The 144,179-nt window shown below is 42.2% G+C and overlaps 2 protein-coding genes, 1 non-coding gene and 1 pseudogene across 5 annotated transcripts; 1 reads left to right on the top strand and 3 right to left on the bottom strand.

The window, feature by feature from the left end:
• Positions 1-10,738: 10,738 nt before the first annotated feature.
• FAM114A2 (family with sequence similarity 114 member A2) lies at positions 10,739-47,793 on the bottom strand. Of its 3 annotated transcripts, none has more exons than XM_065918966.1 (14): positions 47,754-47,793; positions 43,201-43,442; positions 42,759-42,858; positions 42,260-42,352; positions 38,898-38,989; positions 37,634-37,768; positions 36,947-37,105; positions 36,160-36,283; positions 31,849-31,928; positions 23,287-23,409; positions 22,654-22,793; positions 18,726-18,798; positions 13,423-13,476; positions 10,739-11,375 (listed from the first exon to the last, which is right to left on the bottom strand). In XM_065918966.1, the coding sequence occupies exons 2-14, from the start codon at positions 43,426-43,428 to the stop codon at positions 11,274-11,276; spliced, it is 1,503 nt and encodes a 500-aa protein (XP_065775038.1). In that variant the 5' UTR covers positions 43,429-43,442; positions 47,754-47,793; the 3' UTR covers positions 10,739-11,273. The 3 variants fall into 3 exon arrangements, with proteins under 3 accessions (XP_065775038.1, XP_065775039.1, XP_065775040.1); XM_065918967.1 differs by having other exon boundaries at positions 47,721-47,781; XM_065918968.1 differs by lacking the exon at positions 47,754-47,793 and adding an exon at positions 47,239-47,575.
• Positions 46,148-46,252, bottom strand: LOC136156779 (U6 spliceosomal RNA). The gene has a single exon (XR_010661257.1). It is a non-coding gene; the product is annotated as a U6 spliceosomal RNA (small nuclear RNA).
• A 42-nt stretch (positions 47,794-47,835) lies between the features above and the next one.
• MFAP3 (microfibril associated protein 3) lies at positions 47,836-66,158 on the top strand. Its single transcript, XM_065918969.1, has 3 exons — positions 47,836-47,878; positions 58,618-59,085; positions 61,940-66,158. Exons 2-3 carry the CDS (start codon positions 58,791-58,793, stop codon positions 62,731-62,733), a joined length of 1,089 nt encoding a protein of 362 aa, XP_065775041.1. The 5' UTR covers positions 47,836-47,878; positions 58,618-58,790; the 3' UTR covers positions 62,734-66,158.
• LOC136156307 (ladinin-1 pseudogene) lies at positions 48,024-49,671 on the bottom strand (annotated as a pseudogene).
• Positions 66,159-144,179: the final 78,021 nt, after the last annotated feature.

Below are 144,179 nucleotides of genomic sequence, written 5' to 3' on the forward strand. Positions count from 1 at the left end.
CAACAACTTGCCAGGTCACACAGCCTGGGGCTGGTAAGTGAACTGAGGCTCTGTGGCTCCAGGGCTCACTCTTGCTCTTAAAATCCAAACATTCCTATAAGGAGTGTGTTTGTTTTCTTCCATTTCACAGGCAAGGAAGTTACTCTTAAGAGTTTATGGTGCCTAAGGTAACATAGCTGGAAGTATTAATAGCTTAGACAGAATTTGAACCCAAGTCAATTGGAGTTCAGAGCCTGTGGTCTAAGCACTACAGACAGTCAGCCCTGGTGGGGAGCCCCTCCAGAGCAGTAGCCCCTGATGCCCTCCAACCACAGTCAAGGCCATCACGATTCACACCAGGGTCAGCATCTCACCTAGATAGAGAAGGCAGAGACCCCCTGGAGGCAGTGAGAAGCTTAGGAAAGCCCTCACACATTGAAACACTCTTCATCAGCTGAGATAGTCTGACCTGATCTCTGGCTGTATGAGATTCCTCTGCTTCCTGGGGAAGCTGAGCAGAACCCAGAAAAACCCACAGGGCGTATATTTCAGCAGAGCCACCTACAACCGAGTGAACAGACACTCCTCCCGACCTCTCCAGACCTCAGATACCCCACCTTAAAATGGACGTAGGGCTTCTCTGGTGGCGCAGTGGATAAGAATCTGCCTGCCAATGCAGGAGACATGGGTCCAGTGCCTGGTCGGGGAAGATCCCACATGCCGTGGAGCAACTGGGCCCACGTGCCACAACTACTGAGCCTGTGCTCTGGAGCCCAGGGGCCGCAGCGGTTGAGCCCACGTTCTGCAACTACTGAAGCCTGTGCCCTACAGCCCATGCTCTGCAACAAGGGAAGCCACCGCAATGAGAAGTCCACCCACGGCAACTAGAGAGCAACCCCCACTCGCTACAACTAGAGTAAAGCCCAGGGATCAACGAAGAACCAGCACAGCCAAGAGACAGTCTCAGAATGCGAATCATTTACTCAAGAATATCTTTTAACATTCTAGTCCTCCTGGTGCCAATTCTTCTTCAAGTGCTCTCATATACAGTATCTTAAGAGATGCACAAAGGTGTTATGAGGTGAACAGAGGCAGATCCTAGTATTCCTATATTATAGGTGAGGAAGCTGAGACTCACAAAGAAAAACTAAAGGACTAAGGCAAGAAGTCCCGTTTCTCCATTCTCTGCCCCCAGGAGATTCTAGAGCCTAATGAAGACAGAAACTACTCTGACTTGCAAAATACCAGGAAGCTCTGGGGACCTTATAATATCCTCAGATATCTTAGAGTCATAATCATGGGAGCTAACATTTATGGAGGGATTCCTGTGGCCAGGCACTGTGCCAAGCACCTGTGTCACACCTCACCCAACTCTGTGGGGCGGATGCCAACCCGATGTTACAGAGCATAAACAGCAGAGAAGTCCAACAACTTGCCAGGTCACAAAGCCTGGGGCTGGTAAGTGAACTGAGGCTCTGTGGCTCCAGGGCTCACTCTCACTCTTAAACATCTTGCCATTCTGCCTCCTCAGGGAAAGTGATCAGGGTAAGGATTGCATGCAGAAGTGGATTTTAAGCAGCTGCTGACAGCTGATGGGCCCGCCCACTCTAGGGAGAAGTGTTCTCTCACCCTAATTTCATTTGAGTGACCCCCTTTTTAAGACATGCTAACCCTGAAGTATAGAACCAAAAACCACCCAAAGATAGTCTCTTTAAGCCCAGAGGAACTTTGAGATGCAAAGTTGATGCAAAAATGACCCCTCAGCAGTCATTTTGTTTGTTTGTGGTGGTGTGTGTTATCTGTCCTCTCCTGTTGGATCTTGGTATTTATCTTGGCCAACAGGGGTCCTATCCTGGTTTCCTTCCTATGGTGTATTAACAGCACCAGCTGCTTTTCCAGGAGGGCTTAATGTGAAATTGAATGAACCAGAATACCAATATTTTATCATCCTATTGCTTGTCTTTCAAGTAATCAAAAGAGACAGGCTATGATACACATTCAACCATCAGGACTCTTTAGAGATCCTAAGTCTACTGGAGAGAGAGGGCTTATTATTCACATTTAATTAAGGCATAACAGGAAGTCTTAAGTCAGTTACATCCCTTTGAAGGGTAAAAAACCATTTCATTACCCTCTCTGTCCCTCAGCCTGCCCAGACTTATCTTCTTCCCTGTAGGGCAAGATTGGCAGTTCTTACATTATTTCCTTACTGCCCCTGATAGGTTCAGGTGAGACCTAGCTAATTGGCTCAGCATCCATTACAGCCATGGAGAATCCAGACCCAACAACCCAATCTCCTCTTTTCACGGCTGAGAACCAAGCTCCTGTCAGTGCAGTGGCTATAAAGGCAGGCAGAGCTGGTGGTGAGTCTGCTTGCCACCCCCCCAAGCCCCACTGCACATCATATAATCTCAGGCTAATGTCTTCACCTCTGCCGGCCATCATTAACAGTTCTGGCTTTGTTAGACTGTTGTGAAAATAAATAACATAATGTACTTAAAACCTTCAGCACACCAGCCTGACACATAGTAATCACTCAGTTAATATTATCTATTATCATTATCAAAATTAATACACTGAAAGTGTCTCCATATAAATCTTGAGAGTTAGAGACTAAACCAGCATTACAATCCCACTATCCTGGGTAGCTTCTGTTCAAACCTTTGTTTATAAATGACTTTTATTTAATCATAATGCTTCTTTCACCTGTTTGATGCAGAATCTGGCTTTGATAATGCTGGAAACAGAATTCCACAAATATCTTTTCAACTAAATGGGTGGATTTCAATAAACAGTTCAGTTGCTCAGTTGTGTCTGACTCTGTGACCCCATGGACTGCAGCAGGCCAGTTACCTGTCCATCACCAACTCCCAGAGCTTGCTCAAACTCATGTTCATCGAGTCAGTGATGCCATCCAACCATCTCATCCTCTGTCGTCCCCTTCTCCTCCTGCCTTCAATCTTTCCCTGCATCAGGGTCTTTTCCAATGAGTCAGTTCTTCACATCAGGTGACCAAAGTATTGGAGTTTCAGTATCAGTCCTTCCAATGAATATTCAGGACTGATTTCCCTTAGGACTGACAGGTTTGATCTCCTTGCAGTCTAAGGGACTTGCAAGAGTCTTCTCCAGCACCATAGTTCGCAAGCATCAATTCTTTGGCGCTCAGCTTTCTTCATGGTCCAACCCTCACATCCATACATGACTACTGGAAAAACCATAGCATTGACTAGACAGACCTTTGTTGGTAAAGTAACGTCTCTGCTTTTTCATATGCTGTCTAGGTTTGTTATAGCTTTTCTTCCAAGGAGCACATGTCTTTTAATTTCATGGCTGCAGTCAACATCTGCAGTGACAATGAATTAAAATCATCCAAAAAAACTTCTCAAACACTTTCCACTTTGGAAACTGCTCCCCAAGGACCTGCTTATGAAGAGGAACCAGATGGTGCTACACTTACCACCGTTCCTGCTTCTAAGCCCCTGTGACAGGGACAGTCACCTGAGAGGCCCCTAGGCCTTTGTTAAACCCAAGAACTGAGCAGTGTTTCCTGACTCTTTGGCTCTGTTGGCCCAAAGCCCTCCTCTTTTAAAAAAAAAAAAAAAAAATTGAAAGAGGTAATAACTATAGATTCATATTTGATTATAAGAAACAGATTCTGTGTATGTTTTACCCAATTCCTCCCAATGGCAACATCTTACAACACTAAAATTTCACAACCAGGAACACATTGATACAATCTATCTGTGTCATTCAGATTCCTCAGGTTTCCCATACTCAGTATGTGTGTATGTGTGTGTATGTGTGCATTCAGTCTATACAACTTACTACATGACTAGATCCCTGTGGCCACCATCACAGCCAAGTTAGTCCATCACCACAAGGATGATGTTTTTCTTTTAAAAACACACCTGGCTACCTCTTCCCCCATCCCCATTCCTAACCCCCTACAGCCATTCATCTGTTCTTCATTTCTGTAACTTTGTCATTTCTGTTACAGAAATGGAATTATATACCTTAGCAGTTTTGAGGGGATTGGATTTTTTTCACTCAGTATAATTCCCTTGAGATTCATCCAAGATCTTACATGTAGTTTGCTTGTTCCTTTTGATTGCTGAGTAGCAACCCATGGTGTGGACACTCCACCGTTTGTTTATTCACTCACTAAAGGATATCTCCAAACCGAGCTTCCAGTTTGGAGCTATTACAGATAAAGCTGTTATGAACATTCATGTACTCCTCTATCCACTTTCATCACTAATTGATACAGATGCTCTTACTTCACTGAGATCTTTGTTCCTGTGGCTGCAGACATGACTTGTCACCACACCATCCTTTCTGTGCCAGCTCCTAGTGGCTTTGGATAATCTGCCCAGATGCTCCCCTACAGACACTTATCACTAGATGTGCACCTTCAAGCCTTTCTCCTAAAAGAAATAAAATGGAATAAACATGAGTTTGGGAGCCAGACAATATGGGTTCACATGGCAGGGGCTCTGCCATTTACCATGGTGAAGTCTCACGAGAGTCACTTAATGCTCAATCTGTTTCATAATCATAATAAAGTAGCTGATAGCTGGAAAGGTTTCTTTATCAACAGCTTTTGGTGGCAGTGTAATGTAATGGCTAAAAACAGGAATCCTGGTACCAAGCTGCCTGGGTTTGAATCCTGACTCTATCCCCTGTTGGGTATGAGATCTCAGGCAAATTATTTAACCTCCTTGTGCCTCGGTTTTTCCATCTGTAAACAGTTCCTATCTCATGAGAATTAAATTAATACACACAAAACAAATGTTCACAACAATGTTTGGCACATAGCATTTACTAAACATTAGTTCCCACTGCTCTGTGGCAGACACTATTCTAAGCACTTGATGCAGATTATTTTATTTAATCCTATCAATGACTTTATTTATTAGTGCTATCATGAGATCAATTTTACAGATGACAAAGCTGCAATTTTAAGGGATTAAGTCACTTACTCATGATCACACGGTTGGAAGATTAGGTAACTGAGAATCCATTTTGAGCCTGTCTTTACGTCTCACTTCTATGCCACCCTGAAGGCCCATAACCTGGGAATGGCAGTGCCCTGCCTCTAGCAGTTATGAGGATTTACAAACAAGTGTCTTTCATGGTGCCTGGGAGTCAACCTGCTCCATACGTGATAGTGTCCCCTTGTAACTACTGGTGGCTGATGAACAATACATCATTCTATACTTCTATATACAGCAGCAAGGCCTCTTAAGACACAAACCACCAAAACAGAAATTTGAGGGTTTTGAGGATGCATCTTCAAACATTTACAATGTGACCTGCCCAACAATCACCACCAGATTTGGGATGAGTCCATCCAACTCAGCCTCAATCCATTACAACAGAGCAGCTGCCTCACTTCTTTCTCAGGTTTTACAGCTACCATGCAGAGATCACTCAGACAGTGGCACCCACGGGGTTCCTACAGGACAGAAGCCACACGTTCTGCAGTCTGCTCCCTGCAGCCCTTATCCCAGTAAACATGTACAGAACCCCAGGGAGGCGCTGGTGTAATGGAGTGACAAGGCCAGCCTCCAAAGACGCAGGTTCAAGTCTCCACTGAGACTTCTATCAAGCCATGTGACTTTGGGGGTCACTTCCTTCTATGAGGCCTCAATGTCCCCCGCTGTGAAATGAGCATTTTCCACCTTGTTGTTGTTCAGTAGCTCAGTCATGTCCAACTGTTTGTAACACCATGGAATGCAGCACGCCAGGCTTCCCTGTCCTTCACCATGCCTGGAGTTTGCTCAAACTCATGTCCATTGAGTCAGTGATGCCATCCAACCATTGCTTTCTCTGTCACTCCCTTCTCCTCCTGCCCTGTCTTTCCCAGTATCAAAGTCTTTTCCAATGAGCCAGCTCTTCGCATCAGGTGGCTGAAGTACTGGAGATTCAGCTTCAGCATCAGTACTTCCAATGAATATTCGCGACTGATTTCCTTTAGGATCGACTGGTTTCATCTCCTTGTTGTTCAAGGGACTCTCGTCTTCTCCAGCACCACAGTTCAAAAGCATCTGTTCTTTGGCACTCGGTCTTCTTTGTGGTCCCACTCTCACATCCATACGTGACTACCGAAAAAACATAGTTTTGACCATGTGGACCTTTGTCAGCAAAGCAATGTCTCTCCTTTTGGGCTGGTGCACTGGGAAGACCCAGAGGGATGGGATGGAGAGGGAGGCGGGAGGGGGGATCGGGATGGGGAACACATGTAAATCCATGGCTGATTCATGTCAAAGTGTATGGCAAAAACCACTACAATATTGTAAAGTAATTAGCCTCCAACTAATAAAAATAAAATAAAATAAACCTAAAAAACAATATATGCAGTCCAGGTTTCTATTGATTTTCTTCCAAGGAGCAAGCATCTTGTAATTTCATGGCTGCAAGTCACCATCCACAGTGGTTTTGGAGCCCAAGAAAATAAAGTTTGTCACTGTTTCCATTGTTTCCCCATCTATTTGCCATGCAGTGGTGTGACCAGATGACATGATCTTAATTTCCTGAATGTTGAGTTTTAAGCCAGCCACACTCTTCTTTCACTTTCATCAAGAGGCTCTTTAGTTTCTCTGCTTTCTGCCATTAGGGTGGTATCACCTGCATATCTGAGGTTATCAGTATTTCTCCCAGCAATCTTGATTCCAGCTTGTGCTTCATCCAGCCCATCATTTCGCATGATGGACTCTGCATATAAATTAAATAAACAGGGGCAATATACAGCCTTGATGTACTCCTTCCCCAATTTTGAAGTAGTCTGTTGTTCCATGTCTGCTTCTAATTGTTGCTTCTTGACCTGCATACAGATTTCTCAGGAGGCAGGTAAGGTGGTTTTGTTTTTCCAGGTAAGGTGGAAAATTCTGGTAAGAATTTCCCAGTTTGTTGCAATCCACAGTGAAAGGTTTTAGCATAATCAATGAAGCAGATGTTTTTCTGGAATTCCCTTGCTTTGTCTATGATCCAACCAACATTGGCAATTTGATCTCTCATTCCTCTGCCTTTTCTAAATCCAGCTTGTACATCTGGAAGTTCTCAGTTCCATACTACTGAAGCCTAGCTTGAAGGATTTTGAGCATAACCTTGCTACCACATGAAATGAGTGCAATTGTTTGGTAGTTTGAACATTCTTTGGGATTGGAATGAAAACTGATCTTTTCCAGTCCTGTGGCCACTGCTGTTTTCCAAATTTGCTGGCATATTGACTGCAGCACTTTCACAGCATCATCTTTTAGGATTTGAAACAGCTCAGCTGGAATTCTACCACCTCCACTAGCTTTGTCCGTAGTGATGCTTCCTAAGACCCACTTGACTTCACACTCCAGGATGTCTGGCTCTAGGTGAGTGATCACACTATCGTGGTTATCTGGATTATTAAGACCTTTTTTGTACAATTCTTCTGTGTATTCTTGCCACCTCTTCTTAATATCTTCTGCTTCTGTTAAGTCCATACCATTTCTACTGGTTAGGATTTGGTGCTTTTACCGCTATGGCCCAGGTTCAATTCCTGGTTAGGGAAGCCTTTCTTCTTGAGTTCCAAAGAATAGCAAGGAGAGATGAGAAAGTCTTCTTAAGTGAACAATGCAAAGAAAGAGAGGAAAACAACAGAATGGGAAAGACTAAAGATCTCTCCAAGAAAATTAGATACCAAGGGAACATTTAATGCAAAGATGGGCACAATTAAGGACAGAAATGGTATGAACCTAACGGAAGTTTCCACCTTATATTTGGTTTGATATTCTGGCTCCATATTCTCTAGTAGCAGGAAAGCACTAAGTATCCTTTTCTTTTTCCTTCACTTGCTCCTTTTTCTTCATTCTTCCTTACAGTCAGACAATATTTCCTACCATGTGCCAGACCCAATACCAAGAGCCAGGAACGCAATGGTGAGCAAAACACACACAGAACAGGTACCTAAGTGTTTGTTGATTTACTGAATGCTCTAAATGCCTTTATTGTTGTTGTTTAGTCACTCAGTAATGGTCAACCTTTTTGCAACTTCATGGACTGTTGCCCACCAGGTTCCTCTATCCATGGGATTTCCCAGGCAGGAATACTAGAGTGGGCTGCTATTTCCTTCACCAAGGGATCTTCCTGACCCAGGGATCGAACCCGCATCTCCTGCATTGGCAGGTGATTCTTTACCACTGATTCTTACCACCTGGGAAGCCACTCTAAATGCCTAAAAATACTCAATTCTTACTTTGAAATTTTGCTTCAACATACATGCAAACCATGCAGTTTTCATTATGCTCAGTAATGCACCTAGAAGCAACAAAGGAAGAGCAGGCTGTACTAAAGAGAAGTTCTTCAGTTATGACATAAACAGCCACAATTATGATGTAAACAACTCAGGCTTAAACAAGTTTGGCTTAAATTGGCTGAACTGTCTGGTAGAAACTCTGTGACAGATTACTCCAACTTTAAAAATGTGCTCTAAAAAATTAAGGATACCAGTACATGTACAGCAGATTTGGGAAAGTGACTTCCCTTTAGAACTACCTTAAGAGCATAGCGCTGGCCAGTGTGTACACATATAAATGTGGGACTGACATTAGTTTATGAACATTTCTATTTCCTTTAGATTAAATTAATGAAGTCTCTTTCAATCACAGCCTTTAAAAAATTCAATAGTAGGAAGAGGAACATTTACTCTAGTAATAACATTTAATCTATCAAGGTGCTAAGTGAATTGGGAAGAGGTAGGTGGCACATACTAAGACAGAGCAGCAAATCTTTGATAGCAGAAAATTTAAAGGAAGTAGCACCAAAAGGGAGAAGGCAATGGCACCCCACTCCAGTACTCTTGCCTGGAAAATCCCATGGACGGAGGAGCCTGGTAGGCTGCAGTTCATGGGGTCACGAAGAGTTGGACACGACTGAGCGACTTCACTTTCACTTTTCACTTTCATGCATTGGAGAAGGAAATGGCAACCCACTCCAGTGTCCTCGTCTGGAGAATCCCAGGGACGGGGGAGCCTGGTGGGCTGCCGTCTATGGGGTCGCACAGTCGGACACGACTGAAGCAACTTAGCAGCAGCAGCACCAAAAAGAGTAGGTATCATCAAGAATACATCATGTACTCACTCCAAATGGGATAATCAAGCATGCGTTATCCAAAGCTATCACCATAATTCAACAGGTTCCTATATGCCCCCTCAACCTACCCACTTCACCTATCAATGAATGCTTATATTCTTATTTCCTCAACTTTACTACATCAAGGAACTTTCATTCATTATACTTTCTAGGTGAAGGGTAGGCAACTGTTATGAAGAATCAACTGGCCCTTTCATCACTTCATTGGTGGTCTCCATAATCCACTGGAACACATGTGGGTGGGCAGGTGAAGCTGATGAGACGGATGAGAGAAAAAGAAAAGGCAGTAAGTCACATTGGCCTTTTGTAAGGTCCAATCTCAAATAGGTGAAATTGGGGGCTGCAATCTGGACAGATGCATAAACAGCCACTGTTCTATCCCCCACTCTATACCCCTTTCTTAAAGAAAAACCTTAGATATGTTTCCAGACCGAAGAGTAAAAGCTGAAAACTGCCCTTATATGAGAGTCCAAACAGGTAGTAGTCATCGTGACCAGTTTCCAAACCTTGCTCAAAAGAATAATACCATGTTCAGTTCAGACAGAGCAACTGAGCTTGAGGCACACATTAGGGCTGGGAACACCAGCTTTATTTACCATAACACAACTGCTTTTCTGATATTATAGAATTGCTCACTTTGGGAACACTGAAATGTGTCTGTAAAAAAGAATACTCAAAAACTTTTCTCATCATATTAGAACATAGCATAAGCAGAGTTAACATTTTAGTGATGTTGGTGAGTCTTTTGATTCCAAATCTGCCTTGCTTAACAAACTGCCCCCTACCTCAAATAAGGTGACACACAGAAATAGTCTTGACACCAACCTATGTTATAGCTTCACTTTGCTATTTCTTTGGTCTGGGAAAATACTGGGGCTTACATTTGGAAAACTAAATAAAAGGATAAACTGACAGAATTATAACATTTTATTTAAAGGTTTAAAAGATATGGGGCAGAACTCATAAAAGTTACCTGAATCATTAAAAACCACCAAGTTGGATAACGTTTTTTTTAAAAGAGTGGATACCAAAATAGCTGTTAGGACCTATAAATCTTTTAAATTGCTGAAGAAAGCAAAAGCAGGCTTAGAATCTAAAGGATAAAAGTTATATTTATAAACATGCTAAAGAATACATTAAAAGAAACAAAAAAGAATGAAGAAAAATATACTGTGTAATCCTATTATACATGAACATCATTTTCACGGGATTCTACAATCCACTTCAACAATATTCAAGTAACAAAATCTCCATCGCTGAAAGAGCTTCAACCCTCCTTTGGAGCTGGCTATTACAGAATTCATCCTGCATATAGGGTATGCATGAAAAACATCCTATAAACTCAGAATATCTACAAACATGAAACTGTTTCTCCAAATTGCATTTCTTTGTCTTGAATCTGGTAGAGTGGGAGTCAACAACAACTTGAAGCTTACCATCGTGGGATATGAGAGCAACTTGAAGTCAAAGGACACTTTGCTATAGTTAATTAATGTGGCTATAGGTAGGTATATTCTATAAGCTTCTCCTCAATGGCACATATCTACTGAGAATTAAAGGGTAGAAGTAATTTTCTAACCAATTCCAAAAATCCATGTAATAAAGGGCAATCACTACAGAGTTTATACATACTCAGTTTTCTTAAAAGCCACAGATTTTATTATAGAAAGGAGAAAGAAAATGGCATTAACAGATCAAGCACATGAATTCCAAAACACTGAATTCCTTTTCCTCTTTTTTTTTTTAAATTTCTTTTCCTCTTACTTAACAACCAATTATATCCATGGACTATAAAATGACATCCATGACAAAAATTCTAGTGTTTTACATATTGTCAAAGAAAGATCAATATCTTTGCCTGAGTATCCCATTAACTTTCACCTAGAGCTATTATTTTTGAACTGTCTATAAAAGTTTCTTTTCAAATAATTTATTAATTATAACAACTGGGAAGAGCAGTGTGAGGACCTGAATACTTCAGTCAAGCAGTGAAGACAACAAACTTCCTTCATATCTGCTCTCTTGCCAGGATTTTTATATACTAAAATAACCTTTCTCCCTCACTTCTGCAGGGCTACCCAGAAGTGAGTGGCATTTCTCAACCATCACAAGTCTCAGGTATAATCTTCTCTGTTCCTCAATGTTCGGACAAAGGCCTCTGGACATGAAGCTCATGCCTCTGGTAATTCAGTCTTGTTCTCAATAAATGAGATCTCCAATACAGGTAAAAGTAGCTGAAAGGCATCCTGAATGTAGGAAGCACTGTTTGATGCCTACAGGGATAAGAAATGAAAAATAAGAAAATGAAAATACTGCAATCTCTTCAAAGAGAAAATATAAGACAACAAAAATCAAACTAATTTTTATAATCTAACTGAATCTGTAGCCTGGCAAATAAGAATACAGACTTAATCATTTCACTGAAGTTAAAAGGAAAAGAATGACCCAGATCTTAAGATGATATGATAGCACAAAAAAAGAATGTCACCATTTTTGTCCAACTGGTCCATCAAAAATAATAGCCATTCTTTGGCATCTGGCTCAAATTCAGCATTCAAAGCTTATTGATTCCTTGAATGAGTGGGTAGATCCTGTCACAAGCATTTTAGTCAATTACTCAAAGAGGATTCAGAAGGCTATGAATTCTAAATCAACGGAATTTATAGTCCGTTGTGACTGCTCCTCTTCCATGGACTCAGCACAGTTGTGAACATGAGACAGGTGTTCACAAGTATAAACAAAGAATACCACTTTTAAAGATAATAAAGTATAGATATATTTCTGTCTAGTACAAGAGACATACTAATGAAAAGCTAGGATTCATTACGCCCAGAGTTTACCAGACTTCATTAATATCTGACAAGTTCTGACTTTCCAGAAGAAGAACAGAGTTAATTACAATAAAAAAAAAAAGTATAATTTCAAGGACAAGAGTGTTCAAATCTATAAGCAAGAACAACCAACTCAAAAATAGCAGAAGGGTACCCATATCAAGTGAGTTTACCTTTTTTTGATTTATCAATAGCATAAGTTTAAATGGTTATTAAAACGTCAGTGTGACATTTGATGCCAAATTTTCCAGTCAAAAGAGACCTCACAGCACATCTAGTTAAATCTCTTATTCTGTATATAAACATAACAAGATTGCCAAGAAGGTAAATGCCTAGTCCATGATCATAATGCAAATCAGGGGAGATCCAGAACAGGACTGGCTCAGGTTTGCAAGCTTCTTTCATCTATACTACTCTGTCATCTATTAAATCACAAATGTATTTAATTGCTTATGTGATCAGAATGATTTCTTTGACTATTAAAGGAAAATGATTCAGTTAAGGAATGAAAGGCATTCCCTCATTGGTAATATTAAAAGAATCTAAAACTAAAGAAGTAACAGTCTGGTGGCAAAAATATTTAATCCATATTTAAAACCTAACTGATAATCAAATATATTTTTCCCCTTAGCCTTAGATAATATGTTTTAAATAGGTAATCAAACATCTGGATTTTTGCACAATTAATTTACAAGATAGAGTTCTTAAAACATGGAATCCAGAAAGCATCCCACATGGAGAGACTGTAATCCATCCATGGATTTAAACCACCCACCTCCTTAAATCTAATGAACTGAAGAGGGTTATGTAAACACAGGTACCCTTTTGACAAAATAAAGAAAATTCCTAGGCAAGGAAAAAGACAAAATGTTTTATTTTTGTTTTGTAACTAATCTCCTCTGTATAAATCTTAGCCCTTCAAGTAGCAGTACTAGCCTATTTGTAATTTTCAGCCCTTCATGTTTACCAGCTGGTCTCCAAAAGATGCTTCATTACTGAGAACTGTCCATTAATTACCAAGGGGTAGTACTAAGTAATGACAGCCTACTGCTTCTTCTCTGCACTTTACCTGGCATCTTCATCTTTATGCTTTGTAATTAAAAGACAGGAAATATGCATTAAGTATACATCATTTTGGTCATATCTGCATCAACACAGCTAAAGTAGTTTTAAAAAGCCAAAAAATAAAAACTTAGAAGTGAAGTGAAAGTCGCTCAGTCGTGTCCAACTCTTTGCAACCCCATGGACTATACAGTCCATGGAATTCTCCAGGCCAGAATACTGGAATGGGTAGCCTTTCCCTTCTCCAGGGGATCTTCCCAATCCAGGGATTGAACCCAGGTCTCCCACATTGCAGGTGGATTCTTTACCAGCTGAGCCACAAGGGAAGCCCACCCTCCAAAAAAAAAACCCAATAAACAATTATTAATACACAATGCCCTAGAAGTTAGAGACTTTAAAAATAATAATAATAATTAGTACTACTAACCTCTAGAAATACTGCAGTGATTAATGGATTAAGGACGTCAGCCTTTTCCTTAACCTAGAACCAAGGATAATGTGTTAAGGGAGAATAGCATATTTAAAAAAAAAAAAAGGTAAAGTATGACCCCACTTTGAAATACATCCATACACACCCATACATAAATACAGGCATAGAAAAAGTCTGAATCATATCAGGAAGAACTTTAAATTTCCTTCTTTCTATCCTTCTGTGATATCCAAATTGAGTGTGTACTCCTTTGTAGTTTTTACTGACTTTAAAAAGTATCATTTCAGAAGGGGATAGAAATGGATCTATTTGACCATGAAAACTAGAAAAAATTTTAAAACAAAATATGCAGATATAAAACATGTGCTCAAAAGACTCAACTGGTTTTTTAAAATACACATTTAGGAAACATGAAAACAAATAATGCAAATTTAATACTTGCATGTATTAGCTAGCACCTCAGAACCAACTTGCTAGGATATCTTTATGAAATACACGGAAAAATTTAGCCTCAGAAGATTAACTTTAGGAAATCAAGGAATTCCTTTTTTTTGTTTGTTTGTTTACAACAAAGCAGTTTATTTGTGATCAGTGTTTGAGACTCTATACATCCTTCACAAATTTAATTTTACATAATCTGATATTCCTCTTAAAACTTTGAACTGCTAGACTTATTTCCCTAGAACAGAAGGGATGGGGGGATCCTCTTTTGCCCCCTTCTGATGCCTATGTCAGAAGCTTTCTCTATCTCCTTTATACTTTAATAAAACTTTATTACACAAAAGCTCTGAGCGATCCAGCCTCGTCTCTGGCCCCGGATTGAATTCATCTCCTCTGGAGGCCAAGAATCCCGCATCTCATCATTCAGCAACAACCTTTCATCTTGGGGGCTTGTCCGGGATCCTTCAGGACAAGATGGGCCTGATAATCTATGTGAGCCTACTTCTGCTGACTCCAGGAATCCTGAGTCTGCTGTTTGATCCTCAAGACAATGCCTTTCTGTCCTGGGTTCACTCCTATGCTGCATTCCACAATCGGTCTAACTGCTGGGTCTGCGGAGCACTCCCCTATTCATCAGTGGAAGGCTTCGCGTGTTGGACATCTCCACTTCAAGGAAAAGACTTTCTCCAAGTCTGCAAATACCTTCAACAATCCCATGTGATGCCTCTTCTTAAACTGATGACATCTAACAACCTTAAGATGGACTGATGTAACTATGGACATAATGTGACTTTTCATTTTGATTTTCACTTGGTTTAATGACTATTTGCCTTACATCTGTAACGGTATAATGGGGTTTTCTAACCGTCTAAAAGTTTTTAATTTACAAATAGTTGTCCGCGCTCCTATGGGTGCCACAGCCTCCTTCAACTATTACTTGGAGCCCCTGGATCAGACATCCTCACTATGAGGATTAGGAGAATATGTTGCCTCACCAATTTAGGGACAACGCCCCTTGTCAGCTCGGAAGCAGTTATGGAATGAGAACGACGCCCCTTTTCCCTAGGCAACATAATTCTCCTAAAAGAAAAGGGGGTAATGAAGAGTCATTTCCTAGGCAGGTTGATAAAAAGTCTAGGGGTCCCCAAGGAAAGAGAGGTCTGGGATATTCAAGGAGGAAGAAAGGACAAACTTTTTTTCCTCTACATTCCTTAGGATTATATAACAATAATGTATCCTGCCTGAGGACAGTCTTTGGATTAAACCTTCTAGCCAACTCTGTTATTTTAAAATGTAAATTATGGGAGTGGGTCTGGTGAGGTCTTTGCAACCTCCAGACATTCTTTGGATTCACTGGAGAGTATATAACTCCATTGCTAACACTAGCAAAGGGGGTACTCTTTTGCCCCCTTCTGATGCCTATGTCAGAAGCTTTCTCTATCTCCTTTATACTTTAATAAAACTTTATTACACAAAAAAAAAAAAAGAAAGAAAGAACAGAAGGGATGGTATGTTATTTTCCAGAAATGAGGTACCGTTTCACAAAACTAGTTTCTTTTTTGTTTGTTTTCAAGTTTTAGAGAACTAAATTTGCATTTGTTAAAATCAAAAAGTAGGAAAAGATGTTCTTTACAAATAATTTTTATCAAGTATGTGTTCAAAGAAAGCAGGATAAAAAGGCTTTTTTGCTAACATTCTGTATGTACTGGGTTGTTGTTGGAATAGGAATTAGCTTCTGTCAATTGCTAAAAGAATGAGTAGTGGGGAACAGGATATGTTGGGAATTTCATAACAGGTAACAGAACCATTCTCTTGGGTAAACCATAGGCAGGGGCAGCTGTGCTGTAACCATAGGGCATTCCATAGCCTGAGGAAATCCAGGAATTCTTTTAAAGAAAATACTAAGAGGAAAAAAGAAGCTATATCACAGAATTGTCCCCTACAGGAAAAATCTAAACTCAAAGTGAGAAAAATTAGTTTGGGCCATGCTCTTAACTAAAATAAACGTAAGGGTCCAGAATAACTTTGTTGCCGTACTGAGACTTACCACAAGCTGATTTTTTTTAAACTGAGGTATAATTGACATACAACACGATATAAACTGCAGGTATTTTTGCAGATGTACAACATAATGATTGTCATCTGCATACATGGCAAAATGAGGACAGTAAGACCAGCCAACATCTACCACTATACATAAATTTTTTTCTTGTGATGAGAACTTTTAAAATCTACTCTCTTAGCAACTTTCAAATATGTAATATGGTACTATTAACTATAGACATCATGCTGCACATTACATCCCCAATGCTGTACATTATTTATTTTATAACTGAAAGTTTGGACCTTTTGACTCACTTTACCCATGTGGCCCAGCCCTACCACTTGACTCTGGCAACCACCTATCTGTTCTCTGTATGGATGAGCTTGGTTTACTACAAAGTGATTTTTATTTGCCCATTTAAAACACCCTTGATTCTATCCCAATTCATGATTATTGATGTCTGAATCATCTTCCTTAGTTCACACACCTTCAGTAAATTTTCACAATTCCTTAAACCAGAACAAAACAAAACAAAAAAAACTTTAGCTTTAACTACAACTCTACTACTGGCTGGCAACTGCAAAATATGAGAGTTACCACAGTCTAAGTAAAGCACTGTCCTTACGACTAGAGTCAAACTTCAGAATTCTTATCTCATCAAAGTCTACAATCTCATCACAGGTCTCAGGAAAGCAGCACAAAATATAATGAAGATTGTATATAAAAGAACAAAAATGAGATGCAAAATTCAGTTAGATGTAGATAAACCGATCTTAAAATTCAGATGTAATTGCACAGGGCCCAAGACAGACAAAAAAAGTCTTGAAAAAGAATAACAAAGTTGGAAAACTTACACTGCTTGATTTGTACTACAAAGCTACAGTAATCTATGGCATTGGCATAAAGATATCAATGCAATAGAAATAAGAGTCCAGAAAGAAATCTACATGTCTACAGTCAGTTGATATTGGACAAAAAGGGGCTAAGACAACTCAAAAGAGGAAAATTTTCCAACAAACGGTGCTGGGAATACTGGGTATCCACACGCAAAAAAATGAAGTTGGGCCCCTACCTCACTTCCTACACAAAAAAATGGATAACAGACATAAACATAAGAGCCACATCATAAAAGTCTTAGGAAAAAAACATGAATAAATCCTCATGATCTTGGGTGAGGCAATGATTCTTTAGATATGATACCAAAAGAACAAGTGATAAAAGAGAATATTGACAATTTGGGTTCTATCACTATTCACTATCAAGAAAGTGAAAGGATAGCTCATGGACTGGGAGAAAACATGTGCATATCATATATTTGGCAAGGAACTTGTATCTACAAAAACTAAAGAACTTCTATAACTCAATGTTGTTGTTCAGCTGCTCAGTTACGTCTGACTCTTTGCAACCCATGGACGGCAGCACATCAGACTTCCCTGTCCTTCACCATCTCCTTCAGTCATGTCCAACTCTTTACAACCCCATGAACTGTAGCCCGCCAGGCTCCTCTGTCTGTGGGATTCTCCATGCAAGAATACTGGAGTGGGTTGCCATTCCTTTCTCCAGGGGATCTTCCCAACCCGGGGATCAAACCCAGGTCTCCTGCATTGCAGGTGAATTCTTCACTGTCTGAGCTACAGGGAAGCCCCCTATAACTCAATAATAAATCGTAAATAATAAAAGACAAATAATTAAAATCAGAATAAATAAGAAATAATAAATAATAAACATTCCAATTTAGAAACTAACAATAAAAAGATAACCTTAAAAACAGGCAAAGGACTCAAAATGACATTTCTTTAATGAAGACATACAAGTTGCTAACAAGCACATGAAAAGATGCTCAACATAATTAGCCAACAGGAAATGCAAAAAGAAAATAAACCAAACAATAGCAAGTGTCAACAAGGATGTGGAGAAACTGGAACCCTCATACATTGCTGGCAGGGGTGTAAAATGGTGCAACTACTTTGGAAAACAGTCTGACAGTTCCTTAATGGTCTATATTTCCCATATGACCCAGAAATTCCACTCCTAACTATCCACCCAAAAGAAATAAAAACATATATGCATGTTTATAGTAACAACATTCATTACAACCAAAAAGCATAGACAATCCGAATGTCTATCAACTGATGAACAGAGAAATAAGGTATATCCATAAAATAGAGTATTATTTAATAATAAAAAGGAAATACTGATACAATGTGGATGAACCTCAAAAACATTACACTAAGTGAAAGAAGGGCTTCCCAGGTGATTCAGTGGTAAAGAATCTGCCTGTCAGGCAGGAGACGCAGGTTTGATCCCTGGGTCAGGAAGATCCCCTGGAAAAGGAAATGGCAACCCACATCAGTATTCTTGCCTGAGAAATTCCATGGACAGAGGAGCCTGGTGGGCTATAGTCCATGAGGTCGCAGAGTCAGATACAACCTAGCAACTAAAGCATCACAAACAAGTGAAAGAAACCAGACACAAAATACCACAATACTGAATGATCCCATTTACAGTAAATGTCCAGAATAGGCCAATCTATAGACAGAAAATATATTAGTGATGCTTAAGGTTAGAAGTATACAGAGGGGAAGGGAATTAGTAAGTGACTGCTAATGGTGTGAGGTTTTCTGAGAGGTGATGAAAAAGATATAAAATTAGATTATGGTGATGGCTACACAGCCCTGTAAATATATTAAAAAATCACTAAAATGTACACTTAAATAGACAAGTTTTTAAGATATGTAAACTATATCTTAATAAAGCTATTCTAAAAACAAAACAAAATAGACATTAGCCCAATATAAAAGTCATGAATTCTTACCCCAGCAGTTGTTAGGCAGGTGGTGAACTCTTTAGACAGACAGGACAATTCTTTACACAACAAAACTGTTATCCTAGAAAAGAAGGGAAAAGAGGAGGGTTCTTTTCTGTTTTATTATTTTCTCTCTTTTTTTAAAAATAAAGCTACTATCAGAGAAAAAAAAAAAAACACCTGATACTAAATGTGAAAGAAGGCAGCTTTTAAAGCAAGTATTTGGAGGCCCATGCTACAGGAAGAGAAGGTTTAGTCCTTAGAGAAATATTTTTCTACAAAATTCTCTAGAAAATACTATGCTTTCAAATTAAATCAAAGGAAATAACTAAGATACATTTTAAGGATACAAGGTAGTACCTGAAAGATCCTACTTTTCATTTAGAAAAATAGCTAAATACTTATTCATTCATTCAACACATACTGAAAGGCTTCTATGTGCCAGGTACTTCTGAGCACTGGGGATATATTAGTAAACAAGCAAAGTACTAGTTTTCATGAATACTAACTTACTTGCTGATTAAGAGGGAGACTATAAATATAGAAAAAGATGGGTATTTGTATATGTTTATAGTCATGTATGTATACATTTATACATAGATACATAAACATAGATATATTTATATATACATAATATGCACTAAATGGTGATATGAGTTAAGAAAATAAAGAATTCAAAAATGTATCAGGAAAAAGCAAATCAAAACCACAAAAAGACAGTAATGTTATACTGAGTGAAACAAGTGAGATACAGGAAGACAAATATGGTATCACTTATATGGGGAATCTTTAAAAAAGGGGGTACAAATGAACTTATTTACAAAACAGAAGAAGAGTCATGGATGGATGAAACAAACTTATGGTTACCAGGGTGGGGAGGGAGAAACTGGAAGACTGGGACAGAGGTATACACACCACTATATATAAAATACATAACTACTAATAACCTGCTATATACAGCACAAGGAACTCTCTCAGTACTCTAATGCCTATGTGGGAAAAGAATCTTAAAACAAAAAGTGGATATATGTACAACTGATTAAGTTTGCTGTACACCGGAAACTAGTACAACACTGTAAATCAACTACACTCCAATCAAAGTTTTTTTGATTTTTAAAAAATTAAAAATTTTTTTAGAAAACTACAATGAGATATCACCTCATACCTGTCAGAATGGCTGTCATCAAAAAGAACACAAATAACAAATGTTAGCAACAATGTGGAAAAAGGGGTACCCTTGTAACTGATGGTGGGAATGTAAATTGGTGCAGCCACTGTGGGAATATTATAGTTTTCTCAAAAAACTAAAAACAGGACTACCATATGACCCAACAATTCCACTCCTGGGTATATATCCCCCCCCAAAAAAAAAAAAAAAACCCCACTAACTCAAAAAGATACATGCACTCCAATGTTCATAACAGTATTACTCACAATTGCCAAGATATGGAAGTAACCTAAGTGTCTATCAACAGATGAATGGATAAAGATGCTGTATATATACACAATGGACTACCACTTGGCCATAAAAAAGAATGAAATTCTGCCATTCACAGCAACATGGATGGACTAGGAGGGCATAAGTCAGATAGAGAAAGACAAATACTGTATGATATCACTTATATATGGAATAAAAAAAAACACAACAAACTAATGAATAAAATAAACAAAAGGAAAACTCACATACAAGGAGAACATAGTGGTTACCAGTAGGGAGAGGGAGGGAGGGGCAATATGTAGGTGAGGGAGTGGGAAGTACAAACTATTGGGCGTTAAGACAGGCTATACAACATGGGTAATAAAGCCAATATTCTGTAATAACTGTGAATCTTTATTCTTTTTAAAGATAATCTTTAAAAACTGTATAAAACTTTTAACTAAAAAAAAAAAAACAAAACAAAATGGGCTTTCTTGGTGGTCAAGTGGTTAAGAATCCATCTGCCAACAAATGGGTCACAGGTTCAGTCCCTGGTCCGGGAAGATCCCACATGCCGTAGAGTCACTAAGCCTGTGAGCCACAACTACTGCAGCCCAGGCGCCTAGAGCCTGTGATCTCCAATGAGAAGCCACTGTAATGAGAAGACTGCATACTGCATTGAAGGGTAGCCCCCACTTGCCACAACTAGAGAAAGCCTGTGTGCAGCAATGAAGACCCAATGCAGCCAAAAATAAAATAAATAAATAAATAAAATATAAATCCAAACCTTGAGGAAGTTAAACTGATCTATGTGATACTGAAAGAGTTAGAGGGGAAAAAAGAATAAGAAAATGGCTGAAGACAGCATTTTAGATTGGAGGTGAAAAAAGGAACCTCTTAGAAGTGAAAACTGAAATCAGTGAGGGGAAGAGCCATGACTGGAAAAGCATTCCAAGCAGTGGAAATAGCTACTTTCCCAAAGAACAGGATGCTGTACATTTGTGAATCCCTCATCCTAAGGATGGGGCTTCCTTGGTGGCTCAGACGGTAAAGCGTCTGCCTGTAATGCAGGAGACCCGGGTTCGACCCCCAGGTCAGGAAGATCCACTGGAGAAGGAAATGGCAACCCACTCCAGAACTCTTGCCTGGACAATTCCATGGACAGAGGAGCCTGGTGGGCTACAGTACATAGGATCGCAAAGAGTCGCACATGACTGAGCAACTTCCCTTCTCATCCTAAGAATGTTTAAAACAAGACTAGGCCCCCTCCTTATGGGATGTTGTAGAGGGTCAGCAAAACTGTAGTGAAGAAGAGGCCCAGAGACCATCAAGGGTCTCTTCTAATCATAACACACTAGATACTCTCACTCATGTCTTTTTCCCAATGAAAATTCTCATTATTTAATTAGGAGATTTAGTTAGAAAACAGTAAGGTTTTTGTTTTTTCCCCTCTTGTGACTATAGAAAACAGCAGGGTTTCTTTTTTTCCTGTGACTATCTACATTCTGTTATTTTTAAAACTTTTGTTCAAAACCAGCAATATAGTAAAAAACAAACCAAAAAAAAAAGGTTTGAAACTTAGACCTGGGTTTAAATCCCAGTCTGCAAAACTTGGCAATTTACTGATCTTAAGTCTGTGATTCCTCATTTTTAAAGCTGGACTGATCACTTATCTTAAAGTTTGTTTTAAAGATTACAAATGACACATTTACATGTGTCCCTTAGCATGGAGAAGACAATGGCACCCCACTCCAGTACTCTTACCTGGAAAATCCCATGGATGGAGGGACCTGGTAGGCTGCCATCCATGGGGTCACTAAGAGACACGATTGAGCAACTTCACTTTACTTCACTTAGCATGGTAGCTGGCACATAGCTAGCACCCAAAAACTAGCAATTGTTATTAAGAATTCAGGTGGACTTCCCTGGTGGCTCAGTGGATAAGAACCCACCTGCCAATGCAGAGGACATGGGCTTGACCTCTGTTCTGGGAGGATTCCACATGCCACAGAGTAACTAAAGCCTGTGTGCCATAACTACTGAGCCCAAAAGCCCTAGAGCCCATTCTTTGTAACAAGAGAAGCCACCGCAATGAGAAACCCGTGCACAATTAAAAGAAGCCCCTGCTGACTGAAACTAGAGAGAGCCTATGCACAGCAACATAGACTCAGCACAACCAAAAATAAATAAATAATTTTTTTTAAAAAAAGAAAAAGAATTGAGGTTCTTAGAACTATTTTCTGTTTTCACTTATGCAAAATTCTATTCCAATTAAGGCCAATAATCTGAAAAAAAAGTAGTTTTTCAGAGTATGAGTTGGTTAGTTAAAAAGGGCAAATTTCTAATGCAGAGTTAAGGTTCAATGAAAATAAACAAAATCCAAAATAAACCTCAAAGATGTGAATGGTGCAATGTGAACAACATCTTATTGACAGGAAAGTTTCTAAAATGTTGGAAAGAAAACTGAGAAAACTCTTACAGCAATATGCATCATTTTAGAGGGACACTTATTACACTTACTGGCAAAGGGCTCTGCTCCTTTCTATGGCTATTACTTCCTGTTTCTGGCCATGTAGAACCAGAGCCGCTGTTTTGTGAAAAAGTTCAATTGAGCAGGCAGTCAGTTCTGCTAGGCTCCGGATTGCAAATGCATGGATATCCTGGATGGAAAAACAAAACAAAGCATAACAAGTCCAAGCATTTGGCTTTTTTTGTACAAGAGGAAATGACACCACCTTGCTTCTCCCATATTGAAGTATTTAGCACCTTGAAAGCAACAAAGACTAATACTTGCCCTTTAATAAACCTCCTCTTCTTCTAGAGTTGTTACATAATTTTGTAACTGGGCTCACAGATGTAAAAAAGAGGCTCCCCTGAAGTGTGACTATGTGACCAAGTTTCAACCAAACAATTAGAATAAAATGTGTCAGATGTTAGCTTCTGGGAACCTTCTCATGATGCCACACATATGCACCCTTTTGTCTCTTTTTCTTCACTCTTTGCCTCCTGTAGTTTGAAACTAAGATGCTAGGATCTTGGATCACAAAGTAGAAATTATGGATAGTAGTACAACAAAACAGAAAGTGCTTAGAGCCCTCTCTTGCGATACTCACATCTCAAAAGAAAAAAAAGCCCTAGTTGTTTTCGTTTTACCTCTATTGAATTGTTATTGATCTGCTCAGTGTTTTCTGCTTCCAACTGTTTTTCTCCTTCTTCCTTCTCTTCCAAAGGTTTGGCCAGAGATGTCCTGATCCACTCATAGGCTGTATTTCTTGCCTAAATAAGAAAAAGATTACAGTCAGCCCTCTATATCCACAGGCTCCACATCTTCAGAGTCAATCAACCATGGACTGAAAATATTCAGAGGAAAAAAAAATCCAGAAAGTTCCAAAAAGCAAAACCTGAGTTTGCCAAATGCTGGCAACTTCAACAGCATTTATATTGCATTTACAACTATATACACACCATTTATACTTTAGTAGGTATTATAAGTAATGAAGAGATGCTTTAACATATACTAGAGGATGTACAGAGAAGGCAATAGCATCCAACTCCAGTACTGTTGCCTGGAAAATCCCATGGACAGAGGAGCCTGGTAGGCTACAGACCATGGGGTCACTAAGAGTCAGAAATGACTGAGCGACTTCACTTTCACTTTTCACTTTCACGCACTGGAGAAGGAAATGGCAACCCACTCCGGTATTCTTGCCTGGAGAATCCCAGGGACAGAGGAACCTGGTGGGGTCTATGGGGTCGCACAGAGTCGGACACGACTGAAGGCACTTAGCAGCAGCAGCAGCAGCAGCAGCAGAGGAGGCACATGGGTTATAAGCAAATATTACACCATTTTGTATCGGGAAATTGATCACCCCTGAATTTTGCTATCAATAGGGGTCCCTGGAAGCAGGATGCTTCTGAGGCTGTCGAGGGATGGCTATATAGTCCATCAGCAATTTAATTCAGCTCACCAAGATTACTGTGCCTCCACCAGGAACATTTTAGCACAATGGAGGTCAGTGCTCTTGTTCTCACCCGAACATACCATTGAACTTCTCAGTGCTGAACTTATCAGATCTCTATAAAACACTTAACATTTATTACCACTCATTCCCTCTTGAATTCTCTAATCTTTGGCATTTTTTAAACTAAGTTGTAACTTACATAAAGTGCACAAATTTTCAGAGTATGACAGGTTACATGTGTACACATTTATTTATGTTTATGTGACCCAGATCAATTACGCAACATTCCCATCCCTCTAGAAAGTCCCCATATCCCTTCCTAGTCAGTACTGCTCAAATCAACTAGCAGTCATAGCTCTCTACTTCTCTTACCCTACTCCCTTCTCTCTCCATCAGTCCTAACTCAGTAATTTTAATATTCCCTATCTGCTGCTGACTCCTGAATCCTTATCTCCAGCATTAACTTCTCCTGAAAACAACATATTCCAACTCCTTGCTTGACATACATATCAGGATATCCTATAGGCATCTGTATCATGTATAACATGGAAAAAATTTAATTAAATTTGTCATCTTTCTCTCCCTACCCCTAATTTTTTCATCTTCTCTTATTCCCTTGAGTTTTAGAAGAACCACCAGTCATCCAAGCCAAAATACCTGAGCCATTCTAGATTCTTCCTTTTCACACACCAACATGGTAGCCTATGTATTTTCCAATTTGCCCCTTCTCTTCCTCTGTTACCACCACAGGAGTTCAAATATACTTTATGGCAATAGCACTCTGGTCTCCCTGCTTCCAATTTGGCTCATCTTAAAATCCATCTTCCATAATGGTACCAGTGATCTATCTAAGCCCATAGCTGATTTCTCCACTTCTCTTCAATGGCTCCCCATCAACTAGATCATGCTCTTTGACATAATCTAAAAAGTGCCCATGATCTAGTCTACCTACCTCTCCAGGTTCTCTCACCACTTTCCACTTTATGAACTGATAATAATGACCGATAATGTGCCTGTTCTTTCATGTTATTCCCTTAGTCCAGACTATCTTTCCCATTTTTTTCCCTTAAATCAAGGCAACTCAATTTTCTTTCAATTCTCCATCCAAACACTGCTTGCTCCAAGTAACTCCCAAAGACATCCCAGGAGACTGGGCGCCTCAGCAGCCCTTTGACGTATGCCCACAGTCCCCTGAACACCTTTCAGCTTGCTGTCTGGTTGCTAGGTTGTGTCCGACTCTCTGTGACCCCAGGGACTGTAGCCCACCAGGCTCCTAAGTCCATGGCATTTCCCAGGCAAGACACTGGAGTGGGCTGCCATTTCCCTCCCCAAGGGACCTTCCCAACCCAATGACTGAATCCAGGTCTCCTTGCACTGGCAGGCAGATTCTTTACCACTGAGCCACCAGGGAAGCCCCAGCTTTCTAGTTTCTTGAGCTAATAAATATGCCTTTCTCTTAATCCAGTCTGACTTAAGTTTCTGTCATTTGCAACTGAGAGAGTCCAGGTTTTTAAGGAAACGTTTACTGTCATTAAATGAGTTGACCCACTTGAGTGGCTTTGTATAGACAGAATGTGTTCAGAGTTGTAATCAAGCAACAGGAATCCAAAGAAGACCTTGAGAGTCATTCCAACTGAAAACCGAGAGAACTACAGGCTTTATTACAGACATAGTATTAGGGCTGAGCCTTTAAGGATCAATAAGTGGTGCTATACCCAAGGGTACACACGAATGAGCTAGAGTAGAATCTATGTACTCGACATTCACTTCAAGGTTCTTTCCCCTGTAATACAGGGCCTCCCAAAAGTCCCTCAGGTATAATCTGGCTCTGATCTATAACCTTCCCACTACTAAAGCATTAACCTTCGAAATTAAAAAATAAATAATTAACTATATAAAGATTTAGAAGCAAGAAAACACAAGGTGTACTGAGAAAACTGTGAGATAACTGGTAAGACCAGATAATAGGGTACATTCATTCATTTGTTATAAATATGTAGCACATACTGTCCTAGATGCTGGGAATATAGTGACTAATACAAACTATGGCCCTGATCTTTATTCTACTACGAAAGGACAATTAACAAGCAAACATGTAAAAGCATGAAGAAAATAAAATGAAGTGCTAAAGTGTAGAGTGGGTGAGTATAAAGCAGATTCCATTTGGGTGGGCAGGAAATCTCTGAGGAGCAAAATTTGAGCTGAATTCTGAAATTTAAGAGGTGTTAGCCATATAAAATATTTAGACAATGAGAGACATAAGCAGAGGGAAACCAGATTGGTATATTCAAGGAACAGAGCCAAGGCCAATATGGGAAAAGTATGGTAAAAGATGAGGTTTGGGAGGTGAAATTTATATAGAAGAGAATAGTGAGAGATGAGGCTGTTAAGAATTCTAACAGTTGAAGAATAGTCTAAATATATGTGAAAGTCTCTACAATTTCTTTGAGGAGATAAAATGAGAGAAAAAACAGACACTGATTTATGTGAGATGGAAAAAGAAAAATAGAGATAAGGTCATATAAAACAGAAAACTGATACTATAAATTCAACTCATTTTAGTAGGGTTATATACTTAAAATAACCTCTCTAGTAATAAATACATTAAGGGATGTTATTACAGTCCATTCTACTGACTTAATGTAATTTATCATCCTTTTCAAAAAAATACCAAGGTAGCCACCCTCCACACCCAGATCAGTATGGAACCTTCCACTGATAAGATCCAGACTCATCAGTGCTTGTTGCTGTTGTCAGTCGCTCAGCTATGTCCGACTCTTTGCAACCCCATGGACTGTAGCCCATGGTCTGTCAGGCTCTCCTGTCCATGGAATTCTCCAGGCAAGGGTACTGGAGTTTGTAGCCATTCCCTTCTTCAAGGGATCTTCCTGACCCAGGGATCAAACCCGGGTCTCCTGCATTGCAGGCAGCTTCCTTACATCTGAGCCTCTAGGCTCATGCTTAGTCGTGTCCAACTCTTTGCGACCCCATGGACTGTAGCCTGCCAGGCTCCTCTGTCTGTGGGATTTTTCAGGCAAGAATACTGGAGTGGGTTGCCATTTCCTCCTCCAGGGGATCTTCCCAACCCAGTGATATAACCTGCATCTCCTGCACTGCAGGCAGATTATTTACCCACTGAACCACTGGGGAAGACCTACAAATAAAAAGGCCCCTTTGAGCTTAGCTTCTGCAACAGCTTATTCATTTATTTTGCTGAAAAAAAGTGAGGCCTGAAGAAGGAATGGGATTTGACCACATCATATGTGAGGGTCAGAATAAGAATCAGAATTGCGCTCTCAGATTTTTACTTCATTGCTTTTCCTCTGCATCATACAGACTCTCATATAAATTCCCAGAAGTAATCAGGCCCTTATCCTTAATCATTGTTTATCTTAAGATAAACAAAACCCAAAATATAAGCAATATGAAAACTGCTTTCAGAGAATGACTAGGACTAAATAACTTATTATTATAATCTCTTTGAGCAGAGAAACTGTGTCTCTTTCATTACTTTTTCCTTAGCACCTAGCAAAATAAAGGTTTATTGTAAATGTATTTATTGAACATCTAAATGTATAACACACTGAGATACCTTCTTCAGGACTATAAACAATGTATATTTACTATGGGCCAGGTACTTTTCAGAGCTCTGTGTGTATTAACACATTAAATCTTCACAGGAACCCTACATTATCCCTGCCTCCCAGACAGAGAAGCTGAGGCACAGAGAGGTTGAGCAATTGTTTAAGATTGCACAGAAAGTAAGATGGTAAAGGTGGGATTTTAAGAACAATAAAGCATATCACAGATCCAGCCTTGAAGAAATTTAACTGTTAAAATGGGAGGTGAGATACACACATTTAAAAACAAGTAAGAACCAATGATGATTTTATGAAGTACATCTGCACAGTTAAGTGAATAAAGTGCTACATGGAGTATACATATAGTATGTATACTTTTATATAAGAAGGAGATAAGAAAATATATCTGTTATCTAAAAAAGAAATATAGGAAGGATATGCTGGAAAACAAGAAAGTTCAAAATATAAAAAGAGAGAAGAGAATGGAGTAGATAGGAATTGGGAGGGAGTGACACTTCTGTGTATATTTTTTTGAAGTTTTGACTTGAACACACGTTAATACTCTACATATTCAAAGATTAAATTAGTAAGAGAACACAGTAAATAAATCATAAATTTTTTTGTAGATTGGTTTTATAGTAGTATGGACAAGCATACATTTCAAATGCATTACAGGATAGAGGAAAGTAGAAAATGTGGCAATGTTACTGGGAGACAGAGTTCTTACTGTGAAAGAGACAAATGTAAAATGGGGAGAGGTAAAGAAGAACCCATAAAAATGAACTGAAACTGGGGTTATTGGTATGAACTCATGATCTCTGAAATAAGTATATGAGTATACACATTTACACACATACATACACTTCTGCATATATACAGGGTGGTGCACATGTGTGTTCAGTTCAGTCACTCAGTCGTGTCCGACTCTTTGCGAACCCATGAACCGCAGCGCGCCAGGCCTCCCTGTCCATCACCAACTCCCGGAGTTACCCAAACTCACGTCCATTGAGTCGGTGATGCCATCCAGCCATCTCATTCTCTGTCGTCCCCTTCTCCTCCTGCCCTCAATCTCTCCCAGCGCCAGGGTCTTTTCAAATAAGTCAACTATTCACATCAGGTATCCAAAGTATTGGAGTTTGACCTTCAACATCAGTCCTTCCAATGAACACCCAGGACTGATCTTTAGGATGGAATGATTGGATCTCCTTGCAGCCCAAGGGACTCTCAAGAGTCTTCTCCAACACCACAGTTCAAAAGCATCAATTCTTCGGCGCTCAGCTTTCTTTATAGCCCAACTCTCACATCCATACATGACCACTGGACAAACCACAGCCTTGACTAGATGGACCTTTGTTGACAAAGTGACGTCTGCTTTTTAATATGCTGTTTAGATTGGTCATAACTTTCCTTCCGAGGAGTAAGCATCTTTTAGTTTCATGGCTGAAATCACCATCTGCAGTGACTCTGGAGCCCAGAAAAATACAGCTAAATACACCTCCTGGCTCAGCAGCTTCCCAGGTGGCACTACTGGTAAAGAATTTGCCCGCCAACACAAGAGACATAAGAGTCACGGGTTCGATCCCTCAGCTGGGAAGATACCCTAGAGGAGAGCATGGCAATCCCCTCCAGTATTCTTGCCCGGAAAATCCCACAGTTGAGGAGCCTGGTGGGCTACAGTCCACAGGGTCACAAAGAGCTGGATGTGACTGAAGCAAGTTAACACACACACACAGCTCTGCCAACAAACATACACACACAGGTCTGCCAACAAGCCTAGAAACAAAGGCACCCCAAGCAATGAGCACATCTAGCATCTAGGTTTTGGCCTGAAATATCAAAAAGGAACCATGGCTCCTTGAATTTCAGGTTGATTCTAGGGAGAAATATGGAAGGCACAAGATCTTGTTATGCCCAAAAATAAGGAAATACTCAAAGACTTAATAGGGATACGTCACACAGAAGTCAGCTTGAAGGAAAATTTGAACACCAAAATAATTAAGGACAGTAATGAATTACAACCAATGAGGAAAAAAAAAGAAACCCATGAGACCATACCAATAACAGATAATAAATAAAGAGATAAGGGGGGAAGGTAAAGTTCTTAACTCTTCAGCAGAATGCTGACAGCCAACTCGTAAATGTGAAGCATGTACTGAGATTGAAACAAATCATCATTTGGCAATCATCACAGTAAAGACTGGTGCATCAAGAATCATGAAGAGCTGCTAAAGCTAGGATGTTGAATGATGAGCAGCAGGGTATTTGTATGGTCTTAAAAATGTCTCCCCACAGAAAGCTCATTAGTGGCACAGGAACAAAATCATAACCATACAGTAAGAAATCAGACAACACCCCACCAATAAGGGACAGATGGACATCATGTGCCTCTATATATGTTGTACCCTGTGCAGGATACAACATTATTTATAAACTCTTTCAGCTGAGAATGCATAACTTGACTTTAATCATGAGAAAACATCAGACAACCCTCAAGTAAGGAATACTCTACTTCTATAAAGGGAAAAGAGGCTTGTATTTCTCAAAAATGTCAAAATAATAAGAGATAAAGAAAGGCTAAGGACTATTCCATATTAAAAGGGACTAAACAAACAAAAACAAAGTAAATACAGATTAAGAGAGACAAAGTATGTGACAAAGAAATACAATTTATGATCATGTACTTGCTCCAACATTAAAGGAAGAAAATGAAGGACATTATCAGGTCAACTGACAAAACTGGAACGTGGACAACAGATTAAATAAAGTATGGTATCAATGTTAAATTTATTGCAGTTGATAATTAGTGTGGTTATGGAAGGGAACATCCATATTCTTAAGAGACACATATTGAAATATTTAGGAGAACAGGAATATCATACTTATAATTTACTCTCAAAAAATAGTCCCAGGGAATTCCCTGGCAGTCCAGTGGTTAAGATTCCATGCTTCCACTGTGGAGGGCATGGGTTTGATCCCTGGTTGTGGAACTAAAGATCCTGCATGCCACATAACAGGGCCAGAAATAATCCCAATAATAGTTATAACATGTGTGTGCATGTATGTATGAGGGAGGTAGAGAAAAAGGGATAGAAAGAGAGAACTCATTTGCAAGCACAAATGATTAAGTAAATGAAGTAAAATGTTATCAGGTACATCTGCATAAAAGGTATATGAATGGCTATTTGTTCTATTCTTGTAACTTTTTTCTAAGTTGGATATTATTTCCAAAACAAAAACACTACGATCCAAGCTATAAAATGCTGTAGTTAAAAGTGCTACAGACAAGATGAGGGAGAGGAGCTGCTGAGGCGAGGTGCCGAAAGCTTTCCTAGAGAATGCAGCATTTTCACTGGTCATGACAGAGCAATGCATAACTTCCCTCAAGCATCATATTTCTTACCCTGTGGTATGCAAGAGGTGACTCTGATGTCTATTTAATGGCTGTCAGTTCTCCCTGGCCAGGAAGCAATGTGTGCCTGCTGCTAACTGATTCTAAGATGTTTCTTGAGATTAGGAGAAGAGGGTGAAGAGGCAGCAGGCAGCCCAAGACCCATAGAATAGTTCCCAAGAGCTGGCAGGCTGGTGTAAAGGCTAGGCGGGTCCTACTCTGGAAACAGTCTCTCCCAACCCACTCTGAGCTCTGACCAAAGTCCTGTGCTCCAGCTCAGGCATCGCCACCGAAGAGCAAGGTCCAGGTCAAGAACCCTCTCATTTCCACAAGCTAAATGGTCATTATCTGAGTTACTGGGTTCTGGGAAATGGCAGCCTCTAGCTACCTAATGGCAGGGGCCACATGCCATCATCTGTGAATCACTCATGAGCCCTGAGAACATCAACAGAGAGGGAGACCTCAATAGAGAACTAGCCCATTGGTATCACAATGGCTGGTGAGCACAACCAATGGCTGGGGCCTAATTTAAGCTTTCAGACAAGCAAAGCAATCCATATGAAAACAGGTGAGGATGGCAGACGTGTTGGGGGGCTGGGGGTGGGAGGCGCAGTGTGAGTTTAGCACACTAACCTGTGAAACCAAGAAGCAGACACAAGGTATGGAACTCAGGATGTACCCTTGGTGTTGGTGACATCCTTGCCAGGAATTTACAACCTTACATTCTTTGTCCACTAAATATATGTACGTAAAAAACTTAAAATCACCAAGAGGAAAAACTTACCCTGGCAAGTTTCTCTGGTTTGGAGGAGACATGCAGCTGGGAAAATAGCTCTGTTATCTCTTTGGTAAAGTCTTCATCCCCTAGAAAAACAAGTCCCATGTAAAACACTGTACAAAGACAGGAATGCATCATTGCAGGGGAGAGAAGAGAAATGATAGTAGCAGCAGCAGTAGTACTAACTGCAGAAGCGAATTACATGAGCAAGGTGCTTCGGTGCTTACAAAATCCTTTTTAATGTATATTTTACTATGAATTCTTTCAATGGATTTGTAAAAAAAAAAAAAAAAAAGCATCACTATCTCATTTTAGAGATGAAGAAAATAGGGCCTGAAGAGGTTAATTTACATTCCTCAAATCTCATAATAAATTAGGAGTCAAACCTTGGCCTTCCCACCCCCAATTCAGAGCCTGTGCTCTTTGTATTATATCCTATAAGCATAAATGGAGAACTGATGAAGGCAGAGTACTAATTGAGTACTATGCATGTGCTTCCAAAGAAACTAAATTTAAGTTGGGACATAAAAGACAAGTACAAGTTAGCCAGGAGAATGGCTTCAGGCAGAGAAAACAAGTACAAAAATTCAGAAAGCATTGCAAGAAGTTCTATACATTGGGCTTGTCCTGATGGAAGAAGGAGAAGAGGGACAGAATGAAGCTAGGAAAGTAAGCAGGATTCGGGTATTAAAGGATGTTATAAACCATGGTGAAGAACTTTTCACAAAGAGAATGAGGAGTTGCTGAATGATTTGAAACAGACAGGCAAATCCAATTAAAATTTTAGAAAGATCACTTTAGCTTCCTGGTGGGAATGGAATGAAAGAGAAACATGAAGGAAGGCAAGAAAGTTGAGGCAATAATCCAGAAACGAGATAAGAATAATAGTAGATAATAAGAAAGGAAGAGGAAAAAGGATTCCAGGATTTTGGAAGGATGGTGAGGAAGCTACTGGAATAAGCTTGATGAGCAATGATGTGGAACATGGAATTCTTAATACCTGAGAAACATGCAAGCAAATAGGTGAGTCAAGATCAAAGACAATCAACACATCCCAACAAATGACAGGAAATGCTGTTTCTCTCTATTCATCTAAATCCTAGCCAATCTCCTCTTTGAATCACAGTCCAAGTGTTTTCTGCACCAAAGACTACAGAGAGAACTCTTGTATACAGAAATCTCCCAGCACTTACAATCTATGGATCTTCCAGTCACTAGTTCATGGTTACCAAAGCAAATTATTACTGCTTCATACCTGCTTTCCTCCCCAAAATCCTTAACGGGAAGAAAATCTGCCTTGATTCTTGTCTATCTGCTATTCTTTTGTCCTCCCTTGGGATTCCAGGCAGAACATTCAAATGGTTTAGTGATCCCAGGTATAACACAGTTTGGGAAAAATTGATCTCACTCAACGATACAACTGTGACCTTTGTACCTTGTCTAAACAACTACTAATCATATCCTACTAAAACTCTGACTCTTAGCAGGACATTTTGTTTTCCCAGCAAAGCTCTAAATTATTTGGGATCAAGGGATGAATGTGCATTCAAGTGGGATGCAAGCATCTCAAAGAGTTTATAAAATAATCTGATAAAGTGTAGGAGGGGAAAAAAATGACTTCTACTTATAGTCATTTATCTCTTTTTTTTTTTCATTTATTTTTATTAGTTGGATGCTAATTACTTTACAATATTGTAGTGGTTTTTGTCATACATTGACATGAATCAGTCTATGGATTTACATGTATTCCCCATCCCGATCCCCCCTCCCACCTCCCTCTCCACCCGATTCCTCTAGGTCTTCCCAGTGCACCAGGCCCGAGCACTTGTCTCGTGCATCCAGCCTGGGCTGGTGATCTGTTTCACCCTAAATAATATACATGTTTCAATGCTGTTCTCTCGAAACATCCCACCCTCGCCTTCTCCCACAGAGTCCAAAATTCTGTTCTGTACATCTGTGTCTCTTTTTCTGTTTTGCATATAGGGTTATCATTACCATCTTTCTAAATTCCATATATATCGCTCACTCTTTAAGAAGTTCTTTTCTAGGATACACTTTAGAATGTAAATAATGTATTATTATGGTAGTACACGTTTATAATTTATACACATTCAAATATATATATATATATATATATATATATATATATATAGGGTCTAAGTGCTCAAAAAACTTTTACTGCTGAAGATTAATCAAAAAATGTTTGTATTAGGCTTAGTGAAATAAGTGAAACAGAGAAAGATAAAAACTATGTTATCATTTATATGTGGAATCTAAAAAATAAAACAAATGAGTATTTTTTATAAAGATAAAATACAGGGGGGGGGGAGTAATGGAGATCTTTGTCATGTACTCCCTATCAATTTGAGCTTAAAAAGCAGTTGTTGCACTAGAACAAAAGTATGCAGACAAAAGGAAGACAGGGTTGGTGCTTTGGGGAGACTCAGAAGAGAGGCGGGCACCACAAGCAGGAAGTCTACAAAAATGAAGGGATCAGATACATAAGGTAGAAGGGCAAAGGCTAAGGATGCTGACAGAAACTGAAGACGATCAACATCACCAGGGTTTTCTCTCCCCTATCCTAACTTCACTGAGATATAATTAAATACCAAGGTCAGTGTTGTATTCTCAACCAGAATCACTAGGGAGGTCTGTTGGAAAAGGTGGCATGCAGCACTCCAATGCTGTCTTTGCAGAATCCTGATATCTGGCCAACAGGTAAGGAATAAAAATATCATAGACACAAATCCATCTGTTTAGCAATTCCCTAGAGTCCTCTGAATGGTATTTAAAATCAGGATTTCTGATTGCTATACAAAGCGAGATGTTGACTAAATTAAACAAATACTGTTAATGGTATTATGTACAAATAGCCTAAATTAAGTTCATAAAATAATCGGGGATTATCACACCAGGGCATGTAGGAATAATGGAGCAACTTAAGCAAATCAAAAATCAATGTATAGGTTTCCTACTAAGTGAGACTTTGAAAATAAAGATCTTTATTTATTTACTTATGCCATTCTAATAACGAAAACAATAGCCACCATTTGTTGAGTGTTTACTATGAGCCACACATTAAACATAACGTTTCATTTAGTCCTTAGAACAAACTGAGAGATTAGCCACCTCTACTTACAGCTGAGGAAACAGAAGCTCAGGGTTAAGTAACTTCCCAAAGTCACAAGGCTTAATAAATGGCAGATCTTGATTTAGAAACCAGGTCTAACTCCAAAATCCATCCTTTTATCTACCATGCTTACTGTCTTCTCAATGTGTCAAGACAGCTTTAAAAATTCATATTCAAGGACCATTTTGTATCAGGACTCTTTACACAGAGTAAGATATTATATAAATATTATCTATTTAGCAAGATATTATATAACCAGATGATTGGTTTAAGAAGATGTGGTATATACAGGGCTCTGGGATAACCTAGAGTGGGATGGGTGGGAGACAGGAGGGGACATATGTATACCTATGGCTGATTCATGTTGATGTATGGCAGAAACCAACACAACATTGTAAAGCAATTATCCTCCAATTAAAAATAAATAAAATATATTCCACATCACCCATTAAAATTACCACAAACCAGAATAAATCCCTGCCCAATATTCATTAATTAATACCCCATCAGGCAGGAGGCCATAGAAGAAAAAAAATCTATGCTATCAGCTTACATTGAGACAGGGCATATTGTGCCTTGCCCCAAATCTTATAACACTCCCAATCTGCAGGTTAAAAAAACCTAATGGCAAAAGTTAGAGATTTGTAAAAGACTTGAGATCTATCAATGCTATTATTCTTTGCCATTCTGTAGTGCCAAACCCCCATACCTTACTGTCCTATATTTCTAAAATAGTGACTTGTTTTCTGTGATAGATCTCTGCAGTGCATTCTTCAGTATCTCTGTACATCCTGATGACCAATATCTTCTTGCCTTCACTTGGAATGAACAGTAATACATACGGACTCTAATGCCACAGGGCTATGCAGAAAGCCCCACTTATTTTCCCAGATATTAAAAGCTGACCTTGATGATCTAGATTTTCCTCATAAGTCAGTTCTAATACAATACGTAGACCATTTGCTGCCATGTTCAAGTTCTTTGATAAATAGCCAACAAGGTACCCTGTACTTACTTCAGAAGCTAGTTTCAAAGGTACATAAAGTTCCAAGGAAAAATTATACTTTTGCAAGACTAGTATAAAATATTTAGGACATATGATGGTTATATATGTACTGATATCTACATATGTACTGCACATAAACACACTACATCCTTTCCACTCAAATGCTGGATTTCCATATTACCTTTCTTCTCTTCCTCCTCTTCTTCACAGAGCTCTGCTAGGGAAAATGCTTCTTTGAGTTGCTCCAATTCAAGTTTTAGAGTCTCTAATTCTTCTCCACTTAGAGAATTAAGGATAGATTTCACCTGAATTGATACAAGATAATAAGCATGAAAAAGAAAAACATTCTCAAAAGCAGAAGAGGTTACAGATCATAGTAAAATTAAAATTATCAATTCACAAGCTCTTAAGAACCTTAACACAAGATGAAAGATAGGGAGAATTTGTGCTTCCAAAAACAATATAAACCACTGTAGCCATACCAGCCTGAATGCACTTCATCTCGTCAAAAACAATATAAACAAGAAATGTATAGAAATTAGTGCTTAACTCAGCTTAAAAATTAGGAGAAAATGAAATAGTCTTGAATCAATTAAAAGCTAACAGATAACTAAATCCAAATCGGCATTTTAAGCCAAAGAAACTTATAAAAAGAAAAAAAGAATAAGATGAAGGACAAATGATAGATGTATTATTAAGACATCTTTATTAATCTGTCCATTTGTCTTTATTTTTTATTTTTTTTTCCCATTTGTCTTTAACAAAGAGAAACAACACTTGACTCATTCTACTTCTAGCAATTAATTCAAATATTAATTCTTTCTGTTTGTTTTGGCACAGTATTTTCAGAGTGCCTCAAGCCTCTACCTGACATACATTTCATTTTCCAACTGCACAGAGGAAAAGAGACTATGCAGTGTGCTTTTACTGAAAGACTATCCCAGATGAAATTTTTGGTTTGGAATTACCTTTATTTCACTTTCTCGAGAGAGCATCTCCAGAGCTTCTAGATGTGAAAGGCCTTGAAATTCATCAAAGAGTAGCCCATAATGAGTTTTCTTGTCTGTTTCCATGGTAACCTCATTGGAAGTCCATAGTTCTTCTTTCTCCTTTGCCTCTCGTAAAACCTGAAAGAGAGATGGAGGCATTATACTGCAACAAGTAACAAAAGCTTAAGGATGAGTTTTGAAAGTCGAGGGAAGCAAAACTGAAATGAATAACACTGCTCTTTCATTCTGGAACTGTGATTCAAATCAGAAAGGCTCAGAAGCTGCAGGGAAAATATGATCACATAATTTGCTCCTACACAGGGTAAATAACACCCTAGGAACCAAGTGTTTTTCTGAACATGCTTTTTACTGTTAATCTAATAAACAATCCTAAAAGGGCTTGGCATCTTATACTGCATTGACAAAGACATTCTGAGGGAAGGAAAGAGGAGGCAAAAAAAAAAAAGAACTGCACATTTTTCTAAGCATTAGAGCTGTGTATCCCCTCACCGAAAAAAAAAAAAAAAAAAAAAAAAAAAACCTTAACTTAAAAAAAATTCACTAAAAAGTCCTCAAAAGGAAATACTAACAAGGTCCCAAGTTAACACAAGCAAAAATACAGATCAAAATAGAAACAGAAAGTAAACAGATAAATGCAAATAGTACCTGAGACAGTGTAGAAGTCCGGTTCATCAGACCCTTGGTTCTTTTAAATCCAGGATCCCCTTCTGCTATTACATCCATTGTCTTTTTTCCAATGAATTCTAAGGCATCCAAACCCCCACTGATAACACTCTTTCCCTAGAAAACACATGCAACCTTGTCACAATAACGTTGAAGAAAGACACCTGCATGTTTTGATCATGTTAAATAGTGGATAACAATACCAACTGGCAAGAAAGTGGGGCAACTAAAACAATCATACTGCACTTATGGGAATGTAAAGCAGTATACTCACTTTGGAAAACTATTAGTATGTCTGAATATATGAATATCTTATGACCTAGCAACTCTACCCATGGTTAAACACTCAAAAAAATGTGTAGAGGTTCATCAAAAGACACACAAGAATGCTCACAGGAGTACTATTATAAAAGTTAAAAGCTGAAAACTACCTCTACACTTACCAACTCTGGAATGAGTGTTACACAGTCACTCAATGAAACACAACAAAGAAAATGGAATACACCACATAGCCATACCATGAATAAATTATACAAACATAATAATGAATGAAAGAAACCAGATACAACAGAGTACATTTTTTATGATTCTTTATACAACAAGCAAAATTACTGTATGTTGGTAGAAGACAGAATTGTAGCTACCTTAGACAGCAAGAGAGGGAGGTTGAGAAGACAGGGAGACAGCACAGGGTAGACATCTGATATACCACCATGATGTTTCTTAGTCTGAATATGCTCACACTGTGCAAATTAAAACTGAACACTTATGATTTCATTTTTCTGAATATAGATTATACTAAATAAAAAGTTAAAAAGTACTAGCTATTGTCACACAGGAGATATTAAGCTTCTTATATAATCTTTTCAAAAATGTTTCTAATCATCCATGGCTTTATAAGTATTCATCATAAACATTTCATTTTCCCTTCATCTAAACGATGTAATTATGAGAAAAATATTTTTGTAAAGCAGAGAGGTTTTTCTAGGACCAACAAACTAAGAATTCTTAGTCCATAAAATATTATGTACATTCCCTCTCCATTACTCATCTCCTCCCTCTTTTACTTCTAAGTTTTTCAAGTAGCTTTCACTCTACACTTAAGATCAAAGTGAATGATCTTCAGCAATTTGAACTCCCATAAGAGTAATGAGTCCCCAAGACTTTTAAGGAAGAAGAAAGAAAGAGAGACAAAACCCATTATAATCATGGAAGGAAGCAGGCCACCTTGGCAATTTTTACTCACTGTGCTCTGAACAGCAGTAGAGATGGTCGAGAATACCCCAAACGGCCCACTCTTTGGAGAGGAGTTTCCATTCTCTTTGGCATTTGTCTCTCCTATAGTAGGGAAGGGATGTGTAAATATGGACAGTCCATAAACAGGTTTGCTTTATTAGCATCTATATGAATTTTTAAAAATCGGATCTTACTTCCAACATACAAGGCCTTAGCATTTGTCAAGCATTTTAATCCATTTGCCTATTTAAATTAAAAGCTAAGGCAACTTTTTTTCATTTTTATTTCAAAACAAAATCCAGTCTTTCGAACAACCTACTGACTATACATAAGAGACAACATGATCTTCTGCACAAGGTAAAACTACAGGGTCAGAAAAAAGATCAGTGGTCACTGAGAGTGAAGAACTGGTGGAGGGGAGTGACTACAAAGGGGTATGGGGGGTGGTAAAAATATTCTTGTGTCCTGTATATACAAATATAGGAAATATTCTATATCTGAATAATCACAATGGACTATGATTACACAGTGTAAAGAGGACTGTATGTTTGTCAAAATACATAAAACTATGAACAGCTGGCCCTCTGTTCTGTAGATGTCAAACCTGTGGATACTCATTTTATATAAAGGACTTGAGCATCTGAAGATTTTGGTATCCACTGGAGGGCTCCTGGAACCAATCCCCATGGATATTAGGGGATGACTATACCTAAAGAGAGTGAACTTTATGTAAATTATTAACTCAATAAATCTGATTTTTTTTTTTAAAATCCAGGCTATTTTAAACTTTATCCTAGAAAATTAAGCTTCTTCATAAGATTCAGACATGCATTACGGAGACTTTTTTTTAATCTGTACTATTAACACTAAAATCTTATAGGAGATCAACAAATAATCTACTGTAGGGAGAACTTTTGCTTCCAACTATGATGGGCTCCCTGGTGGCTCAGACGGTAAAGCATCTGCCTGCAATGAGGGAGACCCGGGTTCAATCCCCGGGTTGGAAAGATCTCCTGGAGAAGGAAATAGCAACCCACTCCAGTACTCTTGCCTAGAACACTCCATGGATGGAGGAGCCTGGTGGGCTACAGTCTATGGGGTCGCAAAGAGTCGGACACGACTTAGCAACTTCACTTTATGATGGATTATTTGATGTCAGACTTGCCCTTCTACCACAGCATCTAGAAAAGTGGACAAAATATAAAGAACAATTATCTCCAGATACTAGACAACAGACTATACTGGACTATGGTTCAGGAGAGAAAAGAAAAAAATGAAGAGAATTCTGATTGGTTTGCTTTCCAGATCACAGCACAAGGAAGGGAAACCCAAGCAGAACATGGTAGTCTTACTAAGTGGAAGAAACAGGCAGGAGGCCAGGAAAGCTGAAGCGCCTGGGAATTTGCAGGTCAGAGTACAAGTATACCTCATTTTATTGCACTTTACTGCACTCTTCAGATAACGCTTTTTTTTTTTTTAACTAACAAGGTTTGTGCAACCCTCCATTGTTAGATAATGGTTAGTATTTTTTCATTAATGAAGTATTTTTTAATTAAAGTATGTACACTTTTTTAAAGATATAATGCTACTGTACATGTAATAGGTTATGACATTTTTACATATGCTTGAAAAATTAAAAAAAAATTTGTGAGACTCGCTTTATTGCAATATTCACTTTATTGAAGTGGTCTGAAACTGAACCCACAATATCTTCAGACTTTACTGTACTGGAGAGGAGGGAGCCACAGAGGTAAAGATTTACAGCTATCTACACAGGCGTGCCCTTGAGTCTTTGGCTGAATACTAAGCTATTCTTATACTGGAAGACTCTATGATACTGGGCAAAGAATGACCATGAGGCTGTAAACTAAACAATGCCCAAAGCTCATGCTAGGCTGAGAGATTTTGACTTCCAACCAATAAAGTAGACAGACCTAGTTAAATACCTAGAAATTAGATAGAAACCTCAGAAGGGTCAGAGGCTTAGTAGCTAAGCTAAACTAGCACTTATAAAGGCCACCCTAGATTCACCCTATTAGCTTAAAATGAAGTCTTAAAAAGAACAACCTAATCTACAAATGGGTTTCCCTGGTAGCTCAGCTGGTAATGAATCTGCCTGCAATGCAGAAAGCCCTGGTTCGATTCCTGGGTCGGGAAGATCCCCTGAAGAAGGGACAGGTTACCCACTCCAGTATTCTTGGGCTTCTCCGGTGGCTCAGACAGTAAATAATCCACCTGCAATGTGCGAGACCTGGGTTCACTCCCTGGGCTGGGAAGATCCCCTGGAAGAAGACATGGCAACCCACTCCAGTATTCTTGCCTGGAGAATCCCCATGGACAGAGAAACCTGGCAGACTGCAGTCCATGGGGTCATAAAGAGTCGGACATGACTGAGCGACTAAGCATGCACACGAGCTACAAATATCTTCACTGCCCTCCAAACAAAACTCACTCCCTTTAAAAGACAACAAAATCCACTCAACTATGTAACATTTTTAATTTCCAGCATAAAAGAAATGAAAAATGTGATCCATAACCAAGAAAAAATACTAGTCAATAGAAACAGATTCAAATGTCAGAGATGACGGTATTAGCAGACAGGGACACTAAAATAAATACATCAGAAGGTAAGAAATGGAAAATTCAAAGAAAAAAGAAACAAATGGAATTTCTAGAGTTGAAAATATAATAAAAATGAAACTGAACATCATTCAGTCGTGTCCAACTCTTTGTGACCCCATGGACTGTAACCTGCCAGACTCCTCTATCCATGAAATTCTCCAGGCCAGAATACTGGAGTGGGTAGCCATTCCCTTCTCCAGGGGAGCTTCCCAACCCAGGGATGGAACCTAGGTCCTTTTAAAAGTCATTGAGTGGACTTAATAGCATTAGACACAGCAAAAGAAAAGATTAGCAAAGAAACAACAAAAACTATGCAAACTGAAGGACAGAAAAAAAAAAGGCTTAAAAAAATGAACCCAACTTTAGTGACAGTGCAACAACACCAAAACTAACACATAAAAACATTTTGTCAAGCCACAACAGATTCACATTCAGCTAACTCTTAGACTCTTACTCAACTGTGCCAAGCAAAAAGCTAGGCAATTTTTACATTCTACATTCATGGTTTTATTTAAAGTTTTTAACAGTCCTCTGCAATATAAAATATCATCCCCTTGCATAAATAATGAAAAATAGACACCCAAGTGGTTAAAGGACATACATCTCTGTCAGTCAAAGATTTCAAGTCTCCTTTCTCATCAGTCCCATGATGCCCTGAACATCACAGTCCATAAACATCTACTGAAGAAATGAGCTGAACTATTCCATTTCAATCTATAATTCTAGGCTGTAACATTTCCATACACTGACCTGTTGCATACTGGACTTCTGTTGAAATTTCACTAGGACTAGGGATTCCAAGGGAAGTCTCTGCCTTCTCAATGACATTTGAAATACCTTGTCCTGATGAGAAAAATGATAACATTTTCATATTTGAATATTATTTGCAATTAGCCACCAAACTTAAGAAACAAACCAAAATTTAAACCCACAGATTTTGAAATTCTTTACAACTACAAGACTTTACTTTGACCTTATATAACTGATCTTTGGGAGTTTATCCTTATCTCTTCCCCCAAAATATTGATTATCACTAAATAACAACTTTATATTTATAATTCCTAAATGTCAACCTTCTAATGAAAATTACAAATTCTAGTGGCAGTATAAATCAGCCCATCATTCTAACACATCCTCAAACTATAAAGCCTCTGCATAATCATGGGAGAAGAATGATTAACAAAGTCATTTTTAACACAGATCTGTAGCAAAATAAACACAAAAATTAACAAAATGACTGATGACTTACCTACTGTGGCTACTGTAGCTGAGGCTGAGGAGAGCAAGGACTTGCCCCAACTGCCCCAATAGCCCCATCCGGACTGGGGTACATCTTTAGAAACAGTCTCCTATTTTTCCCAGTAGCCAGAAAAATCAAAGGCAAAGAAAAATGGAAAAATTAGAGGAAAGTCAGAGTGCATACACAAGATAGCTAAATACTGGCCAAAAGTATGACTGAACAAACACATACTGTGTGGCTCAAGAAATGTACTGACTGGCAGACATATGTTACCTGCATGTAAGCATCAAATAGCAAAGGCAACTACTCATATGCATTTATAGAACTGAGAAAATTTAGTGTTTTATGGTTATAAAAGGAAATAAATAAGTATAATCCCAATTTGGTATTGATTCCATATTCCTTTTAGCCCCAACATTTTTTAATCTCAGTGTTTTAATAGATACTCTACTTTGCCTGCAGCCTGTGATGCCTGAACAGGGAGAACTTCTGTCTCAAGGTCACTGGAAGGTTTGGACTCTGGTCTTTTCCGAGTAGCAGCTACAGGTTCTGATTTACTCTCTGACTTGGCAGTTTGGTCAACTGACTCAAAATTCTTGGCTGGCTCACAGTTCTCATCTTCATGGATGGGAGTTGCTTCAGTTATCACTGCATTCTCAAGATCATCTTTATTCGACATGATTATATCATTGCCTGGTAAAAGAAAAGCCCCCCACCCCAAAAAATTAATTATAGGCTTTTTTTACTTGTTACTTGTTTAAACTTTTTGAGATTATCACTAAGTCAAGTGCAGGTGTAAGAAATAATAGAGCTCTAATACACTCTTCACCCAATTTTCCCCAAGGTAGCAGTTTGTGTAACTATAGCATTTCATAACCAGGATACCGATATATACCTCCCCCTGATCTAACTCAAAATTTCACCAATTTTATACTCATTCACGCAAGTATAATTACTTCTATGAAATTTTATCACATGCACAGATTCATGTAATCATTACCACAGTCAGATAAAAAATAATTCAATTACAACGATCCCTTGTGTTTTAGCTATCTTTAGCCACTCCCATTCACCTCCTAACACACAGTAATCACTGATACTCTCCATCTCTATACTTTTGTCATTTCAAGATGCTATATAAATGCAATCATACAGCATGTAACCTTTTGAGTTTTTTCCACTCAGCAAAAGTCCCTCAAGATCCATGCAAGTTGTTGCATCAGTAGTTTCTCCCTTCTTATTGCTGAGTAGTGTTCCTTAATATGGATGCATCTCATTTGTTTCACCATTCACCTGTTGAAGGATGCCTGGGCTGTTTCCAGTTTAGGCCTATTACAACTAAAATGCCTATAAACATTTATATACAGGTTTTTATGGGAATATAAGTTTTTATTTCCCTGGAATAAATGACCAGTGCATGATTAATTTTATAAGAAGTTGCCATACTCTTTTCCAAAGTAGCTGAACTATTTTAGATTTCTACCAGCAATATACAAGAAATCGTTTCTTTTTATTCTCATCAGCATTTGGCAGTGTTATTTTTTATTTGAACCATTCTGATATAGGTGTGCTAATATGGGTTTAAGCTTTATGTTGCATTTCTCTAATGGCTAATGATACTAAACATCTTTTCATGTGCTTGCCATCTGTATATCCTCTTCAGCGAAACAGCTATTTTTATCTTTTGCTCGATAATTGGATTTTTCTTTTTGCTGTTAAGTTTTGAGAGCTCAATTCAAGTACTTTGTCAGACATGTGGTTTGTAAATATTTTATTCCAGTTTGTAGCTTATCTTTGCAACCTCTTCATAGTTTTCCACAGAGCAAAACTTTTTAGTTTCAATGAAGTCCAATTTACTAACTTTTTCTTTTACTGACATTTTTTTTTAAAAAACCTTTAGTTATCAATCATCCCTATCTCAATTTTTCAGAGAGAAGATTATGAAATTTCAGCTATCAGGATAAGATTTACATCACACCAGCTTTTGAATAGCAAAGTTAACCAATTCAATTCCTTCCAGAAGTACAGATCTTTAGTGATTAAGGCAAAGATATTATTGGTCTATTTACAAACAGGAGATGCTGATTTCTGAGATAACAAAGTATCACCAGGGGAGGAAAAAAAATGCATTTCACACATACATACACACACCCAGGCCTTAAATATGTATAAGCACATATCTTGTACCTATATATACTAACTACGGGCTTCCCTGGTGGCTCAGATGGTAAAGAGTCCGCCTGCAATGCAAGAGACCCAGGTTCAATCCCTGGGTTGGGAAGATCCCCTGGAGAAGGGAATGGCAACCCACCCCAGTATTCTTGCTGGAGAATTCCATGGACACAGGGGCAGTTCATGAGGTTGCAAAGAGTCAGAGGAGACTAACTCACACACACACAATCTAACCACATAATTAAACCAAATCCATCAATGCCATCAAAACATTTCTAACATACTAAAAAAGAGAGACATAATAACAACTGAGGCAGGCTGTAAATAGCACTATAATTGAGGTACACAGAAAATTTTTAAAGGACAGGCAGCAAGGAAAAGTATGGAGGATCAGGAAAAAACATTTAACTTTAAATACCTGAAAAAAGCACAGAACAGTGATCATAAACTGGGATTCTGAGTTTCAAATCAAGCCTACAGAGGTTTTGTTTGGCCTACGGAGTGTTTGACGCTTTTTTATACTAATTGGTGTTATTAACACTTAAAAATCAGACTTCATATACTTCATATCAGACTTCAACAGAAATCTCCAACTTCCTTTGTAAAACTGAAAGATTTGACAACACTGGGCCCACATTCAACTTGGTAATAACTAGTTCATGCCAAATATTTGCTGGGATCTTTTAGACAGGGTAGTGCTCTCTAGATCCCCATAATCTCCACCGAACTCCATAATTCATTTATGTTACCTGAGTAGCCTCTGTGGCATCTGAACTTGCAACATCTGCCTTAAAGGGCACTTAGGACTTTGGTCTTTTTTAATTTTTTTTTTTTTTTTAATTACGAAAGCATGATAACACAGTTACAGGAGACTTGGAAAAACTGAACAAGGTTACATATGGATCCACTATATATTACAATTATTTTTTTAAGTGATAAACTAAGATTTTTAGTTGGAGTTTCAATATAAAATACTCAAAAATTAATAGAATGAATATACAGAGAAATAGAAGGATATTAATAGAATGAATATCCACGAATACAATGAATTAGAGAAATGAATATTCATTAATAGAATGAATATAGAGAGAAACAGAAGGTCTACTACCTGAAAAGCACTGTGAACCAAACCAACATAATTAAGATTTATACAATTTTCACATAACAGTTGAATGCAAATTCAAGTTCCCATGACCTATAAACTACAAGACACTGGAGCATATCCAAAAAATATGGAAGGCGTCATAAATTTGGGAGTCATTCTTGAGCAGGGCCCCTGAACCATCTCTGGATGGTTCCAATTTTAGTATATGTGCTGCCAGAGCCAGCACAAGGGCACTTAGGATTTTGACAGATCAAGACGCCAATGAGAGAATTCCAGGGTGTGGAAACAACATAAAGGAAAGTTCAAAGGTCTGAGGTATGACAATGTGGAATGCGGACAGATACCGGAAGTAGTTTTTATGAGGAGAATGATGGGGAGGCATAAAGCTAGAAAGATAGACTTATATAACATCATACATCCTAGACTATAGAGTATATGATACATCATACATTATATGATACATTATACATTTCTAAAACATAAAGGAAATCAGTCCTGAATATTCATTGGAAGGACTGATGTTGAAGCTGAAACTCCAATACTTTGGATACCTGATACGAAGAGCTGATTCATTTGAAAAGACCCTGATGCTGGGAAAGATTGAAGGCAGGAGGAGAAGGGGACGACAGAGGATGAGACGGTTGGATGGCATCACCGACTCAATGGATATGAGTTTCAGTAAACTCCGGGAGTTGGTAAAGGACAGGGAGGCCTGGAGTGCTGCACTCCACGGGGTCGCAAAGAGTCAAGACACCACTGAGGGACTGAACTGAACTGTATGACAAGTTTTGGAGACTGGGAATTAATTTAAGACAATTTATGCCTACTTAAAGGGGGCTAACAGGAAAGGCTACAGAGCTGGTATTTTTGTTGTTGTTTTAATTAAATTATTTATTTAGGCCACACATCGTGGTTTGTAGGATCTTAGTTGCCCTGGTCCCCAGTCCAAGGCAGTGAGGGTGCAGAGTCTTAACCACTGGACCACCAGAGAACTCCCAGAGCTACACAGTTCTTGCACAAAGTTCCATCAATGTTTCCTGTAGCTGAATACACATATTTACTTTTTCTTTTACCATTGTTTTGCTATCCAGGTGCTCTCACCAAACTACAACACACAGTAATATGTACTTCACACACACATTAGATGCTATATATAGTATATAGTAATATAATGGGCTCTGGAGTTAGGCTGACACACTTCCATCTCTATACCTGAGTGACTGTGGGATTAGTCACCCATCTGCGTCTCCGCTTCCACATCTGTAAAACCTACATGCCAGAGTTCCTAGAAAGACAAAACGACCCGGTGGACGTGAAGGGTTCGGAACTGAGCCTGGCACGAAATCGCTCACGGTAACAGCAGCTGTTAGTACGAAGTGGTTTCCTGGAGCATTACTATCTTTACTAAAATAACCACTTGTCTCGAGACGGACAAAATCCGCTCTCCCTTCTTCCCCATTTCAAGAACAGGTGCCCAACGGCAGTTCTGGCGTAAACCTGCGCTCCTAAATTCTCCGACGCTGACAACGATGAGAATTCCTCACACGGGCTTAGCGTTTCAATAACCAAGGGACTTCCGCAGCCTCAGCGTCCACCGCGAGGGGCCAGTCGCCCAGCCCCAGGCCGCTTCCTCCCGTTCCGCGGCGACCCCGGGACCCCACACCCGGCCCGCCTCCTCGGGGAAAGCCCCTCACCCAGGCCGCCTCCTCCCTCACAGCCGCCACTACCTTCTCCAAGAAGCTGCTCCTACTGCCCCGGAAGTCCTCTTTCAGGGTGGAGACGGCCTCGCTTAACCGAGAGAACTTCCGGGTCAAGCAGCAGATCCAGCCGGAAGGAGCTCAGCAGGCGTCTGGTGAGTGAGGGCCAGTTCGGGGTCGTTGTAGGGGGTGGGGGAGTTACTGGGGCTGCCGAGATATGGGTTTGAGCCGGTGGGTTAGGGTACGAAGTAAAAGAAGTATCCGTGGGGTTTTGCAAGCCTGGCCCAGCGGAGGGGGCACAGGACGGCTTGGCCAGGGCAGCAGGTGGGGCGTGAAGGGGAGCGAGGCAGGGCCTGGGAGGGGTCAGTGCGGCTTCTCCAGCCTGGTAGGCGGCGCAGGGACAGTGGGGGCCAGCCTGAGAGAGGTGCACGGAGACACCGGTGCGACCCGACGGCCCCGGAGGAGGAGGAAGAGCAGGAGTCCGCGTGGACAGGGTGGCGAGGCTGTGTGCAGTCGCGCAGTGCCCGCAGCCGGACAAGGCGCGGGGCACGCCTGCCCCACAGGGGCGGGGAAGATGCCGGCCAGCGTCCTCCCGGGTCCAGGGCGAAAAGCTAGCGGGAAAAGCGACCGGCGCGGCTGTTGGCCTGAGACTGGCTCCTCACACCTCGGCACCCAGCGAGGGCTCCTGCCAGCTGCCGACTCCCTCTGCGTCTCCTGGTTCTGCGGGTCCTGCTGTGCTGACTCCTGGGTCCTGCTGATCCACAGGTTGAGCCGCGGCGTCACCACCCTTGAGAGCTGCAAGTTCTCCTTGCGGCCGGAGGCTGGGCTCTCTCGGCTCTGGCCCACCAGCTCTTTCTCAAAGAGGTGGCGCTTGCTGGCGACATCCACGGGAGCCACGAGGAACTCAGTGCGGGACGGGCTTGCACAATTGACGGATTCTGATCTCTGTATGGCCGAGTGGTATCGCTCCAGCTTCGGGCCTAATTTGACCGAACTGGCCCGGAGCCTCACGCTGGCGCTGCGGGTTAAGGCTGCCTCTGAGCTGTCTCTCTGGGGGCTCATCCGGAAGGAGGTGGTGCGGGGGCTGGAGCGCTGCAGGGCGCTGCTGAAGGTGGGCGAGGCCCGTGTCGGCGAGGGGATCTCGGCGTCAGCATCCGTGCAGAGTGACAGGCGGGAGACCGCCAGCCCGGGGCAGAGGCCCCGCCGAGGACTCGGGCTCCTTCTCAGGCCCAGCACCCTGCTGCCCCCCCGGGGCTGGACGAGCGCTCCGCTGAGGCTGAGTGCACCCGGGCCTGGGACCGCGCTGGGGCCGGCTGCATCTCGGGGGCCGGGGTCTTCTCGAAGACGGTGGCTTTCTCAGACACCATTCTCTTCTCCGAGACGCTGGCATTGTCTGGAACCGCCCTCTTTCTTGAGACGGCTCTCTCCGCCAGCACAGCGATCTTCTGGGACACGGGAACATTTACTGGGGCTGGGGGTCTCAGGGTCCAGGCTCGTTTCCGGCGCAAGTGTCTTCGCAACAGAAGGCTTCTCGGAGCCCGCAGGCGCCCTGCCCCCCAGGCCCCCCCTCCTCGCGGAGCCGCACTCTGGGCTCAGTCTCCTGCCCAAAGGCGACTGACTGCACCTGCTCCTCGGGCGCCGGGGGCGGCTGTCTGACCTGCGGCTCCGGGACGGGGGCCTCCCGGCGCCTCTGCCTCCTCTCCTGCCGCATCCTTAGGACGGCCCAGACATCCTCCTCATCTCTGGGGTCTGGGGCCGGTGGCCGGGGCCCCTCTGCTTCCTCCACGCTCAGCAGTCTCTCAGGGGCTGACGGGTCCTCGTCGTCCATGGCGAAGCTCAGGTTCTGGTGTCAGCGCCGGCGTTCTCGCCCCTGTTCCAACACATCCTCCAGGGTCCACTGCCGGGCCAGGCTGGACAGAGCGGCCCAGATCTTTCTGCTGTCCGACATGCCGCCGGACCGTATCCGTGGCCGTTTTGCAAGCCTGGCCTGGGCTGCTGCAGGCATTCGGCCATCCTGTATTTACTGAGCTCCACCTACCTGCCAGACACTTGGGACACTGCTTTACGAGAGACTGTGGCTTTGTACTCAAGTAGTTGACAGCTTAGTGGAGGAAACCGACCATAAATAAGTTTACAAGCAAACACGGTTATCTAAGATGGTAGCGAGTGCTTTAAAGAAAATTAAACAGAACAAAGTGATGGAACAAAGCGAGGGGTAAATTGTATGAAGAGCTGCTGAAGAGTATTAGGAGCAGAAGGAATAGCAACTGCAAACGCCTTACCATGGGAACTGAGCTGGGTTAAGGAAAAGGCAAAGGGCCACTGTGAGTGGAGCGAAAAGAGGAAGATGAGACCAGGAACTTAAACTGACCAAATTTTGTAGGGTCTGTGAGCCAAGATAAGAATTTTGACTTTTATTTTAAAAGCAATGGAAAGGCATTTGAAGGCTTCTGTACTGAAGAGGAACATGCTGTGATTTATGACTTTAGATTACCCCTGACCCCTCATCAGAAAGATGTACCTCTTCAGTTGCTCTTGGGCAATGATAATGCCTGAAATCCAAACTGATAACCAGGGAAACGTTAGAGACACCTTCATTGTACAGATGTACGGGTGTGAAAAATTAAGTCCCAGAGAGGTGAAGGCACCTGGCCTTTTAGGAACCCTAACTGTCCCTTCCTAAAACCCTTCAGATAATTTATTTGCTTTAATGGTGGTCCTCTGAATTTAGGGGCATCAGTATCACCTGGGAGCATGTTAAAAATGTGTATTCCCCAAAAACTAAAAACACTAAATATAAAAATAGGTGTTTTCTTCTGATCTTCTATTGTAATGGAAAGTGTATAGAATTTGGTGTTTAAGAATAGAAATTTGGTAAACCGCTTAACTGTGTTTTAATCTTATCTTTAAAATACTGTTGATAATAATTGTAGTGAAAAGTGTTCCAATTTTTTGGGCTTAGAATCTCTTGAGACTTTTAAAACTTTTTGAGACTGTTGAAGAGATTTTGTTTGTGTGGCTTGTATCTATCATTATGCCATTTTAGATGTCAAAACAATTTTTCAAAAAGTTATTTATTTAAAATAATTAAATTGATTACATGTTAACATAAAAAGCATGTCTATGAAGAATAGTTTGCCCGCAAAAAAAATTTTTGAGAGAAATGGCCTTGTTTTACATTTTTACAAGTTTCTTTAATATCTGACTTAATAGAAGACAGCTAGATTCTCATACCTCCTTTGCATTCATTCTCTAGTGATGTCATTCATTATGTAGCCTCTGGAAAACAGCACCTATTGTGTGAGAATGAGAGTGAAAGGGCAAATAATGTTCTAGTATTGTTATGAAAATCATTTTGAAGAGTCTCGGGGGCCCCTGCAACACATTTTGCGAATTGCTGAATAACAATATGGTTATGACAAATTAAAAGATATATGGGCTAAGTCTGAGTGGGACCAAGAAATCTGCATCTTTAATAAGCACCCAGATTAATTTTATTTAAGTAATCTAAGAATTGCATTTTGAGAAAACGAGTTATAGACCAAATTCACTCTAGAGTGTTCTGCCCATCAAAAAAAAAAAGAGAAAAGTTATGTTTCCATATTTCATATCTCTTCATTAGCACTTTGCAGAGCCTGAGACTAAAAAGTCAGTAAGACGCTTAGAGCAGGTCCCTTTCTGACCGCCACGTTAGTGAGTGAGTGAATTCAGAATGTTGATTCCAGTGCCCTGCCAAGGGGATTTTAGACTCTGGTTGGTAAGCTTATAGTCTTTTGGACATACAGATAACTGATAAAAGAAGGAAACTGAGAAGTCTTACAGTTGAGTGCTGTGAATGTGCTAGGGGACTGACAGGAAAAGAATTCATCTGAAATCCAAAAGGATGGGTGAGAGCTTAGGTAGGAAGGCTTCTTGAATAAGGTCAAAAACACATTGGATATTGTAGAGAAGGTCCAATTTCCACAGGAAGATGGGGAGGGCAGGAAGTTTCAAGCAAAGGGGACAATTAGGACCAAAAATTTTAAGTGAAAACTTATTTGGAGAGAATAGAGAGTGAAATAAATATAGTTAAAGCTTTGAGCCATGACAGGGAAGCTGGGGAAATTATAGGATTTAAGGGAAAATAGGAATGATAATCAGTTTGTAAGAAAACTTAAGACCACTAGAGATCATAACTGATTAGTGACAGGTGTAACTAAAGACCAAACATGACTTCTAAATCCATTCATTCCTTTAACAAGGAATTAGTGTACATGTAGGCACAGCTAGGCTCCATCTAGGTGCTTCTTTTCTGCCACCTGAATCTATTCTTGAAGAATTATGGATACCATAAAATTTGAAGCTTATCTCATGGGTAGAGGAAAATAACCAATAAATTTTAAAATTGCCTTGACTTTTTTGGATTTGTGTTTAGGACCAGTTCTGAGGGGAGCAATATTTGGGACAACAGAGGAATGTGGTGGGAATTAGGGAGACCCATTTAAGAATTAAGAGGATAGTGTGGTACCCAGGTAAGCTTAAAGGACTGTGACCCAGGGCAGGGACAGTAGGACTTAATTGAAAAACATCTAGAAGGAAGGAGGAGGAGAAGGTGAATGATAATGGCATGAATTTAAAATTACATTAGTTCATCTAATATTCACAACTACACTATGAGGTGGTTACTGTTAATAACCTTATTCAATAGATGTGTATACTAAGGCCTCTGGATCCCACAGCTTCACACAAGGATAGGATCAAGCACTCTTACTCTTAATCCACACTCCTGACCACACAGCCATGATGATACTGTAACTTTGATCTTACAAAACTGGAAGAATTGTACATTCAAACTATGTATATGCTAGACAGGTAGATCTGAGGGTGAGAGTAAAGAGCTCTTTTTTAGTTATCCTGGAGTTTGAGATACTGGGTCAGACCACAGTGGGAAAAAAATGAGCAAGGAAATCATAAATCTAAGTTTATTATATCATTGTCTGTGTGTAGATTCAGCAGATGCTAATGGCAAAAATGATCATAGTCAAGGGCCTAACAAATAAGCCTGGGTTTGAAGCACAGCTTCAGCAATTTCAGAAGAGGGCACTCCTCAGTGTGCCAGAAAATATGCTGACGTTTGAGTGCCCAAACGCCAATGATGAAGCGTACGATGGCTCCAAGATTCTATTGGGAGCATAAGGGCTATGTTAAGTTAGAAACTTTTTGGAAAGTGGCCCTCAAAATGGTGATTTCTGTTTGTGTATTACTAACCTTTGTATGTTACAGATTGCTATAGTAAGGCTTGCGTGTAAGCAGAACAGCTTCTTGTTTGTTCTCTGAAAGGATAGAGGAGTGCTAACAGTCTGCTCTTCATTTTCTTTTTCTCCCCTTTGCCAATTCAGAATGTCACTTTGACCATTTGTGTGCCTTGTGTAAGGGAACTTCTCCATTTTTCAAGTGTAACAGTGCAGGCAGAGAAGAGTGGATGAGGAGTAAATACAGCTCGAATGCATTTAATTATGGAGAATGAACCATTAATATTCCAGTAGTCTTGGAGCAAAAACCAGTACCATCTGGGCATCAGTGTTTTTCCTGCCTCTGAATTATCCCACAACTATTTCTGCAAACAGCCGTTTCCTCAGCCAACTTAATATTGAGCCACGAGAATGGAAATCAGCCACGTTGCTTCCTTATTCACTTCTGTTGAGAATTGGAGCAGAATGGAAATATTTCCTCTCAGAAGTTGGCAGGAACAGCAACAAGGCAGTCTGTTAGGGATGATAACTTAGGCGCTTTTCTTTTTCCTTTTTAATGATACAGCCAATATCCAGAATGCTTCTGTAGGGTAAAATCATCTATATTTCTGATTATTCATGATCCTAGAGAAGCTAACACTACTGTACCTGAAAGATGAAAAAGGAGTTAGATTAAATTTAAATATCACACTCTTCTATTATTCCTATTCATGCAGAAGACAGATAATAAAACATTCTACCAAGTAGCTTCATCCACAAGCATAGCATAGCTCTTTTTAACTGTTTACAGGAAGTGGCACTTTGATTTTTCTTTTTGAACTCTTCTTACCCTCCATATGCCAGCTGCCCCATTGAGAATAGCAGGCATGATACACAAAGTCCCAAACTTAACTGGATTGCATTCCTAAAATTTATGAAGTCTCCCTTTCTCTTCTGTGCTCAGAGCACAATTACACTTCTGTTCAGTACTTCTCTCTGTCTTATATATAGTTACCCCTTTCTTTTCCTATCTTCCAGGTTTTGCTGAACTTAATCTTCTTTCTCCCACCTGGCCAATTCTCCATTTCTTTGATTGTTTGCACATTCAGTTTTCATTTTTGTGGTTTTAATTTTGAATGAAATTACATAAAGATGTTTATTTATTTAAAAAAATAAAAAGAGTCTTATTGGAGCCAGGCAGTAGAACTCTGTCAAGAGCCAGAGCAGCATGTATGAGCCTCTCTTTGTCTTCCCCTCTGTAACTCCACCACCACCACCCGCCTCCCTAGCCCCCATCTCCTGGCTGCTCTTTTTCCCTTCTCCATCCCTGTTGTCCTTTGACCTGGTTGCCTCAGCTCCCTGTAATCCTTCTCTTCCTCAAATGTCCCTAAGCCACAGTGTCTCAGTCCACATTCCAAGGGAAGATTCTTCTTAGTCAGTCAGTGAGTTGACTTCCTCCTGGATCCAAGAAGGCAGAGCTCCAAAAAAAGGAACAACAAAGGCTCTCTAGCACAAACTCAGGACACGGTGAAAACAATGTAACATGGTTGGTCTCCAAGGTCCATTTACAATGCCTATTTGATCCATATTTTTGTGAAATATTTGCACTGAGGAAAAGAGGAGTGTGAAATTTAAAATTAAAGACTGAAATTACCTTATGATGTTACCCCTTCCCCCTCCAAAATTTTTAAATGGTTGCATGGTATTCCAAGTAAAAGTGTTTTATATATTTTAAAGAATGGTTTTGCTGTAAAGTGTTGATTTTAGCACTCGAAGCGATATCAACAATAATAATAACTAGAGTTATCAGTGATTACTGTTACCAGACTGTTTTTTACATACAGTCTTTTTCAGACCTTGCAATAGTCTTGTGAAAATAGATGCTATTATTTTCCCTCATTTAAAGATGAGGGAACTGAGACACAGAGAGATTAAGTCATTAATCTCTGCAAGGCTGATTAGAGTCAGAGCCAGGATTCGAGCCTAGGAAACCTGGTTAGGGAGTCTGTTCACGGAACTTCTCTGCCACCCTGCCTATCAGAGAGAGGCCTGCAAGTATGAGGTTCCAGGGTGAACTTAATCCAGAGTGGAATCTGAGTGATAGTTCTTTTGTGCTGAAAGTGTTCAGACAGTCAAGCACCATTAAGTAGTGCTGTTACAGAGGAAATGAGGAAGTATGTTAATGGTTGCTAGTCCATGAGCCCTCTGCCTCAGAGTCACCCAGAGAGCTAATTAACAACCATGAATTCCAAGGTCCAAACCCAGAGAGTTTTATTCACTGGTCTGGGGTGGGACCCAGTAATCTTTATTTTTAACAAGTTCTCTAGGAGATTGAGATGTTCAGCCTGGTTTGGAAACTGGACTTGGTTATCTTTTATTCCCGCCATTATTTCCTAGGACACGATGGTAAGTGAAGACATTGAGGGTTAGTGGTTGGTTCAAGGAATGCATTTAGGCATTATGCCTTTAAGATCTTTTGAGGTTACTAACAGGAGCTCTTTGTGTCTCAGAGAATAATAACAAGTGCTAATAAATGCACGTGAGTCTGAATAATTATAATCCCTATTGTATAACATTTGTCAGTTTACAAAGATCCATCACATACTTGGTCAAATTTAAGCCATTCTTCATCATTAAGTATTTATTGAGTATGTGCTAGTTACGACACAGCTTTAAAAAATACAGTCCTTGTGCCTAAGAGGCTCATAGGTGAGATGGAGTAGACTGCCTGGCAGTACAAAGCCACGTGAGTAGTGTAATGGTGAGGGCCACAGGGATCAGGGAACAGCCATCGTGCATCCAGGTGAACTCCTCATCTATATGGGAAGAAGAAGCAGGCCTTGAGAGGAGGCTCGGGGAAGCTGAGTGAAGAAGGAATTCCACACTGCAGTAACACTGCCAGGACCCTGTTGCCCCACAGCCCTCTCACGTGGAGGCTGTTCATTCCCCTGAAATTCTTACATCTCAGAGCAGGATGAGTGAGTCCATTTCTTCCATTCCTAGTGTCTTCTTGACCCTGGGGTGACAGCACCCCCACAGGTGATCTACTTCACTTTTGAGCCTCTCAGTTCTTTCGACTGCTTCACCTTGGACAATTATTAATTGTAGTGAATCTCCTTCACTCACTTCAGCCTCCCACTCCAGTTCCCAGAGTCTTATCTCCAGTTTTGCTGTTGGGCCAAACTGATCCTCTTCAGGATCGGGAATGAGACCCATGACTCTCCGGCCACCGTCTGTCATGACTGCCTGTAGCTCTTTTTCTTGAATACCTCCCTAACCAGTGACAGATCTGCTTTTTCTCTGCCCCGTGTCCCTTTACCTCAATGGCTCCCCCCAGCATTCTCCATTCCCATTTATCCCCCAGGCCCTGTCACACATACTTATCAGAGAGGCTTTCTGTGACATGGTTAGCTCTCTATAGCATTCTGTACTTTCCTTTGGGTAGCATTTAGTGTATTTTGTATATATTTAATGACCATGTCCTCCACCTGACTGAGTTCCATGAAGGCAGAGCCAGTGTCTGTGGTACAGTAGGTTGGCATATAGTAGATACTCGGTAGACACTGCTGAATAGATGAAAATGTATACCCCTAGTCTAAGGTAGTGGGTTGTAGACTCAGTGGTAGGAAGCAGTGGGGAGGAAAGGAAGGGCAGGATAAGGAGGTGCTGTTAGAATCAACTGGAGTTGTGGGAGGTTTGTTTTGTTTTCTCTATAAAGAGAGCCGGCCTGCAGCTCAAAGCCGTCAACAGAGAGCAGTATCTCTGCAAGTTAAAAACATGGCTTTGTCTGCCTTGTGTGGGGGGTACAGTTACTTTTATCCAGACTTTTATCCAGACTTTCCTTTTAACATACATGTGTGAAAGACAATGAGTTTAAGAAAAGCATAAATAATAATTTATGAAAAGCATAAAATATAATTTTAAGAAAAGCATAAAAAATAATAAAAGATACAATTTTTAAACAAATCATGACAGTAGAAGAAATGAATGAAATTTGGGAAATGCCAACTTGGATGAAGCCACAGAATCTCCTTATGGAATTCCTGGGTGAGACTTGGAGTACTTTTCAGCACATTCATTTCCTATCACCATTGAGAACCAGTAGTCTAGAATAAAGGACAAAAATCATATCTGCCAGTTGTAGTGGAAAAGAAGTTGAGAGCTTATATATTATCAAGCCCGAGCACAGTGCCTGGCTAACTTCAGTCATTTTGTAAACTTTTATTTCCATTGTTTCCACCCTCAACTCCCTCCTAATAGAGGCCAGGAATCTCCTGCTTACTATATAATAAGAGCAAGTCAAGAAGGTGAAGAGGTTAGATCAGATCACTTCTGTAATCCCCTCCAGTGCCCAAGAGCTTTGTGTCATTTTAATGGGATTTGGGGAAGAAATGAAAACATACAGTGTTCATCTATTATGTATAGCAAACTCTGAAGTTCTTTGTTTTACTTCAAATGGTCCCTCCTTAAATTTGCAAGATAGAGAAAATTATTGTCATCATCTAACCATCCTTTCAAGGACTAATGAAATTTAAATGATATTTACAACTTAACTGTCATTTAGACTGAGCAGTTTAATGGCAAAATACAATGATCTATTGCTTTTTGTGTTACATGATCAAGCAGCTTTTGTATGAGTATACAGGGAAGTAAGTGTCATTTCCAAAACTGTTTAGTTTGGTCCTTATAAGAAATAAAGCTAGGTGTTTCATCCCATATTTTGTAGAAATTCAAATGAAATTTTTCTTTAAGAGTCAGTGATTTTAAAAGAGGAATCAGATTACCAGAAGTTGATCGTAATCACATAGATTCTTGAACTGGAATATTATTTTGCTTTCATTAGTGATATTCTACTCTTCTTTTAAATGTGTCTCAACAATCTTTCTCTGTAGTTTGTATTTCTGCTAACTAGACATTTAAGGTGTCAATTCCTCCCATAGCTATAGACTTTGAGTTAGAAATTTGGTATTCTTACAAGCTTATTAAATATACTGTATTTTATCTCTTGATATTGAAGAAATTATTAAAAGAAAATTCTTTTGTTTGATGTTCTTGCCCAAGAGGGAAGTTCTATAGCCTCAAAAGTAAGTAACTATTTATTTATGCATAGTGGTGCAGTTTTCTAATATTACAATAAAAAAACTACTTCAGGTAGCCCTGCATTATTTATATCTAATGTCTGTATACTTGAATTACTCAAATTTTGAACTCCATGGTTATAATTATTATGTAGCTGCTGATTTACATTATTGATATAACAGCAGATGGTAATGGTGCAGGTTGGAATAAAAGATCATTAAGTTAAATATTTTAGCCTTCATTGGCTCCCGCTTGCATGGAATTTGTCAGAGTGAAATAGAATCACAACATTTCAGAACTAGAAGAGCCCTTAGAGATTGTCTCATCTAGTCCCCATTTGACACATGAGAAAACAAGCATAGCTATTTGCCAAGGGCTTACAGCTAGTTATTAGCAAAGCTAATACCAGAATCTAGATCTGCCATTTCCCAGTTCAGTGTTCTTTCTACTGACTGTTGAAATTTTTAGGTGATATTTTCACTGTTTCACTTCATAATATTGATGTCAGTTATTCTAATCAGTTTCACATCTATTTATTTCTTGAACATAGAGTTTCACTCCATTATGAGTCTTTATTTTAAATTTTATATCTGGCTCTCTTTCAGGTTGGTCTCCACTCATATCTTTCAATCTTGAAGACTCCAGAATATACCTGGATCTACCTTTTTTTTTTTTGGAAAATTTCGGTACCAAGTAATCAGTGACCCACTGTGCTCTTGTTATAATATAGAAGCTATTGAGTTCTCCAAATATAAACAAGATTTTCTCCCATTTTCCCATGAAGCCACTTCGTTGTTTATCCACTTTAGTGGTGAGTGTTATTGTGCCAGCTGCTTTTGCTTTGGAAGATGTAGACTTCAACCAAATGATCCCACTGGGAACAAATCACAGCTTTTCCAATGCATCATTTCTTCCAAGTTTTGAACTCTCAGCGGATTCCCACTCTGGTGATGACGTCATCATAGTCAGAGAGGGAACTAGTGTTTCAATCAAGTGTCTTCTCACAGTCGACCGCTATGAACAGGTCTCTTGGTACAACTCAAAAGGACAGCAGCTGGATGACAGAGACAGAGGTAATTATCCCAGAATATAATTAGTCAAGCTTACTCATTTCCTGTTACTTCAATCTTGGTTTTATGGCATTTTCAACAAGAAATCTCCAAGATGAGGTACTACAATAAATAGTTAAAACTTTTGAAAGGTCTGGGGTCTTATACCTATCAGGAAAAGTGAAATAATGGTAATTACTGAACCAGAAGAAGAAAAAAAATAAAGTATAGTTACAAATTTAAGAAGTGTTCACATATTGATGGTGAGCTCTTTTCTCCCCTCTTGGCGAACTGGTTTCCTTCTTCATTCAGGGTTGGCTCCATCAGGGTTGCTGCCCACAGCTGTGTGGGCTCTGAACTGCACAGCTCCAGGAGCACCGTTACCTAGACTGTAATGTGAGTAGTGCAGTGTGCTGGCCCCGGATGAGCAGAGCAAGAAGGATTTTGGTTAAGTAAACTTGTCATAAATAATTTTTTGTTTTTACTCAAAATGAGTTACTAAAAATGTTGAAGGAAATCCCAGATATTTTCTAAAATGGTTATAAAGATCAAGTCTCTCTGAGAATCAGAAGGGCACTGAGGAGGAACTTTATAAGCCCTTCCAGCTCATTTCTCTTTTTAATTCTGTCCCTTAATTTGCGTGAAAATAGGAAAGTCTTGTTTATATATTTTTGTCTCTCAGTCTTAAAAAATCATACAGACATCATAGAAAGGTGACCAAGGTCTACCTTTTGACAGGTTTTTATTTGATTTTGCTATTTAAGAACCTATGAACACATCTTGATCAGAATATTGTTTCCTTTAACTAGTGTTCTGTTAGATTTTTTTTTGAAGACTACCTGTGTTAAAACACCTTAGAAATCGCCATGAACTATCAATGGGATAAAGACTAAATTATGGTATCCTCACAAGCTACACTTTGGAAAAGGCCTACTTGTATTTTCTGTTAGAAAGATAGTCTAGTCTCTTGGAATATAAGGATATTTGGCTACTTATATTAGACTGGAAAACAGAAAAGGAGACAGATGGTGCTTCCTTCTAAAGTATATGCTAAATATTTTAACCTTCTACACACTGAGTAACCGGCCACCAAGGAATTGAAGAGTTAGAATGTTAGAAAGAACAGAGCTTCTTGAGAATATAGACCTGTTAAGCCAGAATGTCTAGAGTGGTGCCCTGAACATGTATTTTGAACATGATTTGGGGTTCCTTATTTGGATCCACTGAACTAGACTCATCTTTTTTGGCCCTAGGGTCCTGACAAACACATCTAAGATGTGAGTTACTCAGTCAGTGTGATTATTATAGACTGGTCATGTAAACAGATTATAGGAGACCAGCCAAATGGAATGGCAGCTTTATTTTTCTACTTTGCCTTTACTTTGAAAACCGCTAACATCTATCACTGATGCTTTCAGCAGCAGCTCTGGACAATTGTATTAAATTTTATGAATCTCAAGTGAGAGGAGTTTAAAGAGCATTTCAGTCTAGTATAAGGTTCATAAATCTTGAGCTATTATCAGCAAGTGAGCTAGAGAGTTTAGATTGTGGTTATAGTGGTTGATGAATGGAGTCTATGTATATAGTTCATCATACTGTGGATTCACAGTATATCTTTTTTATAGCTCCAGGTTTATAGACAGAAGCTTGTAAAATAGTGACTATATTCATAGCTACATGTTTTCCTCTTCTTTTTACGTTAGTAAAAATATAACTACAGAATTTAGATAAATTTTGATATAGATAAGAATGGGCACGGTCCACAGTACTTACTAATTGAAGTGCCCCTAAATCCTGAACCGTAGAATCTCAGGGATGAAAGGGAGCTGGAAGATGAGGCACTGAAGCAGTGCTTAACAAGCAGTCACCCAGCCTTCCCTGGGACACCACCCGTAGGCCTGGGGACCCATACCCTACACCCCATGTTAGCCCATCTGTCCTGTCTTTGAATGGCTTGTATAGTTAAAGCGCAGAGTACACTGAGAGCTTAGGTGAGAACTGTGCAGGCAGAACCAAGTTATTAAAGGATGTTGGTCCTTGTGCTTTGGTGTTCATACTCAAGTACGTTTGTATACACATTCCTGAATGAAGGTGGCTTCACGTATGGAAGAAAGGCAGCATGTTTTCAATTTAAAATAGAAGCCTAGGCATCTCAGGGCAACTTTTATTCTGTCTGCCAAGCTGTTCATTTACCCTCACTTGTGAGACATCGCTTTTGGCTTATGCTTTATTTACTCTGGCCAGAAAATCAAGATGTTATCATCAACCAACCTTTTCTAACAAGACAAATTAACATGTGCAAGGCATGCCAGATTAGCCAGTTAATAATTGAACAAATACATTAAATTGGTAGGGTTTTTTAGAAATAATTTTGTCTTTTCTTAAGTAAATAAGTAAACAGTAAATTATTGAAAGTTAAAAAGGAAGTAAAAATTACTAATTACCCTATAAATAGCCATTGTTTTGTATTTCTGAGACATAGCCTTCTACTTATGAGAAGGTGTAGGTAGAGACTGTGATATAGACACTTACACACACATATATGTAAACATTTCTTTTTAAGGTTAGTCACTTAGCATTATGTTGACACACCTGTCTCCCTGAATGGTGTCTTACATCTAGCACTGAAAAGGCAGCCACGATAATCATTAGTTTCAGGAAGATCTTGATTCCCTTTTTTAAGTTCCAGGCTGTTTAAAATTCAGACTCTGAACATAAAAGTCTGCCCTTTCTTACATCATTCAACGAAAGAGCAGAACCTAATAGATGAGTTGATGTAACGTGCTCTCATGAAGAGGTGGAATATTGATAAGGCAGTTTGCATATTTAGTAATAGTATTCTTTATGCTGTAATTTTTTATTTCTGTTGGGTTATCAGGTGGAAAATGGTTGGTTTCTGATAACTTCCTGAATATCACCAACGTAGCCTTTGCTGACCGTGGGCTCTATACGTGTTATATCACCTCTCCAACCCGTGCCTCCTACTCGGTCACCCTGCGTGTCATCTTCACCTCGGGAGACATGAGTGTCTACTATATGGTGGTTTGCCTGATTGCCTTTACAATCACTCTCATCTTGAATGTTACACGGTTGTGCATGATGAGCAGCCATCTTCGTAAAACTGAGAAAGCCATCAATGAATTCTTCCGAACCGAAGGGGCAGAGAAACTTCAGAAAGCCTTTGAGATTGCAAAACGCATCCCCATCATCACCTCGGCAAAGACTCTGGAACTCGCCAAAGTCACGCAATTTAAAACCATGGAGTTTGCTCGTTATATCGAAGAACTGGCAAGAAGCGTCCCTCTGCCACCCCTTATTCTAAACTGCCGGGCCTTTGTAGAGGAGATGTTTGAGGCTGTGCGAGTGGATGACCCTGATGAGATGGGAGAGAGAATTAAAGAGAGACCTGCCTTGAATGCTCAAGATGGCATCTTTGTCATTAACCCAGAGATGGGCCGGAGTAATTCACCAGGAGGAGATTCAGATGATGGTTCCCTGAGTGAACAAGGCCAGGAGATAGCAGTTCAAGTTTCTGTCCACCCTCAGTCAGAGACGAAAAGTATTGATACTGATTCTCAAGACAGCAGTCATTTCAGCCCGCCTGATGATGCAGGATCTACCGAATCGAACTCTAACTACAAAGATGGGTCATATGAAAGCTGCCAGCTATGAGCTACCCTCATACCTACAAAAACAGCTTGCAGAAAAAGAACATGTTTCATGCAGAAAATAACATTTTTACCAAAAAATAAGTAGGATTTCCCCCCTTCATTAATATTAAGCCTATCAGAACATGAATTATTACCAAAATCTTTCTAAAAATTCAGCATTTTTCCTATCTGATCTTTCTCAGTCATTTTCCCCAAGCTTTATTAAATGATACACGTTGAGATTTAAAGGGGTCTAAGAGATCAGTGTAACGGGGAAAGTAACACACCCCAAATTATATGACTTCTCTTCTAGTCACGGTTCTTTCATTGTTTAAAGCTAACACTTCTCTTGAAGCCTCAGTTTTCCCACCAGTAAGATGAGGGATTTGCACTAGATGATATCTGAAGTCCTTTCTAGCCCTCTGACTTCTTACCTGCCACCTTTAAACTATAAGAATCTTCAGCTCATTTCTAAATAAACCCTTCCCTAGACTTTGAGTCCCTTTTTACAGAAAGGACCGAGCTAAGATTTTATTCTGTGATTTGGATTCCTGCACCAATGCTACGCATAGAGGTGTGGGTGTTTTTCGGATGTCTTGCTGGTGGAGCATACAATTGTATATGCTCGATTGAATCTCTCCAGTATCGCCCATGAATATATTGCTATACAGATATCAGGGACCTAACTGCTCATGAGTAAGCTACTTTTCATGAGTAAATTGGTCCTTGTGAGGGTATAGCAGTCTTTTTAACTTACTGAGTCATCATTTAGCTCACTGAGCTGACAGTGATTTCTCAGCTCATCTCCAAAGTGAAAAATTTGTTCCTAAAGAATAATGTCTTCATTGTTTTTAGAATAAGAAGCAGTGTCAAATCATCTGTCTCTGGTAAATTATGGATTTTGACATTTCTTTTAATAGAATTTCTCAGGCTTTCCCTTTTTAAAAGTACTGGACTCTACGAGACAGTTCTGTGTTTGGGATCTCATTCCAGAGGAAAACCTACAGCTGAATTCCTCTTTGGATCTCTGTCAACACTCTTTACTCTATCGTCTTAAATATGGTGCTAAAGGTTGCATGCCTTCTTACCTTGTTTGTCTTGTTTATATTTTATTGTTGCTGAGGTTTTTATTTTTGTGTACATCAGATGTAGAATTTTAAGCTAGGGCTGCTTTTGTGGCCTTTCTGAGAAGCACTAACCTGAAATAAGATTAGATAATGGTATGTGGTGTATGTTACTATATTAAATATATAAATACAGATATATAGGTATATATATACACACACATACAAATGATCTAGACATAAAGAGGGAGAAAAATTATGAATGATGCAACCTGATTTGACTGTGTATAATGAACACTTTGGACAGTGTTTGTTGCCCGGCTGAGATCTGACATAATGGAATTGTAAATACTCTTCAGAGTCATTTCTTCAACTACAGTGAGCTTGGCATCATACACTTTTAAGAACTCAGCAGTGGAGCTCCGTGTGCTTCACATTTCTTCATTTGGCTTCTGACTACTGAAGCTTTACTTGAACTAGAGGCTCCTGAGGGAAATGTTCAGGGGAGGTTTTATCAGGATTTTAATTTAAGGTTTCAAATGGAGGAAGACAGGAAATTTGAAGTGTGACCAGATAGAACTCCTGCCTCCCTTTGTGAAGGCTTATCAGAAGTAATACATCTGTTCTGGATAGTATGAATGAATCAATATGCAGTTTTATCAGATGGCATTTCAGATAAAGACGATAAAGATGCTGCCTTTTCTGTCTCTCAGGCTGTTTCCATAGAAACCTCCAGAGCCAAACAAAAGCTACCAATCATTTAGCCAAATCTTGTCTTGACTCATAGACTTGTATTCCTTTAAAGAAAACTGTTTTCATACATTTGGCTATGAGAACAAGGGCTCTGGAACATGCCCTAGATTATAGAACTCTTCTTCCCTTCCCAGAATGTTTCTCTTGAGAATTTAAAATTCTTTAAAATCCCTTTCTGAGGTCTGAGTCTGTCCCCTGAACGTCCCTCAGATCTTTAGATAGCACTTCATAACTTGTAACAATATAGCAGGTTTGGGGTCCTTTTTAGAATGTAGCTTGTCACATTAAAGAGAATGAATTTACCCCCACATGTTTTTATAATAAACATAGGTATTTGGAACCTTAAGGTAGAAATATTTAATGGTCAAAGTCCTGGGAAACAGGGCTTGGGAAAAATAACAAGAAATATTCAGGAAAAAACTATAAGTTACATAATACTGTATAACAAGTATAGGCTACTCTAGTGTATCCTGGATAAATTACTTTAGAAGTGTAATGGTGACAATTTAGTGGCCAAAGTAATTGGATTACTCTTGAGTATTCCAGGTTATGGTGCCACTGATAAAGTAGGTCAAAATTTAAGTGGAGCCGGTGTTACTTTCTAAATCTGAAATAGTTGTTCACAGGAAGAAAATCACACTCGCTAACGTTTTCTCTAGCTGATTAATCAACTACTCTTCATATATAATTAGTGCTCATATTATCTTTTTGTAAAATCCTTAACCTTTTGAACTTCAACTACAGTCTAACAGTCTTTTGACAACAGTGGTGGTGTAATTTTCCTTCTGTCTTGCTAGATTTTATAATTGGTGAACATGCCTTTACTCAGCAAATTGGATTTGCAATAGTTCTGTCATGTCATTTATAAATTTTGTCTTGTATTGGGATTTAATGACCCTTCTCATCCTCGTGAAATGAAATGGTGGCTTTGTAAAATAAATTGACCAAGACAAGGCATATAAACATTTTTAGAGATTCCTTGCCAGCTGAAATTCCTTACCAGTCAGGCATCTTTTGAATTGGTATGCCACTTGTTTATAAGCTGTTTGATAAACCTATCCTCAAAGTTGTATCTGTTCCAACACTTTAGTTCTTGAGTCTGGCCCAGTGAACATGTTTATCTCCTCCCAGCCACCTTGATATAAGTATCTTGGGAGTTGCTGACACGGAATGGTTGTAAGGCTCCTAGCTTCTTCACCTCACTTAACACATATTTTAAAGTGAAAATTCACAGCTTTCGCTTTTGTCCTCAGTGAACGCCCACCATAGTCCTCTCCACGCCCTGCACGTTGTTTCACCTAGGTCAGATTTTGTATTCTGTATCCCCGGGCAGCATGGGAGCATGGCATGCTTGTTTCCAGGGCCCAGCCAGTCATGGGTGCTAGTCTTGCCTCCACACACCAGCTATTGTAACACAAGTATTGAATATATCAGATTTCCTGAATCGCCATTTAAAGAACACAATCTTTTCTCTCCTAGGCCGGCAATGTTAAAAAATGCTAAGCCTTATGTATAAACTCCTAGGTTCTCAACACATTTCATAAAAGTTAGTGAGCTACTTAATATGGTTCAGATGATGTTTAAATAGTTACCATTTTAATGAATACTTAAAAATTTTGTCTTTTTTTTTTTTTTAAAGTTGTACTTGAACGTAATGCATTAAATGTTCAGTGGAATATATTTTGTTTGTCTGAAGTCTTCTGTAGAGATGTATTCATTTTTATGTGTGGTGGAACTTGATATTAATGATTTTGAGCAGGAGTAAATTTGAAGTTAACTTGGTTGCTACTGTGTCTACCCATTTAAATTTTACAGATGTTTACTAAGCATCTATATGTTTTTGGTGCTATAAGCCATACTGAGATGGGTGTCCTACCTACAGTTAGCTTGAGAATGCAGTTACCGGAGCATCCTCACCTGGCCTAAGTACAGCAGTTTCCCACTGCTAAAATAAAGCATTCTTAGGAAAGGCAGAGCTTGAGCAAAGGCCTAGAGATAAGAGGATTCAGCACATGTTTTAGAGCAGTGGTCCCCAGCCTTTTTGGCACCAGGGGCAGGCGGAACAGGGGAAGTGGGTGAGGGTGAGGGTGGGCGGGATGATTTCAGGATGATTCTCATAAGAAGTGCATAACCTGAATCCCTCGCATGCACAGTTCACGGTAGGATTCTCACTCCTGTGAGAATCTAATGCCACCACTGACCTGACAGGAGGTGGAGCTCAGGCAGTAATGTGATGAATGGGGAGTGGCTATAAATACAGAGAGAGCTTGACTCGCTCCCCCACCGCTCGCCTCCTGCTGTGCAGCCCAGGCCACTGACAAGAGGGGTACCAGTCTGAGGCTGGGGCATTTGGGGAGCCCTGTCTTACAGAGCTTATGATCAGTGTGTAGAGTTTGTGATGAGGTGTGGCAGTGAGGAGAGCAAATGTCTGCAGTTCCATGGCAGTGAAGCAGGCATGGAAAAGCACAAGATCTCAGGACACAGGCAGAGAACAAGTAGAGGTCAACTCATTTCTTAAATGCCACCGACTCCTTAGAATGAACACCTAGCCCCTATCTTGGGATTTGGCCTCTCTGGACTTCAATAAAATGGAGTTGATAACACATACCTCACAAAATTAACGTGAGGATTAAATACAGCAACATCTAAGCGCACACTGCAAGTTATGACATGCAGTATAGTGTTAGGGTCTGGTAATCACGTAGCCACAGTGTCAGCTTTATTAGCAGGCGTGTCCAGCTGATGACTGGTTGCATTTGGACTCAACTGAGAATTCCTCCAGATGTCTCTCAGTTACAGTTGCATTTGGCTGCATGCCACGGAAACCCAGTTGTGGTGGCCTACCCAAGTAAGAGGTTTATTTTTCTCAAATAACACAAAGTCCAGAGAAATTCAGCCCAAGGCTAGAACAGGAGCCCAAGTTTGGCATCAAGGGCTCCATCCAAGTCTTTTTTATCGAAGGACTTCTAGATTTCTTTCCATCCTTAGCATGTAGGCTTCATCTGCACAGTCACCAGATGTCTGAGATTGGGTTCCTGTGTAAGTAGTTTATCTGGAAGGTGAACCCAGGAGTGAGATGAAAAAGAGAGCCAATACAGGATGAGTGCATTGTTTCTGTGAGCAACTGGTCTCAGCCCCTCTGGGGGAGTCAGGACACTCTATCTGTCCCTTGTGTTTGTAGCTTACACCTCAAAGTTGTCCCATCTGAAGGCCAAGGAGCTTGGATGTTTATATACCAATTTCTGTCAACGAGGGCTGCTTCTAGCATCACTAACTCTCTGGTACTTCCAACCAGGCTAAGCATGATCCTGTAGCCAGCAGAAGCCCTCTGCGAGAGGTACAGGAGCTTTCAGTAGAAAAATCTGTAATTAATGTAACAATTTCATGTGAGTTTCAAAAGGTTATGAGCAGAGTTCTGATGGTACCTGCTACACAGGACAGTTGCTTCCCTTCCGCATCACATCTACATTCCAGGCAGGGAGAAAGGTAGATGGTCAGAAGGCAACAGACATACCAGCTGAGTCTGTACCTTTGTATCAGGAAGGCAGTAGTTTCCAGAAGCCTCACCTGACTTCATTGCCAGAACTGGGTTACATACTACCTGCTGTAACTGTAAGGAAGCCTGGGAAGATGAAATTGTATGTTTTTTAACTGGACACACTTCCCCAAAGTGTTCTATTAAGAAAGGAGGGAGGAACGGAAGTTGTAGGCAACTGGTAATTGCAACAAGTTCATCTTCATGTGAATTACAGGAGTAAAATGCAATTCTGCAGTGGGTAAAATTGCAAGCCATGTTCCTTGATATTCACATGTGTGGACGACACATATCACGTGCTATATCTGTAAAGAAACCATGGTACAGCCATCAAGCCATCAGCCACTGCAGCCTTCCCCAGTTGAGCACCATAAGGGGGTTCAGGATGGAGAATAGCAGGATACTGGCCTTAGTTAAGGTACCTATCAAAAGGATTATTTCAATGACCCAGACTTGCATCTTCCCAAATATAGAGAACTATTAAGTTCACTAAATTGAGATATCTGGGTTTTCTTTGATTAACAATAAGCTTCTGCTGTTCTGACTACCTGTTTTTTGTTGCAAAAACTCATGTACCTGGCTCCTCTTACTTCTTCAAAACAATCCCTCAGAGCTCTCTGGGAGCCTGGATCCTGGACTTAAGTCCTTGGTATAAATTTCTCAGAGTCCACTAAATAAAACATAATTCTCAACTTTTAGGTTGTGGTGGTGGCTTTTTTTGTTTGTTTGTTTGTTTTTTCAGTTGACACATGCGAGAACAAAGCAAGAATCAGAAGCATTAAATCTTAGGTTAAATCTTCAAGTCATCACTTACATTATCTCCAGTTGGCTCAAACAGCAGACAGACAAGTTATGGGTTTCTGTTGGGGCATAATTGGCTTATCTTAACCTATTTATTCATGAACAGATATGTACCGGCCACCTGCTATGAGCAAGCAATAACAAAAATCCTAGGGGACAAGCTTGGCTTGTTGTTAAAAGAAAAGTAAGCTTGTGTAGCTGTGAGGAAAGACTGTCAGAGAAGCATACAGGGGCCGGGAATAAGGTTAAAAGATTTCAAAATTCATTTCTTAGAGGAAATGCTAGCAGTACCTAATTTGGAAGAGGAGATTTGGCAATTTAGGGAGGAAAGTCTGATCATTCAATAGTACTATTCATTTTTGTCCTGGAGTTATCTGCAGCTGAAAAAAATCCCAATTGTGCTCATTTTCTTTAAGAAATTAAACTCCTTCAGAGCTCCTTAAATTCCAATCATGTTCTTGAGTTTTCATGTTTTCACTGGAACCTATTGATTAGGAAATATATATGTAAATATACATATGTCGCTCCATCTGCCTGGATGATCATAGCTGCTGCCAGTGGGCCGCTTCTTCCTGACAGTTGGGAACACTGCTTTGCCTCCTGCTCAGCTGTGTGAAGGAGGAGGACTCAAGTGTCCTAAGTGACAATAAATCAGCCTTCGAGGGGGCCTCCTTACCAGAGAAGAGCCACTCTCTGGAAAAGTTTGTCCCTAAGCAGAAGGGAAGTTTATCAGGAAGAACTCCGTCTGAGGGGTAGTTTTACTGTGTGAGGTTCATTGCTCTTTCAGAAACTACAAGCAATTGGATCATGCCTGAGGCTGCTCTGCTCAAGCCCCTTGACCCTTTGAACACCTAAGGCCATGCCTATTCAATTTTTCGACAAATGTTTGTTGCACATAAATGAGGAACATCATCATGAGCAAAATCAGAAGTGGTTCCTGCTCTTTGGGAACTAACAGCCTATGGGAAGACAGACTCTATTCAAATAGTCACATGTAGGGTTGTTTTAGTTGTTCAGTTTTGTCTGACTCTTTGTGACCCCATGGACTGTGGCCCACCAGGCTCTTCTGTTCATGGGATTTCCCAGGCAAAAAGCACTGGAGTGGATTGCCATTTCCTTCTCCAGGGGATCTTCCCAACCCAGGGATCTAACCTATGTCTACTGCTTGATGGGCAGATTCTTTACCACTGAGTCACCTGGGAAGCCCCCGCATGTAGGGTAGATAGTTAAAAACTGAGAGGTGTGCTAGAAAATGAGCCTGTGAGATCCTGGAACAAAGGACTCTGATCTAATCAGAGGTCAGAGAAGAACCCACTGAAGTGACACTAGAAGGAGCAGGCATTGCTTGAGGGCTTATTATGTTTCCATCCTGAGCCAGAGACTATGAATTTAAGACCTGGATCCTACTTAGAAGGAATTTATAGACACCTTGAAAAGGGAAGATGTTTCTACAAATAAACCATCTGAAAGAGACAGTGTGGCATCAAGCACTGAATGGATTAGCACTAGATAGTAAAAGCTGAAGAGTTAAAGATGAAAAGTGAGTGATAACAGGGTGGGCAATAATATGAAAGGGGTGAGATTTGAGGAAGACCAGGGAAGATGAACAAGCCTTGGACAGGGAAGGAAAGGTGTTGATCTGGTCATGGAACTCAGAAATCTTCAATACTGTCCTACTTTCTTCACAGTAAAAAAAAAAAAAAAAAAAAAAAAAATCTTGACCTCCCTGTAATCTTCTGGGCTTTCCCAGTGGCTCAGCAGTAGAGAATCTACCTGCAATGCAGGAGACACGAGTTTGATCCCTGGGTGGAGAAGATCCCCAGGAGGAGGGCATGGCAGCCCACCCCAGTGTTCTTGACTAGAGAATCCCATGGACAGAGGAGCCTGCTGGGCTACAGTCTATAGGGTCACAAAGAGTCAAACACACTGAAGTGACTTAGCACATGTGCACATGATCTGCTCCTAGCGTGTCTTCCCAAGTCTACCTTTTAAAGACCCCTCCACTCTCTTGGAAATAAAATAACATTCTATCTTTTATCAGTTTAGTTCAGTCGCTCAGTTGTGTCTGACTCTTTGCGACCCCATGAATCGCAGCACGCCCGGCCTCCTTGTCCATCACCAATTCCCGGAGTCTACTCAAACTCATGCCCATTGAGTCGGTGATGCCATCCAGCCATCTCATCCTCTGTCGTCCCCTTCTCTTCCTGCCCCCAGTCCCTCCCAGCATCAGGGTCTTTTCCAATGAGTCAGTTCTTCGCATCAGGTGGCCAAAGTATTGGAGTTTCAGCTTTAGCATCAGTCCTTCCAATGAACACCCAGGACTGATCTCCTTTAGGATGGACTGGTTGCATCTCCTTGAAGTCGAAGGGACTCTCAAGAGTCTTCTCCAACACCACAGTTCAAAAGCATCAATTTTTATGCACTCAGCTTTCTTCACAGTCCAACTCTCACATCCATACATGACCACTGGAAAAACCATAGCCTTGACCAGATGGACCTTTGTTGGCAAAGTAATGTCTCTGCTTTTTAATATGCTATCTAGGTTGGTCATAACTTTCTTTCCAAGGAGTAAGCGTCTTTTAACTTCATGCTCTTTAAACTTGAGAGATGACATCATGTATTAGTCACCTAGCTTTATAGCCCTTTATTCCTTAGTGTAACACCTTTCTTACAGAAGAGACAGTAAATATTTTGTCTAATGTAATTGGATGGGAGGGAGCAAAACTGCTTTGGTATGGTGTATGACCATATTGGTTAATGTGGGACCTAGGGGTGAGGGCTGGGGAGGTGTGGCTGACCCTTCTCCACATGCTCTTCCTTGGAGACATCAGTGACGTTCAAGTTCTAAATACCATCATCACACTGGTGACTCCAATTTGATATTTCCACCTCTGAGTGCTCTCCTCCAGACTTGTGAATCTAACACTTACCTACTTGGCATCTCCAATTGGCCAGGCACCTCTAAAAGGCATCTCAAAATTAATATGTCCAAAACAGAATTTTTTAATTCCCTGCCCTAATAACAAAAGAATACATTCATTTCTATCCCCACCATCTTTTCTCAGTAAATAGCACCATCATCTAGTCATTTGCTCAAGCCCCAAATTGGTTTCATCGTTGACTCAAGTTCCCTTACTCTCAATATTCAATAAATCAGCAAGTTCTCCTGTTCAACTTCAGAAACCATATATCTAATCCATCCACTACCCTTTGACATTGATGGTGTCTGATCCAGAACACCATCCTCTCTTGCCTGTACTATTTGATGTCCCCCACTGTTGTTCCCAGGTGATCCATCCATTCTCAACAGTTCAACCAGACTGAACTTTAAAAGCATAAACCATATGTTATCCTCTGCTTATATTCTATAGTGTCTCACATCACTAGAAGAAAATTCTGGAAGACAGTCCATACTCCTCACTGTGGCCTTTAAGACTCCCTATAAGCTGGCTCCTCCCTGTGTCCACATTCATCGCCCACCACACACCTCATTCTGCATCTCAGCCACCCTGACTTCCTTGCTGTTCCTTGAACATACCAAGCTTACTCCCACTGCAGAACCTTTGGTCTTGTTGTTCCCTCTGCCTAGAATGCCTTCCTCCAGATGTTCCTTTCACTGCTTTCTTCTTGGCATTCAGATCCCAACAATGCCATCACCGTTTCAGAGAGGTTTCCTGGACCACAAAATAGTAGGTGTCCCCAGGGTGGGGATTAGAGTCAGGGCTAAATAACTCTCTAATAATAACTTTTTAGTTTTACCATAGTGTTTTGTCACTATTTGTCTTAGTCCATTTGGGCTACTGTGACGGAATACCATAGACTGAGTAGATCAAAATTATCTCTCAGTTCTAGTGACTGGGAAATCCAAGATCAAGGTGCCAGCAGATTGAGTGTATGGTGAGAACCTCCTTCCTGGCTTGCAGATGGCTGTCTTCTTCTTGTGTCCTCATGTGGTGGAAACAGGTGAGAGAGCTCACTCAGCATGGTCTCTTTTATAAGGACACTAATCTCATTCATGAGGGTCTACCCCCATGACCTAATTACTTCCCAAAGACCCCCCCTACTATCCCCTAATACTGTCACACTGGGGATTAGATTTCAACATACGGATTTGGGGGAACACAAATATTCCATCTATCTCTCCATTAGATATTATTTATTTACTTACTCATTGTCTATTCCCCCATCTACAGTATTAACTACCTGAAAACAAGGACATTACCTTATTCCCTATTATCAGCAACTAAAACAGCTGGGCACCAAATTGACAATCTCCTAAAAATTTGTTGCATCACTGATGCAGGTGGATGGATGAATTCTGATTATGTAAACTTAAATCATTTAGCATCTTTGCCTCAGTTTACCTCCTTCCCTGATGCAGATGGAAGGTACTACACTACTTATCTGGAACACAAAGGACACGGTTAAGATAAACAAGAAGGCTGAAGCCTTTACCACTTATTATGAGAAAAATATTGGAGTATATGGGCAAGAAGCCATTTGAAAGTGGCAATGACAGGCTAATGGAGAAAGAAATTCATTTGTTCTATTACCCGTGAACCTCCTGGGGAGTAAATAAGATGGGGGGAAATGAAATGTACCCATTTGTAATATAAAAATTCATAAATACAGCTTATGTTAATTCAGAGTAGAGTAACACTTTGTTTTGCTGGCATCAATAGGTATTTTGCTAAGTGTTTTGTTTTTCCAGATAGTTAATGTTCCCATTGTAAGAAGATTTTTTTCAGTTTGACCGCTTTAATGGAAATAGTTTTCAAATGAATTTCATTGCCACTTTCTCTGGCAGCATACTGAGTAGTCTTTTGTCGATAACTTGGGAATATCATTATAAGCTTACATTATATCCTTGGGTATAAAATAGTGATAAACTATGAAATCACAGATGTGTACACCTTTTATATACATCCTGAGATCTTTTATGTATATTGCATAGGTTTTTTTTTTTTTCTTATTTACTTAATCAACAAGTAAGATGCTAGTCCCTGCAGGCTGACCACTAAAAACACTGCCCAGAGTCATAAACAAGAGAAATGTGGTTTCTGCCCTCTTGGAGCCCACAGGCTGCTGGGAGAGATGACAGTGACCCAGGGAGTACAAGGGTGACGAATCTCAAAAGCCTGCCCTGAGGCTTGGGAAACACCCCCCAAAGAAATGGCTAATTCCTAATTAATGGCTAATTAAGCTAATTCCTACAGACAAATTACTCAGGGGAAGAATTGTGTGGGCAAATGGAAAAGCATGTTCAGAAGGTATGAATGACCAAGTTGCATTTGAGCAGAAAAAATAAGATGAGCAAGTCTCCTGATAATGCTGTAGTGTCAGGGAACCAGATTGAGGACCGTTCCTTCCATAAACCCAGGCTAGGAACCTGAGACTTTATTCTAAAAATTAATGGTTTTAAAGCTGGGAGTAACAAAATCAGCATTACCCTTCAAAAACATGTTAGAAGGAAATAACCTCTAAGCTCTATGCTTTCACACATATTTTTGGTTTAGAGGAAGTTAAGCGGTGCCATATATATCAACCATCCACAAAGTATGGAATTGACAAGGGCCATAAGGACAGTGCAAAAACTGAGAAGAGGGTGTTCAGATATGCGAAGTGCAAGTTTCAGAAAGGAGCCTCATTATTAGAGGCCTCTTACAATACAGTACATGTAAGAGCCCAATTTAATTCAGTTCAACATTGTCTGAAACAGGTTCCATATACCCAAGAGTTAAAGGAAAGTTAAGGTGGATGAACGTGTACCACAAGCCGATGCCCAAGTTCAAGGCCCACCTCAGCCACTCCCAGGATGGACCCTGGTGTAGGGACCCTTTGGCAAGTCCCTTCCCCCATGGACCTCAGCTTCCTCTCCTGCAAGATGAGATGATGCCTAAGCCAGCCCCTTTCCTGGAATGCTGAGATGCACACATCTTAGCAGACAGGAGGCTCAATGTGGGGCTCCATCACCTACTCACCAAGTGACCTTGGACAGGTTACTTGACTTCTTTGAAAGCCAGTTTACCTTTTTGTGAATCCCCTACTTCACAGATGGCTGTGAAGTGTAAAATGCCTGGCACAGACAATGCAATCAGGAGATATAAAGATCACCCTGTAGTTTTACAGCTTAATGTCTATTGACTCGCATTAGCCCACTACAGCAGAAAAAAGAATTTGGAAATGAATCTTTCCTTCAGGAAAAAAGTGGCCCCTTATGAATTAAGAACTCATGCTACATATTACATTTTTCTGTATCCTTTGGAGATTTAGTAACATTTTGGGAGCCATCTTGCACCATCCTTCTGTCCAACATTTGTGCTCTGGAGTATCTTTCCTCTATCAGCTTGACCACTCTGTTTTGAATGTGTTGTGACACTAGCCCTAGTCTGTTTATTCTGAGCATGTTGTTAAGCTGATGTTGCATGAATCAGTATAAATTCTGCTAAGAGCCAACATTTTCTTAGTTTCTGAGCATCAGTGCAGAAATGAGCTTGCATGGTTTCTTTGTGGTCTCTCTGTAGACCCCAAGGGTGTTAATAACAAGTCATATACTCTCTATTTTTCTTATTATTTTTAAATAACTGGGTTTTAAATTCATTTAATGCATGCATATTGTTTAAAAATATGAAGAGTGAAGAAGGTTTTGAGGTTAAAATCTTTTTTGCTTCCTACTTTCTGGCCCCTAGTTATACTCCCCATATAAGAACAGTATTTTATACATTCTCCCAGAAATGTTTCCCCTCCCTCCCTTTCTAAATACACCCTATGTAATTATCTTTATTTTACACAAATAAGACTATATCAATCCTTCTTTCCCACCTTCCTTCCTTTGTTTATTTTTTATCATTGTATTTACTTTACTCAAATGGGACTGTACTATTCAGACCTTACATCTTGGACATTTTTCCATGGGAATAGTTGTAGATCTGTCTCATCCTTTTGAGTGGCTTTCTGGAATCCTATCAACTGAATGTACCCTTTAACCAACCCCTGTTGTTGGGCATTTTAGATGTTTCCAATCTTCTGCTCTTGCAAACATTTCTGTAACAACTATCTCTGGACATATCTCTTTGCACAATTGAGAAACTTTATTTGTAACATAAGTTCTTATAAGTTTTAAAACCCAGAGGGGCATCCTCCTGCATGTTCACCAAACCATCAGCCTGTTGCTGCTAATGTCAGACCTCCAAAAAGAGCTCATTCTGAGACTGGTGGCAGACTCAGGTACAATCAATATCTTGAAAGGTGTTATCCACTCAGGTGGACAATACAGGTACAATCAATATCTTGAAAGGTGTTATCAATCTTTATTGTGAAGATAGGTAATAATGTAGCAAAGTGCCTGACAAATATCCAACACACCATTATTACCTGATGAATGGTAGCTTTTAGTCATGTTTCCTTTATGCTTATGAACAACCAGTGAAGAATTTATCTCCAAGACCTGAAGATAAGTATAACTAGAGTTAATGGGTTGGTATAATATTAGCAAATTTTAGGTGGCACTACTTTTATGAAACTCAGCCATTTATTAAAGAAGCATGTCCAATAGAATAAGAAAGTCCTTTTTGGATAGTACAGGAAAACCTATGAAGCATTATGCTTCAATTTTAGAAATTTTCTCTGGTTGGATTCTCCAAGAAGCCTTGACATTTTCAACAATAGAAATCGATTCATAGCTGATAGGTATTAGTCATGGCATTTGGGGAAAAAGAATTGTTAATTTAAATAATGTAGTATGGGTTTTGATCTTAGCAAGTCTTGAGAACACAATCAGGCATTTGGGTCCCATTCATTCATTCATTTGACAAATGTTTATTGAGCACCTGCTAGGTACCACCTGGGCTCCAGGTTACAGGGGTGCAACATAAACTAAATAGCCACGTGACCTTGAACAAACCTCTTTCCCTTCTTCAACTTTATCTTTCACATCTTTAAAAGAAGGTGGCTGGACTATATTATCCAAGGATCCTCCCAGATGTATCATTCTGCCCCTTTCCTTCATGCATTCCTAATGGTGATCTCGATGCAGTGCTGCCCTGCTTGACAGGCATAGCACATGGTAGTGCCACAGAATCTCTCACAGGAGTTCTGCCAAGTTTTGGCCCATGGGTACTGTATTCATTTCCTCAAACTGCTCCCACAAATGGGGTGACTTAAGACAAAAGGAATTTATTCTCTCCCAGTTCTGGAAGTTCGAGTATGAGGTCGAGGTCATCAGGGCCTTGCTCTCTCTGAAGAGTCTACAGAAGAATCCTTCCTTGCTTCTTCCCAGGTTCCGTGTTGCCAGCAATCCTTGGTATTCCTGGGCTTGTAGCTGCATCACTGCAGTCTCTGCCTCAGTCACCACGTGGCCTTCTCCCTGGGGATCTGTCTGTGTGTCTGTTTTCTCTTATAAAAACAACCATCAGTAGAGTAGTGCCCACCCTAATCCAGAATGACCTCAGCTAGTTACACTGCAAAGACTCTTATTTCCAAGTAAAGTCACATCCGAAGGTTCCAAGTGGACATAAAACTTCAGGGGACACTATCCAACCCAGTCAAGATACTGTTTTCCTTTGCTTCTACCTAGGGTATGGGCTGTTACAACAGTGTCTGCCAGCAGACCCGGAGCTGGGGAGGTCACTCAGCCTGGGGCACAGGGGCACTCTGTGAGGAAGAGGTAGGGAGCACACCTGAGCATCAAGGCTGGCAAAGGATTTGTGTTGAGTGGAACCTGTGAGGCTGCCTTGCAGATGGGTACAACAGGGCGGGAAAGGCCAGCTTGTCCACCCAGGACGTTCCAGGTTGTAGACAGCAACATCATGTTAGGAGGGGCAGTGGAAGGAGAAAGAAAACAAAGTTTTCCTCCCAGTTGTAACTGGGAGACTTTCTAATGGTACTTTCGGGATGATTGCTTCTAATTAATTGTTGGTTGCTTTGGTATTGTTTTGAGTCATTTCTTCCCTTCTAGCTGAGCACCTAAAATGCAAGGATTTAAAAGGGCAACCCACATGCAGGAAGGCAGACAGTGGGGCTTGCAGAGAAGGGATCACGAGCTGTAGCTCTGGGGCCAAATTCAGGATGGAACCTCTGCTCTCCCCTCTTATTGGCAGTGTGTCTTTGGGAACATTCATTTATTTCTCAGCGCTCAGGCTCCTTAGGTGTAAACTGGGGATAATAATAGAAACTTTCGTGGTGAGGAGAAAATGTGAGGAGAATAATTCATGTGCACCATGAATAAAACAGTGCCAGGAGCATAAAAATGTGCTTAATATATGTTTGTTGCTATTAACATATCTACTAATCTCCCTGCACTGGAAGAGCATTCCCAACAAAAGATAGAAATATGTTTCATAATTCTCATATTAAAAAAAAAAAGACCTTTCTTCACTCTATTCTCTTCTAACACCTGCCCTTTGCAGCAAGATTTCATAAAAGATTTGTCTGTCTTCTGTGTCTCTGATTCCTCTCCTCCCATTCCATGAACAGGCCTCTGCCCCTCTCCCAGTCCCTCCACTGACACTGTTCTCAGTCAGGGTGGTTCCCCGTGACCTCGATGCTGCTAAATCCGGCAATCTATCCTCAGTCCTAACATTACTTGCCTGGCCATCCACCTGTGACAGTTGGCCACTCCCTTTCTCCCGAAACACTTTACCACTTGGGTTCCTGGAACACTTCTGACTCTCGGAGCCTCTCTTGCACCTGTTTTTCATCTACACTCCCTTCCTAAGTGACTTCAGCCAGTCTTAGGGCTTTAAGTGCCACCTACACTGACATCTCACACACTTAGAATGTCCAGCATGAACATTTCCCCTGAACCTAGTTCAGCATCTCCATTTGGATCTCAAATAGACATCTCAAAGTCAACATGTTCAAAATCTTGATTCCCAATCCTGCTCCATGGGGGAAACCTCTTCCTCCCACTGTCTTCCCCACCTTAGCAAAGTGGAAACTGTGTCCTCCCGATTACTGAGGGTAAAAACATGACAGTCATCCTGACTTTTCACTTTCTCTTACACTCTGCATCGAATCCATCAGAAAATCTTGATAGTTCTACCTTCAGAAAAGATCCAGAATCTGACTATTCATTACCTCCACTGCTGCTACAGTGGTCTAAGCCACCATCACTCCTTGCCTGTATTATAGCAATAGCCTCCTAACTCACCCATGTTACGTCAGTAGCCTCCCAACTGAGCTTCTTGCTTCTTCCCTTGATCACTTGCAGTCTGTTCTTGACCTGGAAGCCAGAGGGGCTGCACTCTTGGCTGCACATTAGAATCACCTGGAAAGTTTCAGAAATTTCAGTGCCCAGTCCATTTCTCGGACTAATTAAATTAGACTCTCTGGGGGTAGGACCAGGGCACAAGTACGGTTTTCTTTTCTCTTTTAAGTCAGATCACGTCACTCCTCTGCCCCCAAACTTCTAATGTCTTCTCACCTCAGAATAAAAGTCAGAGTCTCCAAGATGGCCCAGGGGGCCTCACGTCAGCGGTTCTCACCCTGCAACAGCATCTGATTCACCTGAGGGGGCTTGTTCAAACACAGGCCACTGGAACCCGCTCCCAGAGTTTCTGACTCAGTGGGTCCGGGGCAAGTTCCAATAATTTACATTTCTAGCAAGTTCCCAGGTGACACTGATGCTGCCCAGCTGGGGACCACACTTGGAGACCCAGCACTTGTGTGATCTGGCCCACCACCTCTCAGACAGCAGCTCCTGCTGCTCTTCCCCCACTCAGTCTGATCCACTCAAACTGGCCACCTTGTTGGTAACACGGCCAGGTCTCCCTCACTTCAAGGCCTTTAATCCTTGCTGTAGCAACTCCCTGGGTGTCCCTCCCTCATCTCTCTCACGTCCATCTTAGATGTCACCTATTAATGAGACTTTGCTCTTATTGCAAAGTGCTTCCCTCCCCCTCCCCCTACAAACCCTCTTCCCTGCTTTACTTTTCTATAAAACCTTACGAGGGGTAAAGACTTTGTTTTGTTCACTGATATGTCCAGAGTGCCTAGAACCATAGCTGACACTCAGTAGGTTTCGATACATACAAACAGGAAAAAATGAAGAAAACCCAGAGACAGACAGGAGTGCCTTAGTTCTGCTGACAGCCACGAGAGGCCGCTGTTGTGTCACAGAATGGACAGCAAGGCTCACCGCCTCTCTGCCTCCCACGGCCAAGAGCCTAATGTAGGCCCTGGGTGGAAAACAGCACGTGGTACCTGGGTGGCCATGCAGGCCCAACTGGGACCTGGGGACACGTTTGTTATTGCCTCCTAAAGCCTCGTGCCCAACACCAAGCCAAGCTCCTCCTGGAGATCAGCTGCAGCCCACATCCTCACTGCTTTTGGAAGGCAACCCATCAGGATGAAAGCATTTGAACAAGTCCCCAGTGAGGTTTGATGGATACCAGCTCCTGGGGAAAGGCTGAGGAGAAGGAATCAAGTTGGCCTCGTCCAGGTAGACACAGCCCAGGGGCAAAAGTAGATAGCGCAGGGCAGTTACTTCAAGATTATATCGAGAAACCAAATTCTCAAGAATTCCAGAGGGGAGTGGTGAGGAGCCTAGCTCGAATGTATCCCTACCTGGATCTGGGATATTCCAGGGCCTGCTCTTTTCTTCTTTTTTAACATAGCCACCTATCTATCCAGATGAACTGAAGGCTCTGAAAGAATTCATTTTCATTCTCTATAACATAACATGTAAAAGCTCTGGGCTTAGGAGTTAAAAAAAAGTTTTAGTTTCACTTCCAGCTATGTGTCTCAAGTCTTCCCTTATCTGTTTCCTACCTCGTGGATTAGTTGTGCTGATAAAATGATGAAATACTGTGAAAGCTCTTTGTGAACCATCTAAACATCAAGATGGCATTTTGATGAGGGTGGGGCTGCTTTCACATATGGCACTTGAACCCAGCAGGGATTTAACAGAAGACCCCATGCAGCATAGAATCCAAGTGAGCCAGTTCAGTCGCTCAGTTCTGCCTGACTCTTTGCAACCCCATAGACTGCAGCATGCCAGGCTTCCCTGTCCATCACCAAAACTCCCATAGCCTACTCAAACTCATGTCTATCGCATCAGTGATGCCATCCAACCATCTCATCCTCTGTTGTCCCTTTCTCCTCCCACCTTCAATCTTTCCCAGCATCAGGGTCTTTTCAAATGAGTCAGTTCTTTGCATCAAGTGACCAAAGTGTTGGAGTTTCAGCTTCAGCATCAGTCCTTCCAGTGAATATTCAGGATTGATTTCCTTTAGGATCTCCTCTCTATACATGACTACTGAAAAAACCATAGCTTTGACTAGACGGACTTTTGTTGGCAAAGTAATGTCTCTGCTTTTTAATATGCTGTCTAGGTTGGTCGTAGTTTTTCTTCCAAGGGGCAAGCATCTTTTAATTTCATGGCTGCAGTCACCATCTGCAGTGATTTTGGAGCCCAGAAAATAAAGTCTCTCAGTGTTTCCATTGTTTCCCCATCTATTTGCCATGAAGTGATGAGACCGGATGCCACGATCTTAGTTTTCTGGATGTTGAGTTTTAAGCCAACTTTTTCACTCTCTTCTTTCACTTTCATCAAGAAGCTCTTTAGTTCTTCTTTGCTTTCTGCCATAAGGGTGGTGTCATCTGCATATCTGAGGTTACTGATATTTCTCCCAGCAATCTTGATTCCAGCTTGTGTTTCCTCCAACCCAGCATTTCTCATGATGTACTCCGCATATAAGTTAAATAAGCAGGGTGACAATATACAGCCTTGACATACTCCTTTCCTTTTGGAGCCAGTCTGTTGTTCCATGTCCAGTTCTAACTGTTGCTTCTTGACCTGCATACAGATTTCTCAGGAGGCAGGTCAGATGGTCTGCTATTCCCATCTTTTGAAGAATTTTCCGCAGTTTGTTGTGATCCACACAGTCAAAGGCTTTGACGTAGTCAATAAAGCGTAAGTAGATGTTTTTCTGTCACTCTCTTGCTTTTTCGTTGATCCGGTAGATGTTGGCAATTTGATCTCTGGTTCCTCTGGCTTTTCTAAATCCAGTTTGAACATCTGGAAGTTCACGGTTCACACATTGCTGAAGCCTGGCTTGGAGAATTTTGAGCATTACTTTACTAGCGTGGGAGATGAGTGCAATTGTGCGGTAGTTTGAGCATTCTTTGGGATTGCCTTTCTTAGGAACTGGAATGAAAACTGACCTTTTCCAGTCCTGTGGTCACTGCTGAGTTTTCCAAATTTGCTGGCATATTGAGTGCAGCACGTTCACAGCATCATCTTTCAGGATTTGAAATAGCTCAACTGGAATTCCATCACCTCCACTAGCTTCGTTTGTAGTGATGCTTCCTAAGGCCCACGTGACTTCGCATTCCAGGATGTCTGGCTCTAGAGGAGTGATCACACCATCATGGTTATCTGGGTCATGAAGATCTTTTTTGTATACTTCTTCTGTGTATTCTTGCCATCACTTCTTAATATCTTCTGCTTCTGTTAGGTCCATACCATTTCTGTCCTTTATTGTGCCTATCTTTGCATGAAATGTTCCCTTGGTATCTCTAATTTTCTTGAAGAGATCTCTAGTCTTTCCCATTCTATTGTTTTCCTGTGTCTCTTTGCAATGATGACTGAGAAAGTCTTTCTTATCTTTCCTTGCTATTCTTTGGAACTCTACATTCAGATGGGTATATCTTTCCTTTTCTCCTTTGCCTTTCACTTCTCTTCTTTTCTCAGCTATTTGTAAGGCCTTATCAGACAACCATTTTGCCTTTTTGCATTTCTTTTTCTTGGGGATGATCTCAATCACTGCCTCCTCTACAATGTCACAAACTTCCGTCCATAGTTCTTCAGACACTCTATCAGATCTAATCCCTTGAATCTATTTGTCACTTCCACTGTATAATCGTAAGGGATTTGATTTAGGTCATACCTGAATGGTCTGGTGGTTTTCCCTATTTTCTTCAATTTAAGTCTGAATTTGGCAATAAGGAGTTCTTGATCTGAGCCACAGACAGCTCCCAGTCTTGTTTTGGCTGACTGTATAGAGCTTCTCCATCTTTGACTGCAAAGAATATAATCAATCTGATTTCAGTATTGACCATCTGGTGATGTCCATGTGTAGAGTCTTCTCTTGTTTTGTTGGAAGAGGGTGTTTGCTATGACCACCTTGTTCTCTTGACAAATCTCTGTTAGCCTTTGACCGACTTTGTTTTCTCCTCCAAGGCCAAATTTGTGTTTTATTCCAGGTATCGCTTAACTTCCTACTTTTGCATTCCAGTCACCTATAATGAAGAGGACATCTTTTTTGGGTGTCAGTTCTAGAAGGTCTTGTAAGTCTTCATAGAACCATTCAATTTCAGCTTCTTCAGCATTACTGGTTAGGGCATAGACTTGGATTACTATGGTATTGAATGGTTCGCCTTGGAAACAAACAGAGATCATTCTATCATTTTTGAGATTGCATCCAAGTACTGCATTTTGGACTCTTGTTGACTATGATGGCTACTCCATTTCTTCTAAGGGATTCTTGCCCACAGTAGCAGATATAATGGTCGTCTGAGTTAAATCCACCCATTCCAGTCCATGTTAGTTTGCTGATTCCTAAAATGTTGATGTTCACTCTTGCCATCTCCTGTCTGACCACGTCCAGTTTTCCTTGATTCGTGGACCTAACATTCCAGGTTCCTATGCAATATTGCTCTTTACAGCATCAGACTTTACTTCATCACCCATCATATCTACAACTGGGTGTTGCTTTTTCTTTGGCCCCTCCCCAGCCCAGAGGCAGAGAGGCAGGCTTTCGACAGCCAGAGCCAGAAGGCAAGGGGCTGCTGCAATCTCAGCCCCAGAGACGGCATCTTCCACCAAACTTTGAGCAGGCTCCCAGCTGCTAACCACGTCTTCCTAAGATCCTGGATGGTTGACATCTGCCAGGAGGGTCTCAGCCTGAGATTAGCTCTCCAGAGGAGACATACAGCACACCTGAGACGGTGCTCTTGCGGTGCACCGGGGAAAGGTGATTAAGATGCACGGCCCACCTGGAAGAGTGTGCTCGCCGAGCACCCTATGAGTAGATGTTCATTAAATATTACTTCACCTCTGACTCCTCACTAAAGATGAAAAAGCAAAGCGCTGAGAAGCTAAATGTCTTAGCTGATATTTCCCAGTGAGTTTTCCCAGACTTTGTGGTCAGTCCCTGGACCATCTCCAGATGAGTTTTTCCTCTTTGCTGCAGTTAGTGGTCAAACATCTTGACTCTTGCCAGTGTCCTCTTAGCCAAGGTGGCACCCCATCAGAGAGGACCCATCAGAAGCTTTTGTTCAGTCACTCTTCCCTCTTGCTGTCCCTTCTTTTCTGCTCCCCTTCCCGTAGGTTGAAAAGACTAGGGCAAGGAGAAGTTAAAAGCTTCCTTAGTCATCAAGAGAATTAAAGTGAGGAGAAGGGATGACGTGGAGGGGAGAGATCTGTGGTTTGGATCATGCCTGCACTCCAGTCAAGAGCCTCTTAGCCCTAAGCCACCCACTTATGCACAGCAAGATTCACTTAGTCACTCAGTCCAGAATCGCATTTAGCATTAGAGCTAAAAGACCTCAGAGATTATTTCATTTTCAGCCAAACTTCGTGCTTAGTAGATGAGGCATCACAGGGCGATTAACTTGTCTAGAGCCTCACATTAGCAGAGTCACCCCAGCCTCCCTCCCAGGCTTCTGGTTCCCTGGCCTCTTTGCCTTTTACCACTTTGACTCCCATGACCTCGCCATTGTCTACAGGGCGGTCGCCCAGGAGCTTTGCATGGTCAAGGCTACAGTGACAGATTTTACCTCGCTAGTGCCATCTTCCCCCCACCCCCACCAGTTTTGCTCTACTGAGAACCACTTATTCAAAACCTTTTTGCTGCCTACTGGCTGCCCAGGACCCCATACTGAGGTAACCTCCTTTGACAAAAATCCATGTCCTGAAGCTTCCCCTCTGACCATTTCCCTAGCACAGTTTACCTTTCTTATATCCCAGCCAACAGTCAAATTCAAAAGGAGATCTGATATGTAAAAAGTTCCACCATGCATATGACTAAAAATGAACTCAAGTGGTTGTAAGTTTGTTTATTTTAAGCCTGGGCTCCTAGAGGAACAAAATCTCTACCCAAAGAGATAAGGCCATTAGGGCAGAGAGAATTCTAGGAATTCTGATGCAGAAAACTCTCCCCAGCATGCCTCCAGGTGTCCAGTGGAGACAGCCACCAGCACTGTCCGCCTGTGATACTAGCCTTGAGTTAGAGGTATGTGTGGTTTCAAGCAATAGCCTGATAGTGGTTTGGTCTCTTTCCTGAATCTAAAAAATTCCTTGGTCTCCTTATCATAGCAAATCTAAAGTCGTTTATCTCCATTTCCTTGGAGACTGTTTTAATCTATTTTTCTTTTTCACTTAGTGCATGCAGTCAGAGTGAAAGAAAACCAGGGTCTCTAGGGGGAGGGTGCCAGCTGCTCTTTGACTACTTCTTATAGCAACTCTAGAGGCAATTAAATTCACCGCTTCCAAAAATGTCAAACACCAAACCCCAAATGCCTTATTTCCACAGGACTTTACCTCTTTCCTAAAATGCTTCCTAACATCAATGTGTTAATCGTAATAATTAAATTGCTACTTCTGTCAGCTGTGGTAGATTTCCTGTCCATGTCACCCTGATTCGGGGTGGTCCTGAGGGATGCAGAGAACCCGATGGTCAGGAACTGGAATGACCACACACCCCTGTTTCTATCTGCTATCCTGGCATAATTGTTGATAGTGCCTTTCTCTCTCAAAAGTGTCCTGGGTTGAATGATAAACTCATTAAAAGCATGGACTTGGGAGTGAGTTTGACCTGAATTCAAAGCCTAACTGGCTCTTAGTAGCTGAGTAAACGTGGACAAGTTACATAAAATCTAGGAACCTCGGTTAGCAGATTTGTTATTCCCCACCCCTGTTTATAAAGTTTGGAAGCACTGACTTTGAACAGTGCCAAGCACATGCTAAAAGTGTGACCTGAGTTATCTCTGATTCTAGAATTAGCATCCATGTACATCCCTCTTACCTGTCGAGTCCCCACAGAGAGACTCCACTGAAGGATGTTTTGCACTGGAAAAACATAACCGGACAGACTAGCACTCAAATCCCAGCTGCGCTATTTCTAGTTCTGTGACCCTGGGCAATTGAAATGAACTTTTTTTGCCTCACCTTACTCATCTGAAGTGGGAATAAACATCTCAGGGCAGTTTCAACTTTCAAGGAGAAAATGAGATAAAGGTATTGGAAAGCACTGTGCCCTGTGTACTAATAAAATGCTGCTTCTTATTGTTACATTTAGGGGAAGTGAGGAACAGACAGATAAGAAGAATTGCCCAAGTACACAACTAGGGCTCCCCAGTGAGAGAGGGAGCTGTCTGACCCTGTGCACTCTCCGCTCTGTCTTATAGTCTCTGAGAACTATATTCTCCCTCCTCCCAAGGTCATAATCACACTCTAAGCCATCAGCATCATTCCCAGTGCTGTATCAATCCTCCTCAGGCTCTCCCCTCCCTTACCACGGAGATTCGAAACCAGCAAAGGAATTGTCGTGATGACATGCTGCTGGCCCTGGGGTTTCTGGATTAGAACCAAATTTCATGTTTGTGGAATTGACATCAATTTGCTGGCTGTGTGACATTGAGCAAATTACTTCACCCTGCTGAGCTACAATTTCCTCCTGTGTAAAAAGAAAATGATACCCCTTGCAGGGTGAGCAGGGAACTAAAGTCATCCTGACTCCCAAACCTATGCTTTTAACTTTGATCCTCTATGTCAAGTTCAGTGGCTGTCCAGCCCCATGGTCATTTGGGAGTCAGTTAAGATGAAAGAACCCACATTTCAGGTGTGTGAGGTTGGCTTGAAAAACTGGGGATTTGAATGAAGGTATGAGATAGAATGCATTTGTCTTCCATACCTATGAGCCTCTAGCAGAAACTGTAACTTGCAGGTCAAGTCCAGCCTGCTGCCTGTTTTTGAAAATAGAGTTTTATTGGAGCACAGTCAGGCCCATTTGTTTATGTACTACCTCTGGCTGCTTTCTCACTGCTGTGGCAGAGATGAGTGGTTGCAACAGAGACCACACAAACTGCAGAGGCTAAGATATTTACTATGTAAACCTTGACAAATAAATTTGTAATTCTACTAGAGAGTAAATACCACTGCAGTTTTAATGGTATAATTACAGGAATACCTGATGCTATCACGTGCTTGCTCTGTGCCAAGCAGCGTTCTGAGGGCCTTATATGTACTGTCTAATTGAATACTTGCAACAATCCCATGGCACACAGGCACTTTTGTTCCCATTTTATGAGTGAAGAAACTGAAACAGAAAGAGGTTAAGTTAACTTGCTCAAAGTAAGTGACACAATTGGAATTCCAATCTAGGTAAAGTATTAGACTTCCTTAGAAACTTTCACACCCATTTTCTTTCCTGATAAACTTAGTCACTCATGAAATGAGAGAATTTTAGATAGTTCCCAGCACATTAAAAAACATCCTCTCCTATGGTTAAAATAAAAACACTTTCCCTTTTAAATTCTCTTTAACATTATGACTCTCCGCTTTCAAAGACTGAGTAGTCCCTTCACACATAGCACTACCTTGCTAAAATTGAACTGTGTTGCTTCGTTTCGTAGCATTTATTTTTACAGTCACCTTCTATTTGTGGTAAATGATCCTTGCTTTCCCTTTGTAGCAGTTTCCTTTCAAAATAAATTTATCTAGAAATAAAAAACCAAGTCAACTCAATTATTAAAGAAACCAGGTTAATAAAGGTACAGATGGCATGTAAATATGACAAAAATCATGACCACGGCACAGAAATGAATGGCAGAGCCCAGAGCATTGGCCCAGGACTCAGGCAGTTCAGCTCCCAAGCTCAGTCAGCAGCAATTTGTTATGTGTCCATGGACACACGAGTGCCCCCTCTCCACCCCCAAGCTTCAGGTTCCTTATCTAACGAGAGAGGGAGTTGAATTAAATTATCTCTAATGTCCTATGGCATCTCAGTTTAGTCTTCCCAGCCTGGAATTCACTGTTCCTTCACTTGAGCCAAGATTAAATTAGACTTGTTAGAGATCCATCCTTTCAAGTGCTGTAAACACAAAGGACTCAATGGCGTTCCTAGCATCTCTCCTTCTTAGAGTAAGCCTATTAATCCCTCCCCGGCCCCAGATTCCTGCAGAAAAGGGAGAGGAGACAAATGCTTATGGTACAAGATTCAGTTTGTGCTTCCGGCCTAGAAATTAAACAGGTCCAGGTTGGTCAAGGGCCTTTACTAGGAGAAAGAGAAGGTTTTGACATTTCCTCGTTCATAATTATTCACCTGGACCCAGCAGATCTGGTTTTCTTTCCCACTGGAAGGCTCTGTGTCCGCTCACCCAGAGAGAGCCATAGTCATAAGCTCACAATGGCTGGGGGGAAATTTTCTATTAGAAATCTCAGGATGAAGCACTTCAAATAGGCTTCATGTCTATATGAAAAATGTCCTGAGCAGTAGTGGCAATTGTGGAAAGATTCACTCTTCTTTCCTTTAAGGAGATTGAGGGGTAGAGGGGCACCCAGGATAGGCCAGTGGCAATAACCTATTCACAGCACACTGCTATATTTAGTTCTTTAACTGCGATCAACATTGTCATAATCATCATTTATCATTCATTTTATTATACTATTGTATAGATGAATAAATTGAGATTCAGAAATGGTCCAGTCCCCTATAACTCTAGAGTCCTAATGGGTGTAGGTGTTGAGCTTCCCTGGTGATTCAAATGGTTAAGAATCCACCTGCAATGTGGGAGACCTGGGTTTGATTCCTAGGTTGGAAAGATTTCCCTGGAAGGGGGCATGGCAACCCACTCCAGTATTCTTGCCTGGAGAATCCCCATGGACAGAGGAGCCTGGCGAGCTCTAGCCCAGGAGAATCAGACACTACTGAGAGACTGAGCATAGCACAGCACAAAACAGGTTATCACTCCCAATTTTATCTGTAAGGAACTTGAGATTCAGGGTAAGTGACAGAGTCAGGTTTTGAACCCAGGGCTGACTCTCTACAAGTCTTTTTCCTGTGCTTCCTCTCATGCAGGCCTCAGGCAACTTTGACTTAAGCCTTCTGGTCCTTAGCAGGAGAGAGGGAGGGAGAGGGAGAAGCAGGCAGGTTGGATTCCAGTGGAGATGATATTAAAAGAGGGCAAGACAATAGTAAGAGGGGTCACATCTTCATAAGGGCAACAGGCCTACCCAACAACAGTCATTTTTCATCCCTCATGTTTGTAAGAAAAATTCCAACACAGTCAATACATGCATATTTTCCCCCAGCTATTCATGTAGACTTGAAACCACCTGCCAGTCCTTCCCAACAGCAGCATATCAGGTATCTATGGCCAAAAGCCACATGGGTCGCTCCCACCACTGCCAGCAAGAAACTGGCATGGTTAGGAGCCATGTTGTCTGTCTTGATTAAAATTCTTTCCCACGGGCTCTTACTTAAGCCTCATTCACAGTCCAAGAAGCCCAAGTTCTCTGGCTGCTAGAACCTCAGTCTGCAGGGAGTCTCCATCTGTAGCAGGCATTATTCCATTACTCCACCCTTCGCATCCCACCCAGAGCCCTCGGATCCCCTTTACCATTTCTGCAATCCCTCAGCCTGCTTCTGTGTGCTCCTCTGATGAATCACGCCTGCTACTTTCTGCAGAGGTCTGCCTCAGGCTGTTGGATCTGCTCTGCCCTCACTTTTGGAGAGCCAGAAGTGCCTGAGAACCAATGACCTACTAGGGCGGGAGTCTGAAAACTCAGCTCTCTTGCCTCAAGTCAGGGCCAGACCTAAGGTGTCACTTAACATTCCAGAGCTCCCCCACGGACCAGGCTGGGACTGAGCGTGAAATCACAGCTTTGCCTGGCCTCTTTCTGCTGCCCACACTCCCTCACCAGTTTTTCCTTGAAGCATTCTCTTAATAAATGACATGAAAGCACAGTATCATCTCAGCGTCTCCTTCTGGGAAACCTGCCCTAAGACACCACCTCTCATACATCATATACCTTCTTTTCCCCTGGGCCTATAGACTATATTCCCTTGAATAAACATCCCTTCCCCATAATCTTCATCAGTCTCCCTTGTGGAAGTTTATCTCATGAATATAAACATGGTATACGAGAGCAACACAGTTCAAAATTATCTACTCTATCAGCAAATTTCTACGCGATAATACACTCAACCTGGTGTTGTTTGTGTTCATTTCCATCTTATATATAAAGTCTCTCAAATAAGGAAATTTCATTACATGTAATGGCAACCTTATCCATTCCTTTTACAGGAAAAAAAAAGTGAGAAATTTAGAGTTGGGGTTTTTGCCTTTTTAAAAAATGTTTTGGCCCATGCATTTATTAAGTGGTTCATCTATTCATTAACCATTGACAAGTTATGTAACCTTTATTTTTAAAAGTAAATGTTTTCCTATTGCTTATTAAGGTGATATATATATATCCTTTGTGACAATATTAGAAAATACAAAAACATATTTAATTCAAGGATATATATATATAAGCTAATATCAATCAGCCCTTTTTGGTAAATTTTTGCCCAATTATTTTTTCTATACAGATATTCATGAATAATTGTGATAGACATTACTCATGTCTATCACCTGGTTCTCTTCTGCTTCTAGGATTATACTTCCTTCCCCTCACCCCCACCCCCACCCTTGATATGCGGCATGGTCATATTGTTACGGAAAGAGGAATCTAGCTGCTTGCCACTCAAAAACCAATAAAGAAGGATGGTTGGTGGAAAGGGCAGTTTGCTTTGTTTTGGATGCCGAAAGGGAGAGTGATTCCTGTCCAAAGGTCAACTCTCTCTGCTCCACTGACAATCAGTGGATAAGATCTTTTTATCAATTTGCTTATTTATGTTACATAAATAAATAGCACAGTCAGCTCCAACAGTCATCTTGCAATTAGTCATGCAGTGGCCTGATCTGCGTCATCTTGATTGCTTTAAGTATAGTCAGTCTTTAGTTCCAAGGTTGGTTTGTTCCCATTTCTTTGAGGCCAATCTTGAAATTGTGGCAGCTTATGTCATGGCTATAGGCTGGTCATCATGTAGTTAACTTCTTCTACCTGGTGGGGGTTTCAATGTCTGTAAGACAGCTCACAGGATATGACTCAGAATATTATCTACAGCCTTTGAGAAGGATGTAAAGGTCCTTGGGTTGGCTTACTCACCTAACCATTATTGTTTGGTCTCATCTGACTATTTTCCTGTTTCTGCATTTTCTCACTTCTCTGATTAAACTTATTCTTTTGCTAAAGTTTTTCCACAGACACAGGTAGGCTGAGGACATGGAGGGCAAGGACCATAGGGTCCTGCTTGGTTTCAAAATGACTTGGTTTGGTCAATGAAATGTGAGCAGTGTATTTAAGGACTTATTTGTTATTCTCCAGGCTTCCCAGGTGGCGCTAGTGGTAAAGAACCCGCCTGCCAATATTGGAGACATGAGACATATGTTCGATCCCTGGGTCAGGATGAGCCCCTGGAGGAGGGCATGGCAACCCACTCCAGTATTCTTGCCTGGAGAATCCCCATGGACGGAGGAGCCTGGTGGGCTACAGTCCATGGAGTTGCAAAGAATCGGACACGACTGAAGCAGCTTAGCACACAAGCACCCACTAATCTCCATGCCCTCTTTCGTCACTAGGTAAACCCTGAAGCTTCAAGTTGAGATGGTGACTATCCCATCATTTTGGGTACCTGAGAGATTATGATAGCAGAGCTGCCTGCCAACCCCAAATGGGCATGTAGCATATTCAAAGTATAAACTTGTTTTGAGCCATTAGAATTCAGTAGATACAATAGTTTGCTAGTGGTACCGTAACGAAGTACAGCAAACTGCATAGCTTAACACCCAAACTTACTGACGATTCTAAAGATTAGAGGTTCAAGTTCAAGATGTTAATGTTGCTTGATCCTTTCTGAGGGTTGTTCAGGAGAATCTGTTCCATGCTGTCTGCTAGATTCTGGCAGTTCACTACCTATCTTTGGCATTTCTTGGCTTGTAAAAACATTACCCTGATTTCTGCCTTCATCATTGATTTTTCTTTAATGTGGACATTTTAAAATTCTTTATTGAATTTGTTACAATATTGCTTCTGTTTTATTTTTTGGCTGTGAGGAATGTGGATCTTAGCTCCCTGACCAGGGATTGAGCCTGTACTTCCTGCTTTGGAAGCAAAGTCTTAATTAACCACTGGACCACCAGGGAAGTTCCCTCTGCCTTCATCTTCACCTGGCATCCTGCAGATATACATATCTGTGTCTAAATTTCTTCTCTTTAATAAGGATAATAGTCATATTTGATTAGGGCCCATCATAATGACCTCACCTTATTTGTATATGTAATGGCACTACTTTCTAATAAGGTTACATTCTGACTCATTTGAAAAGACCCTGATGCTGGGAAAGATTGAAGGCAGCAGGAGAAGGGGATGACAGAGGATGAGATGGCTGGATGGCATCACCGATTCAATGGACATGAGTTTGGGTAAACTCCAGGAGTTGGTGATGTATAGGGAGGCCTGGCGTGCTGCGGTTCATGGGGTCGCAAAGAGTCGGACACGATTGAGCGACTGAACTGAACTGAGTACTGGGGAGTTAGGACTTTAATATATGATTTTTAGGGAGACACAATACAACCTATAACAGTGGATGTTTGTTACAGCAGTTTATTTTAGCCTAAACTGACCAATATAGCGCTCATCCTTCTCATGCTGTTTTTAACTTCCTATTTTCACTTTATGTGGCTAAATAACTTTCCCCCGGTCACATAACCAGTAAGAGGCAGAACTGGAATTCTAATCCAGGTTTTCTTGATTCAATAGAGTGTGTTTTCAACTAGTTTCCAGAGATTAATCCCTGACAGTTCAAGTGCATTTTAGCTCATCACAGTACCCACCACTCCCCATTATATTCCAGAAATTGAGGGTGAAAAGTGAAAGCCACTCAGTCATATCCAACTCTTTGCGACCCCATGGACTGTATAGTACATGGAATTCTACAGGCAAGAAGACTGGAATGCGTAGCCTTTCTCTTCTCCAGGGGATCTTCCCAATCCAGGAATCAAACCCAGGTCTCCCACACTGCAGGCTGATTCTTTATCAGCTGAGCCCAGAAATCCAGAGTAAGTACTGCTTATCTTTGGGCTTGGCCTGTTGTGTCTCCTACATGAATCAATTTACTATTTATGTTACCTGTTGTCTCCCTGTGGGCACTGCCTTTGCAACCTTGCACTATGCTATAGTCCCTCTGTAATAAAGATAAAAATGGTAACATATGACCTTCCAGGTCACCAAAAACCCTCGAGTCATTAAGACAGTCTGAGCCACTCTCACTGTAAGCTCCTTTGTCCCTGACTCTCTCCTCCCTTGAGCACAGATGAAGGAACTAGGTCCCCATTATCCATCTTGTACCTGTTTTCTGCCAAGCAAATTTCCTCTCAAAGGAATGAGCCGGTAATAAAAATATTGGATCGATTAAAGCAAATGGGTTGTCAGGTAATGGCAGCTCCTTCTGTGTACATCCTTTGTAAAAGAATCTCCCCATTACAAGGGACTCAATCAAATGGCAACTTTCATTCCCGAAGTTTGCATCTCCTAGGGCAGAGAAAAGAAGAAATCCCGCTTTGTAAAGCTTATACCCAGGCAGAGAATCACAGAAGCTCTTCAATCTCTTATTGCTTTTTCCCTCTCGCCATTCCTATTGAGCATGATGTCTTTTTTATCCGACACCAAGGGGCTTTGTGTGTGCGCTACTCCTCATTAATTTGATCACAGAGGGCAGATCTAAGATGTGATTCAAGTAAATGAAAGGTTCTCCAGAAACTATCCAGGTATAGGCATTCTCTTCTAAGCTCTTATCCGTGCCTTTGAATTCATTAGCTCAGAGCGCACAGCACTTCCAAAGAGGCACGTAGACCGCATACACACACCCTGGAGAGCCCAACTCTGCAGACTGGCATCAAGTCACCTTCTCCCAACCCCAGTCAGCAAGACACACATCATGTTTACTCCAATTTTCTCATTAATTTTGCTGGCTGCCTGACAGCCTCTGCCTCTCTGGATTGGATTTCTGGAATTAGACTGATCTTAATGCTGCTGGAGAATGGCAGGCCCAACCCCCTCCTTCCAGGCAAAAAAATCCCCATCCCCATTTTGCAGATGAAGGCAACTGAAGCTCTGCCAAAGAAAGATGTCTCTGAATTGGTGAATACTGGGGAGACTTGCCTTAGTGTCCAGGTCAAGTGATTTGCCTAGACAGAAAGAAACCCTCACCAAAATATTTCTCAGGCTGCCTGCCACTATACTGCAGTGTACAGCATTGGTCCAGGATTTAGATGAGGTGTTTTAAAATGCAGCACTTACCCAGAAGGATTGCTATAATAAGCCATTAATGCTTTAGTGCAAATGAGTTTGATCAAATTGACTTTAGCCACCTGGCAGGGTCAGGAGGGACATGGCAAGATAAATTCTAGTGAGTAAAAAGGACTCAAGAAAGGCAGCAAAGGCAGGACTAAGAAGGAGCCCAGCACCCCAGGAACATCAAGTGGACATTAGATACCAGGTGGGGGAATGAAATGGAGTGTCCAGAGAACTCAGGGAGGTGGTGCAGACAACTCTTAATCACTTAGTCTTGGGTGGGGGGGACATGAGATGATGTCAAACAATCTGTGACCTTGAACAAGCCCCTTAAAAACCTCTGACCCCATTGCAACTATCAGAAGCAGATAACAGTGGTTTACCCCCCCCCCAGAGGTAAAGGAATGAATTAGAAGATCCCTTTCTCCAGGGGGGTTCTGTGGGTCAGACTGAAGTCTGGTCAGTGAAGATGTCCTCCAGTTTAACCCTTCCAGGCCTTACCATCATCTTTAGAGCCAGGTAGACTTGGTCTCAATTCTGAGTTCCGCCACTGCACAATTTACTGGACAACCTTTGTTGTTATTGTTGTTCAGTCACTCAGTCATGATGGACTGCAGCATGCCAGGCTTCCCTGTCCTTCACCATCTCCCAGAGCTTGCTCAAACTTATGTCCATTGAGTCAGTTATGCCATCCAATCATCTCATCCTCTGTCAACCCCTTCTGTCTTTCCCAGCATCAGGGTCTTTTCCAATGAGTCAGTTCTTTGCTTCAGGTCGCCAAAGTATTGGAGCTTCAGCATCAGTCCTTCCAACTTGGGTGAGTCTAAATCTCTCTGGACTTCAAGTTTCTCATCTACAAACCATAAAACCTACCTCACTGAGTTGTCAGGAGGTTTCAATAGGGCAATGTAGGCAAATCACTTAGTAATGATGTTAGGCACAAAATACCCTCAGTAATACTAAACTAGCTTCCACGTGTCATCATCATCAACACCACCACCATCACCACCATCATTACCGTCACGCCACACCCATCAGTGATCGTCTGCCTCCTGGTGGGCAGAGTCCAGCAACATCCTGATGAAGGGAGTGGGCTCTGGAATCAAACCATCTTGGTCTCAAATCTGGGCTCTAATGAGGTGTCTGATCTTGGGCAAGTTATTTATTCTCAGCTTCAGTTCCCTCATCTGTAAACGGGAATAATAAAAGTACCTACCCAAAGGTGAGGATTAAATGAGATGACCCATGCAACTTGCTGAGGATTTCAATGAATGGGAAGTGGGGAACCCCAAAAGTCCCTTTCTTATCCTCTGCTTTTCTCTATGGTTCTCTTTTTTTGTGACAGATGTGATTGAGTAGGGAGAATGAAATCCAGTTCCGTGGGTGATCAGAGTAGAGGCAAAAAACCTTGCTTTTCGACCAAGAGACAAAGGAGACCCCCGTGAGCCATCTCAAGGAGCCAAATCTGGTTTCATCCAGCTTTCATGGTAGCGTTCTGCCTTTTAGGCTGCAGTACAGAAAATTAGTTCCCCTGAAGCTGTCCCCTTCAGAGTGGAACTGCAGAAGATAAAGAGCAGCCAAAGAAGTCTGAACAATGGAGTTCTTTGTCATTAATCTTTTCATTAGCACTTCAGAGAGGAGTGATAATAAGAATTCACTGTCAGCTGAGCCCCTACCTTCCAAATTTGGGAGGGAGCCCCTACCTCCCTCCTGGAACCTTACCGTCTGTCCCTCTCTTTTATTATTCTTCCCTTTTCCTCACTTTCTATCTTCCTGTTTCCTTCTGATTCAGAACTAGGCACACCCCCTTTCATCTTTTTCTCTCATAGCTAACACAATATAGGGTTGTGTTTATTTCTTCGTCAGTGATACATCTGTGTGTACATGTTCAGTCACCCAGTCATGTCCAACTCTTTGCAATCCCATGGGCTGTTGCCTCCCAGGCTCCTCCGTCCATGGGATCTCCCTACCAAGAATACTTGAGTGGGTCACCATGCCCTCCTCCAGAGGAGGATCTTCCCAACCCAGGGATCGAGCCCATGTCTCCTCCATTGGCAGGTGGATTCTTTACCACTGAGTCACTGGGGAAGCCTGTTCTCAAGAAGATGGACTAACAAACCACGGACAGTGCTTCCAAACAACTGCAATTGTTTCAGCAAGAGCTTTTTCAGAAGAATTCATGAGGCATGAAGTGCCAAATTGTGACTGAGTGGGGAAGAGAAAGCTCTTTTACAGAAGCAGATCCTGGGCCTGAGGCATGAAAATTAAGTCTAGGCTTTCAAACAGTATAATCATTCAGCCAAGTGCAGTTCTTTGTCTTCATTCAAACAGTTGTGACTTAAACGTGCATTCGTCTGTCACACAGGAACCATATTCTTAAACTAACCAACCGAGTTGTTTCGGACATTTGGATAGCCCTCAGTGTTTCTCTCTATATGTCATTGACCAGGATGAAAAGGACCTTCCCCTCCTCTGGGACTCCTTTATCCCAGGGAGTGTATAAGGTGAGGTGAGTGGGGAATTGATTGGGAAAGTCAGTAGTAAGGCCCCTCACTCATAATATCTGTAGGATGAGGGTCCTGTGTTTACAGAATCTAAGGGTTATTCCTTGTGATTAAGATAAGGTTTTCAAAATAACCCAGTGCCTTCCCCACCTCCCCACACTCCCCACCCCCACCCCCACCATCCCTCTCCCGGGCCAGAGACAGCGAGTAAGAGAAGCATGGACTTGAAAGGCAGACCTCTCTCTACCCAATCATTGATTCGTCCTCACTCTCCCCAGATCAATGGTTGGAGCAGTTTCTGAGTGACAGCTTACAGAGACAGCATGTTACATTTAAGCCTTTTGGGTTTTGAAGCCTTTCAAGTTTGTCAAAACAATGCCACCCCCTGCTGTGTCTCTGGCATAATAATAGGCCTGCACAGGCCAAATCTTGACTCAACTTCCATGTGACCATTTGAACATATGGGGATAAAAGGAAAAAGAGAGAGGGAGAAGGGAAAGGAAGTTCTTTCTTCTTTTCTTTCTTTCTTTTTTTTTTTTAATTCTTAACAAATACAGGGATCTTTTTGGCCCAATTTTCCCTGTGATTCAATGCCATGCACCAGTAAATCTGGATCTAAGAAGAGCCCAGTTTATCTTGGAGTATTAAGGGCTTAGTGAAGCAAAGGAAATTTACTCCCAGCATTTAGAGGAAGTTGAAGAATATCCAGTCACCTCTTTCAGGGTGGGAACAGAAAATGCTTTATTCATTGGTGTCCAACTCTTTTGCGACCCTATGGACTGTAGCCTGCCAGGCTCCTCTGTCCATGGGATTCTTTAGGCAAGAATATTACAGTGGGTTGCCATTTCTTTCTCCAGAGGTGTGGGAGATGCACAAAAATATTTGTTGAAGGAATGAATGTTTTTACCAACACCATCTCTACCATCCCCCACCCTTATGCCATATGGACTTTATTCTCAACAGTCCACTCCTGGTGGTGTTATCATTCATGCCAGCACCTTGGATTTTGAGGGAGCTACTTTGAATGATCCATCTTCATCTCATATTTGAGTAGTTTTTGATCTGCAGCTGAAACCATTTTTTTGTCAGCCCTATATTTGTACAGAGGGACTACTAGAACCAAGCTTCCAATCAGTGACAAGATGCAAAGATGAGAGATATATGGGAGAGACCCTTGAAGAGATGGCGGTTTGGTAGAGGAGACAGGGATAGGGACATCTGAAGTCAAGAGAATGAGTCTGAGCAGAGATGAGTAAAGATGGAAACAGGGGGAAAAAAGGACAAATCCTCAAGGCAACATCATCAAAGGGTTTAGAGAAATGAGAGATGTCTAGTTTGTGGTATTGGAGGTTAAGACTGTGAACCAGTGAAAAAACTATAAAAGGAGTGCCTTTGGAGCTGTACATGTGGATTGCCTGGAAACAAACTAGTTAGGACCAGGATCCCTTCCCATTCACACTACCACACTACACCAAACTCAGCTCCCCACGGGACTGATGGTTTCCTTCATCTGGTAAGGAGAATCTCACCATCGTCCCTTCAGACACAAGTCAGGTCATGTCAGTAACAGGCTCGGGCTTTCCAGTGGCTCCTGATAACACTGGAATAAAACCCAAAGTCCTCATCACAGCTCATGGGGCCTGCCGTCTGCTGCCCCTTCATCTTGTCTGCATCCTGTACTCCCCCATCCTGGGCTTATCTCCAGTGCTTGGGCTTCAAAAACTCTCTCCCCAGGGTCTTTGCCCTTGCAGTTTGCTCTACTGAGAAAGCTGTTCCTTCTCCTCTTCTCATTTCTGACTTGTGCTGAGTTTTCAGCTTAAATATTCTTTCCTCAAGGAGGCTTTCTTGACTCTGTGGTAGGCAGAATAATATATGCTCCCCAACCCCCCACAAAATGTCCACATTCTGATCCCTGGAACCTGTCAATCTGTCACCTCACGTGGCAAAAGGGACTTTACAGGTGTGATTAAGGATTTCTTTTTTTCTTTTGGCCATGCTGCAAAGCTCATGGGATCTTAGTTTCCCAAACGACAATAGAACCTATGTCCACAGGAATGAAAGAGTTGAGTCCTAACCACTGGCTTGCCAGGGAATTCCCTGATTAGGAATCTTGAGATGGGGAGATTATTCTGGATTATTTTCTTGGGCCCAGTGTCATCACAGGGGTCTTTTTATGAGAGGGAAGTGGGAAGACCAGAGTCAGAAAGGCTATGTGACAACAGACACAGAGGTTGGCATGATTCCAGGAAAGGGTCATGAACCAAAGAATATGGGTAACCTCTGAAAGTTGGTAGAGGCAAGGCAACATTCTCCCCAACACCTCCAGAAGGAAAGCAGTCCCCAGACACCTTGACCCTTAATTCAGTGAGACTGATTCTGAACTTCATTCACATCTATAACTGAAAGAGAATACATGTGTGTTGTTTTCAGCCACTAAGTTTGTGTTGATTTATTATACCTGCAATAGGAAACCTGTACAACCATTTATTCTAAAATATTCCCTTCTCTCTCAATAGTTTGCAACTTAGGCCTTTGTTAGTGTCCTTCCATGCATTTATCACAACTTGAAATTACTTTGATTGTTTGCTTAGCTTTGGTCCCTTTGGCTGCTAGACTGGCCTCAAGATGACAGTGCTCAGCACACTCTAGAGCTCGGCAGATATTTATTGAAAGACTAAATTGGTTATTGAATAATTGGCCTCATTATCCATCCCAGGTGCCTTCATCTGAGCACATTGAGGTTGAAAATGTCCCTATTTAATGGTGGAACTTAGGACTGAACTCAGCCAGGTGCAAGTATTTCTCTGAAGCATAAGAAATAATCAGAGCTTTTAAGGAAATTAGGCAGCAAGCCCAATGACAAAACAGGCAATGAGCCCAATATAAATTCATCTTCTGTTTCCTACATCCCCACTGCTCTCAGCATCACCTGGGAACTTGTTAGAAATGCAGACTATCAGGCCTCTCCTCAGACCTACTGAATTAGAATCTGCATTTTAACAAGATGCCCAGGAAATCCACATGCACATGAAAGATTCAGAAATGCAGCACTGCATAATTGGTTGGAGGCGCGCTCTTCTGAAGGACGTGCTGTGGGTATGTTTGCCACAGGCAGGTGCAATAGCATTAGCCACCTCATCGTCGTGGCCGGAACGAGCCCCTGACCCAACAGCTCTTTGCTGCCTCATTCCGTCACCTGCTCCATATACTGAATTCTCTGACTCTGCTGATGATACTCTTAGTCCCATCTCTCCACCCCCAGCCACCTGTCAAGTCTGTGGAGACAGGCAAACAGATAGATGTTTTAACCTACAAGTCCATTAAGAACCGGGGCTAATCAGTCTAAGAAGTCGCTTCCCACCATTGGTGATGATGATGGACTCTGACTTTGTTGAATCCCACCCTGCCTTATTCTTCCAGAGACTGGATGAAGCTAGAAACTATAAAGGGCCTCTAAGCAGCTGGGTCTGTAGTTGGAGACAATAAAAATATCAGTAATTGCCACGAGTTGGGGGAAGGAATCAATAGATGGAGTACAGGGGATTCTTAGGGCAGTGAAGCTATCCTGTTTAATATCGTAATGGTGGATGCATGTCATTATACATTTGTCAAAACCCATAGAATATACAATACCAAGAGTGAACCCTAATGTAAACTATGGACTACTATATAGTCAATAGCCATGTGTCAATAGTAGCTCATCAAATGTACCACACCAATGCAAAGTGCTAATAATAGAGGACACTCTATTATTGGGGAGGTACAAAGATACTGGGATATATGGGAACACTCTATACTTTTCACTTCATTTTTCTATAAGCCTAAAACTACTTTAAAAAATCAAGTCTATTAAAAGTAATAATAAAAAAGAGGGGAAATGCAGACTGTTCAAGTTTAAATCTGGATTAAGTTAGTTAAGTTGCTCAGTCGTGTCCGACTCTTTGCGACCCCGTGGGCTGTAGCCCACCAGGCTCCTCCGTCCATGAGATTCTCCAGGCAAGAGTACTGGAGTGGGTTGCCACTTCCTTCTCCAGGGGATCTCCACAACCCAGGTTTCCTGCATTGCAGGCAGACACTTTAACCTCTGAGCCACCAGGGAAGCTGGATTAGACACTTACAAACTGGAAGATCTTAGGCAGGCTGTTTAATCTCTCAGCCTCAGTTTACTCAGCTGTATTATGAGAAGGAAATGGCAACCCACTCCGGTATTCTTGCCTGGGAAATCCCATGGACAGAGGAGCCTGGCGGGGTACAGTTCATGGAGTCTCCAAGAGTTGGACATGATTTAGCAGCTAAATGACAATTACTTACCTCATAGGGCTGTTGTGAAAGACAAGTTAATGCATGAAGTGGCTAGTGTCGTTCCTGGCATCATAGAGTAAGCACACAATAAGTGTTAGGCTTGGAGACTGGGCAGTAGAAATGTTGTTTTCTGTAAATACTCAAGAAGCCTTGGAAATTTTCTATGCTAGAAAGCTGCTGTTCATAAACCCCCTTCAACAGTCTTCAAATGGCAACTTTCTACAGAATGGATTGTCATACAGAGATGTTAGAGGCAGGAAGATAACTTAGGACATTATTCCAAGAGGACATGGCAGTAGAAATAGAAAAGAGGTGATGATGTAGGAGGTGTTGGTCTATTTGGCAGACATGGAGAGGGATCTTGGGAGAGGCCTTGTACAAAGACTGGACTTGTGAGGGTAGAGGCAGTCAGTACTGAAATCTTCAGCTGGTGAAAGAATTGGCTGGATCCCTGAGATTGTTTATCCCTCTTCCTCTCTGGCTGAAGGCAGTCCTCATGTCTGACTGCCATCAGAGAATCTTACATGATCTCCCTGCTCCAAAACTGAAAGTGGATTTTTTACACAGAAATTTACCTGCCAGTCGCACTGCAGCCTTGACATCTTAAGTGGTACCTGCCCTTCTGTGTCAGACTTCCCCCAGAAATATGAAAGGGATGAGCTTCCCTAATGGACATTCAGCATTCAACCCAGTGAGAGCTGGGGTAGGGAAAAGTGGTGTCTTCAGAGACAATGGCAGCACCAGCAGCAAGCATATTTTGAGCAATTGTCTCAGGGCCCTCCCACCCAGTGTCCCGTGCTCAGCCAAGCAAGGTCTTCAGGAGGAAGGCTGAGTGATGGATGGGTGCTTCCTCCCTGCCTCACGAATAACCTGAGCAAATTGTGGCTGGCAAATAGAACTACCTTGCAATCCGTATGACCAAGCTTCAGGGAGCACAAATGTTGGCCTTGTAGATTTGAAAATAGGTGAAAAAAATTGGCATCAGACTCTCACAGGAGGAAGAACTGTAAAGGTCATGGGTACATATCTCACTGTCCCATGACTGAACCCCCTCTGTGACTTAGTGGCCATGGACCTCCCTGGATATGACTAAAGTGTACTTCCAATGATAGGTGTCTGGCCACTGAATCAGGGCTACCTGACTCACTGGAGGATTTAGTGCTGATCTACTCATTTAGCTGAGGAATTCAAAACCCATATGAGAAATTTTGCTTGCTCTAAAGTCACCCAGTGAGCTGGAGGCTGATCTTCTGGATCTTGTAGAATGCAGTCCCAAGCAAGTTCACTAGGCCTGACATGGTATCTACAAGGTGGGTTATGAGATCAAAAGTCAGCCTCTGCCCTGAGTCAAGTCATTTTTCAAGTTCCTGTTTTATTGACTAAAAAATTGAAGCTATTAATAGTACTTAACTTACTGAGTTGTTCTAAGGATTAAATGAGAAAATGGATACTAGTACTTGGCACTGTGCCTGGCATATAGCAAGGAAACAATACTATAAAAAAATACTATAGTTAATACTGATTCTTCTCATGTTTATCTACAATCCAAGATGAATGTTAGAAAGTCATATTTACCATCCTCACTCTTTACTGCTCATCGTATGGTTCTATTTGAATCCTAAGTTCTCTAAGTCAAGATGGCGGTGAACTTCCAAGAAGACACGCTTACAGGAAACAACCCAGGATAGTCACCCCCACCCCACCCCCACTCCCATACCACTCTTTTCAGCTTTGCAAACACACACAACACACAGAGGCTTCCCTGGCGGCTCAGATGGTAAAGAATCTGCCTGCAAGGCAGGAGACCTGGGTTTGACCTCTGGGTTGGGAAGATACCCTAGAAAAGGGAATGACAACCCACTCCAGTATTCTTGCCTGGGAAATCCCATGGACAGAGGACCCTGGCGGACTATAGTCCACAGGGTCTCAAAGAGTCAGACATGACTGAGTGACTAATATTTTCACTTTCTCACACACACACACACACACACACACACACACACACACCCTAACCATTGGTCTCTGTGACTGCACAATGCAGTCTTTGAGATCCCCCCTGAGATTTCCATAATAATAGCAGCTATCAGCACCTTGGACAGCAACTAAGTGATTCCACATCTCCAGATATCAGGGAGGTGTCAATCCCTTGACACAATACTAGGGTGGCTAAGATATTTGAGAAGAAAGAGTGCTGAGGGGTTTTCCCCTTGAGATAAAATTCTTAGGGAAATTGTGTAGATAAGGGATTAAAACAAACAAACAAAGGATAAAACCTCCCAGTTGTATAGCTTTCATTCTCCTTTCAAGAAAGCCCACTGCTTATTAAAAGTTTGAGATGGAAAAATAAAGTTGGTAACCATTCCAAAGAAAGTGATTGGAACAAAGTAGGCACATTTCACGGGACTGGTTGATTTGCCAGCTCCCTCTCTGCAGCACTGTTACAATTACAGCTATTCTTGTGGACGCAATTCATTATGGATCCATTATTCCCAGGAAGCAGAGAAGAGCAAAAATCAAAGATTTATCATCTGGCTGTGGTGCGTAGAACACAGCAGGCTGCCTGCTGGGCACATCCTGGGTGGCAATTAGAAACCAGAGATCAGGAACAAATATACATTCCACTGAGCCCAACGGTCCACTCAGATGAGACGATGCTATTTGCAACAAGGAAAGAAGGCTGTTGGCCTTCTGGGCAATTTACAGTCAGCTGGCCAACAGAGGAAGAGCTGCTTCCTGGAGAGAGATGGAGACGCCAGAGGACGGAGGCCCATGACCGGTGTGGAGCTCCCACTCTGTGCCAGTGCTGTGCTAGGCATCTCACATGTGTGGGAGGGGTCCTGTCAAACCTTATTTAACAGAGGACAACCCTGAGGCAGAGAGAGGTTCTTCAGGACTCTTTCAGTGACAAAAACCCAATTGTGACCAGCTTAAACAAAAAAGAGAAGATATTGACTTGAGTCACTAAAACATCTAGGGGTATGTTGGTCTTCAAGTTCAGCTGGATAGAGGGGCTTAAAGCTGTCACTGTCCATCTCCTGCCTTGACTTTTCCTTTCCCTCTGTGTTGCCATCACTCCCAGACAGGCTTTTCCTTTTGATTATAAGATGCAGGTTATGAAATCCTGGCTTCATCCTTCTAGTCTAGCAATGTCAACAGAAAAAGAACTTCTCTTCTTTAACAGTTCCAGTAGAAGTCCCAGAACTGATGGCCACTGGCCTATCCATGGGTCACGTGCCCATCTTCAAAAAAAGCCCTGTGGCCACTGTAGGTCAAGTCTCTGACTTGAAGTTAGTGTTCTTGACTATGTGCAAAAATCTATAAGAACCTCCATTCTTGTTGGGAGGTGAAGAAAAGTTTTTTTGGAGAAGGTGGCATTTGAGGAGTGTATCAGTCAGAAACTTGGAGTTGTAAATGACAGAGATTCCACTCAAGCTGGCTTAAACAGAAATATAGGAATTTATTTTTTGTCTTGTAAAATAAAAAAGAAAGAAAGAAACTGGGAGAGGCGAAACTATAGACACAGGCCAACCCAGGAGGGTTGGCAGGACTCTGGTCTCAGTCCTTCTCTCTTCGGTGGGAGCTATGTGAGCACTTAGGCTGACCTTCTCCTAGATTAGCCACTCTGCTGGAAAAAGAGCATTATTGTTTCAGGAATTCCAACAAAAATCCCAGATCTGAATCTTATCATATGCCCATCCTAGTGGCCAGAGATACACTGATTGATTGACTTGGAGTCAGAGGAGCAGGTGGATTAACTTCGCCAAAAACATATAGCATAGAATGGCATTAGGTGTGTGTGCCCAGTTGTGTCCAATTCTTTGTGACCCCATGGACTGTATGTAGCCTGCCAGGCTCCAGTGTCCGTGGGATTTTCCAGGCAAGAATACTGGAGTAAGTTGCCATTTCCTTCTCAAGGAGATCTTCCTGACCCAGGGGTCAAACCCGTGTCCCTTGCATCTCTTGCACCGGGCGGTGGATTCTTTACCACTGGCACCACCTGGGAAGCCCAGCATAGACTGGAGGAGGGTGTTAATCACTATAAAAGCAGGTTGCTAGTACCAATAGAAGGGCTAGAAGATTCGACTGATAAGACAAATCAATGGCTGCCCTAGGTATCTATTGTGTTCAAGAAACCACCCAAAAAGTGTAACTTAAAATGACTCTTTGTTTAGCACAGGATTCTGTGGTTGACAGTTTGGACTCATTCAGGCATCTGTGAACAGACATGGGGTCCGCTTGGGGCTGACTGGTCTAGGGCCCTTGGCTGAGCCATCATCTCTGTTTCACAAGATTTCTCAGGCTCCCCCAGGCTATCCCAGGCTCATTCACACAGAGGCAGAAGATTTCCGAGAGAAACTGAGAGAGTCCAAGCACTTCTCAGGCCTTTGCTTGCATCACATTCACTAATATCCCATTGGCCAAAACCAGTCACATGGCTGAAGCCAGAGTCAGAACAGGAGGGCAGGTACAGTCAAAGAGGGGAAGGATTTATGGTCTTTCTTGCAATCTACCACCATGGCCATTTCAAGCAGCACCAGAATAGTCTCTGCCACATAACAGACACACTCTCGTCTAATGAATGACAAGGTTAGGATGAGAGAAGAGCACAGGCCTTCAGGCAGAGGAAACAGCATCAGCAGGGGCCCAGAGGAAGTAAATAGGGGTTCATTTGTGGTGAGCATGCATTGTGGAGTTGAAACATGGAACAGAGGAAGCAGTGGGACTTCAGGGCCATAGCAGAGTAAGCTGCCTTAGGAGCTGAGTTTATGGGTTAGACCTCATTCTGTATTCTGGGGACAGTTGTTGAAGGTGTTCAAGCAGTGACTTGAGCCATTCAGCAAGTCCCAAGCAGGGTAACTGTAGATGGGGAACTCCTCTGGAGGACAAACTCCCGGAGAAGGGGGAGGGACAGTGCATCCCTGAAGGCACAGACAGAGCAGCTGCAGAGTCTCCTGTGCTCCAGTGGGACCACCGCTGAGCTTTGAGCTCATCTCGCCTTGGCATGTCCCAGGTCCCGCGCTTCCTCCAGCCTCCCTCAGGCTGTGAGGACTTGGAGATGCTCAGGATCCTGAGTGCCAGACAAATACTGCTGGTTTCCCATATCGGCTTGTGTGCGGCCACCCCTAGCACCTGGGACCAGCTGGCTGTTGGTCCTCCCACCCCAGATGTTTCTTAGTGGATCTCACTCCTAGGGAGTAAGATTTTGGCTGTAAGCTTCTGACTACTGCCCTGTTCTAAAATCCAAACTTTGCCTCACAGATAACCTGTCCTGGGCTTTTCCAGCCCCTCCCACGTGATGCCAGCAAATGCCAAAGACCCAAGACCCGATGAGGCCTGTCATTTCTGTGCAGAACCTCCCCAAGCCTCGTCGCAAGCACAGTTTCTGTGCCAAACCTCCCCAAGCCTCGTCGCAAGCACAGATTCTGTGCAGATCCTCCCTAAGCCTCGTCGCAAGCACAGCAGACTTTGAAAATGGCTGTGGTGGATTTTTACTCTCTCCTGATTTGCCTAAACATGCCTCTCAATAGCAGTGTTTTGCAGTGTGGACATTTTTGTTTGTGTATTTTAGCAAATGAGACACATGCTGGCCTATGGCAAACAAAAACAAACCCACAGGCCACATGGTTGTCTTTTGAGAAATAATAAGCTTCATGTCTATATACCCAATGATCTCCCACCACAATCCTCAGAGCAGCACTGCATGTTAACTGCGCCATGGGCTGCATCAACAGATCCCAGCTCATGGAGGCTGGACATAGCTCCTGCAGCCTCCAGGGGCACAATTTGAAAACTGCAGGGGTCTGAACTGCTGCTGTGACTTATTCAGACCCACTTTCCACCTGAGGGTCTCCTCTGGGATGGAAGGCAAGAATCGTAGCATACAGTGCAGGGCCTCATTCTAAGGACTGTGTATATTTTAACTCATCCAAGCACCCCTGGAAGAGAGGCTTGTGGATCTGCTAAAATTCACACAGCTTTGATGACAATGCTTTGTTCATATTTATATGCTCAAACTCATACAAAACTGAAGCTAAAATAAATAAGTGAATTTTTAAACTTTTAATAAGAGTTTAAGCAAATGGAAAACTCAAGTAACTCATTGGAAAGAGCAGGAGACAGCTCAAGCATGACCTTTGCCCTAGACCTTCAAGACCCCACCCACCTGCTTCCCCTCTCTACCACAGTATATATTCCCTACTCTGGGGTCCCCCTTGCAGTGAACCACTTTTATTCCTGTACCATCACTTCTAAGGTAACGCTCAGAACTTCATGCTTCTCTCTCAGTAGACATGCGCTTATCTGCACGTAACACACTGCCTGGCACACAGCAGATACTCAACACCTGGTTGAAGACCAAGACTTAGAAGGGTCCCTAGCTTTTAGCCAGAACTCATAAATGCGAATAACTATAAGTAACTCGTTGCCTGGTTGGTGCATCTATTTTCTCATAAAGAAAGTCTGAGACAGCAGGGACTACTGATTAATTTCGAGTGGTAGTAAACTCAGAGGAGTTATATTTATGGACTCCTGAGCTCAGATGCCAAAGACTGGTAGAGCACGTATGCTAGGCTGCACGTGGGAACCAGCCTGCCTGGCACTCCCGCCCATCACTGGCACTGTGTCTGGAAGCGAAGATGTTCCCTCAGTGCTCTTGCTGTGGGTCTGTAGCTGCCACATGGGGCGGGGAGGTGTGACTGACTTAGCCATGGCGCTTCCCTGAATCTCTGCATCATCCAAAGGCTGCCAGGTGGCAGCTGGCAACTTTGGCTGCCACAGTGGACCAGGCAGCGTGTGTTGCTCCAGGCACCCAGCTGGCTTTGTTGGGGAAAGACTGGTGAGATTTGCCTTCCTTCTGCTGGGTGTATTGGCTGGCAACACTCAGCAGGTGGGTAGGGGGTCATCAATGACACTGGGCTTAAAGATGATTGTTTTCTGCACATGGAAGCTGGGAGTTGGCATGAGCGAGGCAATCATCTGGATTCCTGACATCCCCATCCGAGGTCTTCTTCTGCCTGGTGCCTTCTGGGTCACCTACAAACAACCGGTTTCAAGTCCCAGTTTCTTCTCGTGCTGCATGGGGCAAAGTATCTGATTTCTCTGAGCCATAGCTTCCACACAGGAAAAAAGGAGAGGAAGGGGTGAGAGAAGTAAGAATAGGCACCTGGCAAGGTTGTTATAAGATTCCAAGATGAAATATGTCACCTCTATACTCTAGCTAAACACCTGAACTCCTGGGTACTGAGTCACTTTGCAGTCACTAGTCCTGATAATCCATCTAAAAAGTCCCTTCAATCCTTCCCCATCAGTCAATCCTGTTCTATTTTCTATGTATTAATAGCACTTACCACAGTCTGTTTAATAAAATTCTTATTTAATGATTTGCTTATAAAATGTGTATTTTAAATATTTTAGAACATTAATTAAGTTAATTCAGTGTTAAACTGTGTGGTCTTCCCTGCCTAGAACCTAAGTCCCACGAGGACACAAGCTTTGGGCACAGTCTTGGTAACTGCTATTTTCCCAGCACTTTAGGCAATGCGTAGCATATAGTAGGCATTTTAAAAACAAAAGTCCAATAAATGAATGAATGGCAACTCATTTTATAAGCTCTAAAATTCTCCTTAGACATTATGGATTATTATTACTATTAAGGTCAGACCAAGGGCTGCAAATGAAATAGATATCCATGAATTCAGGTATTCAAGAAACAAGCAAGAAGAGTCTACCAAGAAGATTCCTGGGGTACAATGCCAAATGAACTCTAGCTGGAGTGCACAGAGCTTGCTCTTGCCAGACTTATCATCACCATCGCCATGGTTACCATTTATTGCGTGCTCACTGTCTACTTGGCACTGCATTAAGTGGAGGAGAAGCTATTATGGCAAGAAAAAAATATTTACCTGCTCTTTATATCATCTATGTATTTGTACACACTTACACATGTATTTGAAATTGAGTTCCTCCAAAAGTAGACCCTGAGACAAAGATCAGGATGCATGTAGTTTATTTGGAGATAATCTCAGAAAGTGATAATGCGGGAGTGGATTAAGAAAGACAGGGAAGGGAAAGAAGTTAATACCAGGTTTAATTCTGGGAGGATGATGCTGTGGACAATTAGGGCTCAAATCTTTGGAGTCCTCAGGAAGACAGTGCAGAACATGCCTCAGAGTTGCCCCATCTAAGGGATGAAGAATCTGAAGACTCTATCCACCAACTCCTGTCCATAACACAACAGAGCCAATTCCCTGGCCTTTCTGTCCTGCCCGTGGGCAAACCAAACTGAGCAAGTGTATTTGTGAAGAAGCAGAAGATGTGGTAGTTTGGGGACAGTGGGTGCCAAGGGGCTCTAGGTGGCTCAGTGACAGTCTGTGACACCATCTAAGGAGGTGGTCTTTGAGAACTTAAGTCTCTCTTGCTGCTGTTCTTAGATGGACCTGAAGATAATGTTAAGTGATGGCATAGGATACAAGACTAAAGGGGACAGACTAAAGCTAACTTCCTCTGAGGATGAAAGGAACAATGAAGAAGGTTTCAGAGGGAGTATGGGGTTTAGGGGCAGATAGAGAGTGATGACCAGATGTTAGTAAAATTTATGTTGCTTCTTGAGGTCATGGACTCTATTTGGGCAGGGGTGAGTTGATAACATCAGAGTCCTACCTTGAGGGTAGTGCAGATTGAACAAAGCCATGGTGCATGGAGATGACAACATCCAGGTAACATATGCATATTCTCATTTAATCCTCACTGTTGTAGCTTCCCTGTACTAGTCAGCTATGGCTGCAACAATGGTACATAACAAACTATCACCTCAAAACACAATAGCTTTTAACAAAAAGCATTTCATTTTCTAGTTCACAAGTCTGCAGGCCAGCTTGGGAGGGGCTCAGATTCAAACCATAAGTAGTCTCCAGGCTGATGATGATCTCTAGTCTGTTCCATGTGTGTCCTCATTCCCTGTAGACTTAGACACTTTCATGTTCATGTTCTTTCCATGGTAGGTCATAGATGTAAGAACCAATGAACCAAACCTTGGAAGAACATTTATGGCCCCTGCTCACACCAAGTCCTTAAAATTCCATTGCCTCAATGTGCACTGCAAAGTCACATGGAAGAGTAAGCGTTATGTAAAGGATTGAGAACAATTGTATCTGCAACAGCCCCATTTTGCCTTGTGGCAAAGCCAAGGCTTCAAACAGTTATTTGCCTAAAGTCACAAGTATGTGACTGGGTTTGGGATCCAGCCTTGTCTGACACCAAAATTTTTATATGTAATATGTTGAACTCTGCCAAGTGCAAGGCAAGCTAAGCCCCACAGGGAGGAGGGTCCTGGAGTTCAGCCTCAGAGGCTCCTCCTCCACCCAGCACAGTGCAGAAGCACCCAAGTTAACCAGAGATCACCTGTCTGCTCAAGGTCATGTCATGGGTCAATGTCAAAGAGACCCTGGAACTCAATTCTTCACACTCATTGCACCATTCTCCCTGGATAGAATTGTGTGCTCTTGGCTTTAAAATATCATTGAGTGGGTCCCTTCTCTGAGAAATTTTACCCATTGCAATCTACCCAGAGGTTTTCAAAGCAGGCCCAGGAGACTCAGAGGTGACAAACAGTTCCGTTTTCACTTCCTGGAAATTTCTTCTAAATGCACCTATTCTGCCATCCGTATCTGGAAAAAGAAAGATGAAGTTCACACCATTCAACTCCCAGCTGTTGCCATGGAGCCCATCCAGACACCAACACTCGGCAACTCTGGCAGCTTTTGCAATGGAATCAAAGAGGGGTGGGGGGAATAATCAGCAGGGGAGCAAACTCTTGTTTAAATGCAAATACTTTTAAGAGGAAGCAATTGAGGGAAAAGAGATTATGAAAACCCCAGCCAGGAACATAGAGTTGGGACGCAGGCTGATAAGCCACGCCAGTACCCCAGCGGGATAGTCCCTGCTCCATCTCCCGCCAAAGTGGAAAACTCGTTTCCAGAAGCGATTTGCCAACAGTACGCATCCCAGTCACCCCTAACAAGGCTCTTAGAATGGAGCAGAGCGGACTTCCCAATGGGCAGAGAGTCCGTCAGAGCCGAGGGATGCCAACGGGAGGGCTGAGCTGATTTGCACTAGAATTTAAAGTGAAGGAAATGAAGGTTGAGAATCAGGGCCCAAGAGAGAGGTTTCAGAAGCAATATAGGTACATCTATGGGGCTCCCCAGAAGGGAGGAAGCATCTGGGGACATGGATGGCTGGGAGAGCATCTGAAAGCTCAGTTAGAGGTGGCAAGGCTTTAGATCTAAGTAGATCTTTCTAATAAGAATTATATTTCCATTTGCTAATCTTGTTTTTATTAAGAATAAAACGGTCTGTTTTTAGCTTGAATTTGCTCAAGAATTTAGCCACAAAGGAGATTATATTTTATAATTATATTGTACCAAGGATGATTTTGTCCTGTAATCTTTTTAAAAAGATACATTCCAACTAAAACTCATTTTGCATCTGATCTCAGGGAAAGGGGGCAGATGGGAGGCTTGGAGTGAGGGGAATAGCTGATATAACTTGGAGTCACCCCTGCCCCGTTGGACTGTGTTGAGTCCCTGTTGGGCTGTGGGTGTCATGCAGGCACATAGAGGCTCTGTTCGTCTCTCAAAACACAGTTGTCCATAAGCACTGCAGGAAAGGACCCAGGAGAGAAGCAAGGGTCACAGCGCCGGGGCAGCTCACCATCCAGGCCGTGATCTTCTAGAAGGATTCCTGTGACTTGGCAAAAGGGCATCAAACTAGGAGTCAAAAGACCTGAGTTCGAGTCCTGCTTTAATATAATCAAGCCATGCAGTATCGGGGAAAGTCATTGCACTTTTCGTAGTTTTGGCCTCAGTTTCTGAATCTCTAAACCAAGGGTGGATGAGAGCCCTAAATTAGATGACCAGGGTTTTCCCCATCATTCCTTGAGCACACAGGTTATAAACTGAAAACCTGTGGACCACATGCTGACTGCAGCCACATCTTATTTGCACAATGTTTTTTTGTTTGTTTGTTTGTTTTTTAAATTGAGTTGACATTTTAAGATTAAGCAATCTCACAAAAAAATCCAGATTTCTGATTTCTTTTGAAAAAAATTCAGATCTGTCAACGCTGAGACCTACAGAGTTACAGTCAGCTGAAGTAAACTGACCCATTTAGTGAGAATGTACAGTCTTTATTTGGCTTCAGTCCTCACTACTCCTTGTATCCCTAACCCTAGGGCCAAGCATCAGTTGCCCAATTACCAAAGAAGCTGTTTTATCTTACTGCAGATAAAAAATGTAAAACACTATATATTTAATCTTCATGATGACTCTAAACAATAGGCATTACCTTTCTCCCACTTTATAGATAAGGAAACAGACTTCTTGCTTTTCTGTGTAAATGGAACTATCCATGGTTTACACTGATTGGCTCAAAGCCCACAGATAGTGAGTGACATAGGCCAGATTTGTTGTTGTTGTTCAGTCACTCAGCCCAATTCTTTGCAACCCCATGGACTGCAGCACGCCAGGCTTCCCTGTCCTTCAGCATCTCCCAGAGCTTGCTCAAACTCATGTCCTGAGTCAGGCCAGATTTGAAGCCATGCTTATAACTATTTTGCTATCCTGCTCTCTGCATGCTCAGTCATGTCCGACTCTGCAATCCTGCCAGGCTCCTCTGTCCATGGAATTTCCCAGGCAAGAATACTGGTGTGGGTTTCCATTTCCTTCTGTAGGGGATCTTCCCGACCCAGGGATCAAACCCATGTCTGTGTGTGTCTTGTGTCTCTGTGCATTAGCAGGTGGATTCTTTACCAATGCACCACCTGGGAGGCTACTCTGCTGGTCTCCAAAAGACACCCTTAAACCTGTTAACTTTATTCAGATCACAACACTGAGGTTCAGGGCTGTGGCAGCCCACCTGAGTCCTTTTTCCCCATCTCACTTGTTGCTAGAGATAAGTGACCTGCACAAGGATCAAAGCCATGAATGTAAAAGACAAAGAAAAATGAGTGCTGAAGGGGCCCAAGGAGATGATTCAGTTGGAGGTCTGCATTTTAAGAAGGGGAATTAGACAGTTGGAAAAGTTAAATGACTTGCTTGTGGTCCCATTTTGCTTAGAAATATCAGTGCTAGGACTGGATTAGGAAAATGAAGTGAGGAAATTAATCAGCTTGCCACATATATTTTGGGCTCCCAAACTCAGGTTTGGAAGTGTTTGGATGTTACATTTACAAAGGTATTGAGAGGGAGTCAACATTACTGGGGAGTTGCCTCCTTTTTCCCCTTTTCTCTCTCTTTTTTTTTTTTTTAAGATTTTTTATTTGAACCAATTTTAAAGTTTTCATTGAATTTGTTACAATATTGCTTCTGTTTTATGGTTTGGTTTTTTGGCTGTGAGACATGTGGGGTATAGTTCCCAGACCAGAGATCGAACCTGCACCCCCTGCATTGGAAAGTGAAGTGTTAACCACTGGACCATCAGGGAAGTCCCCTCAACCCTTTGATCTTGACAGAAATTGTCCCCAGAATCTTAGCAAAGAAGTAATGGAGCTATTTCACGTAGTTTCCTTTTGGAAACAGAATGTCTGAAGAAGAAATGTCATCATCTATGCCAATCACTTCATTTTACAGGGGAGAAAACCAAGACCCATAGGTAAGGGGGCTTGTCCACGACGGTGGGCACAGAGCTAGACAGGAGCTATCCCCTGCCTCAAGTTCCGAGCTCACATCACTTGGTGCTGGTGCTGCCATTCGCACCTCACCCGCTCGGCTTCAGTTTCTTCTTGGGAAGCATTTTAATGGTGTTGTTCAAAGGCACTGCGCCTGGTTCCTCAGGGGCTCACGATGGTCTAAAAAATGCTAACAGCTGGATTAATAAGAGAAGCAGCACCTCCGAATCCCTTCACTTCCGCAGGAGGGCAGGGAACACAGCTGTTTCTGTCTCCGCATCCCAGATGCTTCTAGGGAGGCAAAGATGGTTCTTGCTTTCCCGCCTGACTAGAGTTATGTGTTGGGCATAGAGATGTCTCCCCCTCCAAGCAGCTTTCCCTGACTCCCCACCGGAGTCAGCAATCCCTCCTCTGAGCACTGTCTCAGAGAAGCTATGGCACACTTGCAGACTAGCTATTGCTGATCCTATCAATGAAGCCAGAAGCCGCCTGAAGGCAGGGACTCATCTCTGTCCCCCGGCTCCCAGCAACAGTGTATCTTGCCCAGTCATAAAAGCAGTTGCTGCCATTTATTGCAGGAGTATAACAGACCAAGTTCTAGGCTAATCACTTTATCTTAAAATGTCATATTTTATCTCAATGAATCCTCAAAGCTGATCTCGGATGATCTCGGCCTGCAGCAGCTTGAAACTAGAATTTGGTTGCTGGACAAGAGATTGAGGTCAGGCCCCAGGCAGTGATAGCACTGAATCCTAGCCACTAGACCACCAGAGATCAGTGGCCAGTGACAAGGCCCTGGCCTGTCAACTGTGTAGACAGGAATTTCCACATAAAGATGGAAAGTGGCAAGACAAAGTGTTTTTTAGGAGGAAACAGAGTACTTATAGATACTGCTATTGGCTGAGTCCTTTTGCTATTCACCTGAAACTACCACAGTATTGTTCATTGGCTATACCCCAGTACAAAATAAAAAGTTTGAAGCTTGAAAAAAATTAAAAATAAATAGATAAAATGGATAACCAACAAGGACCTACTGTATAGCGCATGGAACTCTGCTCAATGTTATGTGGCAGCCTGGATGGCAGGGGAATTTAGGGGGAGAATAGATACATGTACATGTATGGCTGAGTCCTTTTGCTGTGCACCTGAAACTGTCATGATCTTGTTAATTGGCTATACCCTGATATAAAATTAAAAGTTTAAAATAAGTAAAGTACTTTGAGACTTGGGGGGAAAAAAGAGTACGTGTGGATAGACACATGGTGTGCTGACAGAGTCTTACCCTCGTGGTAGTTTGGATCACTTTTATTGTGCATTTTCTTCTGGTTTCCTTTGGCCAGTCATTTGATTTTCCTGATTCTGAGTCTGTATTTGGCATATCTGATGGTCCTCATGTGTATGTGTGCATATTTCTTAGCCAAGATGGATTCTATTGAAGAGGCCTATGGGTAGGTTGACATCACTTACTATGAGGTGATATCCCCTCTTTTGACCTCCAAAGAGGCTTTCTGCACACGTGTAGTCAGGGAGGTTTCCTTGACTTCAAGGTTGAGGAATATGTGGTCTTTTATCTATTATCTGGGCAGGTTCAGCTCCTCTTTCACTCCTGCTATTTTGGAGTACCTGTCCACAGGGGATAGACAACCTGGAGCCCATCTATCTCCTACCTCCAAGCCACTCTGCAAAGAAGGTATTTCTATACCCCTTTTATGGCTTAGGACACTGGAAGTTAACCTGTTCGCAGACCTTATTATGGGATTAATAAGTTCAAAACTCCCCAGTTATGTGTTGCTCTCCTTCCCTTGCCCTTCACCCTCTTCACCTCCAAAGCCCGCACACTTACTCAGCTCTCTTCTGCCTCAGGACTTCTCCTGAGCAAATTCCTTTCTGTCCATCACACTCCCTCTCTCACCCAGTTAATTCCCAGCTCGGCAGGTTTTCCTCCACGCGCCCTCTCCTCACCCCTGACCTAGCTCATGCCCTCTTGGAATTAGCTCTCATAGCTTCCCTGACTTTTCATTCCTGGCATTTTCTACAGTTCGTGATTCTATATTTTATGGGATTATACAGTTTTCCTCTGTCTCCTCCATCGCTATAAGCTCCTTGGGTACAAACTCCTTATCTATTCAGCTTGTCATTTTGTCCTTGGTGCCTGACCAACTGCCTAACATAAAGCAGGCACCCAGAAAATTTTGCTGAATAAATGACCATCTGACCTCAAAGCACATACCCTGATTACCATGCAAAGTAGAAAAAGCAGATGTTCATGAATGACTGTATCAATGAGAGAATGGATGGAGGAGGTGATCAGCTGCAAAGTACCAGCTAGGAAAGACCAACTTCCTGGCTAGCAGAAAAAATGAAGACCCAGCAGCCTGCGGGTTCACTTTCAACAAAGTAGGCTTCTTTTTTGACAAAAAATAAAAGAATTTGGTCTTCACTTTCTCTTTTTTTTCATTAAACTTTTTTTTTTTTATTGGAGTATAATTTATTTACAACTATGAAGAACAGTATAGAGCTACCATGTGATCCAGCAATCCCACTCCTGGGCATATATCTGGAGAAAACCACAATTCAAAGAGATACATGCACCCCAATGTTAATTGCAGCACTATTTAAAATAGCCATGACATGGAAGCAACCTAAATGTCCATCAGCAGAGAAATGGATAAAGAAGATGTGGTACATTTATACAATGGAATATTATTCAGCCATAATAAACATGAAATAATGCCACTTGCAGCAACACGGATGGACCTAACAATTGTCATATTGAGTAAAATAAGAAAAAACCAAATAACATATGATATCACTTATGTGTGGAATCCCACTTTTTCTTTTCAATCACTGCTGGGAGCCCAGAACAACAACCAGCTGCAAATGCAAGACCAGGTCAGTTCATATCAGAAAGGAGTCTTTAAGGGCGTCTTTATTACTTCCTCCAAGCACTTTATACCCAGCCTCCCAGAACAGTTGCTTCATCAGCCCAGTCCCTGTAATCATGTGGGTGATACATATATATACATATATATATATACATATACATATATGTATGTATATATACATATATACACACACACACACACATACATATACATATACACATACATACATACATATACATATATATTCCCCTCCCCCCAAAAAAACTGGGTTTTCAAACTTCCACTTAAAGGAAGATGAAGGGAGGGAGAGTATGACCTGAGGCAACAGGAAAATCAATAATAGGCTTTCAAAGTCATTCTGAATGAAAGGCCCAGAGACCACAGGATAAAAAGAAAGGGGAAGAGAGGGGGATGTGCGGCAGGCCTCCCAGGTCTTCTCAGAAGGGGTGCTCCCTTTGCCCTGGGGGTGGGAAGAAATTGCCACACTCAGCTAGAAAGGGTGGTGGGATAGAGCCCCAAGCCTAATGCTTATGTATAGACTCATAGAAAGTGGAGGCTGGGAGGCGTCTGTGAGATGGAGTACGTCCTAGTCTTTCATTTTATACCAGCCAAAAGCCCAGAAAGGTCCCACAGTAAGTCAACCAAGGGAGTGGACTAGCACCCTGGATTCCTGATTCCCATACCGGGGTCTTCCCATTACATCCGGAGAGTCCACTGTGATAGGCACAATAATGTCCCCCAAAGATGTATGTGTCCTAACCCCAGAACCTGTGGCTATGTTACCTTACATGGCCAAAGGCTTCGCAGATGTAGTTAAGTTAGGATCTTGGGACAGGGAGAGTATCCGGAGTTACCTGCATAGGACAATGTCATCACAAGGGTCCTTAGGAGAGGGAGCCTGGAAAGTCAGAGTCAGAGAAGGAGACACGATGACAGAAGCAGAGATGGACCCAGGCAGCCTCCAGGGGTTGGAAAAAGCAAGCCAAGGGATTTTCCCCCTACAGCCTCCAGGAGAACCACAGCTGCCAGCCTGTCTTAGGCTCCTGACCTCCAGAACTGTAAAGTGATAACTCTGTGTCGCATTAAGCCACTAAGTTTGTGGTAGTTTGCTACAGCCACAGTCAAGAACTAATATATCCTGTGATACCTCTCAACCCACATGTTAAGGCTGCAAATACTCCAGAGATAGGAAAAGTCAGGGAGTGCACCCAGACTTGAGTGGCTGTATATCATAATGGTTATGAGCATGCTCTGCGGAAATGAGCCCAAAGACCATCCACTAGAGAATGGATAGATGCACTCTGTATATTCACACACTGCCGACAAGCATATGACAGTTCAAAAGAACAAATTTCTGAAATACACAATGACATGTGTGGAGAGAAAGAACATGACACTGGAGAGAAAGAAGCAAAGACACAGAAGACTATGTACTAAATGACTCCAGTTGCACAGATTGCAAAAATTCAAGCACAGGTGAAGGGACTCTCTAATGATAAAAATCAAAATGGTGGTTACCTTGGAAGGAGAGTATCAAAGATCGGAGTGATAAAACAGCCAGCTGGGGCCAGAAGTGTTCCCTGTCATGATCTGCTTACATATGGTATATACGCACAAAAATCCACTGAGCTTAGGGTTTGTTCACTTTCTTCTAAGTTACTCTGAGTTCAATCTCAACTCCGTGGTTGCCTAACTATGAATTTGAGCAAGTTACCATGCTTATCCATGATGCATTTCCCACCTGTAAAATGGAAGTATTAACAACTCCTGTCTCACAGAGTTGTTGTGTACATAGAAAGTGCTTACCACTGCCCCTGATGCATGGTAAATGCTTCCTAAATACCGGTAGTTGTTCCTCAGGTGTGAATGCAGCGGTGAGCTGCAGCCACCTGCTCGTGGGGGCTGATCATGTGCATCACTTCTAAACTCCACAATGACACATTAGGCTGGAAATGCAAAATCAGCCATGGCGGGAGTATTTACATCACAGTTGGCCCAAATGACCAATCAATGCCTTTTGTGTTGCCCTGACTGGAGAGCCTACATACTTCTGTGTATTAATACGTGGCTGACCCCAGGCCCTCTCTGGACAGAGTTTCACTTTAGGAAAGGGGGAGAAGAGATGGGGACCTGTGGTGAGGAAATAGGACCTGCCACTTTTCCTCTCCTCTCTGGACCAGGAGGCTGGAAAGTACTCAAGGAGCCAGCCCTGAGAGACTTGAGAATGGGCCTCATGACAGCCTCAGAGTCCCCCACAGATGTCTCTTTTCTCTCACTCCTGGGCTTTAATCACATAACCCAGCCTTTCAGAACCCATCTCTGCTTAACATGTCCCTTGTGAGTGGCCTGACCCACCTCCCCAGCCACCCCCTAGCACCAGCGACCCCTCTAACCAACCTCTCCCCACCTTCAGAGAGCTTGCCCAGAGTCACACTCCCTTTTCCTTCTCTGTCTGGAGCCAGCTGTCATAAGATCCTCTTTGAATCCTCTCTTTTTCATTCTTAATGTCTTAGCTCAAGTGTCATCTCTTCAGAGAAGCCCTCCTTGACCACTCTCCATCACTCTCTGTCATGTTAATTCATCACTGAGTGAAATTCTTGTGTGTGTATGTGACTGCCTATTTATTTAGTGTCTGATTCCCAACCAGGATGTTAATTCCAGGATACACACTATTTTCATTATCCCTATTTTATATATCAAGAAACTGAGGACCACAGAAGTTAAGTAACTTATCCATGGTCACACCTCCAGGAAGTGACAGAGCTGAGATTTGAACCCACAAGCCGATGTGCTTAGCTACTCTGTCGTGATGGGCTGCCAGGAAGGCAGGGCTGTGTGAAAAACTGGTGAGTCCAGAGAGAAGACAGGTCAGCAGGAGCCTAGGTTGAGTGTGGGGGTGAGTACAGGACACCACTGCCAACCTAAGAAGTTTGATAGAGTATGACTGGAAGTTCAAAGTTTGATATCTCAAGACCTGCGAGTAACAAGGCCCGGAGGAGGCATTGCAGCAGAGCATGCGGAACGTGCCTTTATTCACTTATTTATAGAGGATGAGAAATTAATCAAGGGCCCATGCTTTGAACTGCCAGCACCCTCTCCTACAGTAGCAGGTCAGGAGGTGTGATGAGCCAATGCTGAAGAAGGAAGCCAAATTCTGTTTTTCCACAAGATGCCTGGGTTCCCTACTACAGGGCCTTCCCCAAGTCAGGAAGTCAGTCCTTTGGCCAGAGACGCATCAATTCCACACAGGAAAGCAGGGATCAGGCGTAGGAGTGGGTGAAGACAGTTAGGGCAGTGGAAAGAGCACTGGGCGGGAGGAATTCTCAAGCCCCTGGGACCGTGTCCAGCACTCAGCACAGTGCCTGACATGTACCGAGCACTCAGGAAGTGCTTTGTGGTGGTGGTCCCAGCTCTGTATGACCTTAGGCAAGTCACCGTCTTTCTGTATCTCCCTTCCCTCGTATGCAGAAGACAGATGAAAGAGTTGCCTATGGAGCCCTCCTCTCAGAGGAGGTGGGAAGTGCCCAGAAGGGCTTCTCAGGTGGCGCTAGTGGTGAAGAACCTGCCTGCCAATGCAGGAGATGTAAAAGACTCGGGTGCGGTCCCTGGGTCGGGAAGATGCCCTGGAGAAGGAAATGGCAACCCATTCCAGTGTTCTTGCCTGGAGAATCCCGTGGACAGAGGAGCCTGGCAAGCTACAGTCTATGGGATCGAAAAGAGTCGGACATGACTCAAATGATTCAGTATGCGTGCACAGCATGGTGGTAGAGGCTCATAAATGCTTACTGAATGACTGTTGTGCATGTTAACCATAATAACCTTTAAGAATGTGAGTTGCTATTTCAACAGCCATATGAAAATATGATAAGGTGTCTGGGCAGGTGCCGAGCTCCTCTCACTGGGTTCATTCCAAGAATAGCTGAGAGAGGAGACAATATTCTGGGGTGCCAGCTCAGGCTCCCTGATGTGGGAGGTGCTAGCGAGTTGGCTTCTGAACCCAACAGTGACAGTTCGAATCCCAGCTCAGCTACCTGTTAGCCGTGTGGTTTCAAGTTCCTTCCTCTCCTGCATCCTTGGTCCCCTCATCTCCAAAACTGCAATAATAATAGTACCTGCCTTGTATGATTGTTTGGAAAATTCCATGATATAACAGACAAGTAACTGACTTAACCATCAGCATGAAGTGGCCTGTTTTCCTTCTCTTTGTGCCTCTGGTTGTACTGGAGTGGGTTGCCATTCCCTTCTCCAGGAGATCTTCTCAACTCAGGGATCGAAGCCAGATATCCCACATTGCAGGCAGATTGTTTACCATCTGAGCCACCAGGGAAACCCTCAGATCCATCACCTCACCCATTTGGTGATGATCAGTTCAGCAGATGCCAAACATTCTGGTCATTTAAAGTCCATTTCTTCCCTCTTCCTAGTGTGGGTTGGACCAATGGTTCAAACAGGACCAGAAGAGAGCAGAGGCTTGGCCTGCTCCCTGCATCTCAGAGCAACGTCCACCTGTCTCCCCTTCTGATTCTCAGCTCTCTCCTTCCTCCTCCGCCATCTAGTATCCAAGGTGGGCAGCTGCTGTGTCACACACCGGACCTCTGGGGATGGAGGGAGATGTCCCTGGCTTCTCAGAGGGTCACCAATTATCCACGAGGTGCTGGTGGTTTCTGAGGATGTGGTGGTCCTTGTTTTGGTGATGTGTCTTTTTTTCTTAGAGTGGCATTTAACTTCATGTAATGGCAACTCTGCAGACTTCCCCTACCCCCACCCCTGAGAACCTTCAGGCTCTGCCACTCAGCAAATCTCCACCAGAGAGTGACCTGTCAATCTCACCTTCTTACAGGAGCCCCCACACTGCAGGAGGGATTCCCCTGGAGTCCTCCCAAGCCCTCACCCTTTAACTGGCCTCTAGGGTAGTATGGTAGGGGTAGGAGGAGGGAGGAAGACTCTCAGCGGAACATTGCATCCCATAAGCTGCAATTCTGCCTCTCTCCTTGCCTTTCAATTGCAAACCAGAAAGGGACTGCAGGACTGTTTACAGGTAGCTGGACCAATCTGCTGCTTTCCAGTGGGCCCTGCAGAGGGTGTCTCTGCTAGCAGTCCTCATCAGAACTGGGAGAAAGCAGCACTTCCGGATTCTCAGCTCTGAACCTTAGACCCACTTCTAGAGGGAAGGCCAAGCTCCCTCATCATCCTGTAAGGCAGAGAAATGTTTACTGCAGTCAGTAATAAGCGCCCACCTCAGTCTTGCTCCTAGCTGCTTGACTTGCCTCTCCAATTGCCACCTCCTTGACCCACATGTCCCAGTCTTCTAAGCTCCCTCCCGTTTTTCCAACCTGCCTCCAGGTCCTTTCACATTCCATCCCCTCTCCTTCTTCCCCTCCCTCACTTCTCATCATTTAGGACTCAGCTGGAAGGTGGCAGCCTCAGAGAAGTCCTTCCTGACCCTCCCCACATGAAGCACCCGCACTAGACATTCCCATAGCTCCCATTCTGTCCTGTTATAATAGAAGGCATTTTTCACACAGGCTTATTTTTCCACCTCTGCCTCTAGAATGAGGAACATATCTGTTGAGTTCTTCCAGGCCTTAACTGCTAACACAGTGGTTGGTACAGAAGAATTGCTCAATACCTGTTTATTGAATGAAAAAAAAAAAAAAAAAGGAAATTAGCTGTTCTTTTTAAAGGCAATTTGCTGGTGACACTTCCATATCCAGGGTTATTGGGAAACCTAAGGCCTGGAGAACTGGCAGTCCTCTGTTCTTCCCTCTAAAGAGGCAGGGAAACCCCAGAACAGTGGGCACGGGCTCCCCCTCATCCTGCCTTTCTGCAATGGTGCCTTGGGGTGCTTGCCACAGTAGATTTGATGAAGCCTAGGGGAGCTAGTGGAGAAGGAAATGGCAACCCACCCCAGTGTTCTTGTCTGGAGAACCCCACGGACAGGGGAGCCTGGTGGGCTGCCGTCTATGGGGTCACACAGAGTCGGACACGACTGAAGCGACTTAGCAGCAGCAGCAGCAGCAGGGGAGCTAGGTGGAGAGAGAAAGAAGGAGACTGAAACCCAACTCTATGAAGCTAAAAAGTCACCAGGGCCTTTTTCTCCCTTAAGGTTTGAGGTCTCCCTCCCTGTGGCCTGTGCTAATGGGGTGTATCTGAGAATAACCAAGATGGTTAAGGGCTTGGGACTAAGTCTGTGGCCATTAACCAGCTAATAGGTGAGAAAGGACGTGTGGGCCAGCACTTGAACGGCTGTCAAACACCACTGGATTGTGCAGCAAAGCAGATCTTCATTTTAAATCCCGTTCTCTGCCACCCCTGGTCATATGACCTTTGCTAAGTCAGTGAAACTCTCAGAACTTGATTGGCAAATAGGATTCTTTCATTCCATGAATATCTGTTGAGCACCCACAGTGTGCCAGGGTCAGAGACTTCATTCTTGGCAATTTCCAGTGTTTTTAAGGAGAATTGCTGACTCAGATGCTTCTAGGCCCTAGACATGTAATGGAATAAAGAAGGATGGGGAAAATTCTGATGTGTCTGCCTGGTCTAAAGATGATAATTCTCCCTGAAATTAATTTATAAAAACTTGGTAGTCTCGATAAAAATATCTTCAGATTTTTCCTGCAGCTAAACAAGTTGATTATAAAGTTCATTTGGAAGAACAACAAATAATAGTGAGAAAAATCCTGAAAAAGAAGAACAAAGAGTGGGGGTTAGCCCTACTAGACACTAAAACATGCTATGAAACCTATATAATTAAAATAAAACAGAACAGGAAAGTCAGAGAAAGACCCATTCATATGCAAATTTAATATTAGATAAAGACAATAGCTGAAATCAGAGGAAAATGATGGACTTTTAAATTATATTCAGGTCATTGGAGAGTCATATAGAAAAAAATAAAATTGCATTCATTTCTGTCATACATTAAGATAGATCCCAAATGGATCAGAAATGTAAATGTAATAAAGGAAACCATACAAATACTAGAAGAAAACATTGTTGAATTTCTCTGTAGCCGGGGAATGGGGAATTCAATCCTGACTTAAATTCCATAAGCAACAGGGAAAATATAGCTAAATTGATTATATTAAAAAAATTTTTGGCATGGCAAAAGTTGTTATAAGCAAAGTGAAAAGATAAACAACAAACTGGAAATAATATTTGCAACTTACATCACAAAGAGATTGTATATCTAATATATAAAAGAATTTCTAAAATTAGAGGAGAACACCAATAAGCCTACAGAAAAAGTAGGCTAGAGAAATTGTACCAATGGTCTATAGAAAAAGATGTGGAAGTGGCTCTTAACCTTTTGAAAGGTGATCAAGTTTGCTCATATTAAGATAATTCTTATAAAAAGAAAAGCAAAATGAGCAAGATGGCCCACTAGTAAATTAAATGCCTACCAGAAAAAAAACCAAAACTCTTTTCAGGAAGACACCAAATCTGAGACTCAACAGCATATTATCCACAATACCCCTCATACAATCAAAAATTTTGAAACCTGTGAAGAAACAAGAAAAGGAGACCATACCAGGAAAAAATAATAGTTAGTAATCAAGAGAAACAGGTGCAGAGATGATGCAGATATTACAATTTGTAGAAAAGATCTTTAAAATGTCTATTATAAATACATTTTTTAAATTATGAGGAAAATATAAATATAATGGATGAACCTATAGAAGAATATCAGTAAAGAAATGGAAACTATAAAAAACGGGAATTTGAGAATTGAAAATATCTGAAATGAAAAATTCAGAGGGCAAAACAGAAGATTGGGCACTATAGGAGACAAGATCAATGGACTTGGATATATAACAATAGAATCAATTCAAAGTGAAACAAAGAGGGGAAAAAACTAAAAAAAAAAATGAACAGAGCTTCATTGACTTTGGGATAATATCAATCAGTCTACCATATATGTAATTAGGATTCCAGAAGTAGAGATTAAGATTGGAAAAGAAAAATAAATTGAAAATCTAATGACCCAGATTTGTTGAAAAATACCAGTTACCTTCAAAGAGCTCAATGGACCTCAAGCAGGATAAACACAGGGAACATATAAGCTACATTATAGTCAAACTGTTTAGATCAAAGATACAAAGAACATTTTTAAAGCAGCCAAGGCCAAAAGATACAGTTTATGGTGAAGAAAAACAAAAAATCACCCACTTTTATTAAAAACAATTTGAACCAGGAAAAAATATAAAGACATACTCAAGGTGCTAAGAAAAAGAGGAGAAAACCACCCTGATAATCTAGAATTTTATATCCAGGGGGAAAACCTTCAAAAATAAAAGCAAAATAAAGACATTTTCAGAACAAAAGCTGAAAGGATTTGTCATCAGTAGATACGCACTACACGATATACTAAAGTTCTTCAAATGGAACATGAATGTAGCTGAAGAAATGAGAGATGAAAATAGTAAATACAAAAAAAAAAAAGAAAAGAAAAAAAAAGAAAATAGTAAATACATATAGAAATATAAAAGGTTTTTCCCTCTTTTTTTAATTTTTGAAAACATAATGGGTGTTTTAAAGCAGAAGTATTAATGTATTGTAGAGTTTATAACATGTGGAAGTAAAATGTATATACTGTTATAAATTTTTTATATTGCATGTGAATTGATGCAGTATTAACTCTAAGCAGACTATGGTGCTCACTGTTTCCATAAATTAACCAGATGTAAAGCAGAGAGGTCTAGCTCAAAAGTCAGCAGAAGAGACAAATTAGAACCAAAAATAATTAATTCAAAAGAATGCAGGAAAGGAGGCAAAAAGGAAGAACATATGAAAATAAAGCAAATAGCAAAATTGCACACATGAAACTAAACATATCAATATATATTACTTCATGCTGCTGCTGCTGCTGCTAACTCGCGTCAGTCGTGTCCGACTCTGTGCGACCCCATAGATGGCAGCCCACCAGTCTCCGTCCCTGGGATTCTCCAGGCAAGAACACTGGAGTGAGATAGACTGAACACTCTAACTCAAAGCAGACATTTTCAGACTGGATAAAAAGGCAAGACCCAGCTACATGCTGTCATCAAGAAATGCTCTTTAAATATAAATGATAAGATGGAAAGTGAATAATATGAAAAGATATGTCATGCATTAGTAAGCAAAAGAAGGCCCGGGTAGGCAAAATTTCTCGGATAGGACACAGAAAGTACTAACCAACCATGAAATAATGATAAATTTATCTTCTTCAATATCAAAATCTTTGCTCATCAAAAGATACCATTAAGAGAATGAAAAGGTAAGTCACAACTAGGAGAAACTATTCATAATATGTAAGTCTGACAGAAGATTTTCATCTAGAATATAAAAAGAACTCTTGTAACTATAACGAAGACAATTCAATTTTTTTAATGGCACAACAATAGAACAGGCAGTTTCCAAAGGAAGATATAAAATGACAAACAACTGAAAATGTGCTTTATGTTATTAGTTGTTAGGGAGATGCAAATTAAAACCATAATGAGATACAACTGCAAGTCCTTCAAAAAGGTAAAATTGAAAAGATGGACAACTTCAAATGTTGCAAGGGGCACATGCCCAAGAGAGAGAAAGAATCAAGCAATAGATTAAAGAGAGTTCAGTGACATATCAACCATACCAAATACATAGAGCTCAGACCTTATATGGATACAAATTAAAATAAAGAAAAAGAAATATTTTGAGACAACTGGAAAAAGGAACACTGAAAATTTAATAATATTAAGGAAATATTAATTTTAAAGGTGATGATATATTGTTTATATTTTCTTTTTTATCGAAGTATAGTTGATTTACAATATTGTGTTAGTTTTAGGTGTACAGCATAGTGATTTTTGCAGGCTATATTCCATTATAGTTTGTTATAAGATAATGGGTGTAATTCCCTGTGTTATATGGTATATCTTTGTTGTTTATCTATTTTATATATAGTACTTTGTATCTGTTAATCCCATTCCCTTAAATTTTCCTCCTCCCTTCCCTCTCCCTGTTCAGCCACAAGTTAGTTTTCTATATCTATGAGTCTGTTTCTGTTTTGTATATATGTTCATTTGTATTATTTTTTAGATTCACATATAAATGATATAGTAATTGTCTTTCTCTGTCTGACTTATTTCTACTAAGCATAATATTCTCTAGATTCATCTATGTTGCTACAAATGGCAGTATTTCATTCTTTTATGACTGAGTAATATTCCATTGTGTATATATATATGTACACATATATATCACATATCACAAGTTCTCAATCTAATCATCTGTTGGACACTTGGAGTCTTCAAAAGAGTTCTTGGTTTTAAATATATATACTGAAAGTTTTACAGATGAAATAGCTGTAGGGAGCTTGAAAGATTGAGGGAATGAACAAGGAAAAACACATAAAGCAACAAGCTTTATTGCATGTTGCTCAGACAGTTGCATGAGCAGGGAAGTCCACCATGGCATGAGACTCTCCAGAGCTTAGGGTGGTGTTGGGGGAAGGGAAGGCTCCAGGGATAAGAGGATCAGAGAGGGGATGGAGGTGTCTAGATGAAGTCTGCCCCTCATCAGTATGGTGGGGAGTTGCTGGGTCAGGGAACTTGGTAGGCCCCTTGGGGGTTTCATAACCACAAGGCCCTATCTTATCAAGGATCAGCAGGGGCTTGGTGAGGTTTCCAGGGTATGCAAAGCAGGTGGTCTCTAAAAATCTGCTTGTTTGGGATGTTTTGAAAATAATTGGATGTGTAAAAATTTGAGTTTGGCTTCTAAACTAATGGGTCTCAATCTTTAGTGTAAAAATAAACCTAGGAATCCATATACAGAGGCCATCTTTGACTAATTTATAGCAATATATAACAAGGTACCATTTTTCAGATGTTCTTCATAGTAATCTGGGAGAGAGGAAGTGACTGAGAGCAATGAAAGAAGATGGGCGATGAGCTGCTAATTGTTGAGGCTGGGCTGGGTGATGAGTATGTAAATGTTCATTAATATTCATTATACTTTTGTAAGGGCTTCCCTGGTGGCTCAAATGGTAGAGTGTCTGCCTGTTACATGGGAGACCCGGGTTCAATCCCTGGATCAGGAAGATCCCCTGGAGAAGGAAACGGCAACCCACAACTATACTCTTGCCTGGAAAATCCCATGGACTGAGGAGCCTTATAGGCTACAGTCCATATGGTCGCAAAGAATTGGACATGATAGGTTTGAAGTTTTCCCTGTAAAACAATAAGTACTCCGTGTTTTTTTGTGACCCAGTAAGGAAGGCACAGATGTCTCTCTTTCAACAAAATCTAGGTCTGAAAACCCTTCCCAAGTGGCTTGGCTTTCCTCTGGAGCTTGAAAGAGTTGCTTTTCTGGAGACGTCTCCTAAATTTCAGTGATTTACAAGAACATGTGAGTCCCTAGTCCCTCGGCAGGGATTCAGCAGGCACCAGGAGAGAATGGAAAGAGTAACAACAAGCAGGGGACCAACAGGACGTGGAATTCAGGTAGCCAGGAGGTTGAAGGAAAGGAGGGAAGCAGAGCAAGGTGGAAGACCCTCTATACACACACACACACACACACCCCAAGACCAACTTTTCTTTCATTTTTCTGTTCAATTGCAAACCCAGGCGAGAGCACCTGGGAAACATTGCTCCCAAGTAATTTGGGAGCAGGGAAGTGGGCGAGAGTAAGGAAACAAGATTGGCCATGAGTTGCTAGTTATTGAGACTGGGTGGTAAGTATGCACTGGGTTCGCTGACACTCTGTACCTTTGTATAGGTTCAATATCAGCCATCCACTTGCTGCGTGACCTTGGGCACACTCCATGCTTTCTCTGGGCCACCACTTCCTTACCAGAACTCTAACTTCATTTATAGAAGCTGCAGAAATGGCTCCTCAGGGCTGCAAGGCAAAGGGCTTGGTCAGGGTCACACATTTTATCAGGAATGTTTTTCACTGAGAGATCAGTAAGCATTGGGAAAGAGGAGGGAGCTGATGGGAGCAAAAAGGAATAGGGTGGGAAACAGCACCGTGTGTCCCAAAAGATAATAGAAGTTGCCTTGTGTTCCCAGCTGGATAAGGAGGGAAAGATGGAGGCATGGGCATCATTTAGAGGAACACTTCAGTGCAACAACGTAATAGAAATCACCTCTTCTCTTCTTGGTTCCCCGAGCCTGACTCTTGAATCATCAGTGAGTAATGATGTGGAGCCCCGCAGGCAGACACTCAGATCTGGGTTTGAGCGAACAGTCCTTTGATTTGTTTTCGTTAAGACTAACAGTATCCCTGCAGATCCTTCACTTCAAAGACCTGAGAGTTTGGGAGTGAAGGACGGGCAGCTACTGCACTGAGAGAACGAAAACAACTGAAAGGGCTTTTTGCCATCAGTGCCAAGGTGAATTTTGGCTTCAGGCTGTGGATTCAAATCCTAGCTTTACCACCTCCTCACTGTGTGACCTTCAGCAAATTTCTTAAATTCTCACCACCTCCTCATCTGTTAAGCAAGGTTACTTACATCCCCAACTCAGAGTCTTAAAAGAGCTAACTGACACAAGGCACTTTCTCAACGTTAACTGTTACGAAAAAGTAAACAAACCATAGCCTCTGCTGATGAAGAATTCATAATACACTAGGAAAGATCAAGCTACGGATAGAAATGGCAGTATTGGAGGTAGAAAGTCCTAATGTCTCAAGGGTGGAAAAGATGAAGTGTCACATGAATACAGAAGGGCGAAATGATCATTCTTATGGTCAAAGACAGGGCACACTCCCGGGGGTAGTGACATTTTAGCTGGACTGAGGACGGATAAAGTATGAGCAGCAGAAGCAAGATGGCAAGAGAGAGAGAGAAGGAGCACAGAGAGGCTTCCTGCAGAGGGAGGTATGTTTGGAGAAATCAAGACCTCTATCTGGCTAAAGAATAAGGATTTGTAATGAAATGTGGAGGAGATAAAGCTGAGAAGCGGCTGGAGCTGGCTTCTCGGCTGGGCTCTTTTGGGGGCAAGGAGCAGAGAGACATACTCAAGTTCACTTAGAAAACCAGAGTTATTTTATTTATTTTTTAAAAAAATATTTATTGATTTATTTGGCTGTGCTGGGTCTTAGTTGTGGCACTCTGGATCTTTGATTTTCGTGGCAGCACATGAACTCAGGTGGCAGGTCGGATCTAGTTCCCTGACCAGGGATTGAACCCATGCCCCCTGCCTTGGAAGCACAGAGTCTTAGCCATTGGACCACCAGGGAAGTCCCATAACCAGATTCTTAAAGAAGAATTACAGAAAAACCCCAAGAACTGGAGAATAGGGATTTTTTAATAGCATTGATGTTTTGTAGAGATTGCCTGGTGGGGTTGTTTATTTAACAAGGATGACTCAGCATCCCCAGGTCCCCAGCCTAGGTGCTAAGAACAAGGTCCCTGCCCTTGTGGGCAAATAACAACCATGGAAACAAATCAGTGTGACAATTTCACAGAGTGAAAGTGTTGCAAACAAAATAAAAAGCAAACTACTGGGACCATGACTGTCAGCGGCAAAAGGGTCAGCATTGATTAAGGGCGGAGGTGAGGAGTAGGAAGGTGCTCTCTGAACTGAGACCTGAGTGGTGGAAAAGCTAGTTTGCAAGGATCCAGGAGAACCGTGACCTCAGAAGTCCTGAAGTAAGAGTGAACAATCTTGGACTGGCAGCAGCAGAAGCCACATGCAAGGCCCCATCATGAAAATGCCAGTCTTCTTAGCCATGGTAAGAGGGTTGGAATTTATTCTAAGAGTGAAGGGAAGAGATTCTAGGGTTTCAAGCAGAGAAGTGACATGATCCTTTGGGCAGGTTTCAAGTCAGTCCCAGCTCTGTGTGGGTTTGCATCATCATGGAAGGCCTGGAAGCAGGAAGACTAGTGAGGAAACCGCCCCAGCGTCCAGGCGTGGGATTGTGTGTCCTGGGTCCAGGGGAGCTCTGGGGACCTTGAGAGGGGGGCGGTTTGCGCATCTTCCCTACAAGGGATTTGATAAATAATTTATGACATCCAAGGTACTGCAGACACAGCCATGGTGCTGATCTGAGTACACTGCCAGGAAAAGATGTCCCTGGACATACTATTTGAAGAAAAAAGCATATTGCACAACCACACAGATATTCTATGAGCCCAACGATGCGAAATTAAACACTCATTTCTGTATCAGTTTATCTACATGTAAAGAAACCTCTGGGAAGATACTCACCAGTGGTTTTTCTGAGAAGTTTGTTTTTGCTTTCCTTTTTTTCTAAACTATATTCTTTGATCTTTTCTGAGTTAAAATGTTTTCCGTGAGTGCATATCATTTATGTAAAAGCCTAGTAACTTCTGTCAAAAGAAAACAGATGGAAGGAGGGACAGACAGAGGGAGGGAGGGAGGAACGAGGAAGGAAGGAAATTAAGAAAATTAAAGACCAATCCCTCTGTGCCCCTAACCCTGACACAAACACACACACACATACACACACATCAGAGGGATGTGACAAGGGGCCAGACCACCTCCAGATATGACCGTCCAAGGACATCACCAGAACCCTGGAGAGTTCCTCTTTGGAGAGCATGATTAATCCAGCTATAGCAAGGCTCGGGCACCCAGAGCAAAGATCCATCATTCCTTGAGAGGCCAGCTTTGAATTTCAGAGGCAGAAAGCAGAGGAGGTGCCTTTGAAGTCTCCCCTCCCCACCCACCTACATACACACTTGGAAGCCGCCAAGCTGCCTTTAACCACAGTTGCTAGGGCATCCAGGGGCAGGAGGCAAGTGTCTGAGCGGAAACAAACCAGACCCTGGGGAGGGCAGGACAGAAGGGAAAGGGGAGAAGGGGGGCAGGTGTGCTGGTCCACGGAGCTTAGTGAGCGACTCCTATGTGTCACTTTTTGTCCCTTGGCATCTCTGGCTATAAGCTTCTGGCCCCTCGGGTGTGTTTTATTTGACCCACAGTGTTCAAAACTTTGAAATTGGGAGTTATTACATAAAGTTCTAAAAATTGGGAGTTTTTACATAGAGAGCTAAATTTCTTATTTTTTTCTTAGAAAAGTAGGAAAATGCCATCCCCTGGGCCTGCCTTCCCACAGGGAAATAATCAGGTGGAGACGACACATTCCTGCTGGCCACTACACAGTGATCTCTCATCTCAATTACTTCCCTGGGCCAGGTAAACCCGTGCCTTTGCCACCTCAGATATTTAACAGCTCTTTCCCTCCTTACATTCACCTGTGATGGAGGAATTATGTGCATTTTACAGAAGAAGAAACAGTCTCAGAGAGGTTAAGTGACTTCTTCAAGATCACACAGCTTTTAGTAGCAAAGCAAGAATTCAAAGTTGACTTCAGAACCTATGCCCTGAGCAGTGAGGCAAAGTCACAGAGGAGGAACCAGTGAGTCATCTCCCAAGTTGCTGGCCGTGGTCTCTCTTAGATTAATTTTTCCAGAAAGAACTGGCCCTCTACCCTAGGACCACAGTGAGCCCCCCAGGTGGTAGGCGGCAGGCCTCTTTTGAGCTCAAAGGGATGTGGGCACAGTAGCAGGACCCAGGAGGATTTTCTACAGTGGGGAAGGTGAAGGAGCCAAAGGGTTTTTAATGTGGGCTGAGATTGAAGCCTGAGTGAGGGGGTGGGCAGAACCTGAGTAGGGTGGGGTGCACTGAGTCCCCATCCCCATCTCCATATTTGACCCAGGGCAGCTTGCCTTTTTCTCTTTTCTATGTCAGGGTTCTATATAAAATCTCCTTTAGGCAAAGGGGGATTTTGCTGCTCAAAGACAGTTTGGATAAATTTGACAATTTGAGTCTGTGTCAAAAAACCATAGATGGATATTTCACATGTGGCTAAGAAGCTATCACTGGGAACTGTCAAATGAGCCCCATGGGCTATGGCCAGCCTCTTATCTTCAGCTTTCAGGAGGGATCTCCTGCTATATTCACTTCCACCCCACGGCTCCTGAAATGGAACCCACCCTCCCTGGACTCCCAGCAGGGCCCAGAATTTGTTTGTGTAGATTTGCATAAAAAGCTTCACTGAGTGAGATTCAGTAAAAGCACGTGAGATTCACAGAGTTCCTCAGGGCAGTGATTTTCTCTTGGAATTTCATTTTCTCTTGAGAAGCAAACACTTCACTTCTCTGGCTTCCTCCATCCACTGGACCTGCACTACCTTCCTGTTTCCTTATGCCACACACTCATAGACACAGATGCACGCGCATGCACACACGTATACAAACATATGTGTACACAGACACACACACATATAAACGCTCGTGAACATGCACCCAACAAGCTTTAAATCACTGAAGAGGTGACTGTTCTGTCACAGATTATCCTGGAGTTTGATCTAGCCTAATGTCTGCCCGGGATGTAACCCATTTGCCTGAGAAGCACCTGTCATTGGTTTGGGCATGGCAGCGTGGCCTCCAAGGAGATAGTACTGAGACCCCACCCTGTGTCTCTGAGCCAGGCTTCAGGGACCAAGACTCAGCTTGGGAACCCCTGAGGACACTCTCTTTCTGTTCCTACTTGCATCTAGAGTCTTGGCAAAGACCTTCAGGCACAATGTCACCCAGACCTTCTCATCTACTCTGGGTAGCAGGGGATTACTGCAATAGGAAGGAGTCAGATATTACCACAGGATGGGGTGGGAGCTCTAAATGGACCCTCCCATCAGCCAAACATGGAGACACTTGCCATTCAGAGACCCAGCCGTGCCAAGAAACCCAAATGACTTTGTCCCTGGACACCCCAGATGAATGGGTTTCTCCCTCCTCCAACCTGGCCAGACCAGGTGCCTTGGGTGAGTTATGTAGGGCTCCTTGCTGGTTAAGGCTCCAAGCCCACTTCTGTCTTCTGGGTCACCTCTGGGCTGGGTCACTCACCTCTCCTCTCCTGTGTCAGCCTACCCACAACAAGCCCAGTTTGTTCACCCCTCCCTGTCCCCCCAGCCTGCTCTGTCTCATAGGTATCTGCCCACTCCCACCGCTTTTAGTCCCCACACAGCTCTTGGTCATATCCACTCTACTCCAAACCCTTCCCCTAGTAATATTAACCAAAACAATAATCAACACTTGCCAAATTCCTATTATGTCTCAATACTGATACTCACTTCATTTCATTCTCATACACAAAAAATTGGAGTATTATTGCTACCATTTTACAGATGAGGAAATTGAGGGCCAACAGGCTGAAGCAACTTCCCTTAGGTCAAACAATTTGTTGTGAAAAGCCAGGTATCATATTCAAGTCTGTCTTGTATATTTCATGCCCTTTATGGCTACATGGCATTATATTGCATTTATTGATTTGGCCAAAATCAGTCTGGATTGTGGGCTTCATGGGGGCAGGGACTTTCTCACTTACCACTTCCTGTATCAGCCTCTGCCACCTAATTAATATTCAATAAATATTTGTTAAGTGAATTGATGGCAAAGTTCACACTCTATTTTTAAAACTGTTTACTAATTTTTGACACAGCAATGCACATGGCTTTGAAAAAATAAAGAAATAAAGAAAGTGAAATTTAAATCTTCTTCCTGAATGCCCTCTTCCCTTCCTGCATGGCTCTGATGTATCCCTCCAAAGATATTAGAATATTCTATACACATGTGTGCATACACAAACGTGTGTAATATACATGTGTGGTATCATACTATAGTATTGAAACCACTCTGCATCTTTATTTTTTCACTTAATGTGTCTTGGAAATATTCAAATCAGTGTATAGCTATACACACAAATCCCTGTGCTATTAACTGTCATGCTAAGCTTCATACCCATCATGTGGGTTCCAGGAACGTCCCTGGAAACTTTTTAGGGCTGGAGTAGTAAGTGTGATCTGGCATCATGAGTGACCTGGAATTTAGGAGCAGGGGAAGGGACCTCTGAAATTGTCTGGTTTAATCCCTCTATGTTATAAATAGGGAAGCTGAGGCCATGGGGGTGGTGGTGGAAACAGACACTCCTGGAGCCACTCTGGTAGTTCATTGCAGATCCAGGGCAAGAGCCATGCCTCTGGAATCCTTGGTCAGGCTCCTCTGCTTGGCAAGCTCAGAAGGAATTATAGCCAGTTCCCGGCAGAGAGAAGGCCTGCTTGGGCTTTGTCAATGGCAGTGCTCTCCCGGGCAGGCTGGGGTGAGAGTGATAATGTAGGTCGCTTGGTAATCAGAAAAGAGAGCTCGAGCCCTTTAAATGCCGGCTGTTTCATTTGGTCCCAGAAGACCAGATTAGCATTGATTGTCTGTGCCGAGCTAGCAGATAAAAAGCCCACACCAAAAGGGAACACTAGCCTGCAAGGATGAGCCAGAGCCCCTCACTCAGTGCAGCCCGGCTTGGCATCTAGGACTTCCTGAGCCTGTGGGCAGCTTCCAGGAGCCTGTACCTTTCCTCCAGTCGGCAAAAGTAGGCATGGGGAGGGGGAAAGAAATCCAGAAGCACAACTGAGGGAGCTAAAATTCAGAGAAAGGAGTCTCTGTTGGGATGAATGCCTTATCTGCAGGTGCATTTCGAATCCCCATTCTTCACCTTACCTACACACACACACACACACACACACACACACACACACACACACTGTAAGTGCCATGAGGGCAGGGATCTAGCTCACCTTGTTTGCTGTGAGTCCTAGTGTAGCTAGTGTAGTATCTGACATGTTGGGAGCTCAGTAAACATTTGTTAAGGCAATCAACACATGCACACACATATATCATTCCTACACACATAGACACACACTGCACATTCTACTCTCTGGATTACTGTTTAAACTGTTTCTACTCCTTCAGCTGTCCTTTTCCTGCCTGTAGCTACAGGTCCGGGAAACCTTCCCCACTGCTCCAGCTACAAGGGCCTTTACTTCCCCTAAAGTTCTTGTAGTGTCAATGAATAAAACAATAGCATCTTCCCTCCCTCATATCAGACATACTCTGATGGGTTTGTGTGATTTACAGGAATGACAAGACAGAGGGTTTAAAAGCCAGATCATTATAGAAAATCCATGTTGAAAATAATATTCATACCACAGGCAATAATTAATTCTGTGTTGCCTTTTGTATAGAGGTAGGGTGGGGTAGTGGAGGGAGTCTTGGGTATGTCATCATGAAAAGTGAAAGTGAAATTGCTCAGTCGTGTCCAGCTTTTCGTGACCCCATGGTCATCATGAAATCTTGGGTTCAAATCCTGCCTCTGTCACTGGTTAACTTCCTAGACTTGGATTAGTTGCTTAGCCTAGTGTCCAATCCTTATCTATAAAATAGCAGTAATAAGAAGTTCCTCACATGGTTATGAAGATAAAAAGAGTAAGTACTAATATGTAACCATGCAAGAATAGTGATTTTTTTTCTGTTTTGTTCATAGATGTAGTCCAGGACTTAGAACAATGCCTGGCACATAGTCGGCACTCGATAAACAGTTGTGGAATGAATGAACGTGCAGTAGTCATAAAGATAGCTACAATTCATTAACCACTCATAATGTGTCAGGCTGCATGCTAAGCAGACGTGTATTATCTTATTTAATGCTCACCCTAGTCCTGAAAGTAGCCCCATTTTTTAGAGGAAAAACTAAGGCTAAGACCAACCTCATAGCAAGTTGTCAGTGAGGATTTATTCCCTTCTCCCCCAGCACACTGCTGTTTCCCTGTCTCCTTGTCTTAGTTTTGTCCCGTCACTCAGCCCTCAGCCCTTCAGCAACCACAGCCTCACTTAGTCTTCTCCCTTGAGGATCCTGGCCCTGGGACCTCTGCTCAGGCTGCAGGGTGCAGAATATACTTAGACCCAGACATGGATGCCCATTTCTCCTGCTCCATTTTCCCCACTGGCTACAAAGCAGCTGCCTATGCTCCAGCCCTCATTCTGTTCTCCACCCCACCCCACCCCCATTCATCTCTTTAGCTATTTGCTGAACTTGGCATTTTTTTCCCTAGGCTTGGGCACTTTTTTCCCTAGACTAAACCTCTGCCTGGAACATCCTTCCTGTCTTTTTCACTCACAAATAACCAGATTCATCAGATTAAGGGTACTCTAAGCACCCTTCTCTGACCCCTCCTGTACCGTGACAGGAATCCTCCTTCTGTTCCTGTCGCCCTCTACATTCCCCTGCTCCTTCACTCTGTATTTCTATTGGCTGTTTAACTGCCTGCCTCCTGCTATTCACCCTTATTGACTCTAAGTTCCTATTTGAGACCAAGAACTTTTTCCATCTGGCCTGTTACTATATTCCCCCCGACCTTGCACAGTGTCTGGCCCAGAGCAGGACTCACTGATGCTTTGTGAGTAAATGGTCTGCTCTATTAGCTGCCAGGACTCACAGTTCTGCTTTTTTCTTTCCAGTCTAGTCTGCAACCCTGCTAGCAATTCCTTCCTACTGCTGAGCCAAACTCTTGAATTTGGCCCTTCCTCACCAGCCCTGGCCAGCTTCCATCAGCCCTGGGGAAATGCTTCTTTACCGGTTTAGAATTTTTCTGGGCTGCCGGGAAAAAACAGAAATGTCTCCCAGGAAGGGACATAAAGATCATGTAGTTCAGCCTTTCGACTTTACAGGGTGAAAGTGGACTGGGTGAAGGGGCTGGGGTTGGGGGCTGCCCCAAGGTCACACAGTCTGTTTAGGGCAAAGGCAAGTACAAAACCCAGGTTTCCCAGGTCATCATGCAAAATCCTTTCTCTCCATTTAACCTATGGTACATACAAAACCAAACCATGAGACTAGCTGGACGGGATTTTACACACATAAGAATCAAGGCTACACTTTGAATTTGGGATTTTGTATGTCATCAACATTATGCCTCCTACTCTGTTCCTTGTTGGAAAGCAGGATAAAAAGCATGATTGGGACTCTGGCATTCTTGCTCCAGCCTCAGGTCTGCCATTGATGTACTAGCTGTTTCCCCACTGTTCTTCTCAGAGAACAGTGAATTTGACTATAGCATTAGAGGAAATAAGGCTGGAAAGAAAGGATGCAGCCCAATGGAGGAGAGTTGGGAGTGTCTGAGCCAGAATACTTTGCTGGGGAAGCAGTGCGGAACCTCTGAGGGTCTTTGAGCAGGAGATGACCCGACTGGCTACAGCAGAGCCCCTAGGGAATTCTTGGCTAATAAATCTGGATAGAAAAGCAATCTTTTCACGTGAGGTTGCAACTTTATCCACCTGCTGGGAGGCAAATGTCCCAGTATCTCTGTCTCTCAGGTAACAACCATCTCCCCTAAGGACTCTCATTTCACAAGCTCAGATTTCCTGAGGGAGAGATTTGAGCAAAGCGGAATGATTCCCCGGGTAAGTCATTAGCGTAGTGGCTGGAATCTCCATTGAGAGCTTTGATGAATAAATCTGCCCAGAGAGGCTGGTCCTTGGCAAAACTTGTCAAGAGGCTCTAGGGATCTCACCCAGTTTGTGCTGTGGTTCCTGGGCATTCAGGAGGGACAGTGAATAGAGCCAGAAAAAGGCCCCAGCAGGACCATTTCTTGATCCAGCCCTGACTGCCAGGGTAAAAACATCATGGTTCCTGCAGGAGAGCTCAGTCTAAGCTAGAATGTTGCAGCACCACTGATGATTCTGTTTCCAACATGGGTTTTCAAGGGCTGATGTGGGGAAACAATCTTGGTGTGAGTTAGACAGTTCTACCACTGATGGGCTGCAAGTCCCTGGAAAGACTTGATCTCTCTGAGCTTCCTTTCCCTAACTGTTGAAGGAGGCATTTGGCCCAGTTCAAATAACAAAGGGGCTCCAGCTCCCCTTTCCAACACCCACATTTATTGTGTTAAAAATGATGCTGAGGTTTCATCCAGAAAAAGAGTACAGTTTTCTGTCAGCTTCTCCAGGGAAGGGAGTTCCCTCCTATATTAGTTTCCTAGCACTGCTGTAACACATTACCTAAACTTTGTAGCTTAAATCAGCACAAATTTATTCTCTTATTGTTGTGGGGGTTGGAAACCTGAAATCAGCTTCAGAGGGCTTACATTAAGGAATTACCAGGGCACGTTCGTCCTGGAGGTTAGAGAAGAGACACTCTTTTCTTGCCTTTTTCAGCTTCCAATGGCCCACTTCTATTTCTTGACTTGTGACTGTCCCCCCCACCCCCATCTTCAAAGCACATCAATGGCAATCTATGTTTCCATCATCATATCATCTCTTCTGCAGTCAAATTGCCCTCTGCCTCTTTTTTTTTTTTTAATATGTATTTATTTGTCTGCATCAAGTCTTAGTTGCAGCATGCAGGCCTCTCTCTCTGGGGGCATGGGGGCTCCAGAGAGTGTGGCCTCAGCAGTTGAGGTGTGAGGGCTTAGCTGCCCTGTGGCATGTGGGTGGGATCTTAGTTCCCCAACCAGGGATTGAGCCCCTGTCCCCTGTATTTGAAGGCAGATTCTTAGCCACTGGACCTCCAGGGAAGTCTCTCCGTCTGCCTCTTGTAAGGACCCTTGTGATCATATGGAAGGCCCCCTACCCAGATAACCCAGGATAATCTCATCTCAAGATCCTTAGCTTAGTCACATCTGCAAAGGTCCTCTTGCAGTGCAAGAGGTTCTCACAGTCACAGGTTCTGGGGATTGGGACATTAACCAGTCACACCCGACACATGGCAACTCGTTGGAAATCCCTATAGTCTAGAACTGGAACTGGGACAGAATAATGGAATTATTCCAAGTTAGCAAGGGAGGCCTGACATCTGCAAACTGTAACAGAGAAAAAGATTGCATGTGGCATTTTCTGTTTCTGGAACCATGCCAGCCTCATTGAAATTCCACATCCCACTGCCTTCTCCTGACACTGTATCATTTACAGTGCTCCCGAGGCTAGTACAGTGACTCATTATTATTAGTTAATGAAGCATCTAAGGCCTAAACCCACAGTCAGCGGCTGCGATAAAGAGTGAGGACAGAGCTGGACTGAAGGGAGTTCTATAGGAGGGATGTAAACCAAAAGAGACAGAGGCCAGGCTGTCCTCGTGTCTTCATTTCACAAACGTTTTCTGAGCACTTAGGGGGTCCAGCAACAATGTGTACAACAAGAATAAGGGCCCCAGGTGTGTCCCTGACCCCCAAGAATTCAAGGTAAGTGAGAGAGACAGACAGGTACATAAATACACTAAGACACTCATGAAAACTGCTCAGAAGACGGTGGGTGATGAGAAGCCCCGAGGACAGTCTCTGCTTCAAAGAAGCAGGGAGGCCTCCCAGAGGAGAGGGCAGTTCACCTGGGCCTTGAAGGACGACTGGACATTCTGAGGTTGGAAAAGGGAAGGGAAGGGGACGTGGGCAGAAGAAACAGGTGCTAAGGGGAGTAGATAGAAGGCCTGGGTTTTCACCGCATCCTGAATGACATGCAGAGAGATTCTGGCAGGAGCAGAAGAGAATCTGGAAAATTTGCCTTCAGACTGCAGTGGAGGCAAAGTGGTGACATTTGGCTGGCAATGGGGGCTGTGGGGGAGTCTGGCTTTGGGAATAAAGAGCCGAACCTCACCACTGGCTGAATAAATTCAGGAGGGCTGCAAGGAAAGATCAGACGCTGAAGTGGTGAAGACAGACTTGGGTTCAATCTCAGCTCTACCGCTCACTAGCTCAGTGACTCTGGTGAGTTTCTTCACCCATCTGGGCCTCAGTTTGCTCATCGAAAAAGTGGGAAAAATCATCACCACCTGTGAAGATAGTTGTGTGGCGAGGGCCTTGTCTGTCTTCTGCCATATATCCAGCATCTGGCTCATGTTTGTAAACTGAATGAATCATGTCTGGAGGGGAAAAAAAATGCTCGGCAGGATGCCTGATGAATAAAAAATGTTTAGTGAATCAGTCGATTATTAATTTTAAGGGAAGAAAGTCAGTAATGACCTGGGCCAGCCCACACATCTCTTATCATTTCTGGTAAGTGCTCACCCGCTATGGCCCCAGCAGCGCAGAACCACAGGAAAGATCCCTGAATCAGGCTTGGGGGGACAGTGGGCTTTAAGTTCCAGTCTTGGCCGTCACTCACGAACTGTGATTATGGGGACCACCACGTCCTGGTCTGTGCCCTGTGGCTTTCCCCAGGTGAAGCTCTGCCTTATCACTGGCAAGGTCACTGAGGCCTGAGGAAGGACACCGAGCCACTGCCTCTTCATGAGCTCCCAGGCTTCCCCCCAAACCTGTCTCCATCAGCAGCCCAACAGGACCTCCAGAACTTTCCCTGGGCCTCAACACCATAAAAAGAGCATGGTCTCTGGAGCTAAGCCACCACCCACGGCTGTGTGACTGGAAGTCTAACCTCTCTGACGTCATGTGTTTATCTGGACCTGATGGCTACCTGGATTGGAATCCTAGTTCCAAAATTTTTAGCTGTATGACATTAGTTCAGAAGTCAATTTAGAACCTTAACATCTCTGCTCTTCCATTTCCTGCTGGGTACTATGTGGGTTATAGCTTGTCCTCCCAGGCTTACTATGAAGATTTGTTCCCGAAACTGATGTAACCGCACTCCCACCTAAAGATCAGGTCCCATCTCAGGCTCTTGGCTGTCTTGCCTCAGGTGGTCCAGCTGCTGACTCCACCTATGCTGAGTCTCCTGACTTTGGCTACCAGCATTTGGGACCTGGAACCTGGGTTTTCCACCCAGTGTAGTGAGGTAACCCTATCTCTTTCCCCAGGTCTGGGAGGGTGGCTCTGAAGGAAGCCTCTGAAAGCTGACCCTTCCCACTTCCTCATCATGCTGGGAAGGGGTAGTGGGACTGGCCCAGTGACACATGCCACGTGCCAGAGACCACCGGGCCCAGAGGGATAAACATTTCCAAAGAAAGGTCTTTGGAGTGAATCCTCTTAATCCCTCTCTGTCTTTGGATTTCACTTTAATATGCTCTCATTCATTTTTGTGGACCCTCAAAATAAGAGAAGGCAGCAGGCTTCCCTTCAAGCAACTTAAGAAACTTCTCCCTTTACAGCACCAACAGGTGTGCTTGACATGGGGAGGGGGTTCTCCTGGGGCTGCCTGGAAGGAGACTTGTCACCTCTTAGGGACCCAGCATGATGTAGGGTGCTTCCTCTCCCTCTCTCTCTCTCTCATTCACACACACACACACACACACACACACACACACACACACACACACACACACTTACACACATTCACTCAAACCCCTGTATAACCTCAATTCTGAATCAGAATAATATCATGGGGAATGTTCAGGCTCAAAGTAAGTGACCCAGGGCAGGAACCCCAGCCCTGCTGTTTCCCAGCTGGGCAACCTTGGGCGAGGTCCTCAACCCTCTATGAGCTTCAGGCTCTTCATCTGTAACAAGGGAAATTCAGAGTACCTACATGGTAAGGTTGTCAGTGAGGATTAAATGAAATGAGACACGTCAATAAAGCCCTGAGCACATGTAAGTGCTCCTTAAATAGAAATCACCATTATTATCGCTGTTGTTGTTGTTGTTGTGTTGTTGTTATTATTATTATCTCCAGGAAAAGGTGGCTCTTGTGAAGGTAAAGTCATTGTCTGCGTTATTTGCCACTCTAACCCCATCACCTAGGACAGTGTTTGGGATACAATCAGTGCTCAGCAAACACTTGGAGAACCAAGTCACAATCACACTTCTTGGAATCATGGCTGTTCTCCCCCTGTGTGATCAATCTCAAGAGCGCCCCCACCCCGGGCTCCCGAAGCACCTGGACACGAAAATTGTCACAAGAGCTTCTCATGTGCCAGGCGAGCAAGCTAAGGGTCTTATCCCACATTGATTTTCTTGCCTCTGCTCCCCTCACCTTCCGAATTCCTTGAGGAGAAAGACTAGGAGATCTAGCTCAAAATAGGAGCTTGACAAGCATTCTCTAAAAAAGAGGATGGTCGAGTAGCCCATTTCACATGTGGGGCAACCAAACCTCAAAGGGTTAACACTCTCATCTAGATCCGGAGGGGAGTCCCAAGAGGGCCAGACCAGCACCGTGGGTCCCCCACAATGATGACTCGGTGTGGACGGGTCCACTGACACCCAAAGAGAGTGAGTTAATTTAGCCAGAGGAGGAGAGAGCGGAGTGCTCCTGCCTTAATTCCACAGACACTGCCTGATGGAGTGGGAGATTATCTATGTCACCGTGATGTGCTTTTCATTAAAGTCGGGCTCCGTCACAGGTAGTCTTTGAAATGTCAATTTTAATTAAAACCCCAATTCTAATAAACACACCGTAGATTAAACCCAGCCAGAGCAGCTTACTGCAGGGTGAACTTCTCACGCTTCAGTAGACAAACTCGTCTCCAGTAAGATGGCTTGTTTGGGAACATCCAGTCATTCAGGCAGCTTCACTCAGAGAAGGGCCTTGGCCTCAATCCTCAGCATCTCTGACTCCAGGCTTCCAAAAACACAGTCCAGAGTGGAGCCAGCCAGATGCCAGTCCCGTATTAGCTGCTGATATGGAGCTGATACTCAGCTGATGCTTAGCCAAGTAGAATCAATTTTATTACATAAGGTTCCCTTTTATTTAAAAGATCATTCACAAAATACTCTATCCATAGATTTGCTTTCTGTCATATAGCTGAATGTGTTAAGTGTTTGGAATGCCATTCTTACATTTAAAAGTCAACTGAATTCCCCAGAAGTTTAGATGAATTTGTTTTGTTCTTAATCTTTCCCACATTGAAGATATAAGGAGGTCATCTGAAAGCATCAGGTTTGATTACAACCACATAATGCATGTCTTTCTTTAGGTAAATACTGGTGTTACACAAATGGTTCTTATCTCAGAAGCAAAGATGACAGGTGGAAAGAAGGACAGGAGGCAGAGCTCTGTAAATTGTTGAGACCTGGGGACAAAGACAGAGAAACCGAGGGTGGCAGCTAATGAGGAGCTGTTTCCTAAGCACACTGCATAGGCCAGGCTGCCCCCGGCCCTCCAGTCTTGCTAGTGAGGGTCTCTCTTTTCCAGGGCTCTAGCCGAGCCCAGACTGCTCCCAGTGGGAAGAACTGGGACTCGGGTGCTGAAAAATTTGTTCACACATAGGTGTCTGAGCTCGGAAGCTGCTACCTCACTGCCTGGCCCTGGGTGAGGGCTGAACACTCTACGTGGGAGTGAATTTGTGAGGCTGAGACCTGGTGACCTGGGGCCACCTCCCTGTTACCTGACAGCTCCGCATAGTCAAATCCTCAGTTCATCAAGTGAGAGAGTAAAGTGCCAGATTCTAGGCCCATTTTCATTCCAAAGTTAAGGGACGGCGGGAAGCACAGTATCTCATTGTGACTTAACTCTGGGGGACAGCCAAGCACAGAGGGTGAGGCGGGACACACAGTGGGGGTCCAAGAGGAGGCTGTCCGCACAGATTTGAGCCCAGCACAGCACCACCCCCCGCTGTCCCCAAAGCACCTCTGTGCCAGCGGAAAGGCAGCTAGACGGCAGTTCACTACATCCAGCCACCGAGGGGTCCTCTAACACGACTGGTGACTGAGGGAAACCAGTTTGGACACAGTGCTGGAAGAGAGGTAAAAACACGTGAGCGCAGCAGGGCACTCAGTCTGTCTCCCACATGCACTCCCCACCAACAGTTCACATCATTCTCTCGGGCTCTGATGTTGGAGCCTATTCCGCGTGAACAGCCCCTCTGGGAAGTGGGGTAGTGGAGTCAGGACTATCTATAATCTATAAATAGTTTTGAAAGGAAT

The sequence above is a fragment of the Muntiacus reevesi genome, chromosome 1 (genome assembly GCF_963930625.1).
Source record: "Muntiacus reevesi chromosome 1, mMunRee1.1, whole genome shotgun sequence".
NCBI classification, from domain to species: Eukaryota; Metazoa; Chordata; class Mammalia; order Artiodactyla; family Cervidae; genus Muntiacus; species Muntiacus reevesi.

Coding starts and splice junctions, on each gene's coding strand:
- FAM114A2 (XM_065918966.1), bottom strand. CDS start 43,428: ATGTCGAATAAAGATGATCTTGAGAATGCAGTGATAACTGAAGCAACT. Junction 37,769..38,897: donor CTACTGCTGTTCAGAGCACA/GTGAGTAAAAAT, acceptor TGTGTTTTCTAG/GGAAAGAGTGTTATCAGTGG. Junction 31,929..36,159: donor AGAGGAGGAAGAGAAGAAAG/GTAATATGGAAA, acceptor TTGTTTTTCTAG/GGGATGAAGACTTTACCAAA.
- MFAP3 (XM_065918969.1), top strand. CDS start 58,791: ATGAAGCCACTTCGTTGTTTATCCACTTTAGTGGTGAGTGTTATTGTG. Junction 59,086..61,939: donor GCTGGATGACAGAGACAGAG/GTAATTATCCCA, acceptor TTGGGTTATCAG/GTGGAAAATGGTTGGTTTCT.